The following is a 135,724-nucleotide window of genomic DNA, read 5'->3' as shown; positions in this document are numbered from 1 at the left end:
AGCGGCTCAAGGCAGCGGGCCGGGCGGGCCCCGAGGACCTGCGCAGGGCAGCACACAGTGACGGTGGCCTTCTGGAGACGGCTGCCCCCCTCCGGGGCCGCGCTGAGGGGCCAGCCCGTCGCCCCATGTCTGTGTGTCTGTACCTCTTCAGCATGCAGAACGTGGTGCTCGTCGGCGAGGGGGACCCGGTGGACGTGCCCCAGGACTCGGAGAGCCAGCTGCAGGAGCAGGAGAAGCGGATTGAGATCTCCTGTGCCCTGGCGACCGAGGCCTCCCGCCGCGGCCGCATGCTGTCTGGTGAGAGGGGCTGGGCCTCGCTCCGCCAGGGACACCGCTGCCCACGAGTAGGGGTGGAGGCACCGGGCCGCCAGGGGGCCAGGGACGGAGATCCACAGTGTGCCAGAGAGAGATGGCGCTCCAGCTCAGGGCAAGCGTTCACCAAGCACCGGGCGCAGGCCGGCGGCCAGAGGGGCTGACGGCAGCAGCTCTGGGCCCTGAGGTCCCTCCCGGCGGCTGACCTCTGGCCTCCCTGCGGTCAGCGGGAGCACAGGCCTGGTCGGGGGCTGGCCTGGAGAAGAAGGGAGAACTGAGCCTGGTTGGGCAAGACCAGAAACGCCATCCTCAGGGGCTGGAGAGTGTGGTCCTAGTTGAACTGACCGTGAACTCGGTGGAGGTCGCAGTGGCCCTCGCTGACTACCCACGGTTTGGTAGAAGAGTGGGTGTCAGGGGGAGAACGGAAGGGAAGCTAGACGAACCGAGGCTTCTCGGAGGAGGGCGGGGTCGAGTCTGGGGCCTGGAGCCTGACGGGGCTGTCAGGATGGAGAGAGAGTGAGGTGGGAGGGCTGAAGGCCAGCCAAGGGGGACGCCCAGCCGGGCGTCCAGCAGGGCAGTTGTGGATGACGTTGGTGAAGGAGGCAGCGCCAGCGGGACACAGGTCCAGGGCTCTGCGGCCAGGTGCAGGGCAGGGCCTGGCGAGGAGCAGTGAGGGAGAGTTCTCGGGGGCTGCAGGAGGGCCCAGGTCTCAGCTGTACAATTCAAGTCACGCTTTACCGCCTTGCTGCCAGAATGAGGGTAGCGTCCTGGGTGTGGCCAGTTTCACCACAGTGTCCTTCCTCAGGACGGAAGTTCCCTTCCACGTTGGTCAGCTGTGGAGGAGCACTGACTCAGCGATGCGGTCACAGTTAAGCTCCCAGTAGTCCAGCTTGGGGTCTTACTGGTCCTAGTTGGGCTAGCAATGGACCTTGTTCATCCCACGATGACTCTAGATGAGCAGGCGATGGTCCTCATTGACCCAGCAAGATTCTATTTTTTTTATTTATTTATTTTAATTTTTTTATTGAGTCACCATGTGGAAAGTTACAAAGTTTTCAGGTTTAAGTCTCAAACACCCATCCCTTCACCAGTGCACATATTCCACCACCAAGAATCACAGTATAGCTCCACCCCGTCCCCCCACACCCCTAGCCCCCCCCACCTGTGTAACTGATAAATTTCGCTTTACTTTCACTTTGATTGCATTCAATATTTCAACAGAACTCATTTTTTTTTCTTTTTGGGTCACACCCGGCGATGCACAGGGGTCACTCCTGGCTCATGCACTCAGGAATCACCCCTGGCAGTGCTCAGGGGACCATATGGGATGCTGGGATTCGAACCCGGGTCGGCCGCGTGCAAGGCAAACGCCCTACCCGCTGTGCTATCACTCCAGCCCCAGAACTCACTTTTATTGTTTGGAGAGTCTCCCCCCTAAAGTCGGACCTCCAGCAAGATTCTAGATGAAGTACTAACGGTCCTTGCTGATCGTTGATGATTCTAGGTGAACTAGATATGGTCCTGTTGACCCAGCAATGATTCTAAGTGAACTAGCAGTGGTCCTAGGTAGCAATGACTCGAATAGTATTAGCAGTGGTCTTCGTTGAACTGGCTGTGGACTTGGAGGAGGTTGCCACGATCCTTGTTGAACTACCAGTGATTTTCTCTGAACTCGCAATAATCCTGGTTAAACTGGCCACGGTCCTTGCTGAACCAGCAACGATTCTGGTTGTACCAGCAGTGATCCGAGGTGAACCAGCAGGGAGCAGTGTTGAAGTGAGGATGGTCCTTGTTGAACTAGTAACGGCCCTAGTTGACCTGACAATGGGCTTCGTGGAGGTTGCAGTTGTTGAATTCGCAAATTGTCCTCATGGAATTTGAAGTGGCCTAGCAGAGTTACCAACAATCCTCATTGAACTGGCAGTAGCTGACGTCGAAAGAGGAACCATTTGTGATTTTTTTTCCCCTAGCTATTTAAAATATGGGTATTTTCCGCAAACCAGAGGGTTTCGGCTGTAACAAAGGAGACCCAGTGACTTCACTGACAGTTCGGGCAGAAGGAGCATCAGAAAGGGTGGCCACGCACGCCCTGGAGGTGTTCCAGAGAGAGTCTGCCGTCTGGGCAGAGCCGAGGGCAAGGGGCAGTGAGCCCAGACCCGAGGCAGCAGAACCAGTTCAGCTGCAGGAACCTCCGTAGAACCTCCCTCCTCCCCAGAGCTGATCTGCACATGAACTTGACTCTTCCGTAGATCAGATTCCACATGCCCTGGGCGAGACATAGCTTCCTGTTCGAGGGTTACAACAAACAACACCATTTTAAAGAGTTTGCTTTGCCCCGGCCCCAGCCTCCGGCTCCCTCTTCCATAGTTCTCCTGCCAAAGGCTCCATGAAAACAGAACCCACCCAGATGCTCGGATTTCTCCCCCAATGCACACAGGTTTACATTTCAGGGTCTCTGCGCTGGGAGCCAACGGTCGCCTGGCTTTTGCCAAAACCCCAACTATTTAAAAAATGGTCGTGGCAGAGCTAGACCTCAGACTCAGCCCACAGTCCCCACCAATCCGGGCGAGAGGCCCAGATTCCCAGAGCTGCGCCCTGCCCGAGAGAGCAGACTGTGCCCGGGCATGGCTGGTGTGAGCTCGGGAGCACTGGAGGCAGTTAGCGCCTGAGGTGGATTGTGGTTGGCTGGTGTGGCCGGTGGCGAGTGTGTGTATGTGTGTGTGTGTGTGTGTGTGTTGGGGGGGGGTGTTTGTCAGTACACACTGGCCCGGTGGGGACAGATGCAGGGATGAAAGTGGGAAGGTACAAGCGTCTCGGTCTCTGTGTGATGGGACCCTCCCAGGCTGCGATTGTGGAGCACTTGTGGGTGTTCACGCGTGTGTGGTATGTGGCGGCTAGGGGAAATGTTTGAGGACAGCTCCGGGGTGGCGTGTGTGCAGGACACCCAGGAGTCTGTGGTGTGCTGGGAGCGCCCCTCCTTCGTGAACGTACTGCGGGAGGGTAGCTGTGGGCGCCCGGGGTGCTGGCGTTTACATAGACTCACCCTCGTGTGCCACAGACGGTCCGCAGTGGGGAACATGTGTGAGGCATTTGTGCCTCTGTGGGGTGCCACGGAGGTCACGCAACGCTTGCGATCATCTAGCTGTGGTGCTCGGAGGATGGGAGGGAGCGTGTGTGGCCAGCTACCTCAGCATACAGACGTGGCGGTACTGGGACTCACAGTTTGAACATTGCATTTACATCGGTCCAGTGCAGAGGCACCGTACACGTGGATTCAACTGTTGTGATGCATGTCGTCCTGACACATACATGTTCTGTCTTCTTGCAAAAAGAAAAATTATTTTTGGCTGCGGCGGGGGAAGGCGGTGGTGCTCAGGGCTTTCTCCTGCTCTCCACTCAGGCATCAGCCCTGGCGGGTCTCGGGGACTAGATGGGATGCCGGGGGTTGGTGCCAAGTGGCCGAGGGCAAAGCAGGTGCCCTCCCCGCTGTGTTGCTGCTCTGGCCCTGCGCTCCGCCTTCCTGAAGGGGCTGTATTGAACGTCATCACTCCCGCCCTCCTCCCTAGGATCAATACTGATGTTGTTCTTTTGCTGAGCTCTGTGGAGGGACTTCAGGACTGTGATGGGAACAGATCTGTTCGCTGCCATGCTACATGCTCCCCAGCTGTGACACTGCTGTGATGTCTACTGTAACTGTTCTCTCTGTGGTTGTGCCTTCTTGTGGACACAGCCAGACTCTCACTCTGTCCGGCCTCTCCCTGTTCCCCAGCTCCTCGTCTCCCCTGAGCTGGAACCTGCCGAGTCCCACCTGTTAGGATGGGGCACTGATCGGCCTCCGTCGGGCGCCGAGGAGCGCGTCTCTGAGAGTGCCCTGCTCCCGCTCTGGCCTCAGGTCGAACCCGCCTGGCTTAGCTCTGGGTTTCGTCCAGTTTCTCCTCCCCGAGGCTGATCAGGAGAACCGTGCCGTCAGACTGACGCGTGTTCCGAAAGGCTGGCTCTGCGTGCGAGACGTTTGCCGTGCGCCAGCCGAGTGGCAGGGCACCCGTCTGAACTGTGTGCCGAGAATGTGAAGGAAGTGTTGCCAGCTCTCGGCCCCCGCTGTGCCGAGTGTGGGCAGTCCCCACTTCCTGATCCCCGGGGAGCCCCGTGTCGTGTCTGGGGCGCCTTCTGGGGGTGTTTGCATGGATGCCGTGGTTGCATGGAGACAGGGGAGCGCACGGGGGCTCGGTGCCAGGGCCCCTCTGGCAGGAAGCGCAGTGTGAGCCTGGCTGTCCCGGGTCCCATCCCAGCTCCACTGAGCATGCTCCGTGCTGCCCGAGGGGCTGGGAACCGGAGGCAGTCACCCCGGGGCCGCTTAGCACCCCCCTCCGAAACCCCCTTGGTCCTCAGCTGTCTCTTGCTATGTGGAACAAGGGTAAGAGAGAAAAATCTCAGGCTGGAGCGATAGCACAGCGGGGAGGGCGTTTGCCTTGCACGCGGCCGACCCGGGTTCGATTCCCAACATCCCATATGGTCCCCCGAGCACCGCCAGGGGTAATTCCTGAGTGCAGAGCCAGGAGTCACCCCTGTGCATCACCAGGTGTGACCCAAAAAGCAAGAGAGAGAGAGAGAGAGAGAGAGAGAGAGAGAGAGAGAGAGAGAGAGAGAGAGAGAGAGAGAGAGAGAAATCTCATCCATTCACATGTCTGTACTTTAAGGCCCGTTAGGATTGGTTTGGGGGGAACAGCATGTGCCTTCTTGGATAGATGGAACGTTGGGGGACTCGTGGGGGGGTCTCCGTGGTGTCCCTCCGGTGGGAGCAGGTAGCAGACCCCCGCCGAACCTGCGTGGAGTGGATTCGTGTTCGCCCTCCTTCGGGCCTGTGGTCTGGCCTCTCGGGAGCTACCCCGTGGCTTGTGACTTCGAGGGGAGCTGGGGTCCCGACCTTGCTTACCCAGCACCGCCGGCCTCGGTGGGGGGCCCCCTGCTGTCCTGCTCAGTGCCCCGGGCGGGCACGGGGCCCGGCTTTGCCCCTGCTTCGCTCTCCTCTCGGCTCGCCGCCCTGCCTGGCTCTGGGTGCCCTCCTCGCCTCCCCCCTCCCCGCGCAGTCCCGCTCACTCCCTGTTCGTTTCTGTTTCCAGTGCAATGTGCCACCCCGAGCCCGCCCACCTCCCCCGCCTCCCTGACTCCACCAGCCAACCCCCTGCCATCTGAATGCCCACGGGGTGCGGACAGCAGCCATGCCATGCGGGTCTGAGTGGACGTAAGCACTTTTCGGAAGTTCTTTCACCCCCCACCACCACCCCACCCCGCGGGGGCCCCACGCCCGGCAGCCATGACATGGAACAGCGATGATAGAGGGAAGCCTCTTCCGTCCACACGTCCGCACTTTAAGCCATGTCCTTGGCGTTGCTTCTCCCCACCCGCCAGCCCCGTGCCCTGCTCCTTCCGCCTGCTTGCACCCGGGCCCCCTCCCCCCGCCCTTCCCCCCCCCCCCCCGCCATGCGAGCCGAGCTGGCTGGCAGGGCCCCTCCCCAGGCTGGGCACAGTTCCTGTGGACTTTGCTTCCCCCAGAAGCAAAGCGGAAGCCGTGGGGCCCGCCCGGTCTGCCGGGAGAGAGAGTGGCCCCCTTCTCTCCCGTGCCCCCTGCCCACGCGCCTGCTGCTGAGCCTGTTGCCGCGTGCCGAGCTCCCCCGCTCCCAAGGCCTTGGAAGTTGGTTTTTTTGTTTTTTGTTTTTTTGGTTTTTTTTTTGCTTTTTTGGGTCACACCCAGCGATGCTCAGGGGTTACTCCTGGTTCTACACTCAGGAATTACTCCTGGCGGTGCTCAGGGGACCATATGGGATGCTGGGATTTGAACCCGGGTCGGCCTCGTGCAAGGCAAACTCCCTACCTGCTGTGCTATCGCTCCAGCCCCGGAAGTTGTTTTTTTTCCCCAAGTATTTGGGGCTTGTTTTTGCAAAGCAGCCTCCCCCGGGTGCTGGGGGCCCCGAGAGACACGGGCAGCAACTCTGTCTGGGCCAGTATGTGCTCCAGGCCGGGGGGCGCCCCGCTGCCTGGCCCTATTCCTGGGTTTTACTGGGCCAAGCCGGGCGGGTCAGAGGCTCGGTCCCGCCCTCCCTCACACACGGCCCTCAAGAGCTGACAAAAAGAATCGAACATCTTTCTGTCTGTTCATCCCTCCCTTGGGGCTGTGGGGCGGTGGGGGACAGATAAGACAGCCCTCTCCCCGGGGGAAGGTGGGTGCAATCGCAGCCACTCTGGCAACCCCTTTCTCACCACCTTCTCTCTCCCCTTCAGTGCAAGCCCTGGCCAGTGCCGTGCAGCTCCAGAGAGCGCCCCTCTGAGGTCACCTTTGCTCCGGCCGTCCCCGCGCCTGCCCGCCTGGCCCCTGACCCCTGCGCTCCCTGAGAATTGTCACTGGGAGCCCACGGGGGCTGGGCTGCTGCCGAGAGCCATGGACGGACACACGGACAGACGCCTCTGTCCGCTCGCCACGCCCAGTGCGGACTCCTGACCATGAGCCGTGGACCCGGCCAGGGCCCAGGACAGAAGCATGGGCACCGCCCTCCTGTCCGAGGCTCCAGCCGTTGGAGGCTGCCAGCTGTGTGCGGCCGGGGTGGCGGTGGGACCACCGGAACTTCCAGATGGAGAAGATGCCCCGGGCTCGGGCAGCACGACGGGAGGCAGAGGCGGGGCGAAGACGGCCGCTCCGAAGCCCTCCTGCCCCCGTCCACGCCGCGGCCCGCACCCAGCCCAGCTGTTCCAGGGCATCGCGCGTCTCGGCTCATGGGTGCTCCTTGGGGCCAGTGGGACGCCGCTTGAGCCAAAGAGAGGGTGACCAGAGGGGGTGACCGCGGGGCCCGAGGGGCCCTGGTGTCTGTGGGTCGGAGCAGCAGGTCATTGCGGGTGTGAGGACAGGTCGCGGAGGCTGAGAGGAAGAGAGAGCTCCAGGGAGAGGGAGTGGGGAGGGCTGGCGGGGGAGAGCCAAAGGACACGCCCCCGTGGGAGGGGGAGGAGGAGGAGGAGGAGGAGGAGGAGGGCACTGAAGGGGTGAGGGGTGTCGTTTGGGGGGGAGTTGGAAGGCTCAGTCAGACCCTCAGCCTCCCACCACCTCCCCGAGGACCCCCCTCAGCAGGGCTCAGAGATGCAAGACGAGGGTGGGTGGTCTGGGAAACGCCCCTTCTCCATCGGGACCTGGGCTCGGGCCCAGAGAGGGACCTGCTTTCTGTGGGGTGTCAGCCTGAAGGCCTCAGGGGACCACTGGGTGGCACACCTCTGAGCTCCCTCTGCCCCCCGAGTGTGCCCCGAGCTGGGAGCCTGGACTCCTGAGCCCCGCCCTGGGCACCCCAAGAAGGAACCGGAAGCTGATGAACTGGCTCCTGGCTCGGCCCTGCGGCACGCCCTGACCAGGGCAGCAGGCGGGAGCAGCACCCACCCTCGCCCCGCTGCACCCCCGGGAAACGAGTGTGGCCGGAGGAGGTGGCGGCCCCAGCGCGGGCAAGGCCAGCTGTACCAGCCGCCCGCGCCCTCTGCTTCCTCCCCCAGGGCCTCTCCCCAGCTCCTCGGCTGACGCACATCTTGGACGCACCGGGCACTGTTCTAGGTGCCTCGGATATCCCCAAGGGGCGCCAGGCGGGGCTCCCACTAGCTTCAGTCCCCCGTAGCCACAGTCCCCGTCTCCCACCCAGCCCGACACCCCGGCTCTGTGCTAGCTCCCCCACAGGCGGGCAGGGGGGAAGGACTGCCCGGCCACCCCCTCTGCCCAGCCTTTTTCCATCCGCCAGAAACAGATTTAGGGGGGGTGGGGTCCACCGCCTATCCCTTTCTTTGTCTTTCCTTTTTTTTAAGTCATATTTTTAGAGATACCTGTGGAGCACCAGGGACCCTGTCTGCCCCCCAGCCCCCTCCACCGTGTTTCATAAAGCTGGCTCTTTATGTTGCTTTACATGCCTTAATATATGTTGATGGTGGTTATACATATTATAGATCTATATGTAATATATACATCCGTCTCACGGCCTCGTCCTTTCCCCGGCCCAGACCCGTCCTCTCCTCGACGCCCCACACCCTTCCGAGCGCCAGGCGACCCCACCTACATGCCTTTGGCTCCAAAGAAGAAGGGGAAAGACTTATTTTAAGACAGATCTATTTTGCTTGGCTCTTGTTCTAAAAGCCAACCTATTTTCGAGTGCGCGTTGTCTAAATGGAGCAGGGGGAGAGGGAGCCCGGAAGAGCCATCCCAGAGCTCCAAACTTACACGCTCTGCACCCACCGTTCCCTGCCCCCCGCCTCCTTACCACCCCCGCCCCGGTCTGCCAGGGCTGGTTCCCCTCGGTCCCCCCGGAGAGAGTGTCTCTTGGAGCAGCACGTTTTCTTGAAATCCTGTTCCACAATTCGGTCACCATGTCACCTCTTGGTGGCTCTCCGGGCTCATCAGTGACAGACCTCTGGGAGGAAACACAGTCGTGAGCACACAAGTCCAGCCATGCAGGGGCTGGAGCAATAGCACAGCGGGTAGGGCGTTTGCCTTGCACACGGCTGACCCGGGTTCGATTCCCAGCATCCCATATGGTTCCCTTGAGCACCGCCAGGAGTAATTCCTGAGTGTATGAGCCAGGAGTAACCCCTGGGCATGACCGGGTGTGACCCAAAAAGAAAAAAAAAGTCCAGCCATGCAGCACCCCTCCCCAAGGGGTGCGCTCTTGGACCACCCCCTCCTTCGGACCCCTGCTCAGAAAGGCAGATACTTTGGGGGCGCCTGTGCTCAGCACCAAGTGTTCTTTTCCTGGGCCGGAGCAATAGCACAGCATCCCACTGGGCCCCCCGAGCACCGCCAGGAGTAACTCCTGAGTGCAGAGCCAGGAGGAAGCCCTGAGCACCGCTGGGTGTGGCTCCAAAAGGAAGAATTCTCTTCCCGAAGGGCCCGGGAGGCAGCGCCAGGGCCCAGGAAATGCTGCGGGCGTGCGGTCCTTCCCGTGGACACTCGTGGCGTGTGTCCCTCTGCCCTTCCCTCTCGGGCTTTGTCAAGGGGGTGGGACCTGAGTCTGGCATTGCACTGCAGGGTCCACCTCGGGGCTGACGAGGGGCCTGGGGGGCAGTACGGCCTCTCTGCCTTGTCCGGGAGCCGGGCCCTCCAGCAGGCTTTGCCGGGCGCCAACACCACCCACTCCCAGTTGCTGGGTCTGGCACGGGCGGGCGGCAAGGAGGCCTTGGTCCTCCCAGATCCGGAAGCAAGTTTTTCCGAGCCCGGCACAAAACTCCTGACCAGCATTGTGAGTCCAGCCCTGTTCACCGCATCCTGGTGCCTCTCCCCAGCCTTGCTGTGACTGCTGAAGGGGCGGGGTGGGGAGGGGGCGCGGCCCTGTGACCCTCTGCAGACTCTCTCGTCCTCCCTGGCCACTGCCGCCGCTGTCCTTGAGGAGTCCCTGAGGTCGCCACTGCCGTGCTCCTGCGACAGGGTAAGAAGCAGGAGCCGGAGCTGGGCTTGGCCAGAGCCCGGCGGGGTGCTCCGACCCGGCAGCCCCCAAGCTAAGGGAGCCTGCTCCATTTGTGTCTCACACACACACACACACACACACACACACACACACACACACACACACACACACACACAGAGGCGTCCACACCTGCTGCGGCCAACCTGTCAGTGTCAGACAATAAACCACTCGAGGAGCCTGACGATCTGAGTGTCATTCTTCAGAACACATGGCCTAAGAGGGCAGCAAGCTCGGATCACAGCGAGCACTGGAGTGGGAGCACAGCAGGGGCTGTCGAGGGAGTGCAGGCTCCAGCACTCTCCGGATCTTGCAAGTTTGTACCGACTCAATACAGGAAATAAAAGCGGTTTGTACAAGAGGGGTGTGTGTGTGTGCATGTGGTTTGTGTGTGTGTGTTTACCCTGTCCTGTCTGCCTGGGGCAGGCCTCGGGGTTCCATGAAAAGTGGGGAACTGCAAAAAAGAGGAGTGAGACTTGGGGCTGGAATGATAGCACAGCGGGTAGCGCGTTTGCCTTGCACGTGGCCGACCTGGGTTCGATTCTCAGCATCCCATATGGTCCCCTGAGCACTGCCAGGGGTAATTCCTGAGTGCATGAGCCAGAAGTAACCCCTGTGCATCGCCGGGTGTGACCCAAAAAGCAAAAAAAAAAAAAGGAGTGGGACCTCAGAACAAGGCTGGGTGCAGAGCACACGCCCCCTCCATGAGCCTCAGGCCACATCCTCAACTTCCCTGTGGTCAGGAACCTCAGTTTCCAGAGGACTGCTTCCTCTGTCTGTGTATATGTGCGCATGCATGTGTGTGCATGTGTACATGTATGTGCGTGCAAGTGTGTGCACGCACGTGTGTGCATGTGTGTATGTGTGCACATGTGTATATGCATGTGTGCATGCGTGTGCATGCATGTGTATGTGTGTGCAGGCATGTGTATGTGTGTGTGCATGGGGGTGGGGGTGGAGCTGAGAGAATGGCAGAATGTGACTCCCATGATCCCTGCGGTCCAGGCCAGCCAGACGAGACCTGGCCCGAAGTCCCATGTCACAAAGGCAGTAGGTCCCCTCCAGGCCCTGGAGCTTTCCTTTGATGTATCTCTGAAACAGGGTCGGGGTGTAGGAGAAGACAGTGAAGCCCCCACAAGCTCGCCGGAGTTGGGGGGTGGGGGGACAGGAATAACGCAGGGACACCACGAGGACTAGGGAAAAGGGGCCAGAGCCATGCTATAGCAGGGAGGGCATTTGCCTTGCACACGGCCGACCTGGGTTCGATCCTCAGCACCCCATATGCTCCCCCCTCCCAATACCACCAGGAGTAATTCCTGAGAGCAGAGCCAGGGGTAGCACCCCGGCATTTCCGGTGTGGCCCTAAAACCAGAGCCAATCATGAATAAGTAAAACCTAAATGAACATACTTTCTACTGGTCCTTTTGGGGCGAAAAGGGATCCAGAATCAAAATTAGGTTATTTGAGCCAGAGAGAAGCAAAACGGGGAGAAGACGCTCCTGCCAGCTCCACATCCCTGCTTCCCCGGTCGCCTCCGTGCTCCTGCAGCCTCGGTCTAGTGTTCAGTGCTCACCGGACTTCCCGGGGCTCCCTGACCCTCGCCTTCCCTAACTGCGGCCAAACCAAGCAGCCCTGGAGTGCTTCACGCTGGAAGTACTTTTTTTTTTTTTTTGCTTTTTGGGTCACACCAGGGGTTACTCCTGGCTCTGCACTCAGGAATTACCCCTGGCGGTGCTCAGGGGACCCTATGGGATGCTGGGAATAGAACCCGGGTCGGCCGCATACAAGGCAAATGCCCTACCTGCTGTGCTATCGCTCCAGCCCCTGGAAGTACATGTAAAATAAGAAAGGTTCGGGCTGAAGAGATAGTACAGTGGGCATGGCGCTTGCCTTGCACATGGCAGTGGTTTCAACCCCCAGTACCTAATATGGCCCCCTGAATCCTGCCAGGAGTGAGCCCTGAGCACTGCTGGGTGTGTCCTAAACCAATAGTATGGAATCAATAAGGTGATGCCTCTTGGATTTTGTCACCTCTCTGGAAGCGGGTGAGCTAGACGTGGGGTCCTCGGGGATGCAGGGAGACCTGGGTCAGCAGCAGGTGGGCCCTAAGGAGTCGGCCTGCTTGGGGTTGGGGCTGGGGGCTCCATCTGCAGTCCCCGCCGTTAGAAATGGAGGGGAGCAGTGGGAGGTGAGGGCAGGGGCTACGCTTGTGCAGTCACCTGTCCTCCCTGCACCCAGGAACAGGCTGACCTTGTCCCTCCAAGAGCTACGCCCACAGACCCCTGCATGCCCCACCCACCCTCCCTCTGGCTGGGTCACCTGTGGCGGGGGGGGGGGGGGTTGGGGGGAGGGGAAAGGAAGGAGGGAAGAGTGAAGGGAAAACACCCAGCACTGCAATTGCATCTGCATGATTGGATTGTGTGACTCTTGCATGAATGGTGTGACAATCTCTCCGTCTCTCCCTCTCTCCCTGTCTCTCCCTGTCTCCCCCGTTCTCTCTCTCCCTCTCTCTCTCTTTCTCTCTATGTCTCTCTCCCCTGCTCTCTCTCCCTTTATTTTTGGTCCTCATGCAGGAGTGGTCCTGAGTGGTCCCCCAGTGGGACTGGGGGACCCTATGGGATGCAGGGGATCAAGCCCAGGTTGGGTGTGTGCTAGGCAAGCACCCTACCTGCTGTGCTATCACTCTGGCCCGTATTCTGTCTTTCTTTTTTCTTTTTTGGTTTTGGGGCCATACCTGGAGACACTCAGGAATCAGTCCTGGTGGGCTCAGGGGACCATGCATGGTGCTGGGGAAGGAGCCCCAGGCCGCTGCATGCATGGCAAACACCTACCTGCCACGCTCTCTCTCTGTCTCTGTCTCTCTGTCTCTCTCCCTCTCTGTCTCTCTCCCTCTCTCCCTCCCTCTCTCTCTCTCCCTCCCTCTCTCCCTCTCTCTTCTCTCTCCCTCTCTCTCTCTCTTACTCGCTGTTATTCCTGAAGATCCTGAAGGCAGCTGGATCTGACCGACACAGCCCCCAGCCCCGTCCCGCCCCGCCCTTTCCCAGGAGTGCAGCTGACACGCGGGGACAGAGAAGGCCGTGTACCGCACTCAGCTCTGCCCCGACCTCGCCAGCCAAGGATCCAGCTAGAGAAGTGCCCCCCACCCCGCCCCCAGGGAGCCTGCCCAGGAAAGTGGGGGGCGGCTCCCAGAACTGAGCTCACTGGAGCCGGCGAGCACTGAACGAGGGCACGGGAGCGAGACGCCTAGAAGCCCACAGCCAGGGACCTGGGGCCACCTCCAGGGCATGAGGAGACGTCCTCCTCCAAGGACATGTGGAAAGACGCCATCAGCTGTCACCCTTGTGACCCCAGTGCCCACCCCAGAGAGCGAGACGCTACCCCAGGAGCCTCCCTAGTCCACCCTCGCGCGAATGGAAAGTTCTGAGGGGACCTCCCCACAGCAGTCCCGGCTCTGCACTTCTTAGGGGGCTCAGGGCATGGGCCTGCCTCGCTCTTCTGCACAATTTTTTGTGTGGGGGCTACCCACACCCCACCCCACCCCACCCCACCCCCGGTGCTCAGGGCTTACTGCTGGCTCTGCACTCAGGAACTGCTCCTGGCGGTGCTCAGGGGACTCTATGGGATGCCGGAGATCAAACCCGGGTGGGCCACCTGTAAGGCAAGCACCCTCCCCACTATGCTGCGGCTCTGGTCCCTCTGCTGCACAGTTCTAGGAGCACAATGCTGGGTGAGGGCAGGAGTCTCGGCGGGCGGCAGAGTTTAAGAGCGCTCCGCTAATGGGAACGTTAATGGGAGCGATTATCATTAGCCAGCCGGGACCAGTAGGAACCCCGGGGCCTTCAGTGTCGGCCAAGGGCACCCACGGCGCCTCCCACGCTTACTCACTCATCCTCCTTGCGCCTCCAGGAGAAAGGAAAGATTCTCTCCAGGACCCCGAGGCCGGGCAGGGCAAAGAGGAGGGCTAAGGAGTCTTGGGGCGAGGACAGAGCCACAGCACATGGGCTTCAAAGCCAACGCTTTTTTTTTGTGGGGCGATGGGGGTGGGTGGGACGTTTCCGAGGGGTGCTTGACTGTGTGCCTGTGCTCTTTCTCCCGCCCCTAATATCTGGATTTTAATCTGGTGCTTACTCCCTTACCACCGTTTTATCTTATTGGTTGGGCTGGAGCGATAGCACAGCGGTTGGGCGTTCGCCTTTCACGCGGCCGACCCGTGTTCTATTCCTCTGCCCCTCTCGGAGAGCTCGGCAAGCTACCGAGAGTATCAAGCCCGCACGGCAGAGCCTAGCAAGCTACCCGTGTGTATTGTATATATGCCAAAAACAGTAATAAGTCTCTCAATGAGAGACTGGTGCCCGCTTGAACAAATTGATGAGCAACGGGAGAGTATGTATGTATGTATCTTATTGGAGGTGCGCGGAGGAGGGGGCAGGACTGGGGTGCATACTGGCTCTGGTCTTCTAACTCACTTATTGCAAGCTGCCCCCTGCACATACGCTTTCTGGAAAGGCTTGCCCTGACGCTGTCTCGCGAGAGACACTCTGCTTCGCTGTTCATCGTTCTCTGCTCTGGGTGATTCTGAGTGTCTGCAGACCGGCCTTCTGTGGGTCGCCTCTAAATTCCCTGCAGGATGGAGGGGACATTTCTGAGGGGTGGTGAGAGGAGGTTGACCAGCACGGCTCTGCCGCCGGAGAAAGGGGGTCGGACTAACGCCTCTCTTTACGGGGGCAGGAAGGGAGAACAGGGCACATCCACCTCTGCACGCCCTGAGCCAGCTCGCCCTCCTGCAAGCCCAAACTCAGAGCCCCCCTTCCGGGCTCCGCTGGGTGCTGGCGTGTGCCAGAGTCCCTGGTGTGCCTCAGGCTGGGACTGCACACATGCACAAGCGGGGCTCCCGACCGCAGCCCAGGTCAGGCACAGAATTGACTCAGTTGCTTGTCTCCCTCTAGCGTCCACTGTGGGTACTGGCACAGAGCAAGCAAATTCCCTCTCCAGAAAGCCGAGAAACCTGGATGGATACACCAGACTCCCAGATCTCCCACAGGCTGTCCGTGTTGTGTTGTGCTGGGGGCTGCTAAGGCAGAGTTCCGGGGATCCGGAACCAACCACTTCTCGTCACACCAATCCAACTGGATGGTTCCCTGTTCAGAACCAGCCACGTGGGGCTGCCAGGGCCAGCAAAGCTGGTGGCCATCAGGACCACAGCCCCGATGCTGGGGACCTTCATACCATACTCAGCCATGCTAGAGGCCTCAGGACCACAGTTGGGACCCAGGGCCATGCCCGGCTGTGCTGGGAACATGAGATGCTGAGGATCGAACCCCAGGTTGTGGCCCCCTGGCCTAAGTCCCCGGAAGTAGCTGAATTCAGCCAGGTGGATGTTACCTGCTGCAAGTGGGTGGGGTGCAGGGAAGGGATGTGCCTGGCAAGAACCAGAGGAGGTGCCTTGGCTATATATGTGCATCTGCATATGTGTATGTATGCATGCATGTATGTACATGTGTGTACATGTATGTGTGTGCATGCGTGCATGTGCATGTGTATTAGTGTATTGTGCGTGTGTGCATGTGTGTGCGTGCATGTATGTGTGCATGTGTATGTGTGTGTGCGTGTGTGTATGTGTACGTTCGCATGTGTGTGTGCGCGCATGCGCGTGAGTGCGTGTGTTAATGATTGACAGAGGCTCATTTCACAACTTACCAAGGGTCACATCCTAGAGCATGTTGGAGCCGGGCTCTCGGCTGCGTGCTTCTTGGCAGCTTCTTCCAGGAAGGGCCCCCTCCCCGACATCATGATCTCCATCACAGAGCTGCAGAGTGAGTGCCGGGCGGGTGGGCGGGTGGGGGACTGGGGGGCGCCGGGTCTGGATTGGGTACTCCTGTAGCCAGCAGGGCAGGTGGAGACACACCCCTGCCAGCAGGGAGCTTCCTGGGGAACCTGCGACCTCTGGAGCCTCTGACTGGAGCTGCCGTGTTGGCACGGAGCTGCAGTCAGGTGGGCGGGTGTGGCTCGCTCACTGCCCACAGTGCCGCCAGGGCGCTGGCCAGACCAATGCAGGCTGGTTCCTCCGCCAGCCAGGGTCCTCGAACCCGGGATTCGACAAAGGCGGCCAGTGGGCTCTGCCCATTCTGACATGACCCCACTCACCCTCAGGGACCCCTGCAGCCTGGACTTCTTTGTTTTTTCTTTTTGGGTCACACCTGGCGATGCACAGGGGTTACTCCTGGCTCGGCACTCAGGAATTACTCCTGGTGGTGCTCAGAAGACCCTAGGGGATGCTGGGAATCAAACCCGGGTCGTCCGCGTGCAAGGCAAATGCCCTACCTGCTGTGCTATGGCTCCAGCCCCCTGGACTTCCTCTTAACGAAGCAAACTCCACTCTGCTGTCCGACCCCCAACCTCTCCCCTCCCATGTGGGGGAGCCCCCGCCCACAGCCAGCCACTGGAGGGTGGGGACAGCTTCGAGCTTCACTGAGACCACTTACCTGAGCCCCCCCCACCCCCCGCACCCCTGCAGTCTCCCCTGTGAATAGAAGCAAACAGCCCTGGGACAAACCTGCCTTCGCCAGGGGGTCAGTGTGGTGTGTGTCCCCGCTCACGCACTGCAGAGACGGACACAGATGCAGGCATCCCTGGGGAGGACTTCCGGCAAGCGGGAGCCAGGAGGCCCTGCAGTGTGAGGCTCGAGGGTTACTGTTCGCTAGAGAGTGGCTAGTGGAGCATCCATCAGGAAGGCGCCTTCCTAAGGAGCCCTACAGGAAGTGAGGGAGCAAAACCATGAGTAATCTAACTCATGGGGTGCGGGGGGCTCAGGTAACTGGGCTCAGTGAAGCTTGAAGCTTCACTGGCTTCCCTCCAGTGGCTGGGAAAGTAAACACTTTCCCTAGAAAGTGTTCTAGGGAAAGAGGGCAGATGTGCAAAGGCCCTGGGGTACAAGCATTTGTGTTGTGTTGGAAGATCAAGGAACTGGTATGATCGGTGCAGGGTGGGTGAAGGGTGCAGTCGCTGGGGTCTGGGTCAAGACCCGGGGACTCCAGAATGGACCCAAACTTTGGTTTCAGCTCTGTGAGCTAGGAATAATGAACTTTCTACAGAGGGGTGATAGGGTCTGGTTATCTCTCATAAGATCACCCTGGACGCTGGGTTGAGAGTGGACTGTGGAGGGTGACATCAGCCACTTGGAGGCCCTGGTTTGAGGCAAGAGATGACAGGGACACCACCCGTTGTGAGGGGAGGGTGTGGAGGGCTGAGGCCCAGGACCAAGGGCCAGCCAGCGTTTCATTAAACCAAAGTAGCATAGCAGGTAGGGCATTTGCCTTGCACACGGCCGACCCGGGTTCGATTCCTCTGTCCCTCTCGGAGATCTTGGCAAGCTACCGAGAGTATCTCGCCCGCACGGCAGAGCCTGGCAAGCTACCTGTGGAGTATTGGATATGCCAAAAACAGTAACAACAAGTCTCACCGTGGAGACGTTACTGGTGCCCACTCAAGCAAATCGATGAACAGCAAACAGGATGACAGTGATACAGTGTGACAGTGCTACAGTGCTACAGTATTAAGCTCAATGAAAATGAAATGAGAGAGAGCAGATCTAAAGGCCAGGAGACATCGGAGGACTGGGAACTGGGGTGGCCTTGAGACCCCCAGGATGACTGCCTGAGGCTGAGTGGAGGGGTGAAGAAAGACTGAGCTTGTTCAAAGACCCTGAGGCAGGAGTGGAGGGCTCTGATGGGGGGCCGGAGGGGCAGGCAAGGGCGGAAGGCAGGGCCCACTGGTGGCGGGGGTGGGGCTCTCTGCTTCACCCGGAGCCCAGAGGAAGCAGAGAGGAGGCAGGCCGTGCGCTGCTAGGACTGGGCTCTGTTTGCCAGCACCCCGGCGGCTCCTGGGAGCAGGGGGAGCCCGAGGGAGGCAGGATGAGCTCACTAGGTGGGGAATGTTGTAGGACAGGAAAGAGCGTTCAAGCGTCCAGGGTGCAGAGAAACGGGGTTCCCGGAGACCCGAGTCTGTCCGGGCGCTGTGCTCCCCCCCCACCCCCTCTCCCACCCTCCCTGCATGGGCGGGCGCAGAGCTGGTGATCCCGGCACAGCTGTGCGGGGCCGTGTATGAAGTGAAACAGAGCGAAGGAGCACGGAGAAATGAGCAGCGTCCGGGGCCCAGTAGCCACGAAGCACGGAAAGGCTGGACCGGGCGAGGGGTGGAGCAGGGGAGGGAAGCTCCGTGGTTCCCCAGCAGCGTGGCCCGAGCTGGAGAGAGGGAGCCCAGCGGGAGGCCGAGGGATGAGGCTCAGGGGGAGGAGTGAACTGGAAGGATGAACAGCAGTGACGTGGGGGCCAGAGAGATAGTACAGTGGGTAGGGCGCTGGCCTGGCATACAGCCACTTGGGTTGGATCCCCGGCACCCCAAATGGTTCCCCAAGCACCACCAGGAACCCCTGAGCTCTGCCAGGTGTGACCCCTCCCCAAGCTCCTCCCCCAAGCTCCTCCCCCCAAAAAAAAGAAAGCCCAACAATGTCCCTGAGACCGGGGGGCTCATGACGGAGCCTTCTCAGCCTCACTCCGAGGTTTCCACTGGTGTAAAGGCATGTTGGCCTGTGAAGCTAGAATGCAGAGGAGCAGGTGTGGGTCCAACCCCGAGAGATCAAATGCCTGAGGAAGGTCGGGCAGGAGGGTCTGGGCTGTCCCAGCCACCAAGAGAGGTGGGTTCGAGACCAGGAGCTCGGCCTGACACCTGCTGTCTGGGTTTCAGAGACAGACCCTCGAAACAAAGCTGATTCTGAGGGACCAGGAGGCAGGACTGGACGGGGCTGGTTCGGGGCAAGACCACCGGTTCATACTGGGTCCGGCCGGGGGGCTGTGGGGGACCCCACAGTTGCCTCCTTCCTGTCTGGGAAACAGGCTAACAACAGACCTGCCTCCACGAGGCGCCAAACAGTCCAGGGGGTCAAGAGTTAGCCCGGCCTGGCAGCGTCATCCATGTCAGCAGATGGACTTTTAATTTTGTTTAGAAAGATGCACCATTTTATTGTTCTATGAATCAACCCTGGGCTGGAGCGACAGCACAGCGGTAGGGCATTTGGCTTGCATGCGGTCGACCCGTGTTCGATTCCTCGGCCCCTCTCGGAGATCCCGGCAAGCTACCGAGGGTATCTCGCCCGCACGGCAGAGCCTGGCAAGCTCCCCGTGGTGTATTGGGTATGCCAAAAACAGTAACAACAAGTCTCACAATGAAGACGTTACTGGTACCTGCTCGAGCAAATCGATGAGCAATGGGATGACAGCGACTGTGTGACTGTGTGTGATGAATCAACCCTGAGAGGTGAGGAAGAAGGTCTTCTTCCTCTTCCCTTTTCCACAACTCCTACCTACCCCTGGTTATGCAACTCGGCCCTGGCATCATTCGTGGGGAAGGGGGAAGACGAGCTCACAGCCGCTGCCAAGATGGGGGCAGCGGTGCCCAGGCAACTGTCCCCGCGCATCTTGGCTGGAGCTGAGCAGAGACGGCAGTGGGTGGTACCCAGGCTTCCGGTGGAAGGTCTCTGGTGCCAAGGCGGGGGAGAGACGGCGTCTGGGCAGCATCCGGTCAGGGGAGGGAACGGAGAGTACCCCGAACAAGGGGTGCAGCAGGGAACGCTGCCATCAAGGGAGAGGAGAAATGTCGGGGGGATCCGAGGGGGAAAAACCATGCAGCTGCCTGGTGCCCTTTCCAGAACACGTCCACCTTGCGATCGTTTCTGCGTCACCTAGATCTTGTCGCAGGAGGAAACTTGTGGCAAACCCAAGTAGTCACAGGACGACGGGCCAGAGTCTCCGTGAGTGTCACGGGCAACTAAGAAAGAGCGAGGAGTGACGCAGACAGGAGACGAAGGGGTTGGGCACCCAGGGCCGTGGAGGTTCTGGGCTGGGTCTGTTTGTTGTCAGTGATGCCAAGGGGGTGTGGGGTGACACGGGATGCCGGGGACCGAACCTGGGTCAGCCGCGTGGAAGAAAGGCAAGCACCCTCCACACTGTGCTATCACTTGGGCCCCCAGAGAGGGTGTGTTCTGCAGTGCCCGTGCAGCCTGCGGCCGGAGGCCCTACCCCCCCCCCAGGAATCCCGACTTTCCTGAAGCTAGAGCAGCTCCCAGAGCCCGAGGGGCGTTTAACAGGCCTCAGTGACCAGAGCTAGAGAGTGGGTGCGGGGAGCAGGGCTGGCGTGCGGCTGGCCTGGGTTCGATTCCCAGCTCTCCGTATGATCCCTGAGTCCACCAGGAGTGACCCCTGAGTGTAGAGCCAGTGGTCAGCACTGATCACAGCGGGGTGTGGCCCACAGACCAAAAGCAATTAAAAGGGGTACAATAAAATGGTGCCTCTTTCTAAAACAAAATCACAATAGCCTTTTAAGAAAAAAAATCGGTTTTATTTTATTTTGCTTTTTGGGTCACACCCGGCGATGCACAGGAGTTATTCCTGGCTTTGCATTCAGGAATTACTCCTGGTAGTGCTCAGGGGACCATATGGGATGCTGGGAATTGAACCCAGGTCGGTCGCGTGCAAGGCAGACGCCCTACCTGCTGTGCTATTGCTCCGGCCCCATAGCTGTGTAGTTTTTCACTGTGTCGATGTACCATGGTTTCTTTAACCAGTTGTCTATTCTGGACACTCTCCCGCCTCACTTTTAACACCTACAAACATTGTGGTAATAATTCCATAATGCATGAGAATCAATTCTAAGTTAGTTCACTAGTCCAGCAGAATCTCCTTTATTTAAATTGCCCATAGGGACCCAGGGGTGCAGCTAGGCAGTGAGAGGGCTTGTCTGCCATTTCCCTGGGCTTAATCCCCTGCACCACCAAATACACCTACATCGCCACCTACACACCTGTATGCCTGTAGGACCCCAGAACGGTTCGGTGGCTAAGGCGTCTGCCAGGCAAGGGGGAGGCCAAGAGGACCCCGCACATGCCACGCCAGGTCCTGGCTGCTCTGCTGGCATCACAAGCAATTTCAAAAATTTATTTTAATATAAACAAAGCCAGGCTTCCCGTGGCGTATTCGATATGCCAAAAACAGTAACGATAGGTCTCATGCCCCTGACCCTGAAAGAGCCTCCAATCGTTGGGAAAGACAAGTAAGGAGAGGCTGCTGAAATCTCAGGGCTGGGAGGAATAGAGATGTTACTGGTACCCGTTCGAGTAAATTGACGAACAACGGGATGACAGTGACACAGTGATACAGTGATAAACATAGCCACAATGTCGATACAATTCTAGAGTTGAAATTGATTAGATAACACAAAGCTCCAGTGGGCCCGGAGTGATAACACAGTGGGTAGAGTATTTGCCTTGCATGCAGCCAACCTGGGTTCGATTCCCAGCATCCCATACAGTCCCCCAAGCACCGCCAGGAGTAATTCCTGAGTGCAGAGCCAGGAGTAACCCCTGAGCATCACTGGGTGTGATGCAAAAATCAAACAAAGCAACAACAACCAGCAAAGCTCCAATATTAAAATCAATAAGTAAAAACAAAGTGTTTTATGTGAAAATTGTTGTAACTCACCACGGGGCTAAGTCCTTGGGTAAGAATTTACCAAGCCGTTACAAGCTGAGCCTTCTCTGTGGTTTTTATTTCTTGACTTTAGTCGGCTTCTATGGCACTTGCCCATGGAATGCGGCGCTCCTGCTGAAATGTCCGTATCGAGGAATCAGGAGGGGGCAAGTGGCCTCAGATGTGGGGGCTTTGGGATCTACGGGGCCAAGGAGTTGGCAGAGCAATAGCTGCGGGAGGTGGGCGTGGCTGTTGGAGCTGCCAGGAGTTGGCTGGCGGGGGAAGCTGCCCACCCCAACTCCAGAAAGACCCCAGAGTTCTAGCCTGGGCATCGGGTACCTGAAATTGTTTGCGGTTTGGCATCTCTGCGGAGAATATTGGTGGCGCAGGGGGGCTGGTGTGGCTGCGGCTGGGGTCCCAGGCTGCAGCAGGCCGTGCCACTCGCCCACCCGCCGCCCGAGGGCAGCCCAGAGTTTTCAGCCGAGGGGATGGCGCGTCCCTGCATTTTAGCTGCCACAGGACGTTCTGGCGGCCCTTCCCCCAGAGGTGTGTGAGCACTGAAACTAGAGGGCCCCTCCCCAGAGAGCACCACCAAACATGTCAGGATCACAGTCGGAAACTCCCAACAAGAATAGCGAGTGTTTTGTTGAAATATTGAATGTAATCAAAGTAAAGTGAAAGTAAAGTGAAATTCACCAGTTACACAGGCGGGGTGGGAGGCTGGGGAGGTGGGGGAGTCGGGGGAGGGATACTGTGATTCTTGGTGGTGGAATACGTGCACTGGTGAAGGGATGGGTGTTCGAGCATTGTATAACTGAGACTTAAACCTGAAAGCTTTGTAACTTTCCACATGGTGATTCAATAAAAGAATAAATTTTAAGAAAATAAAGCAACGGTCACAAAAAAAAAAAAGAACAGCTGCTCACAGGGCGAGGGTCACGACCTGCTGTCTGACCCCGAGAGCACCACAGCCAAGCTTGTGTCTGAGCCCTGCCACGGCCACAGCGACAGTGGGAATGGAAAGAAGGGAACCAGCAACACGGTGGGTGGGGGGGGGGGCGTGGACAGGCTTGAGGCTGGGGCACCAGAGCCTTGGGTTGGGTCCTCAGTATCACATGGTCCCCTGAGCACAGAGCCAGGAGCAGCTCGGACCCCAAACAAACTGATATAAAAAAAATTGGTATTGGTAAGGCACTTGCCTCTCACGTGGCTACCCTGATTTGATCCCCAGCACCACATAAGGTCCCCCAAGCACCTCCAGCATGGCCCTCCCCCAAAAAAGGAGATTAAAAATAAATTCAGAATATGACAGGTATCTCTATATTTGGGCTGTAGCGATAGCACAGCAGGTAGGGCGGTTGCCTTGCACGCAGCTGACCTGGGTTCAACTCCTCCGCCCCTCTCGGAGAACCCAGCAAGCTACCGAGAGTATCCCGCATGCATGGCAGAGCCTGGCAAGCTACCCGTGACGTATTCGATATGCCAAAAACAGTAACAAATAAATCTCAGGATGGAGACGTTACTGGTGCCCGCTCCAGCAAATCAATGAACAATGGGATGACAGTGATACTGGTGCCCCGCTACTTTCCTGAAGAAAATTAAACCAAGGGCTTGAGAGATCATTCAGCACGTAAAGCACTTGCCTTGTACACAGACAACCTGGGTTCGGGTTCTGGCACCCCATACGGTCCACCGAGCACCACCAGGAGTGAGCCCTGAGTGCAAAGTCAGGAGTCAGCCCTGGGCACCGCCAGGTGTGGCCCCAAACAGAAAGAGAAAAAGAAAGAAAATGAAATTAAGCAGTGGGGCTTAAAAGAGAATAAGGACAAGCTAGACCAGGAGGACAGGGGGTCAGTGGGGGGCGGGGGGGAGGGATTTGGGCACTTTGGGGCTATGACGGCCAGTAGCTTTGTAGGTCAGAGCCAGAAATGTTGGGCAGGTGAGATAATCCAGGAGGAAGGATGCTTTGATTTGCCTGCTACTGAAGCAGGTTGATTCCAGCATTACATACGGTCATCTGAGCACCCCCAGGAGTGAGTGACCCCCTGAGCACTGAGCCAGGAGTAAAGCTCTGAGCACAGCTAAGTGTGGCACAACTTCCCCCACCAAAAGAAGACTTTTAAAAAAGTAATTACTTAAAAATATTAATTTTATTGATCATTGGGTTCTATACCTTGTTGAATCATTTCTTTATCCTAGATTATTTTTATATTATTTAGTCTTTGAGTATAAAGTTATTTATGAATGGTGGCAATTTGAATTCTACCTTGATTCCCTTTTTTCTTAAATGACTGCATGGTATATATTTTTTATGATACAAGCTGATGCTTTTTCATAATAGCTTCATATTATGAAATTGAAGATTGAAGATGATTAGTCCATCTAAAATGGCTAAGTTTGCATCCTAAGAGGATATTGATTTTGCTAAGGCTCTTTTTTTAATATAATCATTTGGACATATAATTGTTCTATCAGAAATAAACTATGTGGACAGGTATTACATATTTCTATGACAAAACTTATTTATCTTGACATATAGAGATAACTTTGACATGAAAGTTCAAAGGGAATAAGAAAGGCCTCTTTCTTTCCAACTGTTATCTTTGTGATGTAGCACTGTTGCCCCTGTCATTGATTTGCTCGAGTGGGCACCAGTAACGTCTCCATTGTAAGACTTTTTTTTTTTGCTTTTTGGGTCACACCCAGTGATGCTCAGGGGTTACTCCTGGCTTTGCACTCAGGAATTACTCCTGGCGGTGCTTGGGGGACCATATGGGATGCTGGGGATCGAACCCGGGTCGGCCTCGTGCAAGGCAAACGCCCTACCCACTGTGCTATCGCTCCGGCCCCTGTAAGACTTGTTACTGTTTTTGGCATTTCAAATATGCCACGGGTAGCTTGCCAGGCTCTGCCATGTGGGCGGGATACTCTTGGTAGCTTGCCGGGCTCTCCAAGAGGGATGGAGGAATTGAACCCGGGTTGGCCTCATGCAAGGCGAACGCCCTACACTCTGTGCTATCGCTCCAGCCCATCTGTGTGATATTTAAACGTATTACTTTTTCGGAACAGAGGCCTCACCTGCCTGTGCTCAGGTCTTAGTCCTGGCTCTGCACTCAGGGATCACTCCTGGCAAGGCCCAGGGGGACCATATGTGATGCTGGGGATGGAACCTGGGTCACTGACGTGTATTGTTCCCCACTGTCCTCTTGCCCCAGCCCCCCTAAACTCTTACTTGTATATTTTTTATATTGGCATAAAAGTGAGTTAAAAATGTCAAAAATATAAGAAAATAGAATTAAGCCAACCTCATGTATACCCGTGATTATATGATACTTTCGTATTATCACCACACAATTACAAATTATAATAAGAATAAGTCATTTTACCCATAACAAGTAAATAAAGCATATTTCAAAAGTGTATCTACAATATAAACTTGTAGATACAATATAAACTTGAAATTGGAAAAATTTTGGTTTTGCTCCTTTTCGCCTTGGAGCCTTATCCGGTGCCAGAGATCAAAAGTGAGCCAGATACACACAAGGAAGCCCTGCACCACCTTAGCCCTGCACCACCTCTCCTGCCCCAAAGTGGAAATTTTAATCTACTATTATTTCTTTCTTCCCCTTCCACACATATGCGGAGGGAGGGGGGCGCTCTTTCACTGTGGAGTGCCTGGTCGAAGCACCAAGGCAGACAGGGCGGGGTCACACATCTGCTATGGCCCCAGGGACCCCAAACAAGGAGCTGCTGGTCTTACACGCGGGCCTGGGCTGCAGTGCCGGCATTGCCCCCTCAGCCTCACTTGCAAGGCAGGCGAGGTGCTGCTGGACCATTCCTGGGTCCCAAAGTTGTCCTTTTCTTGAAAGAAAGAAAGAGAGAAAGAAAGAAAGAGAAAGAAAGAAAGAAAGAAAGGAAAGAAAGAAAGAAAGAAAGAAAGAAAGAAAGAAAGAAAGAAAGAAAGAAAGAAAGAAAGAAAGAAAGAAAGGAAGGAAGGAAGGAAGGAAGGAAGGAAGGAAGGAAGGAAGGAAGGAAGGGAGGGAAGAAAGAAAAGAAAGAAAGAAAGAAAGAAAGAAAGAAAGAAAGAAAGAAAGAAAGAAAGAAAGAAAGAAAGAAAGAAAGAAAGGAAGGAAGGAAGGAAGGAAGGAAGGAAGGAAGCAAGGGAGGGAAGAAAGAAAAGAAAGAAAGAAAGAAAGAAAGAAAGAAAGAAAGAAAGAAAGAAAGAAAGAAAGAAAGAAAGAAAGAAAGAAAGAAAGAAAGAAAGAAGAAAGGAAGGAATACAAGTGCACTTGCAAAAGCATCTAAATAACTAAATAACCCCCCTAGGAATAAAATTAACCCAGAAGGCAAAAACTTGCACACTAAAAACAAGTGTTGTTCACAGAAAATTTAAAAGCCACAAATAGAAAAGCACCCTGTGTTCACACATGAAAAATTCAAAGAGTGACAGTGCCAATACTCCCCCAAGAGCCTGCAGATTCAGCGCCGTGTCTATCAAAATCCCCATTAAAAAAAAAAAAAAGGAATGGAAAAATCCACAATGTCAACGGAATCTTAAGGGACCTCAAAGAGGCAAAGCAAACTTGGAAAAGGAAAGAAAAACTGGAACTTTCATAATTCGCCTGAGGTTAACATTCAAAACCTGCAAAGAACTCCTACAACTCGGCGGGAAAGCCTGTTTTTAAAACGCAACCTGTTTTAAAAATGGGCGAAGAAAGGACTTGTCGAGACCCTTCTTCAAGACAGGCAAAGGCTGATAAGCACAGTCGTAACGAGATGCTGGGCACGACTCGTGCTTAGAAAATGCCAATCTAAGCCAGAGTGGGACCACGTCACCCCAGTCGTTGGCACCGCTGGGGGGGCAGATGAGGATGCAGCTGCCACGGGATTAGCACGGGCCATTCCCCAAGACTGAAAACAGAGTCTCAAAGAGATCTCTGTTCCTGGATTGCAGTGTTCCCCAGAGCAAGGCGGGGGAGCAACAGCAGGGTGAACCGCAGGTAGATGAATAAACAGGGTGAATGTGCACTCTCTCCCTCTCCCTCTTCCCCTCTCTCTCTCCCTCTCTCTCCCTCTCTCTCCCCTTCTCTCTCTCCCCCTCTCTCTCTCCCCCTCTCTCCCCTTCTCTCTTCCTCTCTCTCTCCTCTCCCCTTCTCTCTTCCCTCTCTCTCTCCCCTTCTTCTCTCTTCCTCTCTCTCTCCTCTCTCTCTCCTTTCTCCCTCACTCTCTCTCCTCCTCTCCCTCTCTGTCTCTCTGACTCTGTCTCTGTCCCTCTGACTCTGTCTCTGTCTCTTTCTTGCTCAGTATCCAGCCTTAAAAAGGGAAGTCACGCCATGTAGTGAACCCCAACACTCTGTCAGTCCTTGAGGGCAAGTGGTGGATGGATCACTCGTAGGGGCTACCTAGAAGAGTCAAATGAGGGACAGGTGAGGAGCGTGTGAGTGTGTGTGTGTGTGTGTGTGTGTGTGTGTGTGTGTGTAAAAGAGACAGAGAGAGTGTTGGGAGAGGTAGTTTGCTTAATGGGAGAGTTTGGTGGTATAAGATGAAGAGTTTTGTAGACGATGGATGGGGAAGGTTGGGAGGGTTGTACCACAATGTGGACTTACTTAATACCTCTAAACTGTAAACACATATAAATACAGCTAAGAAACTAAATTTGGGGGCCAGAGTGATAGTACAATGGACAGGGTGCTTGCCTTGCATTCAATTCCCAGCATCCCATATGGTCTCCTGAGCACCACCAGGAGTAATTCCTGAGTGCAGAGCCAGGAGTAACCCCTGTGCATCTCCGGGTGTGACCCAAAATTCGAAAAAACAATTACTCTGAGCCCTGCACCCCCAAATCTACCTTTGTTTATTTTTGTTGTGGGGTCACACCCAGTGATGCTCAGGGGTCACTGCTGGCTCTGGCTTCAGGAATCACTCCTGGCAGTGCCTGGAGGACCATACGGGATGCTGGGGACTGAACCCAGGTTGCCGCGTGCAAGGCAAACGCTCTATCTACCGTACTATTGCTCAACCCCCACCCCCAACCTACTTTCTTATACAAGAAAACAAACAGAAAACGACCCCTCCCCACCCCCCTCAGCCTGCATCCCCAAAGCAGCCTGGGCCCCGACTGCACTCACATAGGTGTGAACGATCTGTGGACGGCTCAGTGGAAACATATTTTTTTTTTTGGCTTTTTGGGTCACACCCTGCGATGCTCAAGGGTTACTCCTGGCTCTGCACTCAGGAATCACTCCTGGCGGTGCTTGGGGGACCCTATGGGATGCCGGGGATCACACTGGGGCTGGCTGTGTGCAAGGCAAACGCCCTACCCGCTGTACTACTGCTCTGGTCCTTGGTGGGAACTTCTGAGCCAGCTAATGTGGCCCCTGAGGGCCCGAGGACACCGTAGCAGGGTGTGGGGAGGGCGAGCTCCTGCCCAGTGCTCAGGACTGACCTCAGTCTCCGGGCGCTCCCGCCCTCCCTCTCCCTCACCCCCGTTCTTCTGAGAGCACGGTGGGTGCAGGGTCACCCATTTCCCACCCCCGTCCCACCCCAGTGGCACCTGTTCATGTCCTTCTTGAGCCCCCCAAGCCCAGCCCAGCCTGCTTGTCCCTTGCAGAGATCGGCGTGGGCACGGCTGGCTTCGGCCTCTTCTTCATCCTCCTCGGAATCCTGCTGTACTTTGACTCCGTGCTCCTGGCCTTCGGAAACGTGAGTCCCCAGCCCGCCTGCGCCCCCGGTGCCCCGCTGAGATCTCGGAATGGGCGGCGTCCACTTCATTTATACTGTGCTAGCCCGGGGGCAGGCACTGGCCAGGCCAGGCAGGCGAGGGGCCCTGGAGAACCTGGGCTCTGGTGCCACGTTCAGGGCTGCCCTAGGCCTGCCTGCCCCGGGCCTCTCGCTGGCTGATGGGGACTGACTGGGTGTACTTGGGGACAGAGGAAAGGAATCTAGAAAGGAGACGAGGGAGGGACGGAGAAGGCATCTGCCCGAGAGCAGAACGGCTGGGGAAACCCAGGTACGGAGAGGTGGGCACAGCAGGGAGGGCACTGGCCTTGCACGCAGCCAGCCTGGGTTCGACCCCCAGCACTCCATGTGATCCTCTGAGCCCCACCAGGAGTGACCCCTGAGCACAGAGCCAGGAGTCAGCTCTGTACACCACAGGGTGTGGCCCCCAAACCAACAAACAAATAAGCAAAAGGTTATAGGGAAGAGGAGGGAGAGGGTGGAATGTGCTGGAAGAAGTCCTGAGCCTGGGCTTTCAGAAGGGACCGAGCAGCCACGGGGGTGGGCCCGGCGCCACCCCACAGGCAGGCCCAGGCGCCCAGGCCTTGGGCCTCGCCTCTGTGTCAGCGAGCGCCGGGCAGGCGGGTGGGGAATGACGTCAGTGTGACTCTGACACCTCCGAGCCTTCTCAGTTCTCTGTGCCCTCGGCTGTGTGGCTAGGTCGCCCTCTCTGAGAGCGGCCCTCGCCCCGGCCGGCCCTCACGCCTTGCCAGCGACCCACCCCGGGTGGACAGGCCTGAAGCAGGACCGCCGCGGGGACTAGGTGAAGAGCCAGGAATAAGAGAGAGAGAAAGCATGGGGCCGGGGGCTCACGGCCTCGCAGGCTGAGAGCCCGGCTCTCCTCCACCTACGGTGTTTATTGCTGAGGCCAGGAGCCAGCAGAAGGAGGGGCACAATGTTCCTGGGGCAAGTGGCTAACTATCCGAGTCTACCCAGGCTAGACTTTTACATACCGAGGGTCTTAGTTTATCAGGACAACATCTGTGTAATGGGCTTTCCCAAGGAGAGATGCTTCCGGGAGAGGGAGCAGAGATAGAGCAGTTACAGGACCCCCATGGGGGCAACACTTCGCCTCATCTGGGTCCAAAGTTCCCGTCAACTCCCCATCCCGTCCTTCTCCTTGATCTATCCAGTCCCCCAACAACGGCCTTTCCCCCCCCCCACCCCTCTCTCCGCAGCTCCTGTTCCTGGCCGGCCTCTCCCTCATCATCGGCCTGAGGAAAACCTGCTCCTTCTTCTTCCAGAGGCACAAGCTCAAGGCCACGGGCTTCTTCCTGGGGGGCGTGGCCATCGTGCTGCTGCGCTGGCCGCTCCTGGGCATGGCCCTGGAAGCCTACGGGTTCTTCAACCTCTTCAAGTGAGTGTGGGCCCTGGGCAGCCCTTCCGGCAGGCGCTGCAGAGCTGGGACACCGCGCCTTAGGGGACGCTGAGGAAAGGGCCACCTCTGCCATACCCAGAGGGACCCTGAGCACCCGCTGTGCACGCCTGCCCTGAGTCCTGGGGCCCTGTGGGAGGCCGGGCAGGTGATGCAGCCAGAGTCACCAGGCCCCGGGCACCCTGTGTGCTCACTGCCCTCTGCTCTAGCCCATTTTGTTTGATTTGTTTTGGCGCCACCCCGGCCGTGCTCAGGACTTCTGACTCTGCACTCGGGAATCACTCCTGGTGGGGACCCCCGGGGATGCCAGGGTGGAACCTGGGTTGGCCACGTGCAAGGCAAGCTCTCTCCCCCTGTACTGTGGCTCCAGTCCCCCGTGGGTTATTGGCATGAGTCAGGTGGCAGTGAAGGGAACCTCCCCCAGGGAAGGAGGCGGCTCTGCCAGGTCAGACTCCGCCCCCCACCACCACACCGCTGAGGGGGGTCCCACGTTGGTCCAGGCTGTGTTTGATACCGCAGCGCTGCTGAGGGACTGGGTGGTTCTGTGGCCGGGTTCGGAGGCAGGAGGGAGAATAAAGGGGAGCACAACCTGGAGCAGACACCCCGGCCCCGAGTCCAGGTCAGAGCTGGGTGCCCTGTCCACCGGCTGTCACCATGGCAGCTCTGGACCACGGCGAGCATCTTTGCACCGTTCCGCTGCACAGCTGGGAAGAGATTCCCCGAAGTTGAACTCAAAAGCACCAAAAAGTGGTAGTACCAAGATGTGAACACAAGGGGGCGCTGACCTTAGCTCCCCGTTCAGGCCTCTCACATATGCTGTGTGTACCCTAACCCCGGGGCCCCTCTTTTTTTTTTTCTTTAGTGCACATTTTCCACCACCAACCTGTATCCCCCCACACACAGACACACATTCCAGTCCTCACCCTGCCTCTGTGGCCGACAATTTCCCTAATACTCTCCCTCTAAATTGGGGCATTATGGGTTTTTTATCTTTCTCTTTACCTGGCGATGCACAGGGGTTACTCCTGGCTCTGCACTCAGGAATTACCCCTGGCGGTGCTCAGGGGACCCTATGGGATGCTGGGGATTGAACCCAGGTCGGCTGCGTGCAAGGCAAACGCCCTACCCGCTGTGCTATCGCTCCAGCCCCTTGGGCATTATGTTTTGCTCGAACTTTCCCACCACTGTTCCAGCCTGCCTGCCGGGGCAGACCTAGATAATTCACTTCCCATTGCTCATTTTGAATATCCTAAGAGCTCGCACGGCCGCGACTGCACATGTAAATTTCTAGAAATTTCTAGATTGTAAATGGTTGGGTCCCAGAGACGTCTCTGCAGGGCGCTGATCCATTTTGGGGTTCAGTTGGGAGTCTCTGGGCCAGGGCTATTGGTGCGTAAGGATTGGGGCCCCTCACTCTGAACCACCCCACTCGGCCGCCTCTCGGGAAACAGGGGTGCAGAAGCAAGCCTGCCCCCAGGAACCGCTCTGCACCTCCACTGAGCCCCTCCTGCCTGTGCTCCTAGGGGCTTTTTCCCTGTGGCCTTCGGCTTCCTGGGCAATGCCGTCAACATCCCCTTCCTGAGTGCGGTGAGTAACCCTCGCGCTCGTGTGCCTGGGTGGGGGGAGGAGAGCTGCCCCCGGGTTGGAGGGGACCCCTGCTGCCTCCCCCATCGGACAGGAGCAGAGGGGCGGGCACCTGGATGTGTGGGCTGTGCTATGCAGGGGGCAGCTAGCGTCACTCCTCATTGTGCCCTGAGACTCGGGTCCCCAGCTGGAGTGAGCCGGAGACTTCCAGGCACAGTTTGTGTGGGCGTTGGACACCGGGAGGCCGAGGCGGGAAAGCAGGAACAGAGTCTCCTGTCAGGGCCTCGTTTCTCTGAGGCACCCGAGCTGGCAGCTCTGCGGGTCCTGCACCTGCACCCGCCAGCTCGGATCCTCACAGCCGGGCCCCCTCACAGTGGGTCCCCTGCACCGGGTCCCCTCACACTCCCACAGCCCGCCCCCTCACAGCCCCCACACCAGGCCCCTCACAGCCCCCATGCAGAATTTCCTCACAGACCCCGTATAGACCTTCCACACAGCCCCCTCACAGCCCCCCACAGCCCCCTCAAAGCCCCCACAGCCCCCTCACAGCCCCCACACAGGGTCCCCTCACAGCTCCCACACTCAAGCCCCCTCACAGTCCCTTCACAGTCCCTTCACAGTCCCCTCACAGTCCCTTCACAGTCCCCTCACAGATCCCTCACAGCCCTGTCATAGCCCCATCACAGTCCCCCAAAGTCCCCTCACAGCCCCCCTACAACTCCCTCATAGCCCTCACACCAGGCCCCCTCACAGCCCCCACACAGGGACCCCTCACAGCCCCCTCTCAGCCTCCACTCACGGCTCCCTCACAGTCCCTCACAGCCCCCTCACAGTCCTCACAGCCCCCTCACAGCCCCCTCACAGTCCCCTCACAGTCCTCACAGCCCTCACAGCCCCCCACACCCCCCTCATAGCCCCCACACCGGGCCCTCCCCCAACGCTCAGGGCCGCCTGAGGCCCGGCCTCTGCCCCTTTGTCTGCCCTAATGACTCTCCTCTCACAGCTGTTCCGGAGGCTCCAGGGCGGCAGCAGCTCCATGGTCTGAAGAGCAGAGATGAACCCGCTTCTTAAACTGGGGTCCCGGCTGAGGGGGCCAGGGGGGACAGACGGGCGACCCTGCGCTGACTCATCCCCGCCCTGCGAGCCGGCTGCCGCCTCTCAAAGGAAGGACAGAGCCAAGGGAGCGGCCGTGCCCCGACCCCCACCCCAGTCAGCCCCTGAGGCTGCCAGGACAGCGGGGAGCAGAAGCAGGGCTCCGGGGGTCAGGCCGGCCTGATGTCACACCCGTTGGGGACGGGCTTTGATCACCATTGATCATCCGTCCAGGAGACCAAGATTAAACCCTGAAGCTCCGGTCACCGTCTCCCGATGTCGCGTGTGCCCCCCCACCTGTCGCTGTCACACAGAATTCACACAGGCTGTCCCGCGGCTCTTTAGCCCGAGCTAATGTGTGAGGAAATGTGGGCACTGTCTGTCCTCCCCATGGCTATGACCAGACATGTCTGGGCCCCACCTCCTTGTGGTCATGACTGGACACATCTGGACCCTCACTCCCTGTGGCCATGATGGACATGTCCGGGCCCTCTCGCTCCCCGTGGCCGTGATGGACACGTCCAGGCCCGCTCGCTCCCCGTGGCTGTGATGGACACATCCAGGCCCGCTCACTCCCCGTGGCCGTGATGGACACATCTAGGCCCGCTCGCTCCCCGTGGCCGTGATGGACACGTCCAGGCCCACTCGCTCCCCGTGGCCGTGATGGACATGTCCAGGCCGTGATGGACATGTCCGGGCCCTCTCGCTCCCCGTGGCCGTGATGGACACGTCCAGGCCCGCTCACTCCCCATGGCCATGATGGACACATCCAGGCCCTCTCGCTCCCCGTGGCCGTGATGGACACGTCCAGGCCCGCTCACTCCCCGTGGCTGAGGCCCCGGGCACACCTGCCTCCGGGTACCTGTTTTCTCAGCCTCCACATTCACCTGAGTTCACAGCCTGTGAAGGGACAGACAGACGGCCTGGCCTCCGGAGCGGCCAGCCGGTGTCCCAGGGTCCTAGGGGGGAGCCCGTTCATGCAGACTAAGGCCGGGGACACATCTGAATACAGAGCAGGCTGAGCACCGTGCCCCAGTGCCCGCCTCCCTGCCCCGACAGCCCAGGGGCAGGAGCGCGCCCACCCACTAGGCACAGCTAGCACCCACCGAGCCCGAACCCGGCTTTCTCACACGCGCCTGGCCCTCTGCCGGCCCGCTCTGCGGTCTCAGAGCCTTGTTGCTAAGTCAGGGGCGGGACCGACCCAGCCCGGAGCCCCTGTCTGAGACCAGAGACCCTTCCTTCCTCCTGCGGGGTCGGGAACTTTCACACTGGCTACCCCCCACCCCCAGCTCTGCCGCAAACAGTCCCCTGATACCTGACCGGCCCCCCTCCTCCTCCCTGGCCTCCCTGCTCTCCCTTCCCCTCTCCTGCACTCCGCATTTCCCTCCTCCTCCCTCCCCCTCTCCGTCAGGGGGAGGCCTGGAGGCAGGAGGAGGAGGGAGGCGGGAGAGTTGGTGGTCGGGAGCTCTGTGGGGGCGGGCTGGTCTCCGCCTGGAGACGTCACCCTGGGCTTCAGGAGCGGGGAGCCAGCCCCGCAGACAGGCCTCCCGCCCCCCAGCGCCCGGCAGAGCTCTCCCCACCAGGACCGGGACAGAGCCCAGGTAGGTGGGCTGGGGGACACAGGGTGAAGGGTGCTGGGGCTTCCTGGTGCCCAGGTGCCCCCAATCCTTTGGGGCTGCAGGTGACAAATCTTCACTTGCATTTTATTTTAAAATAGTTTTCATTGTGGGTGCACACCTGGCCGGGCTGAGGGCCGGGGCTGTCCCTGGCTCAGTGCTGGGCGTCAGTCCTGGTCGTGTGGGAGTGGAACCCCGGCGCCCCACGGCCAAGCCAGAGCTGAATCCTTGGTTTTAGTGGGAAGGGAGTGGGGCGCAAGTCACACCCAGCGAATCCGAGGGTTGCCCCTGGCAGTGCTCAAGGGACCAAGGGAAACGCTGGGGATCAAACCCCGGTCAGGTGCGTGCAGGGAAAGTGCACGGTACCCTCTGGACGTTCCCCCTGGGCTCAGACCTCCGGGCTCTCTCCGGGTCCTTGACCGGAGTTTCAGCTCTGAAGTCAGGAGCCTCCCAGGATCCTTCACTCGGGGACCGGCACCAATGCGATGAATGAACCCTGTGACCGAGCCCCGGGGCTGCGGGAGTGTGGGGGCGCCGACGGGGGCTCCCCCAGGAGGCTGCTGGGGCCTCTCGCAATTCCCACAACTCAGGGGAGAACCTGGGATGGAGAACTAACGGGGTGTCTCCGGGAAGGAGTCTCGTACTCACGGCGTGAGGAGCCACCCAGCATGCCTCAGGGGGCGCCCCGGCAGCCCGGCCCCTCGGAAGGGGCCTGCTCTTTCCCCACATTTTAACTCCCCCACCTGCGCTGCAGTGAACCCACAGTGAACTTAGAGGTGGGGGGTTAGTGTATGTGTGCAAGAGTGTGTGTGTGTGGGGTGAGTGTGTATGTATGTATGGGTGTGAGTGTGTATGCATGTGAGCATGTGTACTGATGTGTGAGTATGTGTGCATGTGAGTGTATGTATAGATGCGTAGATGTGTGAGTGCATGTGCATGTGAGTGTGTGTATAAATGTGTGTGTGTGCATGTGTGTATAGATGTGTGTGAGTGTGTGTGCACGTGAGTGTGTGTATAAATGTGTGAGTGTGTATGTGCATGAGTGTGTGTGTGCATAGATGTGTGTGAGTGTGTTTGTGTGTGTGCATATGAGTGTGTGGATAGATGGGTGTGAGTGTGTGTGTGCATGTGTGTGTATAGATGTGTGTGAGTGTGTGTGCACGTGAGTGTGTGTATAAATGTGTGAGTGTGTATGTGCATGAGTGTGTGTGTGTGCATAGATGTGTGTGAGTGTGTTTGTGTGTGTGCATATGAGTGTGTGGATAGATGGGTGTGAGTGTGTGTGTGCATGTGTGTGTATAGATGTGTGTGAGTGTGTGTATGTGTGTATAGATGTATAGATGGGTGTGAGTGTGTGCATGTGTGTATAGATGTGTGTGAGTGTGTGTATGTGTGTGTATAGATGTATAGATGGGTGTGAGTGTGTGCATGTGTGTATAGATGTGTGTGAGTGTGTGTGGGCCTGTGAGTGTGTATATAGATGTGTGTGAGTGTATGTGCATGTGAGTGTGTGTATAGATGTGTGTGAGTGTGTGTACATGTGAGTGTGTGTAAAGATGTGTGTGAGTGTGTGTACATGTGAGTGTGTGTATAGATGTGTGTGAGTGTGTGTGGGCCTGTGAGTGTGTATATAGATGTGTGTGAGTGTATGTGCATGTGAGTGTGTGTATAGATGTGTGTGAGTGTGTGTACATGTGAGTGTGTGTAAAGATGTGTGTGAGTGTGTGTACATGTGAGTGTGTGTATAGATGTGTGTGAGTGTGTGTATAGATGTGGTGTGTGTGTGGTGTGTGTATCAGTCTGAGAATATTTGTATGTGGGGTGTGTATGTGTGAAGTCTGAGTGTGTGTGTTGTGAGAACATATGTGGTAGGTGCTTGAGTCTGTGTGTGTGTGACAGTGTATGATTGTGGTGTGTGTGTGATGGGGGGACAACACTTGGAGCTGCCAGTGGGAGATTCGACCCCCACCAGGGAAAGTACCATGGTGGCTCTAAAGTGAGGAGGGAGGGGCAGCCTGGAGAAAGGACTCTCCCCTTCCCCACCCCTCCCCGATCTACTCACCCCTCCACCCTCCTCCACCTCTTCCCCTCTCCAATCGCCTCCTCCCCTCTCTACCCACCCCTCACTCTTCACCCATCCCTTTCCCTCCCTACTTCCCCCGCCTCCCCTCTCCCCCCATCTCAGGACCTGGCCAGACTGATGATGAGAGTCTGGGATGAGCCCCTATGGCGTCCAGACCCCCTGAGGTGGTGGCCAAACCCCGGGGTGGGACACGCTCCCTGCCGCTGGTTTCTCCGGGGGTCGTGAACTCAGGCTGGAGCAAGAAACTGCTCTTTGCAGGAAACCCTCAGTGTGAGTCAGTCCTAACTGTGACCAGGCTCTCGGGTCACTCTCGCCCCCTCACAGAGAGCAGAGTTTCAGGAGGGGACTGCAGTGAAGCAAAACAGGCCTACTGGGAGAATACCGGGCGGAAGGAGAGAGGCGGGCTGGTTACGTGCTCCAGAGAACAGGGCTTCTCCGGGGCGGGAGGAGCAAACTCACATCCGGAGCAGAGCTGTGGGGCCATTCCCCCAGGACGCCGCGGCTAGGCAGTGCGGGTCGGAGAGGGCCGACTGCGAAGGAGATGCGGTAAGGGCGCCTCTTTCCTGCCAACTTAGTCCAGTACAGTCTCCACAACTGCACAGCCCCTGCGTTGCTAGGGTGGTTGCCAAGGAGAGCGGGGAGCAGTTGATGGTCTTTTGATCCTCTTGGCCGGCCTTTGTTCAGGGCTGAACCTCTCCTCCGGGGGCCCAGCCCCCTCTCCGGGCCTGGAGTGCCTCGTCCATCGCAGGGGCCTGCCCGGCTGGCTCAGACAAGATCCCTTTGTGTCTAAGACCTTTAAACTTTGGGTCTGGTTTTGGGGCCTCACAAGATAATTTCTGTCCTCAACACCTGTTACCAAGCCCCGCCATCTTCCAGCCCAGAACATGAGTAAGTGCTGTCCATGGTGGGGAGGCAGCGATACCGTGAGGGGGGCACTGGAGAAGGACCTTGGCCAGGTACTACATAAGCCTGGCCATCCCCCTTCCTCATTTACCTTCCTGCTAGAGCAGAGCAGCCGAAAGGCCCATCTGAAGTGACAACTACGTGCACATGCGCACACGCACACAAACAAACATGCACACGTAGAGGCACACACACGCACATGCACACACGGGTGCACACGTGCACCTGCACATACGTGCACACACATGCACACATGTGCTTACACACAGGTGCACACATGCGCATACATGCATATGTGCATGTGCACACGAGCACATGTGTACACGAAGGTGCACATGTGTATACACACAGGTACGCACGTGTGTACATGCACACACATGCATGAACACATGCACACATGCATGCACGCACACACACACAAAGGCAGGTATATATGCGCGGGCACAAGTGCACACACTGAGCCAGGCAGGATGAAGGACCCACTGTCCAGTCACATCCCTCTTCTCTCTACGGAGCTTCGCCCTCCTGGCAGGCTGGAGGGCCAGCAGGTACCTCCACGCCCAGCCTGGCTTCTGGCTCCTGCCCGCCTGCTGGGAAGCCCTTCTGTGAACCCTTGTCCCAGCCCAGAAACTCAGCTCTGACACAGCCTCTGCAGAGAACTGGCTGGGACCTTTTACACCAGTGCCCAGGGACTCCTACTCCAGCCAGCATGTACAGCCCTGCCCTGAAATAACCGAAGACTCAAGCTTTTGGGGCTGGAGGGATGTACAAGAGGTAGGGCGCTCACCTGGCATAACTCAAACCCTGATCTGATTCTCAGCATCACATATGGTCCCCTGAGTACCACCAGGCGGGAGCCCTGAGCACAGAGCCAGGACTAAGCCCTGAGCAATGCTGGGTGTGGTCCCCAAGACAAAAACAATAGAATTTCAATAAGCTTTTGATTGTTGGGTCAGAGAGATGGTTCAGAAGGCACGTGCTTGGCATGCGGGAGCCCTGGGTTTGATTCCCACCACCATGTAGTCCCCCGAGTACAGGGCCGGAAGCAGTCCCTGAGTACTGAGCCAGGTGTGGGCCAAAAGCCAACTAAAATTTTTCAACTGACCTCGGGCATCTCGCTTTCCCCGTCCATATTCCGTAGGTGCAGGAGGGCAGCAGTCACTGACCACGTGCTCTTTCTGTCCCAAATCTCAGCCACAGGTTCACTCCAGCCACCCAGCAAGAATTCCAAGCTTGGCTTTAAATTGCCTGGCTTAAATTCAACGGCATTATGAATCACATTAGCTCCCCCAAACTGTTTCAAATTGTTCATCTGTGCCAAGAAAAAAATTTGATGCTTTGAATAATTAAAAATAGACTTTCAGAAACAAAAAAAAAAAAAACAAGAAATGATTTCTGGGCTAGCCTGGATTTGTCTGTGCACCCGGGTCTGAAGCCACAAAAGGGGCTGGAGAGATAATACAGCGGGTAAGGAGCTTGCCCTGCACACAGCCCACCCGGGTTTGAACTCCCTGTATCCCAGGAGAGACCCCTGAGGCAGAGCCAGGAGAAACCCCTGACCATCAAGGGTGTGGCCCAAACATCAATCAATCAATCAATCAATGTCACACTGTTCTCTCTAACGGATGTGCCCCCAGCCTGCCTCTACTCTCCCCCCTGCTCCAGGCCTGAGGCAGGAGCAGGGAGCCCCGGTCTGCCTCAGGGATCACTGAGGCCAAATCTGCAAGGGTGAGTGGCCACTGGAAGGATGGCCAGGTCCATGCTGCCTTTGCAGGTGGACAAGTCAGATCCAGAGATGGGGCGGGGGGCCCAGCTGGCCTGGCAGAGTCCAGTCCTCCTGACCCCATTTCAAGGTCCTTCCGTGCCGGAGTCTTGGGGATGAGAATGGCGCTAGGGTGGGCGGGCGGGGGCAGCCACTGCAGACTGACTAACAGATGTTCGTCCCGTCTCGCCTCGCCTGGGAGTGGGCTGCCGGCGGCCAGGCACCCTCTCAGCGCAGCCCCCAGCACCGCCCCCCTCTCCTTCACTTTGTCTCTCCGTTCTTTCCGTGGGACAATGTCAGAGTGCCCGGTGGCTTCTTCAAAGGAAAATGAAATGGAGTTGGAAGAGGTGTGGGGGACACAGTTCCAGTCTCCCGGTCAGAACTGTGGGGGCGGCTCCATTCTGACAGCTCAGAGCCCGAGAGAATGAGATGGGACAATTGCGGAGACGAGGGGGAAGCTTCTCTCCCCTGAATTAGAGGCAATCAGGCAAATTAATGACAGTCATCGAGGCTGTGAAGGGTCTGTGTGGGGGTGGGGAGGGAGGGGGAATGGCCTCATTCTTCCTCTTTTTTTGTGCGTGAATAAAAGGGTGGAAATAACTAAGTTTCTATGACAGCAAGAGGGAAGTGGACCGGGTTCGAAGCACAAGGAGTGTTCGAATGGGGAGCTCGGGCAGGGCCGGGTGTGGTGGAATCACGCAGAGCTTGGCATGGGGGCGGGGGAGTCTGACTTCCAGCCCCAGGGGGCACTCTGAGAGGCCCACGGCGTCCCCCACCTCAGAACGCCCCCTGCTCACTCCCACCCACACGCTGCATCTCCCATCGTTTTTCCAGCATTCCTCGAAAGCACACCTGAGGCGCAGACCATTCTCAAACCTAAACATTTCTGCCCCTTTGGCCAGAACGAAACCTTTCTTCCTTTCTTCCTGCCTCACCTCCACCTGGAAGTCCTCCGGGATGACCTTCATCTAGCATGTGTTTAGCTTTGACTGAACTGAGCAAGCGGCCTCAGTCCCATTACCCAGATGTGCTCAGTCTTGTTCCCCCCGCAAAAAAAAAAAAAAAAAGCTTGGGCTTGGTGAGACAGGACAGTGGGTAGGAAAGACACTTGCCTGGCACACAGCTACCCTGGGTTTGACCCCTGGCACCTTATATGGTCCCTTGAGCCTGCCAGGGAAGATTCCTGAGTGCAGAGCCAGGAGTAAATCCTCAGCACCTAAGCCTAAGTAAATCCTAAGCCTCAAACAGCCCCCAAATAGCACCCCCCAGTAGCCCTCAGCCCCAAATAGCTCCCCGCAACACACACACAAAAGCAAGCCCACCATGGCCCCAAACTCCCTGGGGAGTCTCCACAGGTAGAGGTCATTTCCTCCTGTCCAGGGCGGCCCATGTCCCCGCTGACCCTGCCCAGCTCCCAGCCTGCACGCTGCACCAGCACCGCCCATCTCTCCTCTTCTGACCTCGAAGCCCCTTCAGGCCCTGCAGGTGCCCCGCAGGATGAAGGCCCTGGGCTCCTGGCAGCTGGTCCTCTTCCTCTGCGCCACGGTAGAAAAGATGGCGGAGACATGGGAGGCTCCGAGGTCCCCAGGTAAGTCTCCTTGGGGGAGCGTGGAGGTGGAGGGGCCGGGCGAGCGAGCAGGGGCCCGGGACTCCCGCCTCCTCTGTGCCTCCACTCCTGCCTCTGTGTGGAAGCCAGTTTCTCTGACCAGTGATCTCAAACTCGGGGGGCTACACCCGGCAATGCTCAGGGGTTATTCCTGGCTCTGCACTCAGGGGTCACTCCTGGCGATGCTCAGAGGCTGACCATATGAGGTGCTGGGAGGCCGAGGGTCAGTATAGGGGATAAGGCATTTGCCTTGCATGTGGCTGAACCCAGTTCAATGGACCTCCAAGAACCAGGGAGTGACTCTTGAGCACTGAGCCAGGAGCAGCTCTGAACATGCTGGGAGGGGGCCCCAACCTCCACCCTCAAAAAAAAAAAAAAGCTTAGGGGCTGGAGCAATAGCACAGCGGGCAGGGCATTTGCCTTGCACGCGGCCGACCCAGGTTTGATTCCCAGCATCCCATATGGTCCCCTGAGCACCGCCAGGAGTAATTCCTGAGTGCAGAGCTAGGAGTAACCCCTGTGCATCACCGGGTGTGACCCAAAAAGATAAAAAAAAAAAAAAAAAGCTTAGACACCAGGGCAAAGCCTTCACGGTTACCACCTGTGTGTCCACCGGAAGTGCAGAGCTCGGGGCGCTTGGATTAGACTGCTACCCCCTCAAATGCCATAGGGGCCCAGCGGGTGCAAGGGGGGCAGCACCTGGAGTGTGCCCCCATCAGCACCGGCAAGAACTATGCTAGCGCTCTCTCTCTCCCTCTCCCCTCTCTTTCTCTGTCTCTCTCTCCCTCTCTGTCTCTCTGTCTCTCTCTGTCTCTCTTTGTCTCTCTGTCTCTCCCCCCTCTGTCTGTCTCTCTCCCTCTGTCTGTCTCTCTCCCTGTCTCTCTCTCTCCCTCTCTTTCCCCCTCTCTCTCCTCTCTCTGTCTCTGTCTCTCTCTGTTTCTCTCTCTCACACCCTCTCCCTCTCTCATGCATACATGCACTCTCCTCTCTCCTTACATCTCTCTAAAATTCTTTCAATAAAAACTACTTTGCTGGGGCCCTAGTACAGTGAGTAGGACACCTGTCTTGCACGTGGCCAACCAAAGTTTGACTTCCCTGCACCCCACATGGTCCCCCGAGCATCGCCAGGAGTAACTCCTGAGTGCAGAGTCAAGAGTAACCCCCGAGCATCACCGGGTGTGCCCCCTACCCCTTGGGGAAGCTGGGTGCAATGGCCTCAAGGGCAAAAAACAACTCCCGTATTATTTGTTTCACCGAAATAAATAAAATGAAATAAAGAACCGTGCTAGTAGTGAAGCAGGCCCGGGGAGGGGGACGAGGGGGGGCATAGACCACTGGTAGGTGGATCCACTCTCTGGGCAGAGGGGTACCGGGGCTCAGCCTCTCTGAACCTCAGTTTCCCGGGCTACTCTCATCTCGGCTGACCACCGAGAGTGCAGTCCAGTGCCCTTTGGGAAGTGTCCTCTCTCCAGGGCGGGGCTCTGTCTGGGGAGAGAGCCTCCCACATGCCCTGCGGAGTGACGGCTCCACTGCTCCTGCGGCTGCTGCGGCCTGATGGGATACCTGCACACAGGCGCCTGGCCAGTGACCCGCTGGGACAGAAGTGTTGGGTCCTAGGAAGTCTCATTCGCCCGTCTTCTCCGAGCTCTCCCAGGCATCGAGGACTGGGGCTCACCGCCACCAGCCCACACTCCTGCACTCACCCCAGCGTCACTTCCTTCAGCTCTGCACACAGTCGGCTGGTCACTGCCTCCCGACGCGCTCACGGAGCCTCTCTCGCCTGGCAGTCCTAGAAATGAGCCTTGTAAGGTCCCCGGGGAGGGGCGAGGACCCTGAGCACGGGAGGCCAGAGAGTTGGGTAGACCCAGACTATGCCCCCTCCTAACTGAGCCATGGGTGGTCCTCGGGGGATCACAAGGAGCAGGTAAGGGGGAGGCAGGTACCGCAGTTTCCTTTGGTGTCGATTCTGTGACCGCAGGCTCCACACGCATGCACTGGGGCCCTGCTCTGTGCCTGGCACTACTTCAAGCACACAGTTCAGGGCCTCCCTCAAGTTCAGGGCCTCCCTCAAGTTCAGGGCCTCCCTCAAGCCCAGCAGGCTGGACAGAGAGCTTGGAACAGAGCAAAGCCGGGTGTCTAGCAAATACTTCCTTTTTCTGCATTTCCAAGTCCTTCCCGGTTGCTTCCTCAAGAGAACAAATTATTTGAAAAAAACAAAAACATTAATTAATTTTGGTTAGTTTTGTTTTGGGGGGGAGTCACACCCAGTGATGCTCAGGGCTCTCTCCTGGCTCTGCACTCAGGGAGCACTCCCAGTGGGGCTCGGGGTGGGAGGGGGCTGGAGCGATAGCACAGCTGGTCGGGCGTTTGCCTTGCATGCGGCAGACCCGGGTTCGATTCCCAGCATTCCATATGGTCCCCCGAGCACTGCCAGGGGTAGTTCCTGAGTGCAAAGCCAGGAGTAACTCCTGTGCATCGCCGGGTATGACCCCCCCCCCAAAAAAACGGTCCTATCCGCTGTACAATTGTCTACCCCTCCCCTTGGGGAAATGAATTTCTCAGGAATTCTATGTGAGATCATTCTGGAAGCATTTGATATCAAAGCTAGGTCGAAGCTGGTAGGAGCCAGTGGCCCAGGCCTCCTAGGCTGGTGGCGCAGGTGGTGACCAGCATTGAACTGAGCTTCGTGGTGCACGAAGCCAAGGGCAGGCAGAGGATAGAGGGGGGTTGGGGGTGCGAGGAAGGGCTCCAGAACCTTCTTTCCTGCGTCCTCACTGCAGCCTCACTTCCCCCTGACCCAGGTCTTCTGCTGGGACCGCAGGCCCTGTGGGCCGCCCGGGAGCGGAGCCTGCGCGGCGCCGAGCGGAAGCCGGGTCCGGCGCGCCGCCCGGGACCCTGGCAGTGCCCGCCGCTGGTCAGCGCTGCGGGGGCCCGGCCAGCCGGCCCGTGCGTGCCCCGCAGCCGGCTGATCCCCGCCCCGCGCGGCGCGCCGCTCGTGCAGCGCGAGAAGGAGCTCGTGCCCTACAACTGGAACTCCTTCGGCCTGCGCTACGGCCGGCGCGCCGCGCGCTGAGCCCTCGGGGCTGCCCCCAGCAATAAAGGACCCGCTGCAACTCCCCGCGTGAGTGGTGTGTGACTAGCGTGGGCGCTGCCTGGAGGTCGGTGGGGCTTGGAACAGGCTGGTGGAGCTCGCGCCGGGTCCAGGTGCGTCCTTGGGTAAACGATGCAAGGCGTGTCCTTTGGTAAGCTGGGTGCAAGGCGCGTCCTTGGGTAAACTGGGTGCAAGGCGCATCCTTGGGTAAGCTGGGTGCAAGGCGCATCCTTGGGTAAGCTGGGTGCAACGTCCTCCAGCGCAAAGAAAGACGGGAGTGCGCAGGCAGGAGCTCTAGAATCCCTGCAGACAGGCATACCGTGTTTGAGAACCCACAGTGTGCCCGGCACAGGTCATCCCCGCTGCATCCTTGAGACACCGCAGGCGGTGGGCATGGCATCCCTGCGCTGTGTAAGAACAGACACACAGCTGGCAGCCGACACAGCCAGGAGCCAGATCCCCACCTTCTCCCTGCAAACACCCTCTTAGTCCTGCACACTACAGCCTTCCCTTCTCAGCCCGCTGGGGTTGAGAGCCCATCCTTTCCTGGGAAAGACCCAGCGAGGGTGCAGGGGGTGGGGTGGGGTGGGGGGGGTAGTACAGGAGGGAGGGCACTTGCCTTGCACAGGCAGATCTGAGTTTTATCCCTCCCCCTGTATGGCTGCCCACCAGGGGCTAGAGTAGACCGCCAAGAGCACAGCTTGGTGTGGCCCCCAAACAACAAAATAAAAACAACTGTATTGTGGGGCTGGAGCAATAGTACAGCAGATAGGACATTTGCCTTGCACGTGGCCAACCCAGGTTAGATCCCTGGCACCACATATGGTCCCCCCCAACCCCTGCCAAGCACTACCAGGACTAATTCCTCAGTGCAGAGCCAGGAGTAACCCCTGAGCATTGTTGGGTGTGGTCCCGAAACCTAAATAAATAAATAATAAATTTTGGAAATCGGGCCAGAGTGATAATGCACAGTGGACAGGGCTCTTGCCTTGCGTGAGCTGACCTGGGTTTGATCCTTGGCATCCCCTAGGGTCCCTGATCCCACCAGCAGTGAACCCTGAGCACATAGAGAGGAGTAACCCCTGAGCATCGTCGGGTGTGACCCAAAAAGCAAAAAAAAAGAAAAATCAAGATATAAAATATAAGAAGCAGACAACATGAAGCAGAACATGAATTCCAGAAGAGAAAACAGAAGGGACGAAATACCAGGAATGAACGCAGGGCTTCTCAGAACAGAGGATATGAGTTTCCAGACGTCAGCTGTCCAGTGAGGGCCCACATGGCTAATGTAAAGGAGGGGGGTGGAGGGAAATGCCCCGCGGGTACAAGAATACCGGAAGGGCTGAGTGACAGGATAGCAGATAAGGTGGTTGTCTTGCATGAGGCAGAGCGGGTCCAATTCCTGGCACCCCAAGTGCAGAGCCAGCGTAAGCCCTGAGCTCCACCACCACTGGGGGTGCCCTCCCGCCCCCAAAGAAGCACGCCAGAGAATTGTTAAGATCTTATAAAAACACCTTCCAGTTTCAGGGGGAAAGATTTCCACTCTGCTATTAGGAAGGGTCAAAGGGGAAAGGTCAGATGTGCCAAGGCTGGAAATGTTCCCTTCCCATGCTCCCTTGCACAGCAGACTGTGGGAATATGGGCTTGAACCACAAAGTGTAGGCCGAGAGAAGACTGCAAGGGGGAGGGCAGCTAAGAGACGTGAGCTGACTCGGTGCACGGTGCTCCTGGCAGGAAGCCCCTCAGAACAGGCGCCCCCGTGCAAGGGTTGGCAACAGCTGGGTAAAACTCATAGAGGAGAACTAGAGGGAAATGATGAAAGTCATGAAAAGTGAAAAGTACCTAAGCAATGTAATCATGATACAGAATGAACAATAGTTTGAGCAGGATGTTATCCATATTAACTTGATTTTACCAAAATTGGAGGGAAGTATAAGCAATGAAAATCCTCAATCAAGAATTTCTCAAATATCGGGGCTGGAGTGATAGCACAGCAGGGAGGGCATTTGCCTTGCATGTGGCTGACCCGGCTTCGATTCCCAGCATCCCATAGGGTCCCCTGAGCACCGCCAGGAGTAATTCCTGAGTGCATGAGCCAGGAGTAACCCCTGAGCATCGCCAGGTGTGACCAAAAAAGAAAAAAAATTCTCAAATATTAATCAGGAATAATAAAGTGAAAAACGAGGGCCAGAAAGATAGTACAGTGAGTAGGGCACTTGCCTCGCATGCGGCCGACCCAGGTTTGATCCCTGTCATCCCACTTGGTTCCCCCAGCACTGCCAGGAGTAGTTTCCGAGAACAGAGTCAGGAGTAACCCCTGAGCAACATGGTCCCAAAACAAAATAAAACGACGAATAATTAAGAAGTGAAAAATGAACAAGTGACAGTGATGCACAGGCTTGGGGGCGTGGGTGACTGACAGCAGCAGGGTCGCTGAGAGCTGTGGGCGGCTGGTGCTGCCCCTGGAGGAGGGCTGGGTGGCGGGCGCTAGGCTGGGGGTCCCCATCACGAGCCTTTTCATTCCATTCGTTTCTAATATTAGAGTGTTTCTTCTCCTAATTAAAATATAATGGGGGCTGGGGAGACGGTTCGCCGAGCTCGAGCACAGGCTTTGCGTGTGGAGGTTCCCAAATTTGACCCCTGGCACTCTACGGTCCCCTGGAGTATCCCCTGGCACCCCTGGACGCCAATGGCACCTCATCACTGGTGTGAGCACTGGCTGGGCCAAGTGTGCCGGGAGTGGCCCCAGCGCCCCTGAGCACTGTTTCAGGGACCGTCTCCAAAAAAATTAAGTAATGGGGAGGGAATGAAGAAGGAAGAAAGGAAGAATGAAAGGAAGGAGAGAGGGAGGGTGGATAAGAGGGGGGAAGGAAGGATGAATGGAACAGAATGAAGGGAAAGAACGAAGGGAAGGAGGAGGGAAGGGAGGAGGGAGGAAGGAAGCAAAGCAAGCAAGCATTTTCTGGAAAATACGTTCACGGCTTCAACCTGCCCGGGGCATTGCCGGGAGCACGTGTTTTGCAGCAGGAACCTGGGTTTGACGCCCTGCTGGGTCCTTTGCATTGCCAGGAGGAACCACCGCTGGGTGTCGTCCAAGAGCCAACTAAAGGGGAAAAGAATACCAGGACAGTGGTAGAACACGCACCTCGCATGTGTGAGTCCCTAGGTTCAATTCCCAGCACCACTCCCCAAAAGAAAACCAAAAAGAACGTGCCCGTCCCTATGCGCCCACCCCAGCTGTGTTGTGGTTACACTGCACAAAGACTGAATATGTCCCACCGGAGACACACGCACACACGCACACACACCCTCTCCAGGCTTCCCACCAGGTCATCCTCTTGACAAAAGAACTTTCCAGCTCAGGGATTTTTTCTTTTCCACTCCGAGTGTTGCTCAGGGCGTACCCCCGGCTCTGTGCTCTGGGATCCCAGTGGGGCCGCAAGGGATGCTGGAGGTGGAACCCGGGTCAGCTGCGTGCAAGGCAAGTGCCCTCCCTGCTGTACGGTCCCTCAGGTTGAACTTGAACTCTAGTTCACGCTGTTTTGCCTCTGAAACAACCCTTGGGTGCCATCGGGACAAAGGTGGTTGACTCGTTCTTGTGTCTCAGGGTAGGCTGGGGGTCCCACAACCTTGGAATCCCCCTCAGGAGCCCCCGCCCCAGCTTTCCCACACACCCTCCGCCCTCCGGAGCCCTCTCCTTCACCCAGGCCCCGCAGCTCCGGGGGCTTCTGGGACCATCACCGGACTAGGCCTCAGGGAAGGCCAGCCCGCCCCTGTTCCAGCACAAATAGCTCCAGCCGCTCCCCCGCCCGCCCCCAGGGTTCCGAACAAACAGCTGAGGATGTTCTCTCCCGAGCCCCCGCCCGCTCCCCGGCTCTCCTCAGAGCCGCTCCTCCCACACAGGAGCCCTGGCCGCGATGAACACCCCCCCCCCCCCCCCCGGGCTCCTTCTCTCCTTCTCTCTCCCGCCCCAGCTGCTCACGATGCTGAACTCGGTGCCCACTCAGGTCAAAATAGGCCCTGGCCCAGCCACCTGGGGCCCCTCGGGAAGGAGAGCTAAGTGGGCTCTGGGGGAAGGCAGGAATCAAGATGCTTTCTGGCTTGTGTGTGTGTGTGTGTGTCTTTCTGTCAGTCTATGTGTGTGTCTCTGTGTGTATCTCTGTGTGTGTGTCTGTGTGTCTGTGTGTGTGTCTGTGTGTGTCTGTGTGTATCTGTGTGTCTGTGTGTCTCTGTGTGTGTGTCTGTCTGTGTGTCTCTGTGTGTCTGTGTGTGTGTCTGTGTGTGTCTCTTTGTGTGTGTCTGTGTGTGAGTCTCTGTGTGTGTGTCTGTGTGTGTCTGTGTGTGTGTCTGTGTGTGTGTCTGTGTGTGTCTCTTTGTGTGTGTCTGTGTGTGAGTCTCTGTGTGTGTCTGTCTGTGTGTGTGTCTCTGTCTGTGTGTGTCTGTGTGTGTCTCTGTGTGTGTCTGTGTGTGTCTCTGTGTGTTTGTGTGTCTGTGTGTGTGTCCCTGTGTGTGTCCCTGTGTGTGTGTCTGTCTGTGTGTCTCTGTGTGTCTGTCTGTGTGTCTGTGTGTGTGTGTCTGTGTATGTCTCTGTGTGTGTGTCTGTCTGTGTGTCTCTGTGTGTCTGTGTGTGTGTCTGTGTGTGTCTGTGTGTGTGTCTGTGTGTGAGTCTCTGTGTGTGTGTCTGTGTGTGTCTGTGTCTGTGTCTGTGTGTGTGTCTGTGTGTGTCTCTTTGTGTGTGTCTGTGTGTGAGTCTCTGTGTGTGTCTGTCTGTGTGTGTGTCTCTGTCTGTGTGTGTCTGTGTGTGTCTCTGTGTGTGTCTGTGTGTGTCTCTGTGTGTTTGTGTGTCTGTGTGTGTGTCCCTGTGTGTGTCCCTGTGTGTGTGTCTGTCTGTGTGTCTCTGTGTGTCTGTCTGTGTGTCTGTGTGTGTGTGTCTGTGTATGTCTCTGTGTGTGTGTCTGTCTGTGTGTCTCTGTGTGTCTGTGTGTGTGTCTGTGTGTGTCTGTGTGTGTGTCTGTGTGTGAGTCTCTGTGTGTGTGTCTGTGTGTGTCTGTGTCTGTGTCTGTCTGTGTCTGTCTGCGTGTGTGTCTCTGTGTCTGTGTGTGTCTGTGTGTGTCTGTCTGTGTGTCTGTGTGTCTCTGTGTGTGTGTCTGTGTGTGTCTCTGTGTTGTGTGTCTCTGTGTGTGTGTCTATGTGTCTGTGTGTGTCTGTGTGTGTGTCTGTCTGTGTCTGTCTGTGTCTGTCTGCGTGTGTGTCTCTGTCTGTGTGTGTCTCTGTGTTGTGTGTCTCTGTGTGTGTGTCTATGTGTCTGTGTGTATCTGTGTGTGTGTCTGTCTGTGTCTGTGTCTGTCTGCATGTGTGTCTCTGTCTGTGTGTGTCTCTGTGTTGTGTGTCTCTGTGTGTGTGTCTATGTGTCTCTGTGTGTGTCTGTGTGTGTGTGTCTCTGTGTGTGTGTCTATGTGTCTGTGTGTGTCTCTGTGTGTATGTGAGCTGCATGGTGAGCTATACCCTTAGTTCCTTTGCCTACTGCAGCTCACCGACTCACTGAGTACAGCCTACCTCTGCCACCCTCCCCGTCTGCGCTTGCCACAGAATCCGACAGCCTAGTCAGGCCCTCCCAGGCCCAGTCCTCCCTAGAACCGCCCCCCCCCCACCTGCACCCAGCAACTGGTCCCCATGACCAGCTCTCCCGTGGGCTCGGGAGCCATTTCCAGAGCAGCCGTGAGGCCCTGGAGCGGAGGTGCCTGGGGTCCTGCCCCTCTCCCACACTGCGCTGGGAGGTGAGGAGAGATGGGAGGAGCCGGGCCTGCCACTCCGTCTGGATTTATGCTCCCCCTGCCCGGTTCTCACGTCTCTGGGGCTGTCCCCTGGGGAAGGACAGATGCTCTTGGACCTTCTCCCGCCCTCAGCCCTCCACTGCCCTGACCTCCAGGGGGCACAGCCTGGGCCCACACGGGGGGTCCTGGGAGCCGCTGTGAGAAAAGCAGGACCTTTGGGCCAGGGAGATGACCTGATAAGCGCCCCTACTCACTCGCAGCCCGTCCCACGCCAGGCCCTGGAAGGCCCTGGAAGGAACTGGAAGGTTCAGAGACTCTCCTTCGCCTCCTGGAAATGGATAGTCAGACCATGAGGCAGAAAGACAGAGGCCCATCTCATGACGGAAATTTATGCTATGTATTCTTCATTTTATAACTGATTTATAGCGTGCGTTCCAAAGAGATGATTTTGCTTGTGGGTGGAAAGTTTTCAAAGGATGCCCACCCTCTCTGTGCTTGGATGAACTTCTCTGTTCCAGGCTAAGAAAATGCTGATTTGAGGAGACTCCCTATAGCCGTACGGACAAGGTGCCATCACCTGCGGGCACCCCCACGTTGCCTGAGCCTACAACGAAGTAATGGTGAGGAAGCAGTGATGCCCTATAAAAACTGGCACGGGGACCCCCCTATGCTCTGCCTAAGGTGTCAGGTGCTGGCCTGATCACCGCTGGATCAAAGACCTCCTCGTTCTCCCGCATGGACCACCTTCATGTGCTAGATCAAGTGACCCCCGTGACAACACCCAGAACCCAAAAGTACCAGGAGGGGAAACAACTGCCCGAACTGGGCATTCACCCCACTGACTCGCGTGGCTCCTGCAGGTCTCCCTGGAGGCAGCGCTACAGCCGGGCTCTCCTCCTGCCTCTCTCCCCCAGCACCCCACCCCACCCCACCCCACCCCACCCCGTGGAAAAGGCTGCAGGGATTCGTGATCCCAGGGGCTCAGCTTTTCCAGAGTCTGCACCCCTTTTGCAGGAAGCAGGTTTCGGGGCCAGCCGTTCCCTACTCCAGACTCCAGCCTCCAAACACTCCTGTTTGGTTGTGGCCCCAACTCCAGCCTCAGCCTCTCAGGCCACAGGCAGAGCCAGCAGGCGGCTAAGAGGGGCTGGGAAAGGAGCAAGGAAAGCGAACCCCCCACCCCCAGTGCTGACCTCAGTTCCTTTTTCCCCCTTCATGGAATTCCTGTGCCTCCAGCTCTCTGCTCCCCTGCAACTCTGGCTCGGCTCTGTCTCTCTGTCTCTCTGTCTCTGTCTCTGTCTCTCTCTCTCCAGTAGAAATTGATTTAAGAATTTTGGCAGGTAGGAATCCTGACTCTACACTCAGAAATTACTCCTGGCCGTGCTTGGGGGACCACATGGGATGCTGAGGAGGGTCAGACCCAGGTCTGGGGGACGCCAGGCCAGCACCCTCCCCGCTGTGCTGTTGCTCTGGCCCTGCAGGGCTCACTCTTGACAGTGCTTGGGGACCCAGTGGGGTGCTGGGGACTGAACCCTGGTCTACCATGTGTGACACAAGCATCCCACTTACCGGACTGTCTCTCCAGCCCACCCCTGACCTCTGATTATTTCACTTCACATGCGTCACTCAGATTGCTCCTATTTCACTGAGAATGGGAACCTGGGGTGGGGGCACCTCCTACGTGGTTCTGGTGACCCAGGATCCTCTCCCAGTGGTTCTGTCAGCTGGCTGGAGGGCCAATGTGAGGGCCCGATTATACGGTGTGGAGTGGCAGTGCTGGGCCACCCCACTGGTTGCGCCCAGTGATGCTCAGGGGGCCCGGTGATGCAGGGGTTGAACTAGAGCCAGCCATGCATGCACACCGCATGTGCCAACCCTGCACCATCTCTCCTGCCCTGCGATGGGAATTGTGGCCATTTCATAGTGGTCCCACATATTCTCTGCCCACTCGCCTACCCGAGGCCCCTGGGTTGCTTCCACATTCCAGCTCTTGCCAGTAACTCCCCCACTTCCCCTCTGAGCTCTGTCTGCAGCCCCCATGGCCCCTCATCTCTCCGCGCCATTATTCACACTATCACCCTTGACCCCAGTGCTGAGCTCAGGGTACAGGAAGAGAGTATTTGTGGGTGGTGTCCACAGGAAATGTGTATGGGGGTTATGGAGGTGTGCGTGCACGAGGGTGCATATGGGGGTGTGGATGGGGGTGTGTGGATACATACGGGAGTAGATATGGGGTGTGAATGAGGGTATATATGGGATGTGCTGGGGGTGTACATGGGGTAGGTATGAGGGTTCTCATAGGGGTGTATATGGGGTGTGCATGAGGGTGCATATGGGGGTATATATATGGTGTACATAGGGGTGTATATGGGGGTGTGAATAAGGGTGTATATGGGGGTGTGTATGGGGTGCATATGGGGGTATATATGGGGTGTACATAGGGGTGTATATGGGGGTGTGCACGAGGGTGTATATGAGGGTGTGCATGGGGGTATGTATAGGGCTGTGCATGAGGGTGTATATGAGGGTTTGCATGGGGTGTAAATGGGGGTGGGTGTGCATGAGGGGTGTATAGGGGGGTGTGCATGGGGATGTATATGGGAGTGACATGGGGGTGTATATGGAGGTGTGCGTGGGGGTGTATATGGGAGTGTGTGAGGGTATATGTGGGGGTGTGCATGGGAGTGTATATGGGGGTGTACATGGGGGTGTGCATGAGGGTATGTATGGGAGTATATAAGGGGGTGTGCATGGGGTTGTATATGGGGTGTATATGAGGGTTTACATGGAGTATAGATGAGAGTTGGCATGGGGTGAATATGGATGAAGGTTTGGGGGTGTGTATGGGGGTGTGTATGGGGGAAGGTATTTGGGCAGGGCTGGGGATATTCATGGGGTGTACATGGGAGTGTGCATGGGGTGTCCCTGGGGAACTTGTATGGTGCTGTGGGCTGGGAAGGTCACAATGCCGGGTCCGCAGGAGGATTCCTGAAGAGTCCAGAAGAATCCTGAGCGCTGACCTACGCTGTCCGTGCCCGGACTCTGACCGCATCCTGCAGACTTTGCAAAGCGCCCTCTCCCCCAAAGCCAGGAGGCCAGCGGAGCTGCCCACAACCCAGCCCTCCCTCTCCCCGCCCACAGCCTCTGCGGCACTCAGCTGCTGCCCCAGGGAGGGGGCTCAGCTCCTCCTCCCTCAGCTCTGAGAAGCCTCGGTTCCCCCCACCCCATAAAGAGTGGGGGTACGAGCACCATTCATGGAGCTGCACTGAGGGCGCTCACACTGACCAGCCCCTGACCCCCGGTCCCGGGGTGGGAGGCAGCGCCCCCTTCCTCGCCGGCCTGCTACATGCCTCCACCCCACCCATTCCCCCCTCCCCCCCACCTCTCCCGGAAAGTCAGACAGAGGACAGGGTGGGGGGCGAGGGAGAGCCGGGCAGGACACCCACCGCACCACGGCAGCCCCACTGACCACTGGGCGTGTCAAGGAAGAGGATGTCCAGGGCCCGGCTGTGCTCCCCGCTACCCGGAGACCCTGTCCTCGCCCTGGCCTCAGCCTTAAGCACCCCCGCCCCCTCTGCTGTCGCTGTGAGACTCACTCACGGGGTCCCGCCCCGTCCTTTACCGAACACCCGAAGACCGACTGTGCATCAGGTTTAGGGCCTCCCGCACCCCACCCGTGCGTCAGCCAGGGCAGCCCCCTGATGGCGTCACCATCCACGCAGACAGTGACCTGGCCAGCCCCCACACTCACAGTTCCCCGGTGCCCCCTTTCACTCACCCCTCCCCGCACCCTACATCCTGTTTCCTTTGTCCAGCTGCACAGTTCACACACACACACACACACACACACACACACACACACACACACACACACACACACACATGTCCTTCAGCTCGAGCCTCCTCAGCCATGGCCACAGCCAGGCCGCCCCCTCGCCCTCCTCTCGGGCATCAGTACTTCCCCAGGAGGAGGCAGGGGTGACACCAGCCTCTGGAGGGCCTCATCCCCCCTCGTCCCCCCCTCCCGGGCCTCATCTCCCCCCTGCTCCCCCCAGGGCCTCATCCCCCCCACACCCCCAGGGCCTCATCCCCCCAGAGTCCCGCCAGCCGCAGCCTCACTTTCCATGTTTCATGAACCGTCTGCGTGTTCCCCACCCCCCCCATATCCCCCCCTCCCTGCCAGCACCGTGGAGGAGGTCGTGACTGACTTCCTGTGACAGCGGAGAGGACCCAGGGAAGGATTCCCCAGCAGGGATGCGCCCTCCACGCCCCATTCTCCTTCCGGTCAGGCCCTGCCCTCAAGACCTCCCTGTGCAGCTGGGCCTTCCCCCTCCCAGCCTCTCTCCAGGCTCCTAGAGCATCTGAGAGGGCAGGACTGAGACTGAGGGGAGTGCAGGGGAGGGGAGATGAGGGGCGTGGGGACAGCCCCAGGGTCCCTTCTGAGCAAAGTGCTCAGCCCCTGCCGTGCTCCCAGTCCTCTTCCTCTCCCTCCTCCCCGAAGCCCCTGCTCTGACCTCACCACAGCACCCCTGTCCCCCCCACACCCCCACCTCCCAACACGGGCACAGCCAGTGGCCAGCGGCCTGCCGGGGCTCTGCTGTCCCCTTCCTCCTCCTCTTCCTCCCCCGCCCTCCCTGCCCCTCCCCGCTCCCCGGTTCCCAGGCTGTATCGCCAAGGGAAGGCGAGGCCTCCTCTGGGACACCTGTGAGGTGACCCTGACTGTCCCTGGGTCACAGCCAAGCCTTTCCCGCTTCTGAGCTCCGGCTCCCTCCCTCTGCGCCCTGCGTCTCACGGGCCTCCAGAAACATCCCCCTCCCTCGGTACTGGGCCCCATCCTCACCCCATCCTGCAGGCTTTACTTCCTTCCGGGGCTTCTCTGAAGTCCGCCCAACTGTTTCCCTCTCCGTCCTCACCCCCCACCGCCCTCAAAGTCCCCCCCCCCGCCCCCGCCACCGGCTGTGCCCCTGTGGCCTCCTGGCTGGTGGCAGCCCCTGGACTCGGCGCCACGCCCAGTGCCTGCCAGGCTCCAGGGCAACAGACCCCTGGCTGCAAAACCCCCCCGGGGGCATCAGTGCCCGCTCCTCAACCCACCACAGCGTCCACCGCTGTTGGGGAACGGCCTGGCGTTCTGGAGTGCCCTCCCCCTCGTCTTCTCATGTTGATGCTGCCAAACTGGGGGTCACGCATGTTTGTTTTGGCGGCTGCCCGTGGGTCGCTCGTGGACTCACACGCTCAGCCACTGTGCCTCCAAGGCTTGCTCACATGTTCACGGGGCCACACTCGGGCTACAGTGCTCCCCAGGGGTAGGTACACATAGGTGCACACCACATAGGTGCCCCTGGTGGAGTTGGCACGCCCCGGGCTTAGAGGCCACACACTCTAGTGGCACCAGGGGTCCCAGAGAGTGGGGCTACAGGGACCCCACTTGGCAGCCGCAGGAAGAACCAGGGATTGAAATCACGGTTTCTCTCTTTCTTTTTTTTTTTTTTTAGAATTTTTGGAATTTTTATTATTTATTTATTTATTTATTTATTTATTTTGGCTTTTTGGGTCACACCTGGCGATGTTCAGGGGTTCCTCCTGGCTCTGCACTCAGAAATTACTCCTGGCGGTGCTCGGGGAACCATACGGGATGCTGGCCCCCGTATGGCCAAACCCGGGTTGGCCACGTGCAAGACAAATGCGCTACCTGCTGGACTATTGCCCCAGCCCCTGGCGGTCTCTTGTTTGTACGGCGGCATCTTTTATCACTGAGCCATCCCCGGGAGCCCCCGACCTTCTTCCTCTTTTCAATTAAAGTGTTACTGACTTATTGATTTAAAGTGGTTCTCTGTCTCTGCATTCTGTCTCCGAGGCAGACTGGTGGGAGGGAGGCAAACAGGGGCATTGGTGGAGGGAAGTGGACCCTGCTAAAGGGAGCGGGGGTTGAAACATCCTATGCCTGAACCTGACCATGAGTAACTTTGTAATTTCATGGTGACTAAATAAATAATAATAAAGTATTCTGTTTCCGGAGCACTGGCGAAGGGAGCGGTGTTGAAACATTGATACTGAATGCCTGAAAACTAATCATGAACAACTTTGTAATTTCATGGTGGCTACATTTAAAAATATCCTAATAAGGAAAGTATTCTGTGTTTCAGGAGTAGGATCGCAGACCTAAGCCACGCCACACCCAGTCCCCCGAGGAACCTTTCTGGTTGGACACTCGAGTCAGTTCTGAAATGGGTTCGGGGTCCTGCTGCCAAACTCTGCAGCTTGACCCGATCACTTCATGCTGGAGAGACCTTGGGAAAGTGACGAAGTTTCCTCCTTTGTGGAGTGGTTGAGAATGGTCCTGCCTCATCCCGTTGTGAGAAGTACAAGAAACTGTTGAAACAGTGCCTGGTATTAAGGAGCTTTCATAAAACACGAGCTCTTGGGGCCCACGAGGGATGGCCCATGGGCAAACGCTCCTGTCCGCAAGGTCGAGAGTTTGATCCCCGGGCGGCCCACATACGCCGAAGGCAGTGCGGGCAGCTCTGCTGTCTGTGCCACTATAGAGGGTGCGCTCTCTGGCACACCACGGCAGGTGCTTGCGAGCACCACCCTAGCAGCACGGGGAGATTGTGCATCAAGCCAGAATGCTGTGAGACCACCCCTAAAACAGGCGACCCCTGGCCAGTGCCGGCCCACGCTCTGCCCCCAAGCGTGCGTCCCCACGAGCACAGTGGCCTGGCGAGCGAGCAACACAGCCACGTGTGGGGCCACGGCCTGGTCACTGTCCAGCCAAGGAGGGAAGGGGGACAGCAGACAGGAAACTCTGTCCCTCTCTGCCCACCCCAGGGCCTCTCGGGGACCCTTTCTCCTTCTTTTTTATAATTTTTTTTTAAATTTTATAAAGTAGTTCACAATGAGCTTTAGCAATAGCACAGCGGCAGGGCGTTTGCCTTACACGCGGCAGACCCAGGTTCGATTCCTCCGCCCCTCTCAGAGAGCCCGGCAAGCTACCGAGAGTATCTCGCCCGCACAGCAGAGCCTGGCAAGCTACCCATGGCGTATTCAACATGCCAAAAACAGTAACAACAAGTCTCACAGTGGAGACATTAATGGTGCCCGCTCGAGCAAATCGATGAGCAACGGGACGACAGTGACAGTTCACAATATTTGATTACATTTAATATTCAAACACCAGCCCCACCACCATGACACCTTCCCACCACCATATCTCGGCTGTTTCCATCCCAAACCTCAATCGCTGCCCCAAAACAGAACCGAAATCATATAGCATTTCCCTCTAAGGTGGCTGCCTCCTGCTTTGCATCCCAACAAACGTGGTGCAGTACTCTTGGAGTAAGCGTAGGGTGTGTTTCATGAAGTGTCACGCGGCCACATTTGCGGTCCAAGAAAAACTTCACTCGTGGGTGAGGCTCGGCCTGAGTGTGTGGAGGGCGGCCGTGAGTGTGGCGATGGTTTAAGTTCTGTAGGTTTTTGGCTGCCGGGCTGGGTCCCTTGGGGCGGGCAGGGGTCTCACCCACCCCACTCTGGGGCGCCCCGAGTGAAACAGCCTGGTGCCGGCTGGCAGCATGGTTATGGCGAGCGTCATGTTATGCTCCCTACTGGGAGAGAAGGACGTGCAATCTGGATGGTGGCCGAAGACGAGGTTACCTGGCGCCAGCCCAGGGTGGCTTATGGGCATGACTGATGAGCTACGGAGACACAGGGATACGGGCAGAGGAGCAGGGACCCTTTCTCACCTTGGTTCCTGTGTCCCCGCACCCGGCCACACACAGGATTCCCTCCCCCACTCTCCTTCGCCTCCCCAAGCTGCCCTGCTCCCAGCACGCCGGCTCCTTACAGTGGGAACCTTCCTGCACCCCCACCCCCACGTGATGCCTCGTCCCGGTTCCCCTCTGCCCGCATCTCCCTCGGCCCTGAGAGTGAGCAACCCCCAAGAGCAGAAACGATCGTGTTTGTCCCCTTCGTGACTCCGGCGTCCTGAAGTGAAACACTCAGTGACTATTTGCTTCCAAACAGCACTGAGGCCCGTGGGGCACTTGACTGATGTTCATCCAATCTAACCAAGATCAACCCCCCACTTTGATAGGTCCAGAGTGTGTCCCCCCAAACACTTCCCGCACGCACTGCCAACCCCGGTGTCTGGCAGCTGCCCTGGAGGCTGTGACAGTCCCCTGACGCTGATCCCCGTGTTCCTACTCACTTCAGCAGCAGAGACGGGCTCCCTATGAAGGGGGTTTCTTTCCTTTTTGTTTTGTTTTGGAGCCACACCTGGCAATGCTCAGGTCTTACTCCTGACTCTGTGCTCAGGTCTTACTCCTGGCAATGCTCAGGTCTTACTCCTGGCTCTGTGCTCAGGTCTTACTCCTGGCTCTGTGCTCAGAATCACTTCAGAGACCTTATGGGCTGTTAGGGATCAAATCTGGGTCTGTTGTGTGCAAGGCAAGTGCTTTACCTGATGAACCATCACTTTTTTTTTTTTTTTTTTTTTTTTACTGTACACAGTTGGGGCAGCCCAGAATATAAAATCCCTAGAGCATCAGAGCAGGAAGACATCTTAGAGGCTGTGTGCTTCATGGTCCAGATTTGGGGAAGGAGATCAGAGAGGGACAGAGAGGGCTCCAAAATCACACAGCAAGTTTTTTTTTCTTTTTTCTTTTTGGGTCATACCTGACTAGGCACCAGGGTTACTCCTGGCTCTCCACTCAGGAATTACTCCTGGCAGTGCTCAGGGGACCCTATAGGATTCTGGGAATCAAATCTGGGTTGGCCGTGTGGAAGTGGGCTTAGGAATAAAAACCATGGGGTTCGAGCAATAGCACAGCAGGTAGGGCGTTTGCCTTGCACGCGGCCGACCCAGGTTCTATTCCCAGCATCCCATAGGGTCCCCTGAGCACCGCCAGGAGTAATTCCTGAGTGCAGAGCCAGGAGTAACCCCTGTGCATCGCTGGGTGTGACCCAAAAAGCCAAAAAATAAAAAAGAAAGAGAGAGGAAATAAGGAAGGAAGGAAGGAAGGAAGGAAGGAAGGAAGGAAGGAAGGAAGGAAGGAAGGAAGGGAGAGAGGAAGGGAGGGAGGAATGGAGGGAGGGAGTGGGGAGGGAGGGAGGGTGGAGGAAGGGAGGAAAGAAGGAAGGGAGGGAGGAAGGAAGGGAGGAAGGAAGGAAGGAAGGAAGGAAGGAAGGAAGGAAGGAAGGAAGGAAGGAAGGAAGGAAGGGAGGAAGGAAGGAAGGGAGGAAGGAAGTAAGGAAGGGAGGAAGGAAGGGAGGGAGGGAGGAAGGAAGGAAAAAAGGAAGGGAGAAAGGGAGGGAGGGAGGGAGGAAGGAAGGAAGGGAGGGAGGAAGGAAGGAAAAAAGGAAGGGAGAGAGGGAGGGAGGGTGGAAGGAAGGAAGGAAGGAAGGAAGGAAGGAAGGAAGGAAGGAAGGAAGGAAGGAAGGAAGGAAGGAAGGAAGGAAGGAAGGGAGGGAGGGAGGGAGGGAGAGAGGGGGAGAGAGACAGTGTACACGAGAGAAGGAGGCAGAGTGGTCCAGGCTTAGGGCTGAGCAGAAGAGGAAGCTCTGGGGGACCAGCTGCCACACCTCACTCTTGGTGGGCAGCACCCACACCGCAGGGGCTGCCTCCCCCCGCACCCCCCACCCCACCCGAGACGTGGTCTCTGAGCAAGGCTGCAGCCGCCTGCCCCGCTGCAGGGGAGGAAGCTGCTCAGGGCTGGGCAGCAGAGGCACGGCCATGGTGGAAACGGGACTTGGCACATCCCGGGGCCCGGGAGCAGCTGGCACCTGGGCATGGGGCTAGCTTGGACTCCAAATGGCACCACTGACCCGCAGCCTGAGGGGGACATGAGGACAGAGGCACTGCCCACACAGAGATGGGAGCAGCCTGGGGCGGAGCGGGAAGCTGCGCTGGGGTGGGGGGCTGGGAGGCAGGTTCCCCGCCTGGCCCGGCCCTGACCTGCGCCCGCCCCGCCCCGCCCGGAGCTCCAGATGCGGCTTATCAGCATCTGCCCCCAGGAGGCCCCGGGCCAGGGAGCCTGGCTCGGGCTGGGGCTGGGGCTGGGGGTGGCGTCACCAGGATCACTTTCCCACAGCCCCTTCCTCTGTTTGCCCGTCCACCTAGCAGGGTCCCCGGGGAGGATTTATTGCCGCGGGCCCTGCCATCTGGCCCTGGCGATAAATCAGCACCGGGCAGGGCTGCAGTCCTGCTGGCCGGAGGGGATAAAAGGGGACCCCGGGGCTCGGAGGGGCCCAGAGACGGGGAACGCCTGCAGCATGGCCCGGAGCAGCGCGGCAGCGAGATGGGGCGTCCTGGTCCTGCTCTGGGGCTGCACCGCTGGCCTGCCCACAGACAGCAGCGCCTTCAGACGGTACCGGGGGCGAGGGGCGGCGGCTGCAGGGCTCTCTCCTTCCTAACACCCCCCCCCCGCTTTCTTTTTCCTTTGTTTCTTTGTTTGGGGGCCACACCAGGCTGTTCTCAGGGGGGTTAGCCCTAGTTCTGCGCTCAGTAATTACTTCTGCTGGGGCTCGGGGGACCCTGTGGGATGATAGGGATTGAACCCAAGGTCGGCCGTGTTGCAAGGCAAGCGCCCTGCCCGCTGTCCTATCCCTCCGGCCTCTTCCCCCAGTTTTCTGGTCTGTGATGTTCCCCAGAGCAGCTGGCCAGGGAGATCCTGTCCTGGCTGGAGAGGCCAGGGGGCTGGCTCAGTGGCGCAAACCAGACTGGGGGGGGGTCTCGTCTTTTGACGTCTGCCCAGATCACCACTGGGGAAGGGAGCTCAGAGAGGATCAAGATATATTCCCCCCTTTTTCATTTTGGTTTTGGGGCCAGACCCCAGGGTGTTCAGGGGTTACTCTTAGCTCTGCACTCAGGGATCCCTCCTGGACGTGCTTAGGGGACCCTATAGGATGCCGGGGATTCGAACCCGGGTCAGCTGCATGCAGGGCAAGCACCCAAATGGCCATACTCTGGCTCTGGCCCCTCAAGATGTACGCTTTGACATCAGAGGTTTGCACCCTAGTTCAGAAGGGCACGGGTGGTACAATCATGTCTTCTCTTCTGGTTGAGGGAATCGTCCTGGTTTAACATGTTGACTCTGGTGCTGTCATTTGTGTTAACTGAGGCACAGCCACGTGGTGGCATGGGCACCATTGTGTCTCCCTCTGACACCCCCGCAGAGCTCTTTGACCTCCAGGTTTCTGTTTAATAGACTGACAGCCCCTGCTTCACAGAGCTGCTCTGAAAGTTTAATGAGATTTAACACCTGCATGGCCTTGGCATGAGGCCAGTGCATTAACAGAAGCCAGATGTGGCTGATACAATCCGGGGTGGATCGTCATGAGTGTCCAAAGAAGGGCTTAAGGCCACCCAAAGCAGGAGCGAGAGAGAAGGAGCCTAGACAAGGCACGAGGGCCACTGGAGGGAGAGGCAGGATGGACGCGGGTCCCTCAAAAAAGGGGCTACCCGGGGGCTGGAGCGATAGCACAGAGGGTAGGGCGTTTGCCTTACACGCGGCCAACCTAGGTTTGATTCCCAGCATCCCAAATGGTCCCTTGAGCACTGCCAGGGGTAATTCCTGAGTGCAGAGCCAGGAGTAACCCCTGTGCATCGCTGGGTGTGACCCAAAAAGGGAAAAAAAAGAAAAGGGCTTTTGCTTGGGGAGTAGAGATGGACCCAAGACAAGAGGGCAGGAGATGTAGACAGTGCCAAGCCAATCAAATGTCGGGATATGTTGATGGTGGTGCAGGTAAACCAATCAAATGTTGGGATATGCTGATGTGGTGCAGCTAAGCCAATCAAATGTCGGGATATGTTGATGGTGGTGCAGCTAAGCCAATCAAATGTCGGGATATGTTGATGGTGGTGCAGCTAAGCCAATCAAATGTCAGGATATGTTGATGGTGGTGCTGGGCTCCAGAGATGCGGGGAGGTCCCGGAAAGCCCAAAGGACTGAGCACCCGCTTTGCAAACCAGAGGCCAAGATTTGATCCCTGACACTGTGTCAGCCCCAGCACCATCGGGAGTGACCTCGGCCGAGTCAGGAGTAGCCTCTGAGCACCACTGGGTGTGGTCCCAAAAAGCAAAGCAAAGCAAAAACCAAGTGCAGAGGGGCTCGGTGGGCGGGGGGGGGGGGGGCAGGCATTGGGACAGCTGTGGGCACAGCTGCCTGCACCTGCACCCCATTAATAGAGCATCTTTATCATCTACACGGCCCTTCTCTGGGGCAGATACTACCCTTGAGTCCTTTAGTTCGTTTGTCTGTCTGGGGGCCACCCCCAGCAATGCTCAGGGGTTCCTGCTGGCTCTGCACTCAGGGACCTCTGGTCGTCCTGGCATGGGATGCTGGGGATCATACCCGGTCAGCCGTGGGCAAGGCAAGCAACCATCTCCGCTGTACTCTCTAACTAGCCCTGAAGTCCATTGTTACTGGCATGAATGGGGCTCTGGAAAGGCCCAGAGAGGTTAGGTGAGCTGCTCAGGACCACACCGGGAGTACAGGAGCAAGCACCTGCCCATGTTCACTATGCCCTCTCCACCAAACAGCACTGCCTACATGAGCCAGCTTTGCACACTCTCAAAACATGGGGCGGAGACCCCAGACGGTCCCCCCCAACCGCTAGGCATGACCCCCTCCAGCAACAATAGGACGAGAAAAGTTCCGTGACGGAGGTGAGCTTAGAGATGAGGCCCGTGGCGCTGGAGTGATAGCACAGCGGGAAGGGCGTCTGCCTTGCACGCGGCCAACCTGGGTTCAAGTCCCAGCATTCCATAGGGTCTCCCGAGCACTGCCAGGGGTAATTCCTGAGCGTATGAACCAGGAGTGACCCCTGTGCATCACCGGGTTTGAGTCCCCCCCAAAAAAAGAAAAGAGATGAGGCCCGTGCTGTTCTCGAGGAGGTAAGGGGTGCGGTGTGGGGAGGGGGCGCAGAGCAGCTCAGCATCTACAGCAGTGGACGCATCCTCCTGGAATCAGACCGTCTGTCCCTCTGTTTGTCCGCCTATAAAATGGGAATAGCGCGATTCCTCTGGGGCTGCTGAGACTCCAATAAGCCCCTCCTTGCGGCTCTGCTTGGTGGACCATTTTCTGACGCTTCCCCCCCCGCCCCCATTAGATGCCCAGAACCCACCACCCACGCTGGATGCAGGCAGCAAAGGGCAGGGCCCTGGAGCACAGGGTTCCCACAGCGGGCTGCATGCGCTGGAGCAGTCTGGAGTCAGGGCTGGGGCACCCCCTGTAGAATACCCACGTAGCCAGCCTCCCCCCCCCCCACTGACCTACCTAGGCTCCTCTCCTCCCGAGGACACCCCCTTCACCTCCACCCACATCCTATGCCCTGGGCACAGCGCAGCGCCTGCGGGTAGCTGCGGCGGGAGGCTGCTGCCACCTACAGGCCACACCTGGAGCAGCTGTCTCCTATCCCGCCTCGTGGGGGCGCTCGACCCTCTCATTAGAGGGGCGTCATTGCCTGCCGTCGCTCTGCGGGGGGTTTCCCTGAAGGCGGTGCCAATTTGGGGCCAATTCCAGCGGTGGAAGTAGAACCCAGACACCCCCCCCCACACACACACACATGCCCTGCAGCCTTCTGTGGCACCTCCATGTAACATCAAGAGACTTTTTAATTTTTAATTTTTTAAATTTTTTTGCTTTTTGGGTCACACCCAGCGATGCTCAGGGGTTCCTCCTGGCTCTGCTCTCAGGAATTATTCCTGAAGGTGCTTAGGGGACCACATGGGATGCTGGGAATCAAACCCGGCTCGGCCGTGTGCAAGACAAGTGCCCTACCTGCTGTGCTATTGCTCAGGACCCCCAAAGAGATATTTTTAATCCTGATTATTGTGGAGCCGCCCCAGCTGGGCGGGAGGGGGGGCATGTGGTTCCAGGGGCCGAACCTGGGCCCATCCATACATGAAAGGAACATGCTCAACCACTTGAGCCACATCCCTGGCCCCAATGGTGTTGACAGTATTTCTATCTCTGATACTGAGCTGGACATGGGTGCAGCATGCGATTATGAAGGGAGTGAAGGAATGAATCCCAAACAAAAAACCACGTGGGGGCAGGGAGCAAAGTGACACCTAATCGAGAAGAGAGCGGAGGTGACTGGATGCCAGCCTGGGGATTCAGAGAGCGCTTGGGGGGGCCTGAGCAGTAGTACGGTGGGCCAGAGGCCTGCCTTGCATGAGGCAGACCCGGGTTTGGTATCCAGCATCCTGTATGGTCCTTTGCCTGGAGTGATTCTCACTGCAGAGCCAGGAGTAACCCCTGGGCATTGCCAGGTGTGGCCCCCAAATAAAAACTAAAGAGAAGGGCTGGAGCGATAGCACAGGGGGTAGGACGTTTGCCTTGCATGGGGTCGATCTGGGTTTGAGTCCCAGCATCCCATAGGGTCCCCTGAGCACCACCAGGAGTAATTCCTGAGTGCAGAGCCAGGAGGAACCCTTGAGCATCGCTGGGCATGACCCAAAAAGCAAGAGAGAGAGAGAAAGAGAGGCAGAGAGAGAGAGAGACAGAGACAGAGACAGAGAGACAGAGACAGAGAGACAGAGACAGAGAGAGACAGAGACAGAGAGGCAGAGAGACAGAGACAGAGAGACAGAGACAGAGAGACAGAGACAGAGACAGAGAGGCAGAGAGAGAGACAGACAGAGAGACAGAGAGAGAGGCAGACAGACAGAGACAGACAGAGACAGACAGAGACAGAGACAGAGAGACAGAGACAGAGAGAGACAGAGAGACAGGGAGAGACAGAGAGACAGAGACAGAGAGAGAGAGAGAGAAAGAGAGAGAGAGAGAGAGAGAGAGAGAGAGAGAGAGAGAGAGAGAAGCCTCTGGCGAGGAGCTAAGTTTGCGGCCATCCCCGAGGCTTCTAGCGTGTTCTGGTGGAGGCAGCAGCCTCTCCCACCTTCTCTCCCTGGGTGCCGGGCCAGGATCTTCCTGAAGAGAATGCCGTCGGTGCGGGAGAGCCTGCAGGAGCGCGGCGTGGACGTGGCCAGACTCGGAGCTGAGTGGAGCCAGTTTGCTGTGGGACTGGCGCTGGGCAACAGCACCTCCCCCGTGGTCCTCACCAACTACCTGGACGTGAGTGCTGGGGCCCAGCCCTCCTCCCGCGCAGCTTTCTCCCTTCCCCCGTGCCCGCTGAGGAGTTGAGGAGCGCGGGGCCCCTCGCCCACTCCCAGTTCTAACCGAGACGCCCGAGACGGTGCAGGAAGGAGCCTGGAGCGTGGGGTGCAGGCTGGCGCTGGAGCCCAGGTGCCCCTGCGCGGGCAGAGCCTGGCCAGGCGGGCTCCCTGCTCTGGGCCTGTCTGTGGCGGGGCGGGGTGCCCGCCTGTCCCAGGCGCCTTTCCTGGGAAGTCAGACGGCACAGCCAGCCCTCGCCCTCGCCCCTGCTGGAAGAGGGGGAACCCAGAAGGGCTGCTGACTGCCCAGTCCTACCCCGAGGGCCAAGGTGGGTGGGTGGGGGTCATCAGGCGAGACCCCCACGGCTCCCCCCCAGCTCCTCCAGACACTTTCCCCGTCCCGACAGACCCAGTACTATGGCGAGATCGGCATCGGCACCCCACCCCAGCCCTTCAAAGTCATCTTCGACACGGGCTCCGCCAACCTCTGGGTGCCCTCCAGCAAATGCAGCCCTCTCTACACCGCCTGTGGTGAGCCTCCGGCCCCCCCCATCCCCCCATCCCCCTCCCCCCCCCAGCAACCCAGCCCAGGGGCCTCTCGCCCACCCGCTGCTTCTGCTTTTAGCCCCCGCCCCGGGAGGGGAGGGGAGGGGAGGGGAGGGGAGGACGCCCCCAGGTCTCAGTTACCAAATTGCCCCCCCAGAAGTCCTGCTCCCTAGAGCCAAAGGCTCTCACCACCACCCCCAGCCGCCACCCCAGGCTCGTCCTGCCCTCAGCCAGCAAGTCTTAACGCCTCCCAGAATCTTTTCCCTGTCTTAGCTCGGAAATGATTTTAAAATGTTTCATGGGGGGCTGGAGCAATAGCACAGCAGGTAGGGCGTTTGCCTTGCACGCGGCCGACCTGGGTTCGATTCCCAGCATCCCATATGGTCCCCTGAGCACTGCCAGGAGTAATTCCTGAGTGCATGAGCCAGGAGTAACCCCTGTGCATCGCCGGGTGTGACCCAAAAACCAAAAAAAAAAAAAAAAAAGTTTCATGGTTGGGCAGGGGGGCTGGAGCGATAGCACAGCGGGTAGGGTGTTTGCCTTGCACGCGGCCAACCTGGGTTTGATTCCCAGCATCCCATATGGTCCCCTGAGCACTGCCTGGAGTAATTCCTGAGTGCAGAGCCAGGAGTAACTCCTGTGCGTTGCCAGGTGAGACCCAAAAAAGCAACAAAACAAAACAAAAAATGTTTCATGGGAGGGGGTGCAGCAGGTAGGGCGCTTGCTGTGCGTGTGACAGACCGGGGTTGGATCCCGGCATCTCATATGGACCCCGAGCACTGCCAGGAGTAATTTCTTAATTTCTTTCTTTCTTTCTTTCTTTCTTTCTTTCTTTCTTTCTTTCTTTCTTTCTTTCTTTCTTTCTTTCTTTCTTTCTTTCTTTCTTTCTCTCTCTCTCTCTTTCTTTCTTTCCTTCTTTCTTTCTTTCTTCCTTTCTTTTTTTTATAATTTATGGATTTTTTTTTTTTTTTTTTTGCTTTTTGGGTCACACCCAGCGATGCTCAGGGGTTATTCCTGGCTTTGCACTCAGGAATTACTCCTGGCGGTGCTGGGGGACCATATGGGATGCCGGGGATCGAACCCGGGTCGGCCGCGTGCAAGGCAAACGCCCTACCCGCTGTGCTATCACTCCGGCCCCTAATTTATGGATTTTTTAAATTAGTGAGTCACAGTGAGGGTACAGTTACAGATTCACACATTTTCGTGTTTGTTTTACCCTCATGCAATGTTCGAGAGCCCATCCCTCCACCAGTGTCCATTCTCCACCACCAATGAACCCAGTATCCCTCCCACCCCTGATCCCATTCCCCCCACCCCACCCTGCCTCTGTGGCAGGGCATTCCAATTTGTTCTCTCTCTCTCTCTCCTTTTGGGTGTCGTGGTTTGCAATAGGGGTATTGAGTGGCCATCATGTTCAGTCTCTAGTCTACTTTCAGCATGCATCTCCCTCCCCACTCGGGGTTTCCAATCACATTTTACTTGGTGTTCCCTTCTCTATCTGGGATGACTTTCCCCCAGCGTGTCAGGGTAGCTTCCAAACCATGGCAACAACCCCCTGCCAGGAGTAATTTCTGAGTGTAGAGCCAGGACTAAGTCCTGAATCCACACACACTTCAGGTGTGGTCCAAAAACAACATTAATAATAATAATAATAATAACTCAAAATTCAAAATGAAGCGCTCCATTGGAGACCAGACCCTCAGAGCTATGAATACCCAGCACAGTTCCTGCTTGAGGAGACCCACTTTCCAAGCCCTCCGCCTCCAGGCTCCCTGCTCCCCGCCCCTAAGCCAGACCTCCATGGCCCCGCGAGGGTCTGGCTGCCCTCTGGCTGAGCCCGACTCCCTCTGCCAGAGATCCACAGTCTCTACGACTCTGCGGAATCCTCCAGCTACATGGAGAACGGGACCGAGTTCACCATCCGATACGGGTCCGGCAAAGTCAAAGGCTTCCAGAGCCAGGACGTGGTGACGGTGAGTGGGACCGCCTCAGGGCAGCCTAGCCCGGGCCCTCCTCTTCCCTAGCCCTCTGAGGGTCCACAGCTTCTCCCCCCACCCCCCAGCTGCCAGGCTGAGCCCCTGGGATGGGGCACAGCTGAGTGCCTGGCACCCTGGTGACGTCACAGGTTTCTGCCCCACTCCTGAGGGCGCGTCAAGAGCCCCACCCAGCCTTGCCAATGCCTCACAGGCTCCGGGTCAGAGGTTACACAAACCCAGAGACAGGCCAGGGATCCTGTTATGGTCAGGCCTGTTTAAACATCTGCCAGAGGCCTGATTGGCTTCTGTGGTCACACCCCATGTGCTCGTGGGCCATCCTGGCTTGGCGTTCTGAGCACCGTGTGGTGCCAGGACTGACCTGGGGCTTTTGCAAGCAAAACGTTCTTTCTCCCGCACCCAAAACGCACTTTACTTCTGTCGTGGTTTGGTTTGGGGCCACACCCTGGCTCTGTGTTCAGAGGGCCATGCGGGGTGCTCGGGCTTGAACCCAGTCAGTCCCCAACCAAGAGCACACTGGGTCGTGGCACGTGTCCGACCCGCTGTGCTACTGCTCTGGCCCCTAAATTGCACTCTTATTTCTTGATTGTTTATTATTATGATGCCGTCACTGTTGTTGTTGGGGGGGCCACACCCGGCAGTGCTCAGGGGTTATCCTGGCTCCATCTCGGGGTCAGTCCTGGCTGTGCTTGGGAGACCAGGTGGATACCACGGTCAAACTTGGGCCTCCTGCATGCAAAGCGTCCACTCTCGGAGGCGTCTCTCTGGTGCTTTTCCTCATTCTCCTCATTCGTGGCGCGGGCTCTAACCCAGGCAAGGCTCTGCCTCGGAGCTCGGAGCCCTGGCCAGGCAGAGGGCGGATTGGGGGGGTAAAGCCAGGGCCTTGTCTTTTGTTTCCTTTGCTCTGTGCGGGACCCCTTCCCTGATCTGGGGTTCCGCCAGCCTCTGCTCTGCCTGGGTGAGGTGAGAGGCCCAAGGACCCTAGGAGGAAACCAGTGTTGGTTCCCATCTGTGAAACCCGGAGAAAGAAGCTGAAGGGGCGGCTTAGAGAACCCTTAACCCACAAGAGGGGCACGGGGAGAAGCCCCAGCCCTGCCCAGTGGGAAAGTGGGCCACGGGGAAGGAGGGGCAGCGCCTGGCAGTGCCCCCTTCTCAGCCACTGCCCCGCCAGCCACCAGGTAACCTCCCTCCTCTCGGGACCCCCCGGCCTAGAGGCAGCTTGTTAGAAAGGCTGTGTGTGTGTTTGTGTGTGTGTGTGTGTGTGTGTGTGTGTGTGTGTGTATTTTGTCCCCCAGAGAGGCGAGTCTCTGGGGCCCCCCCAGTCAGGGGGAAGCTCTTCTCTGTCCCTGTCTGGGGGCTCGGCCGTGACCCGGGGCTCTGGCCCCTCCTCCTACAGGTCGGTGGAATCACGGTGACGCAGACGTTCGGCGAGGTCACGGAGCTGCCCCTGATCCCTTTCATGCTGGCCAAGTTCGACGGGGTCCTGGGCATGGGCTTCCCGGCACAGGCCGTCGGAGGGGTCACTCCCGTCTTCGACCACATCCTCTCCCAGAGGGTCTTAAAGGAAGACGTCTTCTCGGTCTACTACAGCAGGTGGGGGCACGGCGGGGGCGGGGCGCCGTCAGGGAGCGTGGAGCAGGGTCTGGGGGCGCCCCTGGTTGAGGGTTCAACCCCAAATCAGAGCTGCTCTGCCCGAGAGGGGAGCCTCCACGCAGACAGGAAGGAAATGAAAATCAAACAAACGTCAGCAGTCCGTGGGGCTGGGGCCATAGGACAGCAGACAGCCAGGATGTCTGCCTTGCACACGACCCCCTAGGCTTGATCCCCAGCACCCCGATATGGTTCCCCAAGCCCTGTCAGGAGTGATTCCTGGGTGCAGAGCCGGGATCAGCCCTGAGCACCGTCAGCTCTGGCCCCCCAACAAACAACTGCAATGACAGGTCAGCAGTCAAGGGCTGGAGAGAACTCGGTGGGACGAGGTGAGGGCTTTGCATGCAGGACCCCCAATTTCCACGCCTGATACCACATGGTCGTCCCCGCCCCTGCCCCCGAGCACTGCAAGAAGCGACGTGAGACTGTCCCCTGATTCTCCAGCAAGAAGCCAGGGGTAGCCCCTGAGCACCCCCCGGGTCTGGCCCCCAAACACAAAATTAAAAAGAAGCATCCATTTCATTGGTCCGCCAGGCCACATTCCACGGCCCAGCGGCCTTTGCGGCTAGAAGCTTCTGTGTCGGTTGTGCCGCGTCAGCCGCCTGCAGTGGTGCAGAAAGTCCTGTCGGGCGGCCCCGCTCTGGGCTGAGAGCAGCTGGACGGGGTGCAGGAGGGACAGGCTGGCGGTGATCTGGTCAGTGCTCACCACAGTCCTGCCCCCTTCTTTGGCCTGCTCACTGATCCCCAACCAGCAGGGTGCCGAGGCCCCAGCACCCAGCACCCAGAGTCCCACGCTTGCAGTCACCCCGGCACACGGGGCGGCCACCAGGGCAGGGAGGGCGAGGAGCGGAGCCTGGTGGGCACGGCTCCTGCCTGCGGCTCGAGAGCCCAGGAAGCCGCTGCGGCCAGCAGCCGGCCTGGGACCTGCTCTGGACGGGGGGCGGGGGAGCAAGGCTGGGTGCCCTAGGAAATGAGAGTCTGCATGGAGCGTGGAGCCGGGACTGGGGAGAGAAAGCCCCCTCTCCCCACCCCCACCCCCATTTGGCTCCCAGAGAGGATGTGGCAAGGCTTCAACCAGCAGCTCGGAGTGGGCGCCGGGGGCAGGCCACGGCCCGTGGGGGCCACGCCACGGGGAGGGGGACTGCGTTGGACAGCGCAGCGGGAGATGCACCCTGGAAAGCAGGAGCTTGAAAATGCAGAAGGAGGGGTTGGAGTGATAACACAGCGGGTAGGGCGTTTGCCTTGCACGCGGCCGACCCAGGTTCGATTCCCAGCATCCCATATAGTCCTCTGAGCACCGCCAGGGGTAATTCCTGAGTGCAGAACCAGGAGTAACCCCTGTGCATCGCCGGGTGTGACCCAACAAGCAAAAAAAAAAAGAAAAAAGAAAAAAAGAAAATGCAGAAGGAGACGAGTGAGGGCAAAGCGGGAAGGATTCTGCAAGCAGGAAGAGGAGGGGCGGCCCTCCCCTTCCCTGGACCCCAGGGAGAGACTGTCCGGGGCTGCAAGGGGCAGGGGCGAGGCCCATGCACGAACGTGTAGACTAGTGGAAGTCTGTGCTGGCCGGTCCGGAAGTGTCCAGCCTCCCCTCCCGCTGAGCAGAGGCCTCCTGTGTGTCCCTGTGTGTCCCACTGTGCCTGGTCACATACCGTGGGTGCTGAGCACGCAGTGACCCTTTGCAGGTGCGCCCTCTGGAAGGTGGCCCGGGCTGCGGGAGTGTCACGCCACACCATGGATGGGCTCTGGACGGGACACCGGGAGCTCTGGCTCCTGTCCAGGTCTGGTGACACTGGGCCAGTCACGTCACCTCTGGCCTGAAGGTCAAAGGGGACAGCGCAGGGAGGCTGGCTCTCTGCCTTCTCTTTTTCTGCGGAAATTCCAAGTAGGGGGGCAGGACCCCCTCCCCCAGCCATGGGTGCCAGAGCACCCGGCCGAGTCACACTCCTCCTGCCTCTCCCACCCCAAACACCCCCATAGGCCAGACTCCGCCCCCAGCCCAGCACCCCTGTCCTGCCTGCACCCGCTGGACCCAAACCCAAGTGAGGGTGGGGTCACTTGTCCTTCTTTTGTTGTTGTTTGGGGTTCTTGTTTCTGGGGCACACCCAGCAGTGCTCAGGGGTTCCTCCTGGCGGTGCTCAGGGGGACCCTAGGGGGTGCCGGGATTGAACCCGGGTCAGCTGCATGCAAGGCGAGCGCCCTACCTGATGTCCTATCGCTCCAGTCCCTGATGGGCTGTCTTTGGTGTCATCCTCACTGTCCTTGTCCCATCTGTGGCCTGACTGGGTGCCCTCTTGGGCGCACTGGACCGTCCAGGTGACGCTTGGAGAGGGGCAAGGAAGGAATGTTCCGGATACTGCCTGCCCGCAGCCTCCAGCCGTGCCCTCTGTTCACCCGTGCTTCCTGCTCTGGGCCCGGCCCGCCCAGGGCCTGCAGGTGAAGGTCTTCTCTTCCCTCAGGAATTCCCACCTGCTGGGCGGAGAGATTGTGCTGGGGGGCAGCGACCCCCAGTACTACCAAGGCAATTTCCACTACGTGAGCGTCAGCAAGCCCGGCTCTTGGCAGATCAACATGAAAGGGTCAGAAATCTCGGCCTCCCCCCACACACCCCCAAACGCCACTGCCCGGGGACCCCCCACTACCAGCTTGGCTGAGGGAGGGGCGGGGTCACTCCACAGCCCCTGTTGTCCACGTTTGCCCTCTGCCTGCTCTGTCAGGGACCGGGACCCCCAGTAGGAACCACCCAAGCCCTCGCACCTTTCCTTGCGGCTCCCGCACCCTGTCTGTGTGTCTGTGTGCCTGTCTGTGTGTCTGACCGCGGCCTCCCGCAGGGTGTCTGTGAAATCGGCCACGCTCCTGTGCGCCGAGGGCTGCACCGCGGTGGTGGACACGGGAGCCTCCTACATCTCGGCCCCCACCGGCTCCCTGCGGCTGCTCATGGACACTCTGGGGGCCAAGGAGCTGAGCGCCAACGAAGTAAGATGCTAGAGGGGCCGTGAGCCTGGGGCAGAGCCAGGCTCCGGGTGGCCATCGAGGCTTGCCCTGTGGCCCCTGCATGGGCGGGGGGTGGAGGAGGGGTGCAGGGGCCTACACCCAGAGTGACTCCCTTTCCCCTGCCCCAGTACGTGGTGAGCTGCAACCAGGTCCCCACGCTGCCGGATATCTCCTTCCGCCTCGGGGGCAGGGCCTACACCTTGACCAGCGCCGACTACGTCTTACAGGTGCGTCGGCCCCAGGTGGAGCCAGGGGGAGGAAGGAGGAGGGGGCGGCCACCGACGGGGTGGGATGGAGGGTCCGAGGCTGCGGGCTCTGAGAGTTCCGCGCTTCCTGCCAGGAGCCCTACAGCCACGAGGACCTGTGCACACTGGCCCTCCACGGTCTGGACGTCCCCCCGCCCACTGGGCCCGTGTGGGTCCTGGGCGCCAGCTTCATCCGCAAGTTCTACACGGAGTTTGACCGGCGCAACAATCGGATTGGGTTTGCCTTAGCCCGCTGAGCGCATCAGCCGTCAGCGCGCCCTGGGAGGCCGCGCGCTCTGGAACCCCGCCCCCGCCCCACCCACGCACCTCTGCCCCACCCCCACCCCCCACGCAGGGGCGGCCACAGGGTGTGGAGCTCTTTTCTGGAGCTGCCCTGCCCACCCCTCTCCCCACGCACCAGCTCTTCTCTGCTTTGAGGACAAATAATAAAGACTCAATAGTCACAGCCCCCTGGTGCCTGCCTGACCTCCCCGGGGCTGGGTGGGGCTGGACACACAGGGACCCTCTGGCCTCGCGTGATCATGCACGAATAGGGCTGAGACACAGAACGACAAAGCATGCGTGAATTCGCCTGTATGCAGGGCGGTGTAGGTGGGCCCGGAAGAGGCGCTGGCAAGTGCTGGGTGCAGAGTCTGTGCACCCTTCCCGCCCTAGCAGCACCTGGCCAGCTGGGCAAGACCCCTGACCTGTGGGCAGGAAGTCTGGGGTCCTGGAAGCCACCACAGGCTGAGCTCGTGGGCCAGCACAGATACTGCCTGTGGCTCCAGCCCCAGCCCTGTAGTCCAAGCCAGTGGGTCCGCCCGAGATCTAGCTGATACCCCCCTTTTTTTTTCTATTTCGGTCACACCCGGCGATGCACAGGGGTTACTCCTGGCTCATGCACTCAGGAATTATTATATATTTTTAAAAATTTTAAAATTTTATTGAATCACCATGAGATAGTTACAAGCTTTCATGTTTGGGTTATAATCTCACAATGATCAAACACCCATCCCTCCACCGGTGCACATTCCCCACCACCAATATTCCCAATATATCCCCCCCTTTCCCACCCTACCCCTGCCTCCATGGAAGACAATATTCCCCATACTTTCTCTCTACTTTGGGGCATTATGGCTTGCAACACAGACACTGAGAGGTCATCATGTTTGGTCCATTATCAACTTTCGGCATGCATCTCCCATCCCAACTGGTTCCTCCAGCCATCATTTTCTTAGTGACCCCTTCTCTATTCCATCTGCCTTCTCCCCTCCACTCATGAAGCAGTCTTCCAGCTATGGGGCAATCCTCCTGGCTCTTGTATCTACTGTCCTTGGGTGTCAGCTTCATGTGATGTTATTCTATACTCCACAAATGAGTGCAGTCCCTCTATGTCTGTCCCTCTCTTTTTGACTCATTTCACTTATATGCACTCAGTAATTACTCCTGAAATTACTCCTGGTGGTGCTTGGGAAACCATATGGGATGCTGAGGGTCGAGCCCGGGTCGGCCACATGCAAGGCAAACGCCCCACCTGCTGTGCTATCGCTGCAGCCTCCTAGCTGATACCCCTTTACTTTCCACACCTGGCGGTGCTCAGGACTTCCTCCTGGCTCTGTGCTCAGGGTGGTGCTCAGGAGCCCATATGAGGGTCCAGGGATAGAACCCAGGTCAGTCATGTGCGAGATAAGCGCCTTACCCGCGGGACTATCTCTCTGGACCCTGATACGCCTTTGGGACCCTGAGGTTTGGAGAGGAAAAGCATCTGTCCGACATGGCTGTGAAGCAAGGCCAGGTCGAAGCCCACCAAAAGCAAGTCCTAGGGGCCTGCCTAGCCAGCCAGGTGTGTCTTCCCAGGTTGCGGATCCCACCCTCGATGGGCTGACAGGCGCACCCACCCCCTCACTGCCAGCCTCCACAGCGTGGGACTCAGCGGGATGGACCGTTCCCTGCTCCTGTCCACCCCGGGGTGTGGAACTTGGGGAGTGGGCAGCTGCGGCCCCCAGCCAGCCGATGCTTCCCATCACGTGAGCAGCTCACCCCGCTTTGGACACAAAGGGCGACCCCTGTCCAAGTGGCTTCCAGACTAGGGCCTCGCCCGCTTTTCCCCTTGAGCCTCCCCTTACGCCTGGGAAATACAACACAGGTGAACAGTCCAGAAATACCTCAGGCTCCCGGCAGGTCTGATTCTGAATTCACTCTTGGTCCTTGCACCTTTGCCTGCTGCCAAGTTTTGTCCCCTCACATGGGGTCACCGACCAGCAGTGGCTGAAGTTACTAGGCTGGAGGCCAGCAAGCCCACAGACCATGGAGTGTGCGGGCAACGCCGGATTCTGTGTCCTCCGGGACCTCAGCCAGCGGCTGCTCTGAGCTGACGTGCCCACTTAGATGGGTTTCCTCACTGCCAAAAGGAGCTGCAGGGGTCTCTCCCGGCTCCCACATTCTGGGGCTCACGGTATGAAGTTGGCACTCATTCTCTTTGCTGTCCAGTCACAGCCGGTGATGTACATTCAAACGAACCTTTCAGTTCGCAGGGAAACTGGGGACATTGGTGGAGGGAAGTGGACACTGGTGAAGGGATGGGTGCTCAAACACTGGACCCCTGAAACCTAATTTTTTTTTTAGTTTATTTTTAATTAGTGAGTCAACGTGAGGGTACAGTTACAGATTTATACATTTTTGTGCTCATGTTTCTCCCTTACTAAGTTCGATAACCCATCCCTTCACCAGTGCCCATTCTCCACCACCAGTAAACCCAACATCCCTCCCCCCCTCCCCAGTCCCGTCTCCCCCCACCCCACACTGCCACTATGGCAGGGTATTCCCTTTTGTTCTCTCTCTCTGATTAGGTGTTGTGGCTGAAACCCAATCTTGAATAATAATTTTGTCACTGTCACTGTCATCCCATTGCTCATCAATTTGCTCAAGCGGGCACCAGTAACGTCTCCATGGTGAGACTTGTTGTTACTGTTTTTGGCATATCGAATACGCCACGGGGAGCTTGCCAGGCTCTGCCGTGCGGGCGAGATACTCTCGTTAGCTTGCCAGGCTCTCCGAGAGGGGCGGAAAAATCGAAACTGAGCCGGCTGCATGCAAGGCAAACGCTCTACCGGATGTGCTATTGCTCCAGCCCAATAATTTTGTAATTCACAATGATTAAAAAAAAAAACTTAACTTTTTATTTATTTATTTATTTATTTATTTATTTTTTTGCCAATTTGTATGTTTTATTCCAAGAAGGCAGCGGGCGTGGGGGGCACCGAGCCTTAAGCTGGGCCTTGGGGCCTTCCTCCGGCAAGGGGGTGCACGCCGGGTTCTCGGGTCTGCCCCACCAGCGGGCTGGTTTGCAGGCAGACCGTCATGGGCGCCGGGTGGAAGGCTCCGAGGGGCACAGTTGGGGGGCTCGATGTGGGGGCAAAGATCGGTGCAGTTATAAGTAGCAAGGCAAGTCCTTCTCGATCACCAGGGGCTCTTCCATGGGGCCGTAGCGCTTCACCACACAGCCATTCTTGTCGATGAGGAACTTGGTGAAGTTCCATTTGATGGCATTTCCCAGAATGCCCCTGCCCTTGGGCTGGGCTTTCATCCACTTCCACAGCGGGTGGGCATCGTCCCCATTCACACAGATCTTGCTGAACAAATCGAATTTGACGTTATAGCCTGCAGCGAACTCCTTGATCTCTGCATTACTCCCTGGCTCCTGCTTGCCAAACTGGTTGCAGGGAAAGGCCAGGATCCGTAAACCGCACTCAGCATACCGGGCGTGCAGGTCGACAAGCTGAGTGTAGTTTACCTCGGTCTTGCCTCATTGCGAGGCCACGTTGGTGACGATGCACACGTGGCCCCGGTACTTGTCCAGATTCACCATGCGCCCATCTATGTCCTTGGCTGAGAATTCGTGCATGGAGGTAGCACAGCGCCAGTCATCTCGGGACGCGCACTCCCATTCTGCCCTTCTGCTTCCTTTGGCTCAGTGACCGCATCCAGGGGAGCCTCCTGGGAGGCCAGGCCCCTCCCCATCTGCCACCTGATGGACTCCGGCGACCCTCTGGTTCTCCCTCCCGGTCTGTGACTCTCACCCTTACATCTGGCCATCTACCAAAAACTTAACTTTTTAAAGGTCACACCTCTCAAGGGGCTGGGTCACAGGCCACACAGACCGTTCCCCTGGGGAGAAGCTCCTCTGGGCAGTGCTGATGGTGGGCCTGTCCCAGAGGTTCCTGAGAAGGCCCAAGGGGTAGATGGGGGTCACGGGAAGGGCCCCTTCAGAGCAGGTGCTTTCCTGGGGCTGGGGTGGGGGGAGCAGCAGGAGCTACCAGCCAGTTGGGGAGACTATGAAACCCCACGGCCAAGTTCACTTGCCAACACTCCCCCACCCCCGCCCGCCTGAGGTCCTGAGCCCCACTGGGCACCCAGTCCTCACGGTCAGTCCCCCAGACCCAGCCCTCGGACGGGGAGGGGGTTGGGACAGGCCCAGAGGAGGGGCTAGGAACCTCCCGTGACTCGGGGGCAGCGTCCTGGGTCCCCCACCCCACCCCAGCGCAGTGACATTAGGCGTGCCTGGCCAGGGACCCCGAACGCGCCCACCCCCCTACCCCCGCGCCTCTCCTATAGGTGTGCCCTGCAGCTGAGGCCCTAGAGAGGACCAGGGGCGCTTCCAGCGTCTTGACACCCCACGTCATGGCCCAGGGCCCCTCCCCGCCCCCCCCCCCCCCCAGCTGGGCACAGGTGGGTGAGTTTCAACTGACTCCTTGCGGCCGGCCGGGGATCTCCAGACTCCGAGCTGGAAGGGGGCGCAGGCCCCGCCTTCCCGGGCCTGGGCTGTCCAGCGAGCGAGGACGCGGGAGGGACGCACGCGGCCACCTGGCGGTCCCCCTGGGCCGGGCCAGGGCCTCTGGAGGGAGCTGGAAGGTGCAGGCCCCGCCCCGGGGTCCCGGCCTCGCGGGGGGCGGCCCCCCGCGCGCGCGCCAGGTAGCGGGCCGGGCCGGGGGCGGGGCGCGGGGGGCGTTCCCGGGGCCCCCGCCCGCCGCGCGTGATGTCACGGAGCGGCCGGCTCAGGCGTTCCGGGGGCGGCCCGGGGCGCGGGGCGGCGGGCGCCTGAGTCATGGACGGCCCCTGGCCCCTCCTCTCGGCCTGCGCCGCGCCCCCCCGCCGGGGCTAGCGCTGGCGCGGCGGCTCCGAGGGGTGGGGCTGCGGGGAATGGCTGTGCCCCCTTCGGCGCCGCGGCCGCGCTCGCCTTTTTACCTGCGGAGGCAGACGCGCTGCCCGCAGTGCTCATGGAGCATGGAGGAGAAGGCGGCGGCCAGCGCGGGCGACCGCGAGCCGCCGGGCCCCCCGAGGGTCCCTTGCTTCGGCATCTCCGTGCACCAGGACGACATCCTTCCCGGCGCGCTGCGCCTCATCCGGGAGCTGCGGCCGCACTGGCAGCCCGACCAAGTCCGCACCAAGGTAGCCGAGGGGGCGCGGGGCCCCGCGGGGTGCGCGGACGGCTGTCGGGGCCGGGGCTGGGGGGCGCGCCCGAGGGGGCGGTGGGTGGCAGCTGTGCGTTGCTTTCCCCCTCTATTTTGGGTCCCACCTCCCTTGGCCCTGCAAGAGCGCGCGCGCACACACACGCACGCACGCACGCACATACACCCGGCTCTTGGGGTTCGCAGGCAGGCACCCCAGATCACCACCTGCCCTCCGAGTCTTGGCGCTCCTCCTTACCCAGAGGCGTTCACCCAGCTGGTCCTGTAAAGGCAGAAGGCAGGAACTTTCCAGGACACCCCCTACCCCTGTGCTTTGCTGCCTCCAGTGGCGGGGGCTGGTCTAGGGTCCGTCCCAGGGGGCCGCCTGTGAGACTCCGCTCAGTAGGTGCCCACACCACCCCAAGCCGGCAGAGCCGGTTTGCAGGGACACAGCTGTGGGCAGAGCTGCCCCTTCCCCTTCCAGAGCAGCCTGGGGGTACCCACAGATGTTGCCGAGCTGGTGGGCCTTCCTGAGGGGAGAGGGGAGCAGGAGTGGGGGTAGCGATTCCCATAGGAAACCCACCTTGGAATAAATGTCCAGCCACACCAGGGCTTGAAGGCGCCCCAGTCCCTTCCCTTCCCGGCTCCATGTCCCCAACTCCAGGGGGCTCAGACGGCCTCCAGGTCCTGCCTGGCGCCTTGTTCCTCCTCATCACCGCACCCAGAGAGCCCATTGATCGCTCCCTCTTGGGCTGGGGGTTGGGAGTTCGTTGCTCCCTCTTGCACCTCTGCAGGACAGAGTCCAGGGCCCACAGGCAGGAAGCAGTGGGATGTCGGGGGTGGGGGGTGGTAGGTAACCAAGGAGCCCCTGGGCCCTTCTCTGCGCCTCCCATTCTGGCCCATGGCATGTCCTTATCTGGCAGGAGGAGCTGGAGACCGTATCGGGATTTTTGGGGGGTTTTTTGGTTTTAGGGACACACCCAGAAGTACTCAGGACTGACTCCTGGCTCTGTGCTCAGGGCTCACTCCTAGCAGACTCGGGGGACCATATGGGGTGCCAGAGATAAAACAGCCCCTGGAGAGGGCTCTCTGTGTCCAAGCAGCTTGCAGATTTCTCCCTACCTAATCCCATCCTCCGGCTGACTCGGGCAAGGCGAGGGCGCCAGGCCAAGATAGTTTTGTCTGCCTGGAGCTCCTGGTCTGCCCGAAAGCCCCTAGGCCCGGGGAGGACAACAGCACCCCAGCACCGGGGCTATAGTCTTTTCTGCATGGCGGGGCGGAAGGTTCGGGAGTTCTAACGGGTGTGCTGCGAGAGGGGTGGGGTGCGCTGCAGTGTGGCGCGCGCGCGTGCGCACCAGGCCTAGCAGAGACCCTGTGGCCCCGTCTCTCCGCGCTAGCGCTTCACCGACGGCATCACCAACAAGCTGGTGGCCTGCTACGTGGAGGAAGACATGCGGGACTGCGTGCTCGTGCGGGTGTACGGGGAGCGGACGGAGCTGCTGGTGGACCGCGAGAATGAGGTCAGGAACTTCCAGCTGCTGCGCGCGCACGGCTGCGCCCCCAAACTCTACTGCACCTTCCAGAACGGAGTGTGCTACGAGTACATGCGGGGCGTGGCCCTGGGCCCGGAGCTCATCCAGGAGCCCCGGCTCTTCAGGTGAGAGGGGTGCTGGGGGCTGCCCTCTCCACTCCCCCGACCCCACCCGCTACTCGGCACTTGGCCAGCTGGCTTCCTCTGGGGAGCGTTGTCCTCCAGGAAAGAGAGCCTAGGAACGCGAATTGGTCCAACCTGGACTCACATGGTACCAGAGGCCCCTGGCTTTCTCCAGCTATCCAGCTGGCCAGCTGGGAAGGTTTCTCTGGGGCCCCTCCCTGTGGGCGCACAGGGCAAAGGGCTCTGCTTCCTGGCCAGCCTCCCTCCGTGCAGGGTCTGGGCTCAGACCTGGAGAGGCCTCACAACCCAGTTCTGCACACCAGTGGTCAGGGGGCAAGGTTTGGCCAGGAGCCTGGCCCTCCCACTCAGAACTGCTCCCTGACAGGGGGCCAGCCCAGGTTTGGGGAGGGGCCTAGACCCCTTCCAGAGGCCCCCTGGAGCCCCTTGCCTGGCCAGCCTACCCGTGTGGGACTCAGGGACTGGACTTCCCCTTCTAGCCGTGGGTGCCTGTGGGAGACCCCTTCCCCCGCCCCTCTCCTCCCAGTGACCACTCCGGGCCCGGGCAGAGGACCTCCCTGGACCCCCGCCCAGGCCACAGGTGGAGCACCCCGACTAGAGGGAGGCCTGGGGCAGGGTGAGCTTTGGTCCGAGGCACCTTGCAGATCCCAGGCTGCTGCCTTGGAGCGGGCAGGAGCTGTCTCGCCTGTGCTCCCTGTGTGTGCTCCCTCACCCGAGGCCCAGTTAGCCCCACGGTCCTGCTCCTGGCCATGCCCACTGGCCTGGCTCCCCAGGGATCTAGAAGGAATTCTGAGCTCCCGGGCTCCGTCTCCGGGACCAGGGGTCTGCAGCCTTCACCGTGGGTCATGTGCGGTAGCTGTGTGGGTGCGTCTGGGGCCGGGCCTGTGACCCTGTCCAGGGGCTTCCCCAGTCCTGTCCACCTCAAGGGCCCCTGACAAGCCCCCTCCTCCCTCTTCCCCCAGGGGCACTGGGTTCCTCCTCCCTGGGAGGGCACTTGGCAGTGACAGGAAGGACGGAGGTGGGCTCAGTGATGAGGCCGATCTTTGCATAGGGGCAGAGATGGCCCTGTCCCCATTTCCCCATGGCCCGATGGGCCGTGTGCCGCCCAGGCGAGGCGCTCAGGGAGAGGCCGGGAGGAGCAGCCCCGGGCGCTGCCCCCTGCGCTGCCCAGAGCCACAGGCCCTGCCTGCTGGGCTGCCGTGTGAATGCCCAGGGTGAGGTCACTCTCATTACCGCACACACAGCGGCCCCATTGATATTCAAGGAAGGGCGCCTCCTGCTCGGTGGGGAATCTCGCTCAGGGGAGGGAAGGCCTGGGTCTCAGTCCGCTTTCCGGGCCCGCAGAGCCCCGGCCAGTTCCCTGCTGCCCCCCCCTCCCCCCCCCCCCCGTCCTGGCTTCTGAAAGGGCCATTTCAGCTCTCTCCCACCGGGGGCCCTGCCCCCTGCCCCCTGGGGGAGATGGGAACCTAGGGGTTCCGGGGAGAGCCCCTGGGCTGCTGCGGTCCCCCCCGCCCTGGGGTCCGTCTGCCCCTTCCCAGGACCTGGCCAGGGCCAGGGGTGTCCCCGGAGCGGCTCGGTAACAAGGTTTCCAACAGCCCGGGCCTTTGTTGTCTCTCTAGTGATTATTATTCGAGCAACAGGCCGGGAGCCTGAATGTCGAAGGCGGCTTGGCAGCGGGGCGGGGGTGGGGCTCCGACTGGGAGCCCAGCTGGGCCCAGGCCTGCCGGATCCTCGCGCGCGGGTCCTTATCACAGCTCTCCGCTCCCTCTGCCCAGCAGGCCTCCCCGCACCCCTCCTCCTCGCAGCCCCACCCCCAGACCTGCTCCCCACCGCCCCCTCTTCTCTCCCAGGACCTTGGAGAAGGTCCACAGGAGAACTTGAAAATAGAACTCGGGCTTGTTTGGCGTCCTTGGCGCCCGCCGCCTTCCTGCCTTGCAGCCCCGGCCCGCAGAGGAAGGGGCCGCGCGCCCGCCGCTCCCCTCCCCACCTCTGTCGATAAGACCAGGCCCTGGCCACATGGTGCCCCGTGCTCACCTCCCGAGGGGGACATGGACCAGAGTCCAGGGGGAGGAGGGCCACCGCCCCTATCTCCAGGTGACCCCTCTGTCCTCGGAGGGGCACAGGGTCACTGGCCCAAGTCCACCCGCCCCAGCTTACTTTGGCCCTGGCCCAGCGGCCGCCCTGGAGAGGGACTGTTTGGCTCGGGGCCTCGGCCCTGTCCCCTACCTTCTGCGGGGGCCCCCTCTCGGTAGAAGCAGGGGGTGGGCCCAGACGTGGCCCTGCAGGCTGCTCCCCACCCCTGCTGGCGGCACGCTGACCGCCCCCTTCCCGGTGTCCGCTGCAGGCTCATCGCCTTGGAGATGGCCAAGATTCACACCATCCATGCCAACGGCAACCTCCCCAAGCCGGTGCTCTGGCCCAAGCTCTGCAAGTACCTCACGCTCGTGAAGGAGGAGCTCAGCCCCAGGTACTCAGCGGGGGGCCGAGCGGAAGACACCGCTGCCCCCGCTCCTGCCCCCTCGCACACCGAGGGTCCTGAAACAGACCCCAGGGCCTCACCGGGCAGGGCAGGGGGGCCTGGGCCGGGAGGGCAGGAATGAGGAGCCGAGTCCAGATCCGGTGACAGACCCGGGACCTCACTGCCCTCTGCCTGGGAGCCTCGCTCGGGGGCCCTCACCCCACCTTGCCCACTCCCCCTTCTCTCTGGAGAGGGTGCCCCGCTGCACCTCCACCCTGCAGGGCCTTTCCGGGCCAGAGGGTTCCTAGGCCTGACCTGCAGCCTAAGCTCCCCCCTCTGAGGCCGCTGACCCCCCGCACAGCTTTGGCAGAAGTGGGCATGAGCAGAGCGGTGGCACCCCTGACCCTGCCCCCACCCAGGAGGCCATGGGACTCTGACCACCCTCTCCTGGGACTGACCTTTGCCTTTGTCCTCAATTTCATGGCAAGAGTGGACGAAGAGCTTAGGCAGGGATGGGGTGGGGTCTCGTCCCTTCCATTGACATGATGGGGAACAACCCAGCCATGTGTGTGCGTGTGTGCATGTGTGACCATATAATCCAGCCATGTGTGTATGTGTGTGACCAAATAACCCAGCCATGTGTGCATATGTGTGTGTGACCAAACACCCAGCTGTGTTTGTGTTTGTGTGTGTATTTTTGTGACCAAATAACCCAGCCGTATGTGCATATGTGTATGTGTGTGACCAAGTAACCCAACCGTGTTTGTGTATGTGTGTATGTGTGTGACCAAATAACCCAACTGTGTGTGTTTGTGTGTGTATGTGCGACAAAATAACCCAGCCATGTCTATGTGTATGGTGTGACAAAATATTGCATGTTTGTATGTGTATGTGTGTGACAAAATATCGCAGCCGTGTGTGTGTGTGTATGTGTGTGACAAAATAACCCAGTCGTGTGTGTTTGTGTCTACATGTGTATATGTGTAAGTAAATAACCACGCCTTGTGTGTGTGACTAAATAACCCAGCGTGTGTGTGGCTGGCACACACACATACCCATGACTGAACCTACAGCCCCCTACTTTGTACTGACCAAAACCTGCCTGGGGACTGTTTGCCCAGGGTGTGGTTAGGTCCAGGCCCTCTGTGCCGAGCGGCCTCTGTGGGGCGAGGGTCCTTCCCCGGGGGCTGAGACAGAGCAGGAGCAGGGTGGAAGGTTTTGATGAGCCCGCGCCGCCCCCATGGCCAGCTGGCCAGCCGAGACCCAGAGAGGCAGCAGGACCTGCGCAGGGGCCTTCCTGATTGCTGGCCACTCATGCAGCTGCCACTGTGGCTCAGACATAACCGGGGCACCGCCGCTGTGACTGGAGTGTCCCCGTGTCACCTTGTGGGTGAGCTCGTGTGGAGCAGCAGTCCCCGGAGGAACCGGCCCTTTGCCCCCCCCTGCCTGGGCTCTGAGATTTCCGCCCTCAGGTGCAGTTGCCAGACTCTTGCCCGCTGGGTAAGAATCAGAGGCGGGCGGGTGAGTAGTCACTTGGGCCAGGGGAAGCGCTCTGGAGCTCAGAGTTGCCAACTAAGCCGGATTTTGTGGGTCCTCCCTTTCATACACTTTGATGGATTGGGATTTGAGACAATGAGAACATGTGTGTGCTCTCGGCCCCGCCCTCCACGAGCTGGGCAGCCTCTGGGTAAACAGGACATGTCTTTACGCGACTCCACAAGAAAGTGCAGCCAAGCAGGGGGGCGTGGAAGGGCCTGGGAAAGCCTTGCCTGGCAGGACCCAGTGCGGGCGGGGCACTGGGGTCAGAGACGCCAGGAGTTCGCTCGGAGGTGAGCGGGGCTGAGGCGGCTTATCCGGAGGGAGCGTGTCATGGAATAGCACGTGGACGGTTCCTGGGCCAAGGCTTCAGGGCTGCATGTGAGGGACATGCTAGGGACCAGCTGGAGGTCAGTCTTGTCATTGAGTGGGCCGGCCTAGGAAGGGGGTCTCGCCGAGCACGGGCTCCTGGCGGGCCTGGCAGGGGTGAAGGCTGGTGAGCTCAGCGAGCCGCCTCTTGCCCGGCTCTCCGGATACTTCAGGGTTGCCGAGGAGCAGGCTTGGGGACCTCCGTCCCATCCATAGCACAGTCCCCGCCTTTCCCCTTCCTTCTGTGGACCCTGCCCTGCCACTTGGCCCCCTAATCTGGTTTATTTGGGGGGGTGCGGGTGCGGCTTGGGACCCACTCTTGGCAGTTCAGGGCTTATTCCTGGTTCTACATTCAGAAATTATTTCTGGTGATACTCTGGGGACCGTAGGGGATCCTTGGGCTCGAACCCGAGTCAGGCACATGGAAGACAAGCGCCCTACCTGCTGTGTGTCCTGGCCCACCACATATGCGATGTTACCTAGGGCTCCTGGCAAAGGCCCCGTGGCATCCAGTTGAGGCACACAGCTTTCCCTGTGGGGGGTGGCGAGTGGGGGTGATGTGACTCCCTCCAAACAGACTTGGTTGGGGCCGGAGAGATAGTACAGTAGGTTGGGTGCTTTCCCTGCACACAGCTGACGGATTCAGTACCCGGCAACACACATGACCCCCCGCCAAGCCCCGCCGGGAAGGATCCCTGAGCACCATCCGGTGTGACCCCCTCCCACCCCCCAGAACCAAAAGAAAAGAAAAGAAATAGATTTAGTAGCCTGGAGCGGTGCTGGGTGGCTGGGAGAATGTGGGATTCCTGAAGGTTCCAGAACATGAGGAGGAGCCCTAGACGGGCTGGTTGATCTTGGAGAGGACAAAGGAGCCAGTGAGCTGAAATCCTTAGAAAGCAGCCAGGGAGGAAGTCCTCTCCCCGCCCCCACAGCAGAGACTTGGGATTCTAGACGTTCCCCTCCCGAGGCCTCTGAGGGATGGGCAGGGAGGGAGTCGAGAGGGTCAGCCTGTTCCGCCCAGGGCGTGAGAGTTTCCCGAATGTGGTAGTGCGACGGTCAGTGTCCCCTCAGGCCCCATAGCCTTGAAAGCCCGGCAGTGCCAGGAATGAAGGTAGCAGAGCTGGCGTGGCTCCAAGTGTTCGGGAGGGGAGAGATGGGCCGAGCGGGAGGGAGTCTGGGATCCTTCCCGCAGTGGCCATCTGCGTGGCCTTGGGTGGGGGGCGGGCGGAGGTCAGGGCCTGCCGCGGGCATCTCGAATGTCACCGGCCCGTTTTTTTCCAAGCTGGGACCTGGGCAAAGCAGAGGAAAGCTCCTAATTCTTATCTTAGGAGATTTGGAAAGGAATCTAATTAGGGCTGGGCAGCTGCCTCGGGGTTCTGAGCCTGCGGCCGCAGAGAGCGTTTGCATCCTGGGTTTGAGTCCAACCCTGAGGACTCCAGCAGGGACCCCGCTCACCAAGCTGGGTGTGGCCCCCAGACCAATGAACTAAAATAAAGTGAAAAGGACTCCTAAATGATTGTGTCTTGGGCTGGAGCAATAGCGTAGCGGGTAGGGCGCTCACCTTGCACCACAAGTGGTTCTCCTGAACCAGTCCCGGAGTGATCCTGAGCACAGAACAAGGAGTAAGCTCTGAGCACCTCGGGTGTGACCCCAAACCCCAAACAAACAAATGGAAGTTGCTTCCTAAGGAGTGCCAACATGGAGACATCTCTGAAGCCGAGGCAAGCATGGAGGTAAAAGGGCCAGGAAAAGGCGCCTTGGCGGGCAGCGGGACCCAGGATAACCCGGGATAACCCTGGAGGACTTCGGGGTGCCCTCCGGGATGCCCTTCCTAGGTGAGGAAGTGAAGGGCCCCTCTGTGTCAGAAATCCTAGAGGCTGTGAGCTGGGAGAAAGCCTCGTCTTCCCTTGAGCCTCAGTTTCCCTGGGGGTCTGGACTGGCCACAGACCCAGGCACCTCTTTAGCATTGCCTGGCCTGGAGCCCTCCACACCCTTCTTTGCAGGGGGCTGTGTGAGCGCCTTGCCGAGTTTCCCTCCCCCCCCCGAGAGCGAGGACACACTGCCCGTGCATGTCCTCTCAGATGTCCTCCTGCCGCAGGAGACATGTGGGGACGGAGCGGCCTCCCCCACGCCACCCCTGGGTGCTGGGCTTTCCAGGACTGGGCAGACTCCGCGGCTTTTCAGCAAATAGACCTTTGTGTCTCGGTGTCCAGAGAACTCGGAGCATCACGGCAGTGTCACCCACTGTCCCCGGGGCTTCTGATAAGGCCCATTCATCCTTCCCGAGCCCGGCGTCCCTCTGGATGGTTTCTAGGAATCTGCTTCTGTCCTCCGCTGCCCACGCAGGTCTAGGCAGGACCCCGGGAGAGGAAGCACTCCCAGAGCAAGGGGTAGGGAGGCTTCTCGGGGAGGGGCAAAGAAAGTTCTCAGATAGAAAGCGCTACATGGGGCTCGCTTTGTTTTAGTTTGGGAGGGGGCCACACCCAGCAGGACTCGGGGCTTGCTCCTGGCTCTGTGCTCAGGAATCCCTCCTGGTGGGCTCGGGGACCATCGGGGATGCCGGGGATTGAACCTGGGTCGGCTCCGTGTAAGGCAAACTCTGTCCCTGCTGTATTCACTCTCTGACCCTGGGACTTACCTTTAGAGAAATCATTGGTTTGCTTGTGTTCTGTTTTTGTTTTTTTTTTTTTGGGGGGGCGCACATCCAGCAGTGCTCAGGGGCTACTCCCTGGGCAGTGTGTGGGAGTTCATCCTGGCAGGGCTTGGGGACCAGGCGGTGCCAGGTGTGGAACCCAGGCCTTCCCACAGGCCCAGCAGGAGCCCCGGCTCTTTCCTCTCTGTCCCTGGCCCCCGTTTGAATCGGCCTCTTTGAGGAGCCCGAGTGCCACGTGACGGCGGGTGCAAATGAGGGTCTGCGAGCCAGGCCCCGTGCCAGCGAGAGAGGGCAAGGCGAGGCTGGCATGCAGGGCGGAGGCCAGCAGCCGCCTCTCCGCTCTCAGCCCTGCCCCCGCTGTCCAGGCTTTCTGCAGATGTGCCCACAGTGGAGGAGCTGGAGCGGGAGCTGGCCTGGCTGAAGGAGCACCTGTCCCAGCTGGACTCCCCCGTGGTGTTCTGCCACAACGACCTGCTGTGCAAGAACATCATCTACGACAGCTCCAAAGGTGCGGCCCCTCCGCCCGGCCCCCCGGGCCCTCTCACACCTCACACCCGCCTGCAGGCCTGTTAGTATGAAGCAGAGATGGGGGAGAAGGGAAACCAGCAGCCTCCACTCAGAAAACAGACCCGTACGGGGGCCCGAGAAACAGGACAGCGGGGAGGGAGGGCGTTGGCCTTGTGTACGGCTGACCCAGGCTCAATCCCCGGCATCCGGGATAGTCTCCTGAGCACCACCTCCTGGTGATTCCTGAGCACAGAGCCAGGAGTAACCCTGGAGCGTCCCTTGAGGATGGCCAAAACCACCACCACAAAAAAACCATGCCAAGAAAGAACCAGATGTTATGGTTGGCCGAGAGCCTGAGCCCTGGGGCCCACGTTTGGCCATGTCTCTCTCAGCCACCCCGGCCTCTGCATCCGGAGACCCTCAGGGGGTCCGTCTGGAGTCCCACGCCAGGTGACAGCGGCTGCTCTCAGCTGCTCTGCCATCACAGAGACGGGGGTCTCAACCTCCCTGCCCCCTTCCCCTCACCCCCCCCCCCCCCGCAGTGCGGCAGGGTCAGCTGGAGCTGGGCAAGGGGCCAGAGGACCGTTGGTCCCAGGGCAGGAAAGAGGCCATAGAGCCAGATCCCCCCGGGACAGCCGTCCCACCTTCCTCCGCCTCCTCCTCCTCGCAGGTCATGTCCGGTTCATCGACTATGAGTACGCCGGCTACAACTACCAAGCTTTCGACATCGGCAACCATTTCAATGAGTTTGCAGGTGAGGGGCGCGTCTCGCGGGCCGGGTGCCTTACGACAGGGGCCTGGATCTGGGTGCAAGTTGGGATTCTGTCCAGATAAATCACGGTGACGTGGGGAGGGCACTGCTTTTATTTTATTTTATTTTTTTGGTGTGTGTTGGGGGGCACACCCAGCAGTGTTCAGGGGTTACTCCTGGCTCTGTGCTCAGTCATTACCCCCTGCAGTGCATGGGGTCCTGATGGCGCGCCAGGGCTCGAACCCAGGTTGGCTGTGTACAAGGCCAGCGCCCTCCCTTGGGCCCAGACTCTGCTCATCCTTGAGCGAGTGCTGCCAGCTCAGTCCCAGCGAGAAAGACAGGCCCTCTCGAAGGCCACAGACACAGGGGTCCTCGAAGATAGCCAGGATGGTGCCGAGCCCCCCCACCCCGTCCCCCACCCACCCCTAGCCAAGGCTTCTTAGGACGGTGTCAGCCGTGCTATTGAGGGCCAGGCCCTGGGTGCAGGCGGGGCCCAGCGCGGGCTGGGGGTCGCTCTTTCCTGAGAGAGGACAGGTGTCCCATCATCGGTAGAGGCTCCACCCCACTTAGAGGTGGGAACTCTCGTCCCAACCACCAAGTTCAAATCTGGTCATTGCTCCTTCCTCACTGTGTGACCCCGGCCAGGTTGGCTGCCTTCTCTGTGCCTGGAGAGCAGTGAATCCTCACCCTCCCCACCCCACCCCACCCCAACCCAGCCCCGGCCCTGCCTGTGCTCCTGTTCGTGCTGGATGGCAGGCGGGAGAGGAGGAGGAGGTGGAGAGGGGACAGTGTGGGGGCGCTCAGAGGTCATTGCGTGTACAATGGACTCACTTGTGCTGGGAGGCAGGGCAGGTTTTTCCACCTCGAGGACTTAAATGTTAAAGGCTTGGAGGGAGGGAGGGGGCCCCATGGATGGAGGAGGTGCTGGCGGGGACACCGGGCACTGGGCTCAGCCTCCGCCCCCACGCCTCAGCCCAGCCCCCCTTCTGGAACCCCAGGTGGCCCCGCCTGTCCCTGAGGGTAGGATGCCCCCCCCCACCAGGTGGCCACCAGCTGCTACTAGACCCTGAGGGTTGACTGGCCGCACTCAGCAGGGCCATGGGTGTGGCCCAAATACCAGCTGCAGTGCTGGGTGCTGGGTCCAGAGGCCAGCCACAGGCCGGCTGACCCCTCTGAGAAGGCCGTCCCCTGCACAGTGGGTCCTGCCTCGCAGAGCTGGCCACACGTCCCCCACGAGAAGGCCCCTGCGGGCTCTGGGTGTGACAGAAGGCAGAGAGTGAGGGCGGGAGCAGAGCCCACCCCCAGCCCCGCTGACCCCAGGGAATCTTGGTTTCCCCGCCGTCACGCCCCATATTCCGGAGACAGCATGTGCCAGGAGCTGAAGGGGCCCCTGGGCGGGAAGGAGAGGGCCCGGTGTGGAACCACTGCTGCCCACTGCCCCGAGGCCGGGCCTCTGCCACTGGACCCAGGCGAGGGGCACAGAGAGGCCGCTAGGGCAGGGGTCCAGGCCCAGCTGCTTCCCCAAGCGCCCCGAGACTCAGACAGGGGCCGGGGGGGCCGGAACCTGTTTTTGCCATGGTCCGCAGAAAATAGTTTGACGAGCCAGCTCAGCCGAGCCCCACGCCAGGCCCGCCCCTCACTTCATTCTACCTCTCCTTTAGGGGGTGCATCCTGTGGGGCTTGGGGCAGGTCCTGGTCGTGCCCTGGGACCCTGCTGCCCCTCCCCCTCCATTTCATGAGCGAGGAAGCTGAGGCAGGGAGAGGAAAGGACACGCTGCTGTGAGCTGGGGTAGTTCTGGACGGGGCTTGATGCCCGCGTGGCCTTGACAGGGTCACGTGGTTTCTCACGGGTCGTGTTCTGCCCCTGAGCCTCTCCGGTCCTCCACCCCACTGGCCCTCTCTCCACCCTAAACTTTTTTGAGGGGCGAAGGGCACACCTGGCAGTGCTCAGGAATTACTCCTGGCGATGCAGGGGGACCCTGGGGTGTCTGCAATGAGCCCTGCCCACTGTACTGTCACTCCGGCCCCATCCACTCTTCTAGGGTGTGACGAAGTCCTGTCCCAGGGCTGTCCTGGGCACTACAGGACAGAGGGACCACCCTGCCCTGCGGGACAGAGGGACCAGACCCTGCCCTGTGGGACAGAGGGACCAGACCCTGCCCTGCGGGACAGAGGGACCAGATACTGCCCTTCGGGGACAGAAGGACCAGACCCTGCCCTGCGGGACAGAGGGACCTGACCCTGCCCTGCGGGGACAGAGGGACCTGACCCTGCCCTGCGGGACAGAGGGACCAGACCTTGCCCTGCGGGACAGAGGGACCAGACCCTGCCCTGCGGGACAGAGGGACCAGACCCTGCCCTGCGGGGACAGAGGGACCAGACCCTGCCCTGCGGGACAGAGGGACCAGACCCTGCCCTGCGGGACAGAGGGACCTGACCCTGCCCTGCGGGACAGAGGGACCAGACCTTGCCCTGCGGGACAGAGGGACCAGACCCTGCCCTGCGGGGACAGAGGGACCTGACCCTGGCCTGCGGGACAGAGGGACCAGACCCTGGCCTGCGGGACAGAGGGACCAGACCCTGCCCTGCGGGACAGAGGGACCTGACCCTACCCTGCGGGACAGAGGGACCAAACCCTGCCCTGCGGGACAGAGGGACCTGACCCTGCCCTGCGGGGACAGAGGGACCAGACCCTGCCCTGCGGGACAGAGGGACCAGACCCTGCCCTGCGGGACAGAGGGACCTGACCCTGCCCTGAGGGGACAGAGGGACCTGACCCTGCCCTGCGGGACAGAGGGACCAGACCCTGCCCTGCGGGACAGAGGGACCTGACCCTGCCCTGAGGGGACAGAGGGACCTGACCCTGCCCTGCGGGACAGAGGGACCAGACCCTGCCCTGCGGGACAGAGGGACCTGACCCTGCCCTGAGGGGACAGAGGGACCAGACCCTGCCCTGCGGGACAGAGGGACCAGACCCTGCCCTGCGGGACAGAGGGACCTGACCCTGGCCTGCGGGACAGAGGGACCAGACCCTGCCCTGCGGGGACAGAGGGACCAGACCCTGCCCTGCGGGACAGAGGGACCAGACCCTGCCCTGCGGGACAGAGGGACCAGACCCTGGCCTGCGGGACAGAGGGACCAGACCCTGCCCTGCGGGACAGAGGGACCAGACCCTGCCCTGCGGGGACAGAGGGACCAGACCCTGCCCTGCGGGACAGAGGGACCAGACCCTGCCCTGCGGGGACAGAGGGACCAGACCCTGCCCTGCGGGACAGAGGGACCAGACCCTGCCCTGCGGGGACAGAGGGACCAGACCCTGCCCTGCGGGACAGAGGGACCTGACCCTGCCCTGCGGGGACAGAGGGACCAGACCCTGCCCTGCGGGGACAGAGGGACCAGACCCTGCCCTGCGGGACAGAGGGACCTGACCCTGCCCTGCGGGACAGAGGGACCTGACCCTGCCCTGCGGGGACAGAGGGACCTGACCCTGCCCTGCGGGGACAGAGGGACCAGACCCTGCCCTGCGGGACAGAGGGACCTGACCCTGCCCTGCGGGACAGAGGGACCTGACCCTGGCCTGCGGGACAGAGGGACCTGACCCTGGCCTGCGGGACAGAGGGACCAGACCCTGCCCTGCGGGACAGAGGGACCTGACCCTGCCCTGCGGGGACAGAGGGACCTGACCCTGGCCTGCAGGACAGAGGGACCAGACCCTGCCCTGCGGGGACAGAGGGACCTGACCCTGCCCTGCGGGACAGAGGGACCTGACCCTGGCCTGCGGGACAGAGGGACCAGACCCTGGCCTGCGGGGACAGAGGGACCAGACCCTGGCCTGCGGGGACAGAGGGACCAGACCCTGGCCTGCGGGACAGAGGGACCAGACCCTGCCCTGCGGGGACAGAGGGACCAGACCCTGGCCTGCGGGACAGAGGGACCAGACACTGCCCTGCGGGGACAGAGGGACCAGACCCTGGCCTGCGGGACAGAGGGACCAGACCCTGCCCTGCGGGACAGAGGGACCAGACCCTGCCCTGCGGGGACAGAGGGACCAGACCCTGGCCTGCGGGACAGAGGGACCAGACACTGCCCTGCGGGGACAGAGGGACCTGACCCTGCCCTGCGGGACAGAGGGACCTGACCCTGCCCTGCGGGACAGAGGGACCTGACCCTGGCCTGCGGGACAGAGGGACCAGACCCTGGCCTGCGGGGACAGAGGGACCAGACCCTGGCCTGTGGGGACAGAGGGACCAGACCCTGCCCTGCGGGACAGAGGGACCTGACCCTGGCCTTCGGGACAGAGGGACCTGACCCTGGCCTGCGGGACAGAGGGACCAGACCCTGGCCTGCGGGACAGAGGGACCAGACTCTGCCCTGCGGGACACAGGAATCGGACCCTGCCCGCCTTGTGGGACAGAGGGACCAGATACTGCCCTGTGGGTCAGGGGGCGGGACCCTGCCCTGCGGGATAGAGGGACGGCAGCTGGAGGGAGCAGCCACCGCCCCCCCCCCAGGAGCCCCAGCACCTTGTGCTTCCCCGCAGGCGTGAGCGAGGTCGATTACTGCCGCTACCCCACGCGGGAGACCCAGCTGCAGTGGCTGCGCTACTACCTGCAGGCCCAGAAGGGCTCGGCCGTGACCCCCCGGGAGGTGGAGAGGCTCTTCGTGCAAGTCAACAAATTCGCCCTGGTGAGTGTGTGCCTGGGCGCAGCCACGGCAGGGCTGGTCCCACCCCAGGCCCCCTCGGCAGCTCGGAGGTGAGGTCTGGGAGGAGCCGCCTTGGCGCTCCCTTGACTCCAGGGTGCTCTGCTCTCGGCTGTCTATCCCTCTCTCCCTCGGGACAAGCTTCCTGCTCTCTGTTCTCTCCTGCCCCCAGCCTGGGGCCCTGACAGCCTCCTGCTCACCTGCCCAATTAACTCTGCGCTCCCACTCAGGGTCCTTCCTGGCCCCTCCGCGGGGGCTCTGACCACTGGCCCTCGGTGGGGCCTCAGCAAAGAGTTGGGCGGCAGGTGGGCGTGGCCTGCAGACAGCTGTGGGTGGGCGTGGCCTGCAGATAGCTTTAGGTGGATGTGATGCGCAGACAGCAGCGGGTGGGCATGGCCTACACTGCAGCAGATGGGCGTGGCCTGCAGACTGCTGCAGGTGGGCGTGGCCGCGCAGACAGCAGCAGGTGGGCGTGGCCGTGCAGGCAGCAGCAGGTGGGCGTGGCCATGCACCAGCAGCACCAGCCCTCACCAGAGACCCCAGGGGCTTCGTCCCTCCTGGCCAAGCTGCCATCACCTCCTCCTCTCCTGCTCCAGGTGTTGGGATTCCTCCTGGCCCCTGAAGCCCTAGAGAGGGAGCCCAGAGGAGGAGCCGAGGGGGTGTGGGGGAGCAGCCCTGTGCGCAGGGGTCAGGGCCGGGCTCCCTGCGCTTGGCTGGGCAGCAGAAGCCGCGTGGGCTGGATGGGCCGTGCAGGGACCCCTGTGAGATCCTTGGTCAGTCCCTGGAGGTGCCTGTGCCCACATCTGGACTCTTTCCCCACTGCCCCCTCAGGGAAGGAACGAAAGGGAGGGGGAAGGTGAGCTCAGGGGTCTGGTGGACGTTGTCCCAGACACACTCTAGTGGGCCCAGTACACTAGGGGGCAAGCTCTGGCCTTCGCCATGTCCTGAATTCTGTCATCTGGAGGATTCCTCTGGGTAGGGGAGGAGGCTGAGGCTGGAGCTGGGGTCCTGCATAGGGAGGGGACAGGCTGAAAGTTCCAGAAGCCTCACCCTGCATACCCCCAAGGGTCAGGTAGACTCATCTCTGCTGCCCTTTCTGGAGCGGGGGATGGTGTCCCCCCAGCACTGCCGAGGGACTTGCCTCTGGGTCGCCCCGACTTGTATGGGGCGGGGGGGTGGGCAGTGTCTCCATTCCCGAGTGTCCGTGTCCAGGGCTCTGTGTGGCGTGTGGCAGGGGGACCCAGCACGGTGCGTGTCTGGGGGCCTCAGCGTGGCCCTCTCTGCTTGCCAGGCCTCTCACTTCTTCTGGGCGCTCTGGGCTCTCATCCAGAACCAGTTCTCCACCATCGACTTCGACTTCCTCAGGTGAGCGCAGGGGAGTGTGAGGGGCGGCAGGGGGGCTCCAGTGAGGGGCGAAGGGAGGGTCAGAGTCCGTTCCCTTGTCCTCTGGCCCGTAGGAGGTGGCTGCTCCTGCCCAGCTGGACGCCGCCTCCTGTCCCACTCGGGCTCTCTGGCATGCTGACCCCCGTGCCTCCTTCAGCCCCACAGTGACAGGGGCCCCCGAGCACCGTCACGAGGGTCCTGGTGCCCCCCCGGCACTGCTGGGTTAGGCCTGAGCATTGAGCGATGCCTCTCAGTTGAGTAGCCCTGGGAATGGGCCCCACTCACACACACACACACACACACACACACACACACACACACACACACACACACACACACACACAGCATCGCTGGGGCCCCTCTAATGAGATCACGAGGTCAACCCTCATTTTCCAGCCGAGGGAACAGAGCTCTGGAGAGCAGAAGGGACCCGGCAGAGGCCCTGGGGCAGCTGAGTGCTTCCAGGGCGGGCAGCACACCTCACCTCCCCCCCCCGGGGGGGCATTGGATGCGGGGTGCCCTGGTGCCAGGTCTGCGCATCCCCGAGGGACAGGGCTGATCTTGTCCACTCGGCTCTGGCCTCCCCCACGCACCCGGGCCTCAAAGCTCACGGTCTCGGGGCAGTGCCCACCGGCCGCAGGCCACACGATCCCTCACATTGCCACCAGCGTCTGCCTAGCCTCTACCCCGACGGCAGGACGGGGTGAGGTCATGGGGAACCGAGCCCCTGTGCCCTGGGAACGTGCCCCCTTGGACGCCAGCCCACACCTTGACCAGCGAGGCCAGACAGAGCCCCCGTGGCCTGCTCCCGGGAGTTCAGCAGAAGCTGCCCTGGCAGGCGGGCGGGGGGTGGGGGGGAGGAAGGGCTGCTCCGACCTGGGCTGGACAGCGTGAGAAACGAGTCCACCTTAAGTGGACCCAGCCCCAGCCACGGGCCACCCCTCACTGCACATACCGGGTAGTACCTGGAGTGGCCCCTGAGCACTGTCAGGTGAGCGCCACCAGAGCACTGCCTGCCCCACCCAACACACACACACACACACACACACACACACACACACACACACACACACACACACACCAGGTAGCACCTGGAGTGGCCCCTGAGCACTGTCAGGTGTGGCCCAAACAAAAATAAACCGTAGCCTGGGCTCCAGGTGACCTGCTCAGACCTGAGGGAGGAGTTTTGAGCAAAGCCCGGCTGCACTGCCCCTCCCCCACCCCCTGGCTTCTGGCAGGCCTGCTTTGATCCCTGCTGCACCCCACCCCCACCCTCACCCCTGCCCCCTGGCTTCTGGCAGGTACGCTGTGATCCGATTCAACCAGTACTTCAAGGTGAAGCCTCAGGTGTCGGCCTTGGAGATGCCAAAGTGACCAGCCTCCCCGCCCACCACCCCTGCCCAGCCCTGTTGTGTTCCGCTCTGGGGGGCACCCTCAGGCTCTACGGGTGGGGGCACGGGGGGCGTCGGGGGTGAAGGCTGTGCCTTCCCCGAGGGTGGTGCTGCTGCGGGCACTCATGGTGGGGGGGGCAAGGCCAACTTGGTCCCAGCTCGGGGGGAGTCCCCTTCACCTCCCCAGACTGGGGGGATGTCTGTAGCCAGCCCCAGGAGGCCAGCAGGGGAAGGGGTGGGGGTCTCCTCTCTACCTCCAGTTTCCTGAGCCTCCCAGGGCAGCACCCAGCCCAAACCAGCATCACCAGCTGCCGGACGGATGGACAGATCGGATGGACAGATGGTGGGGGGCCGGCGCCGGGTCCCCTGGCTCCCCCCGCAGCCGCCACATCTGAGAGGCCTCCCTCCCTTGCTCCCGGCTGGCTGGAACTAGAGAACCCTTTCCACTGTGCTACGCCCACCCTCGGGGGAGCGGCGGATGGACAGTGCTGCCCAGTGTGCCCCAGGGCCCCGCGGGTGCCCTGCCCACAGCCTGCGGCTTCTCTGCCCACCGTCCATCAGCTCACCTCGGTCTCCAGTGCTGACCTGCACCCCGGCACCTTCTGGCCTGTGAGGGCCTGGGCAGGAATCGCGGCCTCTCAGGGCCTAGCACCAGCTGCTGCCCCCTCGACCCAGGGGGACCCCTGGTGCTGACCCCTCTGTGAATGACCGTGGTTTTCTGCATTAAAAAGATTCTAGGCACTGTGTCCGCGTGCCAGTGACGTGAACTCCAGGGGGACTCCCGCCCCATGTTTGGGCTGAGCTGGGCTCATCGTAGCGGCTGCCCTCACCATCTTGCTGGGGTGACTGGGGTGGGCTGCACAGAGGGGACCCCAGGCAGTCACTGTGAACAGGCCAGCACCCCCTGTCCCCCCAAGTCACCTCTAGCTTCTCGCTGAGGGGTGGTGGACTGACTGCCCTGCCCCGGCAGGCCAGGGTGACTCCTGGGAGCTGCCACTTCTCCGGAGGAAGGGGAGGGGAGAGCGAGGTCGCAGGAGGGCAGGGGTGCCCAGCTCAGTTGTTCCGACCAGTCCCAGGGCTGGCCCAGCACTCACCAATACCCCCCCCAGAGGTGCTGGTGCCCGCAGGGGCGCCCACACCGGCAGCAGACACCTGCCAGGTGGACCTTCATGGTTTGGCTTCTGTCTGCAGAAGTGCCAAGGTGCCATGGCAACCGCGAGCCGAGCTGGCACCAGCAGCCAAGTTTTCTCCAAGGTCACGGTGACGAAGTGTGACCTGAGTTGGCTCTGGGTGGGTGCTGGTGGGGACAGGAGGGCGGCGTGCAGGCTGGGCAAGGGGAAACTGAGGCATGTCCACACCTGGGGGCAGAGGCAACCACTGTAGGGCCTCTGGCCACGAGTCCGCCCCGTTCCTCCTGGGACCTGTGCTGCCTCAGCCCCCGAAATGAGGGGGGCAAGCCAGTGCAGGGGGAGGGGAGCAGCAGGCCTCAGCTCCCCAGAGGCCGCTGGGGACAGAGGAAGCGACGCTGGCAGCACCCAGACCTGTTCTAGTGGGGACCAGGACCGGCTTCCTGCAGTGCTCCACATGGCCACTGGAGGGAGCTGCGGTCTCCCCGGGACGTGCTCCCTGGGGGCAGGTGGGGCCCCCGGCAGTGGGCAGTCAGGGACCGAGCCTCAGGTGCACAGGCCGGGCCTCGTGTGAGGCCGTGGGTTTGAAGTCCTGCTCCACACGCTCCTTAGCCTCATCAAGGCCAGCGGGAGCACCACAGCAGGGAGAAGGCAAGAGGTGGAGACCCTCCATGCCTCCCCGGGCTCACCCGGCCTGCCTTCTCTCGCCGGCACCCTCCCCCTCGGGAATCTTTCCCACGCCACAGCTGCTGCATGTTTCTCAAAGGCTGTTTCTGTACCGACGACGCAGCCCTTCCCGCAGGGGACCAAGTTCCACTTCGTATTCGTATAGTCGTATATTGACACCTATATATATATATTCATATATGTATATATATATATATATATGTCGATTCGTATGTTGACACCTCGTCCTGCCGGCCCCACTGAGTGCCCGCACGCCGGCCCTTTGAGCTCTCCCCGTGGCATGCACCTACCAGCTGCCTGCAGCCTTCTTGGGGCACGGTGACAATAGCTGCTTCAGGGGGGTGAGGCCTGTGTGGCCTTCTCTGGCCCAACATCTCATGTGATGGGCCTCAGGCCTGGTTTCCCTCAGATTTGATTTCCCTCACAGACTTGGTTTCCCTCACCCGAGTCTCTTTGCTGCCTATTATTAACAGGATGATGATGATGATGATGATGTCACAAGAGTTTTTCCTGCTTGTTGGTGGAACCCCGGGCCTTGTATGCATGAAGCAGGCCCCCTACCGCCAGGCCACACCGCTGGCCCAGAGTTGGTCCGTCTTATCTATCCTTGCGTGTCCAGGGTTACCGCTGGTCATCCCAGGCCTTCAGATCTAAAGGACCGCTGTTGTCCAGTGGCACCAAGGGTCTCAGGGAGCCACTGGTGGTGACGAGCCCTCACTAACCCCAGTGGGGGGCGAGGGGGGCTCAGAAACGAGCGTTTCCCGGGGCCACGCGAGCCTCTTCGGACGAGGGCCCACAGCTTGCACCCGCAGCTCTCAAGGCTTCTCCTGTCAGAGGCTGCAGAGCCCGGCAGAAGTGGGACAGGCCCGTGGTGTGCAGGTGGCAGCTGGTGAGGTGCCAGGCGATGGGTGACCGCCCCCCACGCCCACCCCTGAGCCACGTTCCCCGAGGAGCCCGGGTGCCGAGTGCACGCCTGGCCTCTCGCAGAGGGCCCGGTCTCCGGTCACCCCACCCTCCAGCTCCTCCCAGGCCGCGCCTCTGCAGCCGCTGGTGCCGCCACCAGGGGGCGGCGCGGAAGGCCGGGCGGGCGGCCCCGGGGCCAGCCAGCCTCCCTGCCCTGGCAAGGGCCGGATTCAGAGACCGTCCGTCTTTATTACGCCAACAGAAAACAAAACTCCCCCAGTGTAAACAGGAGAAATGTCTGGTTAAGTTACTCATCATCCTCTTATTAACAAAATAAAGCACTATCTATGTTTACAGTCATAAAAAAAGAAACAGCCTGGAGAGAAGTCGGGCTTCGGGGAGGGGCGGTGGGGGGCAGGCAGAGGCTCCACATGGGGGGGGTGTTCCCCTCCCAGCTGGGCCACCAGAGCCCGGTACCCACGGGACGTGACCTTCCTCCCCCCGGCCCTCCCCTAGAACGAGGGCCGCTCCAGGGTGACTCACGGGCCCGGGGCCCGCCTCCCGCTGGGCACTCGCTCGGGCTGGGCGCTGGGGCGGGCACCCCGGGCACAGCCGCTGGGAGGCCAAGCGCTTTCCCAGGCTGCTGCCGGGAGCTATAAATGGCTCTGTGCGAAGCAGGGGCTGCCGGAGGCCCGGAGGGGCAGGAGCGGGGGCGCAGCCAGGAGGGGACGGTGGGCCTGCAGGGCCGCGGGCAGGAACGCACAGGACACCAACCTGAGACACTCGGACCGACAGAGGTAGTAGCCACGTGGAGCGGAGAGGAGCATGGAGAGAGGCCCCCAGCCAGCGGTGCGGGAGCGGGGTGCCCCGACTGCCCGCCGGGACCCGGCCACAGCACCGGCGGGGAGCAGGGGCTCAATAAATACCGCGTGGGAGGGACCGAGAAACCAGACGCGCACGCGGGACGGGCGGCGAGGGCCAGCCGGGCCCTCTGCAAGCCAGGATGCAGAGGGCGGGAGGGATGCCAAGCACGGGGGGTGGGGAAGGGGGCCCCAGCCCGGCCCCGCGGCGCCCCTCCGGGGTCTGTGCAAGGGTCCCGGGGCAGGCCCCCGTCGCAGCGGGCCCCGGCCGGCTCAGTCCGTGAGCACCACCAGCTCCCCGTCGCTCTTCTCCTCGCCCTCCGAGTCCTCGTCCTCGCTGTACCGGTACATCTCGCCGTCGGCCCCCGAGTGCCTGTCCTCCGTGCCCTCGGCCTCCTCGCGCAGGCTGCAGGTGTTGACGATGACGGGCATGTTGGGGTCCAGGCTCCGCGGCACGAAGTGCTCCACCAGGGGCTGGGCCAGCGGCACGCCCGCCACCCGCGGGTACAGCACCTCCGAGGCGCTCATGGCCACCTGGCCGGCTGGCGGGCTGCAGGGGGGCGGGCAGGAGAGAGGCGTGGTTCCAGGGGGGCCCTCCCCTCCGGCCTGCACGCCCCGCCCCGCCCACACCCCGCCCCGCCCCCCACCGCCCCCCGGGGGGCCGGCTCACGGGGCCACGTAGCTCTGGCGCGCGTCCTGGCGCCGGGTCCTCATCAGCGCCTTGTACTCGCCCACCCGCAGCCTCTTGCCCTCCACGATGCAGGTGCGCTTGGGCCTCGGCTTGTACTTGTAGTCCGGGTACTTCTCCAGGTGCTGCCGGCTCAGCCGCGCCTGCTCCTCGTAGTAGGGCTGCTTCTCCTGGTTGCTCATGGACTTCCAGCGGGAGCCTGGCCCAGCAGCCCCCCGGGGCAGGCGGTCAGCGCCAGGCTCTGCCCCACAGCCCTCTCTCCTCTCCCCCGGCACCCGGGCTCCCCCCGGGGACGGACCAGCACGCGGCCGGATAACACCGGCACGGAGATGGGTGGCCAAGACCAGTGCAGGGCCTGGACGCACGTGCTGGGCAGGGCGGAAGTAGGGGCTGCCCCCGGGGGACCCGGCAGGGCCTGGCACACCTGTCACACCTGCTCCCGACAGGGCCAGCTGCCCGGTCTGGGCAGGCAGTGGGACCTAGGGACAACAGGGAGGCAGTGGGGCCAGCCGGGGGGTGCGGCGGGGGGGGGGTCACTGGGGTCATCAGGGGGGTCAGGGGGACGGCGGGGCCCTCAGCGGGGCCGGGGCGGTGCCAGCCGTCTCCCGGGCGCGTGCCCTGCGGACGCCCGCGTGGCGGCTCACCGAGGATCTTGCTGATGCTGGAGTTGTGCATGTCGGGGAAGGCCTGCAGGATCTTCCTGCGCTCGTCCTTGGCCCACACCATGAAGGCGTTCATGGGCCTCTTGATGTGGCTGCTGTTCCGAGACTCGGGGAAGTGGCGGGAGCCTGGCGGGGGGCAGGGGCGAGTCAGCGGGGGCCGGGGTGCGGGCAGTGAGCTCCCGCTGACCGGTAGAGGGCCAGGCAGGCTCCCACGGGGGAGAGGGGAGACAGAGGCCCTGGGGGCCTTGCGAGCCGGGTGGTGGTGGTGGTGGGGGCCTCACCGTCCACGTCACAGCCCAGCATGGCCTCCTCCAGCGGGTGCCCACAGCCCTCCTCCAGCCGCTCCTTGGCCGGGGACGAGTCCAGGCTGATGAGGTCCTGCGGGGACAGGGCCAGTCCGACTTCAGCCGCTTCCCTCCCGCCCTCCTGGGTGCCTCGGGGGCGGGGCCCTACCTTGCGGAAGGGGGTGCTGGGCGAGCTGTCCAGGGCGCCGCCGTGGCTGTGCAGCAGCTGCCGGGCATCCTGGATGGCTTTGCTTACCGCGTCCCCCTCGCCCAGGAAGCCTGTTGGGGGCGGGGGCGGGGAGGGGGGGGAGAGGAGTCAGCGCCGGCACCACCGCGGCCCTCCCCTAGGGGGCAGCACTGAGCAGGGATACCCGCCGGAAACACCCGGAGCAGCAGCAGTGGCTCACCCAAAGGCAGGCTGGGGGGGCTGGACTGCAGGTCCCGCGTGGGGGCCCCGTGGCTGGGCGGCCGGGGCCCGCAGCTGCTCATCTTCAGGCTGGGGGAGCTGGCCGTGTTGGGCAGCTCCGGGGCCTTGGGCTTGGCTGTGAGGTTCAGGGGCTGCGGGGGCTCCTGGGGGGACCAGGAAGGTCAGAGGGTGAGAGACCCCCCCCCAGGGAGATTCTCCTGAGACAGAGGGACACAGTGACATTGGAATGCAGTGACAGGGATGACATGGTGACAGAGGGGACAAGGCGTCAGAGGGACACGGTGACATCGGAATGCAGTGACAGAGGGACACATTAACAGGGATGCAGTGACAGCGGACATGGTGACGGGGACACGGTGATAGAGGGACATGGTGACAGAGGAATGCAGTGACAGGAACACGGTGGCAGGGATGTGGTGACAGGTGGCATGGAGACAGTGGGACACGGTGACAGAGGACATGGTGACAGGGACGTGCCGACAGAGGGGATGACAGAGGGATACGGTGACAAGAGACACGGTGACAGACAAGGACAGGGGTGGGTAAGCAACAAGCACCGCGCGGACCGGGTGCCAGGAGCCTGGGTGGGGTGGTACCTGCAGGGCGTGGTGGGTGCCCACGGCCCCGGGCCGCTTCACCATGGGCGCGGGGGGGCTGTGCAGCAGCTGCAGCGGGTACTCCACTGTGGAGAGGCGCGGGTCAGGGCGGGGCGGCCAGCGGGGGCACCCCAGGCGCCCTCCCGTGCCCACAGCCCCGCCAGGCGACACCCTTCCAGTGGCCTGTTTGGTCCTCGCATGGGAGACGGCCGGGAGAGCCAGGGGGCACTTGACCCACACCCCGGCTGAAAGACAGACCTGGGGACACTCAGTGGGCAGACCCCGAGTTCAGGAAGGTGGTGTTGGTTCCGGGCCCCCGCCCCCCCCAGTCCCTCCACGCCTGTCTGCATGGCTGGCCTCAACCCCGACCCCGAGGAACAGGAGCGGAGGTCACTGGGCACCGGTGGGTGAGATGTGGGCACTGTGACTGGCACGGGCCTGGGGTGCCCACACTGAAGATTCGTATTTAGGGGTCAGGGCTACAGCAACAGCCACAAGCCACCCCAACCCGGGCTTGTGAGGGGGACCAGGAGTTGCTCTCCCGGCCGTGGGAAGGGCCAGGGCTGCCTGAGGCCCTCCCAGCCTGGCCCGCCCCCCTCACCACCCCCTCGTCCCGCCTCAGCCTGCTCTGTCCCGTGTCCCTGCTCCCCCCTCCAGTGCCCACAGAGGGGCGAGCGGGACATAGGGTAGTTAGGGCAGCCCCGACTGCGTCTCCTCCAGGCAGAGGGAGCCGGCCGGAGCCCCTTTCCCGGGGACTAGGCGGTCACCCGTGCTGTTTGCACACAGCGGGACCCTCACAGACATCCGAGCTCCTGTGACCCAGCTCCTGCTCTCCTGTCCCCCCGGGGTCCCACCCACAGCACCCGGTTCCCAACAGCCCTGACACCCTCGCTCTACTCAGGCCTGGCACGCCCCCCGCCCCCCCGCCGTCCCTGCACTCGCCCCTGATTCGGCGAAGGAGGGTGCGGGGGTCACATCTCTCCCAATGTCCTAGGCAGCCCCTCCCGGCGGGAGCAGCAGGGGAGACCAGTAGGTCACACCTGCTCATGTGAAGGTGAGGTGGTTCCCAAGGGGTCCAGACTTCAGAGGGACGCTCCTTCCTCCCCCTCCCCCTCTCTCCTCCCCCTCGCCCCCTCCCTCTCCCCCCAGCTCCACAGGGCCGCAGTGAAGGCGCCCAGCAGCTCAGGTGCCCGGGCAGCGCGTGGGCTCACCTGGCTTGCAGGGGATGGGCTGGATGGGCAAGGGCAGCTGGGAGTCGGTGGGCACGGACAGGGGCTGGTGGCTGGGGGGGAAGGCCGGGATCATGACGAAAGGCATGTTGACCTGCTAAGAGCAGAGACACGTGGCGTGAGGGTCTGGGCTGGTGGGGCGGGGGTGGGGGCCAGGCCGCAGCCTCCCCCGCATCCCACGGCACAAAGCCCCTGGCTGCGGACCAGACACGCTGGGGCCTCCTCCAAGGGGACAGGGCCCGTCCGTGAGCCCCTCACCGTGCCGCCCACGTCCCCCCACTCCCCGCCCGTGCCCCCAGCTCCGGGTACCTGGATCTGCTGCTGCAGGAGGTTGATCTTGTGCTGCTGCTGGATGAGCTGCTGCTGCTGCTTGGCGATCTGGCGGGGCGGCGGAGGGACACTGAGGCCGGGCGGGGCGTCCCCTCGAGCCCCGAGCGCTGCTCATGGCCCCCTCCGCGCCCCCCGGGTGCCCGCCCGCCCCCCGCCCCCACCTGCTCCTGCTGCTGCCGCGCCAGCTCCATCTGCTGCTGCTGCTTCTCGAAGAGCATGGCGGCCATGTTCTTCTGCTCCGAGTGGGCGGCCAGGAGCTGGTCCCGCAGGGTGGACAGCTGCTGGATCATCACCAGGAGCTGCAGCTCCTTCTCCGCCAGGCTCTCCTGAGTCCCTGTTCCGGCGACAGGTCACGCCCTCTGCCCGTCTGGCCACCCAGCAGACCGCCACGCCACCACCCTGCTAGCTGGCCATCGGGGCACCACTAGGCCTCGGTCCGGGCGGACAGCCACCCACAGGTGGCCTTCGAAGCCGGACAGAACTAACTGCCTTGGCTACCCCGTCTCACGCGCCCCTGCCCGGGAAGGGTGGGCAACCCCAGGCGGCCCTGTCCCTGCCTTTTCCTCTTCATTATTTATTTTGGGGCCACACCGGGTGGGGCTAGTGGGGCTGACTCCTGACTGTGAGCTCAGGGATCGCTCCTGGCAGTGCTCTGGCGACCACACGGAGTGCCAAGAATCAAAGCCGGGTTGGCCACGTGCAGGGCAAACGCCCTCCTCACTGTCCTGTCACTCAGGACCCTGCACGTGCTTTATCTATGTTTTTGTTTTTTTTTTTGGTTTTGGGTTTGGGGCCACACCCAGTATCGCTCAGGGGTTACTCCCGGATCTGCACTTAGGATTCACTCCTTGCAGTGCTCAAAGGACCACATGAGATGCTGGGGATCGAACCCGGGTCAGCTGCATGTAAGGCAAGTAAGTGTCCTCCTGGCTGTACTCTCACTCTGGCCCCTACACTTACTTTTTCTTTTTTTTGCTTTTGGGGGTCATACCTGGCGATGCTCAGGGGTTACTCCTGGCTCTGCACTCAGGAATTACTCCTGGCGTTGCTCAGGGGACCATATGGGATGCGGGGGATCGAACCCGGGTCAGCCTCGTGCAAGGCACACGCCCTCCCCGCTGGGCTATCGCTCCAGCCCCACACTCAACTTTTACGAATGTGCCTGTAGATGGCACAGCCTGGCAGCCGTCACCACAGGACGCTCTTAGCCAGACTCTGGGGCGTGATCACTGACCCCCCCCCAAAAAAAAATGCTTCGTCCTGTCCTTGTGTGAGGGCTGGCTGCGAGGTAGGCGGCTGCAGAGGGCGGGCAGCCTGCAGGCCGGGGAGTGGAACCTGGGCTCGGCACTACCGTGGAAACCCCCGACCAAGCACCCCACGATGACCCCTGGGCGGAAACCTGCCAGCCCTGCTCCCATCAGTTCAGTGGGGAACAGGGAGGGTCCCTCCCCAGAAGGGCCTGGCACTGGACTCCTGCCGGCCTCTGCAGCCTGGCAGTGACCAGAGAGCTGAGGCTGGGCCCCGAGGGGCGGGAGGGGCCGGCGGCACAGGCAAAGTCCCGCACACACGCCCGGCCTCACCTTTGACGTCTTTGGTTTCCACAGAGCTCCGTCCCAGAAGCCTCTCCTTCCAGTCACTGGACAGCAGCTTCTCGATGGCCGGCACCACTAGAGTGGAGAGGGTGTGAGGGCGGCCCTCTCGGCTCCCCCCACCCCGCCCCCGCCGGCTCCCAACCCAGCCCCCGGCTGACCTTCCTTTAAATTCCGGTTGAAGTCCAGCTTCTCCTGGCTTCCGGAAGCCCCGTCGGAGCCTGAGGGTCTCTTGGGCTCTGGAGACCCGCGGCTCTCGGGCGAGCTGCGGTCCTGCCCGACACAGCGAGCGTCACGGTCATCCAGGAGGAGGGGGCAGGGAGGCCTGAGTGCCCCCCAACACACACACACCGGGGGGACCCAGGGGCCACCCTCTCCTCCCTCCCAACCTCACTCTGGCTTCTCTTGGCAACGTGAAAATAACAGGGGCCGGGAAGACGGCCCAGTGGGCAGGCACCAGCATTGCGCGGGGTGGCCCCCAAACAAAGCAGACGAACAAAAATCCTGAAAAAGGGCCAGCGGGGAGGGTGTTTGCCTTGCACGCGGCCGACCCAGGTTTGATTCCCGGCATCCCATAGGGTCCCTCGAGCACCACCAGGAGGGATTCCTGAGTGCAGAGCCCGGAGGAAGCCCTGGGCACTGCTGGCTATGACCCAAAAAAACAACAAACGAAAAAATAAAAGTGAAAAAGAAAAAGAAAAAAAGAAAGAACAAAAGGTCTGACTGAAGACAAGAGTCAGATTCCAGCCTGGCTGCGAAGCGTGCAGGAGACTTCCCTGCCCAATCTCCCCCTTCCAGAGGGAAATCCGGAATCCAGACACGCCCTCCAGGACTGTCCCTGCTGCCACGGGACTGAGAATAATCATTAATGTCAGGAGTCTGCTCCCTGCAGCACCCACTGCTCCTCCTCCAGGAAGACTTCCCTGAACTACCCCCTCCCTCCTGGCTTCCCCAGCAGACTGAATTGTCTTCCCACCCAACTTGGTCTTGCCCCGGGGGGGGGGGGGGAACCATTTCCACGGGCCCCTCTGCCCCCAGGGGGAGGAGGCTGTAGCACAGGACATACATCCAGGAGCCCCGGGGAAAGGCGGAGCACCTGGGCTGGAGCCTGGGGGTCAGCACCATCCTGGGGTGCCCGCGCGGAGTCTCCAGGCTGGGATTCGGAGGCAGCGGTGGCAGCTGAGCCAGGCGGGGCCTCGAGGCAGACATCCTTGCGCCCCTCGGGCTTGACTGTGCAGTTCACCATGGTGCCAGCACCGTCCAGGGCCAGCTGGGCAGAGCCAGGGCTCCTCATGGACATCCTGGGGGAGAAGCAGCAGTGAGCGAGCTCCAGGCCTGGGCACAGGGCACAGAGCCCGCCCCACCCCGCCCCGTGCCAAGCGCAGCCAGATGTCCTTCATTCTCTTTAAATGGGAAAGTCTCGGGGCCGGAGAGGTAGGCGGGTACTCGCCCTGCACGCCACTGACGCAGGTCCCATCTCCAGCACCCCACGGGGCCCCCCTGAGCAATGCCAGGAGTGACCCCGGAGAACAAAGCTGGGAGTAAGTGTGCCCGGCGCAACAACAAATTTTTAAAGTCTAGAGGCAGAGGGACAGGATGGGGGAGGGGAAGAGGCACCTCCTTGTATGGGACGGACCCAGGTTCAATCCCCGGCATCGCATATGGTCTGAGCACCAGCAGGAGTGAGCCCTGACTGCAGAGCCAGGAGTAAGCCCTGAGCACAGAGCCAGGAGCCCGGGTGTGGCCTCAAAGCCAAAAATTAAAAAGAAAAAAATTTAAAATTTCACGAAGCTCTAGGGGCCAGGGAATGGCTTGGGGGCTAAAACCACCAGCCTTCAAGTGTGAGTTTGGCCCCCAGAAGTGCTCGTCCTGGGGCTCTGCTGCCCCGGACCCCTGGTGGGGGCATTGCCAGAGGTTGTCTCTAGGGCACAGTCGGGTGTGTGTGTGTGTGTGTGTGTGTGTGTGTGTGTGTGTGTGTGTGTGTGTTAGGGCACAGTCGAGTGTGTGTGTGTGTGTGTGTGTGTGTGTGTGCAGCTGAACCAGACACACGCGCCCTGGCAAGCACGTGTGCAAAGATCGCAGGCCCTGAAGTGTGACCCTGAGGCCCCGTGGGCAAGCACCACCGGCCAGACGTGGACGGCACCCTCGCCGGTCCTCGCCACGACAGCAGCGGAGGGAAGGTGCAGCGGCTCCTTGAGGAGCTGACGGGTCCAGCGCAGGAGGGCAGGAGACCGACTGGCCACTCCTCAGCCCAGACAGACCCACACTCACGCGGTGCCGAGGCGCACACACGTGCAGTTAGCAATGCTGACACCCGAGGCCGCCACCGCACGGGCCCGAGGCCCCCTGGGGCTCAGCTAGAACCAACAGCCGCGTTCCCGGCGGAAGGCCCGTTTGCCTCTGTCACTTCCCACAAGTCCCCACCACGTCCCTGAAGGAAAACCGAGGCCCGACTAACCCCACCACGCCATCATTCCGTCTGCCCTGCACGGGGGACAGGTGAGTGCTGTTCGCTCTGCGTATTGTGTAGGGACCGGAAGTCGGAACGTAACCGACAGAGGGACATTTTGGATGGCTGGAGTCTCCTGCCTGAGTCTGAGCACCCACCACGGCCTCCCGCGGGCCAGCCTCGGCCAGAGAGAGCCAGGAGAGGCACAGCAGGCACCTGGGGGGCAGCTCCCTCACCCTCCAAAGTCATGGATCAGGGGGTAAAAATGGCAACTGCATCACCCGTGAGTCCCCCCTCATACTCCACTTCAACTCCTGGGCCCTGGCAGACAGGCGACCCGGGGCGGCCACTCACCCACCCGGGGGCAGAGCCCAGCACACAAAGGTGGGCCCTGAGCCTGCCCACAAGGCCTTCTGGTGACATGTTTCGGCCATTCCGTAGAATTGGAAACAATAAACTCCGGGGCTGGAGAGATAGGACAGTGGGGAGGGCGCTTCCCGCACACGGCCCACCCAGGCTTGATCCCCAACACCCCCATACGGTCCCCTGAACCCCACCAGGAGCGATCCCTGAGCGCAGAGCCAGAAATCAACCCTGGACATCGCCAGGGTGGCCCCCCAAACAGGCCCCAAACTAAAAATTAAATTGAAGAATAAAAACTCTACCTGGCATGGCTTGGGGGCTGCGCCAGAGGCAAAAATAAACAAAAACCAAAACAAAACCCACAACAGCACAACCTCCCCAGAGTCAAAGCGCAGGTGCGGCCATTTGCCGGCTGTGGCCGGGGTGTGACTGAAGCAAAGGGGCTGTCAGGACCGTACGGGGAGGTGGCTGTGGGCTGAGAGGCCCTCGAGGCCAGTCCGGCCCAGGTGCTGGGTCTCTGGCCCCCACTGCAGGGTGACCCCGGAAAGGCTGTCGGGAGGAAAGACCACCTTGGCCGAGGGGGCCGTGCTGGGGTGCTGGGGTGCGGGGTCGCCGCCAGGGCCCGGGAACCTGGAGGGCATCCAGGAAGCGGAGCCCGTCCGGGCCGGGGGAGGAGGGGCGCGGGGCGCGGGTATTATCCTGGAGCTGAGGGCAGCAATTACATAACAAACAAACCCCGGGCTCAAGCTGTGAATTAATCAAACCGCTGAAAATAAAACCTTCCTCTCAGGAACTTCAGACAAAAGAAATGAAAACAACCAGGCTGGCTGGAAAATAAAAGGCACAGCGCTGAGCGCGGGACAAAAGGAAGCAGACAATAGGGTGTCGGACAAAGGCAATAAAGCCAAAGGAAGTGTGACGGGAACAATGCGGGCCCGTGTGCCGGCCCCCACCCCCAGCCCCGCGCTGGCCCCCAGCCACTGCTCCTGGCCAGGCCGGGCGTGGGAGGCCACCGGTCACCTCCGCTGATTGGGCCCTGTTCCCCCGGCCTTTCCGCCTCCATTCCGGGCCCCCCCCCACCCCCGCCTCCCCGCACACGGCGGGCGCGCAGCCCCCAAGGCCTCAGGCCCGGGCGGTCCCAGGGGGAACTGTGCCGACCCTGCCTGAGCAGAAGGGGGGAGGGGAGTGCGTGAGTGTGCGTGCGTGCATGCGAGTGCGTGTATGTGTGCATACGTGTGTGTGTGCATGCATATGTGTGCGTGCATGTGTGTGCGTGCATGTGTGTGAATGCGTGTATGCATGTGTGTGTGTGTGTCTGAGGCCCACCAGCAGGTGGGCTCAAGATGTCATTGCTGGGGGCTGGAGCAATAGCACAGTGGGGAGGGCGTGTGCCTTGCAGGCGGCTGACCTGGGTTCAATTCCCAGCATCCCATATGGTCCCCTGAGCACCACCAAGAGTGATTCCTGAGTGCAGAGCCAGGAGTAAGCCCTGTGCATCGCCAGGTGTGACCCAAAAAGAAAAAAAATAATAATAATAAATGTTGCTGCTTCCTAACAGGATGCCAACAGCTCTGCTCCGTCGACTCTCGATGCCTGTCTTAGGGGTGCCAAGTCAAGCACAGAGCATCGCTAAGGATCATTCCACCAGTTTCTTTTACCGCTCTTTTGGTTTGCCTTGTTTTTAGGGTGGGGGGAACACCCAGCAGGGCTCAGGGATCAGTCCTGGAGGTGCACGGAGGAACATCTGGGCTGCTGGAGATCAAACCCCAGTCTGCCGAACGGGCCCCGGAGAAGGAAGTGCACAGGCGACTCCCGAGGGCCACGCGTGGCTGTGGGTTGGCCTTGGGCTTCACCCCCACCTCCCATTTCACCTTCGAGAGCCCTTCCAGCGGGGTGCTGTGGGGCACTGTGGGGAGCCTGCCTCCTGGGGCTCCCCAGGGCCCAAGCAGGATGGACACGTGGGTCTCAGCACCAGGGGCAGGACCCACCAGGTGCCCCTGGCTGGCTCCCCGCAGCCTGGCACAGTTCACCTGCTGATGGATGAGCAGCTGACAGGCTCCCTGGGCGCTGCCGAGCACAGGGGGAGCACAGGGAGAGCACAGGGGGAGCACAGGAGGAGCACAGGGAGAGCACACTCCTCTCTGCCCACACAGTGGGGCACCCCGAGACTCCAACCTCCCGCCAGGCTCCAACCTGCTCCCTCCAGCTCGATCCCCTCTGAGCAGGGCAAGAGCGGCTGGTGATAGCACAGTGCGGGGGGTGGAGAGCATATGGAGTGTCCGTGTCCCTAAGTCACAGCCGGGTGGGCCCCCGGACCTGTGCGGACTGTCTGTGGAGGGAGAGTGGCGGGGAGAGGGGCAGGGAGGTGACGGGCAGGGCAGTTTGCGGATCTCCCAGGGTTTGGATTCCTGACTGACCACCAGCTGACCTAGGTGACACCAGATGAAAGTAAATGATCAAAAACCTCTGCCCCTCAGGGCTGGAGCGATAGCACAGCATAGCACAGCGGGGAGGGCGTTTGCCTTGCCTGAGGCCGACCCGGGTTAGAGCCCCAGCATCCCATAGGGTCCCCTGAGCACCGGCAGGAGTGCAGAGCCAGGAGTAATCCCTGAGCATCGCTGGGTGTGACCCAAAGAGAAAACCCCTGCCCCTCATCCGGAGAGCGGGCAGGATGCCCACAGCCCCCAGGTCTCCATGGGGAGTCGGGGACAGAGGAGGGACGTCCATTCAGTTGTCCGCAGCCCAGGACGCCCCTGCAGGTGGTGGGTGGCTCGAGAAAAGCTCTGGGTTCACACAGACCCGGGGAGGTCGCAAGGTCGGATCTGCCCCATGGACTGTGCGATCCCGAGAAAGCCACTGGCTGTCTGGGACTCAGTAAAATGAGAACAAGGACGCCCAGGGAGTAGCAGGGGCATTCCGTGGGCTCCGACCCCGGGAGTCGGCCTGCTCCTGCACTCTCCCTCCCGGGCCCGGGCCTTCAGAGGACTTGGCGGGGCTGGGAGTGAGGCCTCTGTGCGCTCGGCTTCCTTCTGGCTGGGGCAGGGGCTTCCAGAACCCTCCAGCCGTTCCCTCGGGCAGCGGCGCGTGGGCACGGGGTCCTGGCGGGTCCTCTGGCCGCAGCAGGGAGGCTGGGCCGGCCGAGGGGACCCGGGACAGTCCTGTGGCCGCTCCCCAGCCCTCACCGCTTTGGCCCGGGACCCCCGCCCCTCCACCGCAGCCCTGCTGTCTTCTCCTCACCCCCAGGCCCCCGTTCTAGGTAAGTGACGGGGTCGCCGGGGCGGGAGAAGCCCGTCCGGGCCTTTCAGGCCTGCGCTCTGAGCCTGGGACCCCCACACAGGCTCTGAGGCTTGGCGGACCCTGCCCCCCTCGCCCTGGGCACAGAGGAGCTGAGACGGTGAGTGACTGGCCGCCCCAGAGCCCACCTGGGTCCTGTTCACTGGCCACAAGCCCCCAGGACACTGGCCCCAGCCTCCCTGGGGTCAAAGGGCTCCTGGGCTCTGCCTCCACTCACTCCACTCAGAAGCGCGTCCTCCCGCACCGTGTCCCCGTCCACCGGAAGCCCCTCTGCTCCCTGACGCCCTCGTGACTCTGCTGGGGTGCAGGGGCGAGGCCCCCGGACGGCGACTGACCCCTATGTCCGGCTTTGAGTCTGTAAGACAGGAGCCTAATCCCGTGAACACCAACGCCCAGGGTGGCCATCCTCCTTCTCCCAAAGCCCACCCTCTGCCCACACCCCTGGCCCCCACCCGCTCTCTGTGCAGTCCCCAGCCCCCCGACCCACCAGGCCCAGCTGGGCCAGGATCAAAGCAGCTTCCAGCCTCAGCCCTGCATGCCCCCCACCCCCCCAGACAGCAGAACCCACCCCAGTATCTAGATGCAGATAGAGAGATAGTCCAGTCAGCAGGCGCACGGTGACTCAGACCCAGGGGCACAGGAAGACAGCTGGGCAGACGGGCAGACCCTGGGGGGGCGGGGGGGGCCAGGGCCCCACCCCCCTCGCCTCGCCCACGACTCTCACGCCCAGTGCGAGCAGTGCCAGGGGAGATCCGAGTGGCAGGGGCAGGGCGGGCACGAGGCCCCCGGGGAATGTCACTTCCTCCCAGAGCCCCGGAGACTGGGAGCCTCGGGCAGCCTCGAACAATAGCCCGAGGCGTGGGTGCCCAGAATGGTGCCCCTGTGCCACATCCTGCCATTCTTCTCCCGGGCCGCACCCTGCCACCCTTCCTGGCTACGCCCGATCCTATCTGTGTGTTTACTCAGAGCTGGGAGCTGGGCAGGGGACAAAGCTCTCCCCACAGGGCCCTCGTCCTCCCCAGCTGCCATGACCAGGAGGTCGGGGGTGGGGGGCATGGAGGGGATCAGGCCCGAGGGCGGGGCCCAGTCTGGTACTGACCAGACCGGGAGGAGGCCGGAGTCGACACAGTCCAGACGCCAGGCTGGCCCGAGTGCCCCTCCGGGCCGCTTCCTCCCCGCACAGCATGGGGAGGAGTGAACCTGGGGCCCAGCAGGCCTTGGAGGCCCGGGGTCTGCTCCGGCACAGAGTGGGGGCTGTGTCCCTGCCCCCTGGCCCCGGCCCACTGCCCAGTGGCAAGGCCTGTCTGAGGCAGGGATGCATGTCTGGCTTCCCGCAGTGCCAGCCCAACACCGGCAGGGCCAGGCCTGACTGCCCCGAAAGCCCCCTCCCCCGCCCAGCCAGATCCTGGTGTGGCCCGGCACTTAGCACAAGGAGGGGCAGAGGCGCTCGGGGCCCCAGCGGCCATGGGGCCCGGGGAGCCAGGCCTCAGGACACCCAAATCCACCATTTCCCATCTGCCTCGAGGTGGAGCAAAGGGGGTTCTGCCCCCCCCCCCGTCTTGTCCCCGCCCCAGACGGAGGTTCCAGTTCTTTCTGACTTGGGTCATAGAAAGAACCAGTCAAGAGAAATCACGGCGGGCGTGAGCAGCGGAGGCCAGACCCCCCCCCCCCCCCGCCGTCTGTGTCCTCTGCTGAGCAGTGGGGGTACGGCGTGCATTCGGGGAGCGGGCGAGGAGCCCAGGAGAGGGATGGCTGGGTGCAGCGGAGGGGGAGGAAACAATAGTGTCTCCCCAAGACAGGGCACCGCCCCCCCACCCCCAAGCAGGTGTGTCCAGAGCTGAAGCTAAAAGAATTGCGGCTCGGAGGGCCAGGGTGATAGGCATCAGGTAGGGCCCCTGTCATGCATGCAGCCAACCGGCATCCCGGTGTGCTCCCCTGAGCTGCTGGGAATCACCTCCCCGCCCCCCCCCCCCCCCCCCGAGCACAGAGCCACCAGGAAGTCCCGAGCACCGTTGGTTGGGCAACCTCCATGCCACAAAAAAAAGAAAAGAAAAGAAAAGAAAAGAAGAGAAGAGAAGAGAAGAGAAAAGAAAAGAAAAGAAAAGCAGGGGCTGGAGCAATAGCACAGCGGGTAGGGTGTCTGCCTTGCAGGCGGCCGACCTGGGTTCAATTCCCAGCATCCCATAGGGTCCCTCAAGCACCGCCAGGGGTAATTCCTGAGTGCACGAGCCAGGAGGAACCCCTGTGCATCGCCGGGTGTGACCCAAAAAGAAAACAAATAAATGGGTTTGGGACTCGGTGGGTCACTTGCCTTGCAGGCGGCCAACCTGAGTTCGATCCCCAGCATCCCATTGGGTTCCCTGAGCCCCGCCAGGAGTAGTGCCTGAGTGCAGAGCCGGGAGTGGCCCTGAGGGTCGCTGAGGCCGTCCCAGTAGCCTTCCCCATGCCTGCCTGCCGGGGATGCAGGCCCCTTCCCAGCTGCTCCCTGCAGGGCTCTGCGGGACGGCCCGCTCTGCTGCGTGAGCCCGGGGTCCCGCAGGCCCTCCAGCACGCTGCTGCTTATCTGGCCCCGCCTGCGATGACCCAGAGCTCTGACGACTCACGAGCTCCTGTTTCCTCTGGAGCTGGAGAGGGCGAGGAAGCGCTGTGACCCCCTGCAGACACCCCCCCCCCCCCCCCCCGCCTCGCCCCCAGCAGGGCACAGGAAGGCGGGGGCCTAGGGGGCAGGCAGGCAGGCGCGAAGGATGCCTTGCTGACCGGGCGGGCGGGCTGGACTCCTCCTCCTGGACCCGGGCTGCTGGGAGCTGGCTCCTGCCGCGGCCACCCACGCCCCACGGTGTCCAGTGGAGGCCGCGAGGGCTGGAGACCAGCGCCGCGGCCTTGCTGGCCGCACAGATGGAGCCACTTCCGCCCCTCTGCGGGCTGACTTTCTCCTTCACGGCCAAAGGCAATGAGGCGTGCCAAGGCTGGCCGAGGCGGGAGAGACAAAGGAGGCCGGGGCCCGGCTGGCACCTGTGGCTGAACTGCCGGACCCCAGAGCTGGAGGGTGACAGGGCGGGGGCTGGGGAAACCGAGTCTTCCCTAGACTCCCCAGATGCGCTCTGCCAGGGCCGAACAACTCCCTCGCCTCCCGGGGGGGTGGGGCGGCGAGAATTCATGTGACTGTGAGATTCCCAGCACAGTGCTTGGCAGAAAGCAGACGGAGACGGGGCATTGTCGGAGCGGCTGAATGAATAAGCGAGCCATCAATGGCCTCCCAGAGAACGGCCGGCCAAGCACGCGGGCCCCAGGACCCGAGTTTCCAAGGCTCCTCTTAAGGCACTTCGGGCATCAGCCCCACGCGCCCACGCGCCCCTCTCAGAATGGGGAACCCCCACAGCATCCTGGACGTCCCCCACCCCCACCCCACCCCCGGGCTCAGGAAGGCAACTGCTTCCTCCCCTCCTCCTGCCTCCCCCCACACTGCAGGGCCCGGGAAATGGGTCAGCAGCAGCAGCGAGGTGAGCTGGCGCTAAGCACGCCACAAACCCCAGGCCGCACGACGGGGAGCACGGCCTGAATGCAGAGGGCCAGTGGCAAGTGGTCAGCAAACACCGCGACCCCCTCTCCCCCTGGGGCGCACGCCCCTAAATGTCCACACCTCGCATGAAGAAGGTCCGGGCGCTCCTAAAGGGTGCCCTGGCCTCCAGGTGGAGCCCCTGCTCAGGTCTGGCTCCCCCATAACCTCTTCTCCTCCCAACCCAGGGCCGGACCTGTGTGGCTCTCTCTGGTCACCACCAAGTGCCCCCACCGAGCCACCGTCCTTCCCTCCCCGTCCCTCCCCGGCCAGCAGCTCCCTGTAGGCTGCACTCGGTTATCTGAGCCATCAGCAGCCTGGGCGCAGACAGGCCTTTGTCCCTTTTCTTAATGGCTCCTGGTGGGGGAGTTGCTTTGGCGCCTTCCCCAGCGGGCCTGGAAGGTGCCGGGGGAGAAGAGCAGTCTCTGCTGCTGGCTCTGATTCTGCCCGACGTGCTCGCCCGAGCGGCCGGCCCGCGCCCCGGTCTGCCTGGGACCCCCGACATCCACATCCAGCGCCCTTCGGAAACAGAAGCCGGCTAGCTTCCGACCAGAAAAGACAGCCCTGACACGGGGGGTGGGATGAAGTATGGCAGCGCGAGAGGCCCGGACATCTGGAGTCCCCATGCTAGCAATAATAAAATAATCATGGGCACATTGCGGATAAATACTGAGTGATGAGCACGACCAATTAGACGGGCCCCTCGGGACCATCAGAGGAGTTGGCAGATGTCAGACACAAATGCTTGTCACGCTGGCGGGGACCAGCTTTTCAAGGCCCTCCCTCCGGTGAGAGGTGACTCGGGAGCGCAGTGCTCCATCCAAGTCTCGGCCGGCCCACTTCTACGAGCACTGACTTACTTCATCCTTATACAGCAGTTGTCTGAGCCGCTGGGGTTCTGGCCCCATTTGCCAGATGGTGAGGTTGAGGCTCAGAGGTGACCTCAGAGTGGGCAGTCCAGGGCCACCATCACCCCCCTGGGGGAGACAATAGGAGCGGGCCCTTCAACCCACTGTCCATGGTGCAAGGGATCCCTTCTCCCCACTCCCTCCACTCGCCTCTGAAACAGGGACCGTCTGTCTCGTGGCTCGGGACACGGCAGCTTAAAAAGGCTCAGAACATGGGGCTGGGCAGTAGGACAGCAGGGAGGGCACTTGCCAACCAGGGCCCAGTCCCGGCATCCCATACGCCCCGCCCCCCCAGCACCATCGGGAGCGAGTCCTGAGTGCACGGGAACCCCTGAGCAGCAAAGCCCAAACACGAAAGCCTCAGCAACCACCCAGGGTCTCAGCCGGCGCCCGGCGGCTGACTGCCGGCCCTGCGGCCCTCTCCTTCCACGGGTCACGCAGGGCGTCAGCTCGAGGGTGGAAACTGAGGGACTCAGGCTGCCCCGTCACTGATCTGAGCTCAGGCTCTTGCCTCGAGAGGGAAGCCAAGGGCAGACGGGCGGGAACAGACCCCGGTCTCACGCCCTCCCCCGCGCAGCAGGCCAGGAGGCCGGGTGAGGTGAGCACAGCGCCCCTCCTTGCGGGCACACACAGACCGAATGCCAGGCACGGGGCACACCCCCGAGGCCGCCTCCCTTGGCGCCTGCCCCCCCCCCCCCCCGCTATCGCACCCGCTCCAGAGACCTTCTCCTCCCCCCCAGGTCACTGGTGGGCCAGAGGTGGGCCAGGGCTGCTCTGCTCCTGAGACAGAAGGGCCCCGGGGGTCAGCCGGCTGCAGAGCGGAGACCAAAGTGGCCCGGGCGGGTGGGCGTCTAGGAGCAACCAACCTGCCCGCAAGGCTGCAATATGCCCCAGACCCGACCCCTCCTGCTTGTCTCAGCAGTTCTCAGGGCCCTGAGAAGGTGGTGGCAAGAGAGGCAGCTCAATGGTGAGTGCTTCCCACCAGAGGCCCGGGCTCGATCCCTGGCACCACGGGACCCCAGACCCCAAGCTCGGAGTAGCGTCCCCACTACCAGCACTGCTGGGTGTGGCTCCAAAATCCAAACACATAGGCGATGGAGCACCACAGAGAAATGCCTGCGCTCGCTTGCGCTCTCTACTCTCTCTATCTCTTTCGTTTTTGTGCTTCATCAGGCGACACTCAGGACTGACTCCTGACCCTGCACTCGGGAATCACTCTTGGCGACTCTCAGGGACCATAGGCGATGCCAGGGATTGAACCCAGCTTGGCTAAATGCAAGGCAAGTGCCCACCCTACCCGCTGTATTATCTCTCCAGCCCCTCTTTTTTTTTTTGCTTTTCCCGAGGGTTGTGTGGTGAGGCACATTTGGTGGTGCTCAGGACTTACTCCTGGCTTTGCACTCAGGGGTCACTCTTGCCAGGCTCCGGGGGACTATGTGGGGTGCTGGAGACTGAATCTGGGTTGCATGCAAGGCCAGAGCACTACCCACTGGTGCTATGTCATGGTCCCGAGAAATGCCTTTTTTGTTTGTTTGTTTGTTTGTTTGCTCTTTTTGGGTCACACCCGGCGATGCACAGGGGTTCCTCCTGGCTCTACACTCAGGAATTACTCCTGGTGGTGCTCAGGGGACCATATGGGATGCTGGGAATCGAACCCAGGTCGGCCGCGTGCAAGGCAAACGCCCTCCCCGCTGTGCTATGGCTCCAGTCCCCCGAGAAATGCCTTTTATGGGGGCATTTATGATGGCGACATGAAACAGCAACGTGTTGGCAAGGATGTGGGCTGGTGAAACGGTGCAGCTGACACAGACAATGTTGGCTCCCCCAAAGCAAACACAACCCTCCCCTCCCTCCAAGGCAGCCCACCGACTTCCCAACCCCCGGAAAGCAGAGACTGGGAGAAGGTCGGGTAAAGCCCCCAGAGCCACCAGGTGGGAAGGCCCTGAGAGGGGGCACATCTGGTCTGCCCGCCCACCCCACCTTGGACACCCGTCTCTGAGCAGGGGTGATTGCCCCCCCACCCCCCACCCCCGGCTCCCCACTCCCCCCCGGGGAATCCAGCGGGAGAGAATCAGCCATGGGAAAGGAAGTGTGACACACTCCAGCAGCCAGGGGAACCGGGCCAGTACAAAGCCCTGAACTCCATGATCCACCATCGGAGGCGCGAGGTGACGGGGGGCCGGGGAGGGCTGTTCCCCTCGGAGACGCCGGCCACCGCCACACGCGGGGATGGACTTCCGCCCCTGAGCTGGCCGCCGGCGGGCGCGCGCACGACGGAGACCGTGTACCTGCCGGGAACTTCTCCTGCAGCGGAGAGGCGCATAAACAGCCTCCCAGACGGGGCCGTCTGCAGGCGCTGGGAGGCCCGCTTGCTCGCAAAGCCATAATTAACGGCACTAATTGAAGTGTCTAGGGGAGCCCAGAGCCAGACAGGGCCACCTGCCCCACCAGTGAGCCGGCCGGGCCCGGCCCCTCCCTCGCGCGGGCACCTGCCCGCTGAGACAGGGTGGATTTAGGGATCCCCCGCAGGAGGCAGGGGGATCTGGGAGCAGGAAGATGGGGCAGGGGGAGAGATTTAGTCTTCCCTTAATGCCGGCTCTCGGGCTGCCCCGGAAATCCTTCCTTCAAGTGTCCGAGAGGCAGCTGGGAGCAGAGGCCCAGTACCCCCCAGGCCCCCACGCCAGGCCAGTGCTCCCCCCCCCCCGACAGGCTGGGATGGGGTGCAGGCCATCCCCGTGAGTGGGGACACCTCGAACATGGTACAGACGTGGCCGCCCTGCCCCCCACCACACACCCCCCCAGCATCCTTTCTCTCCCCTGGCGGCCCGCTGGGCCTTTGCTTGTCTCTTTCCTCTGACTGGCCCATCCCTGGTCAAGGTGACCCCAGACTCCACATGGGCAGTGTGGCCCACCCAGGGCAGCGCACCCCAAGGGCCCTCGGGGAACCGCTGTGGAAATGGGAGAAAGCCCCCCACCCCGCCCCCTCTTTGTCCATCTCTGACCCAAGAGGAAGAGAGATCAGTGTCCCCTCCCCACTTCCCCCGGTCCCCCTGGGCCCCCATTAGAGACGCCGGCTCCCCTCCCCCACAGCCAGTCTCCTGACCCAGGGGATGGGGGTCAGTGGTGGGGTCACAGGGGGCCCGACTCCATGAAATATTTAACCCTCTCCCTCCTGGCTGCCTGCCCTAGCAGACCTGCTGCTGTGTCAGGAGAGCAGTGCAGAGGCCACCACGGGAGAAGTCCCCGGTGTCTGGGATACCGAGTCCCAGCCCTGCTCGGCCACACCAGGCGAACTGCGCCCACGTCTGACCCAGCTTCCTGGCGCGTCAGGTCTTTCTACACTGGAGGGTTTGCAAAGCCCCACACCCCTGCTCAGGCGCCTTCTGGCCCTGGGAAAGCCTGGGCCACGCCACGCGTGCACAGAGGGGATGGCGGCACCTTCCCGGGCAGAGGGTCTGGGGAGGGCGGCGCCACGTCCCCACACTGGGCACAGAAGCTGCGGAGGCCCGAGAGGCAGTGAAGCAGGTCAGGCGCTTGCCTTGCATGCGGCCGACCCAGTTTCGATCCCCGACACTCCCTCTGGTTCGCCCGAGCACTGCCGGGAGTGATCCTTGAGCACAGAGCCAGGAGAAACCCTGAAGCATCGCCAGGTGCATCGAAACAAACAATAAACAGGACTCCAGGTCTGTGGCCTCCACTTGGAGCCCAGCCTCACCCAGACCCCCGCGTCTCTGCCCAGACAGGCCCCCCTCCGGGATGGCGGGCTCGTCCTGGGCCCTCACTGGGCAAAGCTGACCGGGTCCAAGTGCTCCCTCCCTGCCTCCAAACTATGGTGGCCCTGGGAAGGGCGCCCAAGACCAGGGCTTCCCCGCAGGAGCAGAGGGCTGTGCTGGGCTTCCCGGGCACGGGGCTCCTCGCTCACCTGGGCCCCGGAGCGCCCAAAGGGCCAGCAGCACGGGTCAGCGCAGCCGGCACGGGCCTGCCCCCCTGCGGCACTGGGGAAGCCAGGGCTGTCTCGGTTACCAGACTCAGCGCCAGCTGAAGGAGAGAAAGAAATCTTGGGAAAGGTCCTTTGGAAAGAAAGGATTTTTTTTTTTTTCTTTTTGGGTCACACCCGGCGATGCTCAGGGGTTACTCCTGGCTCATGCACTCAGGAATTATTACCCCTGGCGGTGCTCAGGGGAACATATGGGATGCTGGGGATCGAACCCGGGTCAGCCGCGTGCAAGGCAAACGCCCTACCCCCTGTGCTATAGCTCCAGCCCCGGGACTGCTTTATTGTTGTTTGTTTCTTTGCTTTTTGACCACACCTGGCAGTGCTCAGGGGCTGCTCCTGGCTCTACACTCAGGACTTACTCCTGGCGGGGCCACACAGGGTGCCGGGGCCCAAACGGGGTGGCCCGCATGCAAGGCTATAGCATCCCTGCTGTGCTTTCTCTCCGGCCCCATCCTGGACGTCTGGAGATGCTGGTCAGCTCCTCCCTGTCCACGCTGAGCTGGTGGACGGGCATGACCCCGGCCCCGTGGTCTCGGCCGTCCTCTCACCCCAGCACTGTTCTGGTGGCTCAGCACCCTCGTGCCTTAAAGCTCCTGGCACTTCCTGGGGTGGGACTCGGGTGCTGACGGCAGAGTCTGGTGCTGTGCCGGGAAGCCCAGGGGAAACCATCAAATGCCAGAGCCCGACTGTCTGCGAGTCCCGGGCAGTGAAGAGTGGAGAGTGGAGGACAGGGCACCTCCGAGCGGCCATCAGTGGTGCGGGGGCAATAGGATCTCCCACAGCTGGAGACTGAGCGAGTCTCACCCAGCCACGGCTTTCTCCCTCTAACGGGCCCTGACCACCACACCGCACCACCACCCGGACGCCTCCAGCCCCACGTGGAGGGTCCGGTGGAAGACTGACCCATGGGGCGGCCCGGGGTCAAAGCCAAACAGCACCGGGGAAGAGGAGGAGGAGACACGAGGGGACTCTGAGGCCGACTTACGTGAGGGGCAGGCGGAGGGAAGAAGAGCTTTGCTCCCAGGATCGGAGACCAGTGATGAACGCCGGGGGGAAGCAAGGAGGCCAGCCTGGTGGAGGGGGCGCCATGGCGGCTGCCGTCTGTCTGCCGGAACCCACACGGCCAGCGCCCAGGCACCCGCAGAGCCCTATCTACCACCCCGATCTGGTGAGCAGGGAGGAACATTCCACCAGCTCAGCAGTTCTGCAGAAAGGGGGTGGCTGGGCTCGTGCGCCTCTCGCCCCGCGGGGGCTCCATCTCGCCCGCTGCCCTCTGCGGCCGCCTCACGCACAGCCACTGTCCTGTTGGCGCGGGGGTCTTCCTGCACCCTGACCCCACCCCCAGAGAGGGCCGTCTGGGTTCACACGGGCAGTCGTGGTCCCCAAAGTGGCCCCGCATGGCCCCCATCACCCCACACCGTCCCACACCTCCCCGCAGCACCCCGCAGCACCCCACACCTGGCTCAGGGCTCCGGCCTGTCCCGCCGACACTGTCCCAGCACCCCACGGTCATGCAGGGGCAGCTGTGACCGACCCCCCTTCCTGCCCCGCCTCCTGCCTTGGACCCCGAGCGTCTTCCCCGTGGCCGGAGAACAGAATGTGCTTGGCGGCGGATGCAGGGGCCATAAATTGCGAATCACAGATTCTCGGTCTGAAAAACAAAATAATAGGAGGCCCGGCCCTCCCTCGGTGCTCCTCGGCCTCTGCCGGCTTCCGGGGAGGCCTCCTCGGGGAAGCTGGGCTCTGAGCAGGGCGGCTCCTCTCCCCCCGCCCCCCACCTAGCCCCCCACTTTGGGGTGAGAGCCGGATGGGCCCCAGGAAGCTGCCGCATCCACACTGCCGGGTCTCGCTGACCCTTGGATCCATCCCGCACCTGGTGGCACCGCCCGGCCCCTGCGCTCAGCCCCGAGCGGGCAGCTGCATAGCAGGGATGACCCCGGTGCAGGCGCGGGCAGTGCAGACGCATGCTCAAGGCCCGAGCACCGTCTTCGGAGGGACCGATGGCGAGAGAGGCACGTCCGGCCATGCCTGGGGGAGGCCAGGCACACGAGCAGCCAAATCTCCAGGAAAAAGACCTGCGACCCCCCACCACCAACGCCCACCGCCGTAACCCCCTCCTGCTGGCTCTGCTCCTGGGGCCACCTCGGACGGGGAGCCCCCCCCCCCCATTGCGCTGTCCTGCCCCACTGTCACCCCCTTTGCGGCACGACCCTCCCCGGTCTCAGTCTCGGGGAGAAATGAGTGCCGAGGGGGGAGTCAGAATGGGGGGGCTCAAGGCTCCGGCCAGATCGGTCTCAGGTCGGTCCCGCTCATGACTCTCAGTGCTCACTGCCGCTCCCACCGCCAGAGGCAGAGCAGGAGCTCCCGCGAGGACCCCACGGAGCGTGTCTGGGACCCCCGCGGGGCCTCCCCAGTTCTGCACAGACAGGCCCGGCCCCGAGCCCTCCCCCTGCGAGTCTCCATTTCCTCACCCACGGCCGCGGGTCGGACACGCTGCCCGTCCAGGGTGCAGGGCTGGACACGCCCCCGAGGGAGGCTGGACGTGCACACAGGGGCGCCCGGTGGGCAGTGGCCGGTCCGGACGTGGGGTGTGAGAGTGAGCCGTGCCTGAACTCCGAAACTGCGACCCACTGCCAGGGTGGTCCCCTGACTCAACCGTTCCAGAAACGCTCAGCGGGGTTGAAAGGGCCCGTCCCGGGACGCAGACCGGAAAGTGGGGTCGAGGCAGCCCGGAGCCCTCGCACCAGCAGCAGAGGCAAGGCGGGACAGGGCGCCACAGAAGCAGCGCCCGCCCAGCAGTGCCCGCGGTGCCCAGGAAAGGCCAGGGTTGGCCCTCTTGGCCCTGGGCCTCGGGCATGGCTGAATGAGCTGGGAAACAGCAGCCTGCTGGCCCCTGACCTGCAGGACAGACAGACAGACAGAGCGAGAGGCCCACATGGTTCCTGACAAAATGAGCCCAGCCATGGGGCTGGAGCGATAGCACAGCGGGTAGGGCGTTTGCCTTGCACGGCGGCCGGCCCGGGTTCGATTCCCAGCATCCCAAATGGTCCCTCGAGCACCGCCAGGAGTAATTCCTGAGTACGTGAACCAGGAATAACCCCTGTGCATCGCCAGGTGTGACCCAAAAAGCAAAAAAAAAAAAAAAAGAGCCCAGCCAGAAAGCAGGCCTGACAGTTCCCACCAACCCCAACCGCACGCATCTCAGGGGGCCACAGCCCCCCGACACAGGACATGCCGTGACCCCATTTCACCAGACGGAAAATGCGGCTCAACAAAACAAGGTGAATCGGGGCTGGAGTGTACCATGGCGGGGAGCTTGTCTTGCACGTGGCCAACCAGGGTTCAAACCTGGCATCCCGTATGGTCCCCAGAGCACTGCCAGGTGTGGTCAAAAAAAAAAAAGAAGCGAATGGTCCAGTGTCAAGATTCCAATTCCTAGTGCTACAAATCCAGAACTCTGACTGGGAAGGCCCCCTGCTCTTCACCTGCCTCTGCCGAACTAAGTCTGGTGTTTGTTTGGAGACAGTGGGGCTCGCAGGTGGGCTGGGGTGCAGGACGAGGAAAGACAGGAGCGGCCGGAACAGCCCCCACACCTCACCTGGCCTCCCCCCCCACACCTCCCCGCCCCGCGGATGCCCCTCATGGGGCCGTTTCATCACAGAGAAGGAGACGGAGAGACCGAGACGACCCAGCAGAGACAGCGGGCACCGTCCCTCCTGGCTCCCCTGTCCCTCGTGCCAGGCTTGGCACATGGCAACTACTCAGTGAAGGTTTGATCAGAGGCAGTATAGCAGAGGGCATTTGCACGCAGCTGACCAGGGGTCAAGCTCTCGCATCCCATATGGTCCTGAGCCCAGCGGAAGTGACCCCTGAGCACAGAGCCAGGAGTATGCTCTGAGTACCCTGAATGTGCACCACCAACCCCCCACCCCCCGCCGCGCAAATAAAATAAGGAGAGTAGGGGCTGGAGCGATAGCACAGCGGGTAGGGCGTTTGCCTTTCACACGGCCGACCGGGGTTCGATTCCCAGCATCCCATATGGTCTCCCAGCACTGCCAGGAGTAATTCCTGAGTGCAGAGCCAGGAATAACCCCTGCGCACTGCCGGGTGTGACCCAAAAAGAATAAAATAAGGAGAGCGGAGGGGGCCACTCTTGGGCCCCCAGTCCCACCTGGAATCTCGCCTCCTTCCCGCAGTCCCGACATCCAGCTCTTCTCTCTGCCAGGAAGCTCCAGGAGCTTTTCCCGTGTGTTCCTGGCAACCAGAGTCAGAGCACAGGGTCCCGCCATCCTCCTGGTGGGGCGCCAGCGTGCCCGACCCCCCGGGGGCCTGGTTCACCTAGTCCCGAGCCAGACAGGCGGGTCTGGCAGGCGGCACCTGGCCGAACTCTTTCCCGCACCCTCTGGCCGACCTGGGCTGGACTCTGGGCTCCCCGGCCAGGGAGGAGGGACAAGAGGGCCTTTGTGTCGGCCTCCTGGGACACCTGTCCCCCTGCCGCCTGCCCGTGGCCTCCCTCCCTCGTGGCCAGCCCGCACGGCCTTGTTTATCCGGCAGCACCAGCAGCCGGGGCCGGTGCCCAGCGAGGGGCTCGGGCAGCCCTGCCAGCACCTGCCCTGCCCTGGCAGCCCGGACATGATCACCCGCTGTTGACACGGTTGTTGACTTTCGGGAGGGCAGGGAGGCCTGCAGGGAGGGGAACAGTGCAGGCACCGACACCCGCCAGCCGGCCCGGCCACCTGGCACCCTCTCCCCCAGGTTGTTGGGGAGACCCCAGTCCCGGGCAGCTGGGGGCACCATCACGAGAGCCCACGTCCTCCTGAACCCACAGCCCTGCGCCCCCAGGCCTCCTCCCCTGCACGCGGGCAGATCCCGCTCACTGCTGAAGGAGGCCTTGGGGTGGCGGGAATCCGCCTCTGCCCCGGGTCGGAACCATGGCGTTTGCCCTGCACGTGGCTGACCGGGGTTCGATTCCCAGCATCTCCTATGGGTCCCCAAGCACAGCCTGAGTGACCCCTGAGCACAGAGCCAGGAATAACCCCTGAGCCCAGCCAGGTGTGCCCATTCCCTACCAACCCCCCGCAAAACAAAAACAAAAGCAACTTGTGTTCGTCCTCAAAGCCACGGTGCCGAGGGTCCCTCGGGCAGACCCAGGGGAAACCCCCCAGACAGGTGGGATCTGCCTTGACCACCTGCTCTTTTCCAGTTCTTGCCAAACCACCCCTTCCTACAGGGAGTCTTCCTGGAGTGCCCCCCCGGGTGCCCCTCCTTCCTCAGGGGGCACCCTAGTTGCCCAGACCCCTTTTCCTCTGGCTCAGGACTCTGGGGCGACAGCTGCTCTGAGCCAAGAGCAAACGCCAAGTTAGTTCCACAACTCAAGCCAGAGGGAGGAGGGAGCGAGACAGAAGGTCTGATGGCAGAGGGCAAGGCTGGGGTGAAGAGAGACCCCGTGGGGCCTGGGGGAGGGCGCGCTATGGGGGGAGGCAGGAGCCCCCTATCCTCCATCAGAGCGCTCCCCGCATTAGGTTGTGGGGGGCTGGCCAACGGCCCAAGGGGCTGAAGTGTGAAGGCCACAGCCTGCCCCCCACGGTCCCCTACCCAATCAGTGCCGGGACAGGGTGACAAGAGCCCCAGTCCCCCCCACACCTCATGTTGAGGGGTATGGGCGGAGGTCGGGTGGGCTCGAGAGAAAAGGGGACCGGCATTGGGCAAAGCAGGCCCTGACTCCCCCCGATAGCCAGGACGCAGCTCCTGCCTCCCTGCTCAGCCCACTTCCTCCTCCCGGACCTCTCTTCCGGCCCGAGACACTGAGCCCCTCACCCGACTACACGGAGACACGGCCTCCTCCCGTCTCACCAGGCCAGCCAGGGGTCCCACTCAGGGGCAGTGCAGGAGGAAGTGGGACCAGAGAGGGGACAGCCCGCTGGCTGGCCTCACCCCTCCAGCCCCCTCCCCCTTGGCCTTTTAAGTATTAGTATGATGGAGCCCCACTGAGCAAACACTTACGCCCCCCCCCACATGCACACACACACACACACACACACATGCACATCACACATGCACACACACCTCTCATACACCAGCTCCCACACTGCCCCCACACTACACACCCCCATCACACACATATTCCACACACCCCACACACCAACACATGGACCATACATACCTCCCCACAACATGCATGCATATACCACACTCAGGCACGCCACAGACATACACCACAAACACATGTCACACACACACACACATATACACACAACACACACACAGAGTCACCCCCCTTTCCATCAGCTCCCTCCCTGGTCAGCACCCCTTGAGGTCCAGGCCCAGAGGGGAGCTCTCAGAAAGGGTGACTGAGGCCCCCTCAATTGGGGGGGGCAGGTTTGAGACTGTCCCACCCCCCGTCCAGCCCCAGACGGGAAGCTCTTCCCTACAATTGAGCACAAAGCTGAGATGGGCAAGAAACAGCGCCTTGGTGTCCTCTGAGGGCAGCCGAAGCCAAGGCCCCACTCCCGCTCCTGCTGCCCCCCCACTCCCGCTCCTGCTGCCCCCACCCCCCGCCGACACCAGCGCTCGGCTGCCCACCTCGGTCAGAGCCCGTGGGGTCCCCGCCGCTGGTGTCCTCCCTCCCCAGGGCCCCTCTTGGCGCCTCCTGACTCCCGGGGGCGGAACCCGGGCTGCCTCTCCTGTGCCGTGCCTGATGATCCCGAGCGTGCTCGGTCCATTCCGATTCGTGACACACCCGCCGTCCTCCTTTCAAGGGACAGGGACAGAGAGGGGAGAATCAGCTACTCTTGGGGAGAAAAAGAGAAGAAAACCCAGGTGCTGTCCGGGCGGGCCCTCATCACACCAGCACCTCCGGGCACGCCCAGGGCAGGCCTCACCCCAGTCTCCCCACCACTGGGGGTGCCAGCCACCCCTCCTGCTCCCGGGGCTCACATTCCACTGGGACGCAACATGGGGCCAGGGCGGGCCCGGGGGAGGAGAGCTCGGCCTCCCGGGCTGCTCCCCCGGGGAGCCGGGCCCAGTCGGGGGAAGGGAGCCCTGGTCCCGGTCCCGGTCCCGGTCCCGGTCCAGCCAGGGCCACCCTCCTTTCCCCAGGCCTGAACCCCACCTTAGACGCCGGGGGCCAGCTTCACACAAAATCCCTGCCCCTTCCCCCAACCAAGGCAAAACTCTTGCCAAGGCCTTTTAAATGCTAAGGCCACGCGGGGGGTGGGGGGGCCTCAGTACCCAGACTCCCCACGGCAGGCTGGCGGCCCAGGGTGGAGGGGCAGCCGGTTCAGAAACAGGTGGCAGTGGGGAGTCTGAAATTTCCTCCTTCCCTCCATTTCTTCCTTCTTTCCTCCCCTCCGCCACTCCCTGCATGCACACCCCTCCCCGAGAAACTGCGCTGGGCGCTGGGCTCTGGGCCTCGCTCTGCCACAGGGAGGGGGCTGGCATGTGGTGGGCCCAGGCTCCGTCCTGGGCACCCCAGCCAGGACAGACTGCGGCGTGCAGAGCCAGGAGTAACCCCAGAGGCTCTGGGCGGGCACAACAGCCAACCAGCCAACCAACCAACCCAAAGACTGTCCTTGGTTAGAATCCTCAACATTTATAATCACGCGTCGCTCTCCCACGGGAAGCCGCTGGGCCACACAGCTGGGCGTGGGGGGGGGCCTCCCAGATGAACTGGGAGAGGGGCCTGGCCACTTGGCCACTTCCTCCCAGCCTGACCACTTGCTGGATCCCTCGGCCTGCAGCTCCCGCCCCCGACCCAGGCATCCCCCCAGAAACAGGAGAGCAAGAGCAGGCCAGGAGGGGCAGGAAGCTGCCGGGGGCCCGTCTGTGACCCACCTGTCCTCCGCAGGTACGGGGCAGACTGGGGGGCTCAAGAGGGAAAGGATCAGGGAAGCCGTCACTCTGATCCGAGCTGCCGGCCACAGCCCCCTCCTGAGTCCTCCCATCAGGTGAGGCCAAGGACGCCCCCAGGAAGGCCCCTGAGTCCTGCGTGGGAGCAGGAAGACGGGGGAGGAGGGGGACAGCAGGAGCCATGAGGCCACCATCACCGGGCCCCGGTGACGGCCCTCCTGGCTCACACATCCGGGTTCCAGCAAAGGGTGAGGATCGGAGCGAGTCTGGGCAGGAGCGAACCCTGTTAAGTCAACAGTGCGCACAGAACTCATTCCCATTCAGGGCACGATTCACGGGGGGCCGCGCCCGCCCTCCTGCACAGAACCCTTTTCAAACACTCCGTCTCACCCCCACCACAGCCGCATTTAAATTTCACTTTTTTTCCAGAGACACCAACGTCCTGGGACCTGCTCGGGGGAGCTGCGTGATCACGGCCCGACTCCCAGCAACCCCTCGAGTGTCCAGTCCTCCAGGGCAGCGACGCCAAGACCCTCCGAGAAACAGGCCTCGCCCAGGCCAATGTGTCCAGCCACACCAGCCCAAACCGGAACCAAGTCAAGGAGCCAAGCTTGAGACGTGCACAGACACAAGCCTCTTAAGAGTTCTGAGGCGCTGCTATGGCCCCATTTCACAGGCAGGAAAAGAGAGGCTCAGCGATGTTCCTTCTCGGGGCAGGAGGAGGTAGGGCATTTGCCCTGGATTACCATCCCCGGCATCCCCTATGGTCCCTGGAACCCTCCCAGGAGTGTAACCCCTGAGTGCAGGCAGAGCCAGGAGTAAGCCCTGAGCACTGCCGGCTGTGACCAAAACTACAAGCCAAAGCAAGGAGATGTCACCTCTCTCCTGGGTCTGAATCCCTCTCCCTGACCACACTAGTTATCAGTGGAGAAAATGGTCCCTTTCCCCAGCAGGAGGAAATCAGCAAAGGGGACAGTCCCCAAGCTGGGCTGCATGGGGACTCCTCACCACGACTGACGCAGGCAGTCTGGGCCCTGCTCTGAGCTGGAGGGCGGGGTCCCCTCCAGGCAAGGGGCAAAGGGAGGGCCAGGCTGCACTGGTCTCCCCAGAGACTGTCTACCCGCCCCCCCAACAAATCTCCGATTGGCCCACCCTAATCTCAGGCCTCATCAGAGTCCCATCCACCCCCCACTGGTGTCTCCGCTTCCCCTCTTGCTGGGCTCCTAACTGCTCTCACCACCCACAGAACCACCCTCTCATCCACAATTTTCCACTTCCCCAAGTAATTCATGACCATTGTAGAAGACTTTACCAAAAAAAAATAAATAAATAAATCAAAAAAATAAACAAAAATCACCCACACGTCCAGCGCGAAGGATTAGCTCTGTAAACATTTCGAGGCAGCCGTCTGATCTCTCTGGAAGGGGGTGAGGGGCACGCGGACACATAATTATCTGCATGAGTCTGGGACTACGCTATCGCTTTATACCATTTCCCCTTTTGATTTGCTATGTTTCTCGGCTGTAAGTGATTCTTTTTTAAACTGGGCTTTCGGGGGAGGGGGGCTGGAGAGATAGTACAGGTTAAGCTTGCCTTGCCCACCGCCTACCCCGGTATCTCCAATCCTGCCTGTGGACTCCCCGAGCACTGCCAGGAATGATGTCAGCGCAGAGCCAGGGCTAAGCCCTGAACACAGCTGGGTGTGGGCCCCAGAGCTCAAAATAAATAATAATAAGCCATGCTTTCTGGGTTTTGTTTATACAGATATAGTTCACACAAGCACACTGTACTACGTTCAAAAGGAACAAAAGGACACAGCAGTTAGGATTGAATTTGCCTTGCACGTGGCCAACTGGGGTCTGATTCCTGGCCCCCCATGTGGACCCCTGGACACCACCAGGAGTGATCCCTGAGCGCAGAGCCAGGAGTAAGCCCTGAGCACTGCCAGGGTGCCCCAAAGCCAAATAAGAAAGAAGTCTTGGAGCTGGAGTGATAGCACAGCGGGTAGGGCGTTTGCCTTGCACGCGGCTAACCCAGGTTCGAATCCCAGCATCCCATAGGGTCCCCTGAACACCGCTAGGAGTAATTCCTGAGTGTAGAACCAGGAGTAACCCCTGTGCATCGCCGGGTGTGACCCACAAAGCAAAAAAAAAAAAAAAAAAGTCTTGTTTCCACCGTACTCTCAGCCACCATTTTCCTTCCCCCGGGGAATTCTGGTTTCCTGTGTACCCATCTTTGAAAATCAGTTATCAGCAGAGGCTGCAGCCACAGTACCGCGCGGGTGAATAGCCTTGCACGCAGCGACCCAGGCTCAATCCCTGCTCCCCATAGTCTCCTGAAGGTGCCAGGAGTGAGCCCTGAGCACAGGGTCAGGAGTAAGACCTTGGGGCACAGCCAAAAACCAAAGGAAACAAAAGAAAGAAAGAAAGGGGGCCGGAGCAATAGCACAGCTGGTAGGGCGTTTGCCTTGCATGCAGCTGACCCGGGTTCAATCCCTGGCATTCCATATGGTAATTCCTGAGTGCAGAGCCAGAAGCAACCCCTGGGCATCGCCGGGTATGGGCCCCAAACCAAAGAACAAAACCAAACCCAGACTCCTAGACATTCCACCTGCCCCCCCAGGTTCCATATAACCTCGCTCGCACCTCTGATCTCTGCAGACTGATCTACCAGGGGCTGGGGAGACAGCACAGCAGCTAAGGCACTTGCCTGGTGCGTGACCGACTCGGGGTCGCCCCCTGGCACCCCATATGGCTCCCTGAGCCCACCAGGTGTGCTCCTTCAACGCTGCCGGGTGTGACCCCCAAAACAAACCCCACGCAGTCTGGTCTGCTCCTGGGGCTCTCGTTTCTGCTGCTCCTCCTCCCCAGGACGCCTTTTTCACAGCCCGGCCCCTGGTGTCAGGCAGGCCCCGCGCACGCACATGCCTCACCTCACACGCGGCATTTCTCCACATCACAGGCAAGCAGACTCTGTCCCGGCTCTTTGTTTCCAGGCACTATCTGCCCAGCTCCTGGGGGGCAGACAGGTTCTGCCCCGACCCCCAGGGCCTGGTGTCTCAGGCACTCAACAAAATTCTGCTGAGGATGACCACCAGGCTGTGCTCACTGAAAACCGCACGCCTGCAGGACCACTGAGCATAGAATAGGGTGCTTTAGCCTCGCCAACCGCCGACCCAGGTTCCATCTCTGGCCCCCCAGACGGCCTCCCCACCCCCGGCACTGCCAGAAGCCCTGAGCACTGCCAGGTGTGCCAACCCCAAACCCAACCCCATCTGCCACCCCCCCAAAGAAACAATCTTTCGGCCACATCTTTGCCCTTCCTGGTCCTCAACGCCTGCCATGGGGTTAGAGGTCAGGAGAGAAGAGGAAGCATCCTCAGGCAGTGGGGCTAGGCAGAAGTCACTCTTCCGGTTCGCCAGCTCACCGCTTATTAGGGTAGCCTATTGGCAGGGTCCAGAATCAGCCCAGGAGCACGTTGACACTCAAATTCTCTGCAACTGCAAGTGGAAAGTTAAGAGGTGAGACTTTCCCCCTCACCTGCCCCAAATTCCACATCCAGGAACCGGGGCGTTGGGTATTCTAGCTTCCCAAGTGAGCCCTGGAGGCAGGTGACGACGCAGCAGCCACCCACCGCCACTGCCCAAGAGTCCTGCTCCCATCGGAGCAGCCCCCGCCCAGCCCACCTGCTTCTGCGCCCCCGGGGGGACCCAGACACCTGGGCTCCTCTCTCCGGAAATCCAGCAGCCCCAGAGACACAAATGCGCACATCCAATCCGGAGCCAGCAGCCCGGGCCAGGACACTGCAAGGATGCCCCCGAGGGGACGACGCTTCCTTCCTGGGACCACCACACGTTCCCCCCCCCACCCCCCGCATTCCCACCGAGAAAGCAGTTGCAACGGGGCTAAGAATGATTTGCAAGGGTGAGGAGAGACTGAGGAGCAAAGGGGGGGGGGGGAGATGAAAGAGTTAACAAGCCGGTGGTATTTATCCGACAAGGTGCAAGATGGGAGAGTAGAGAACAGAGAAGCTGGGGAAGCAGTGTGAGCCTGCCTCCTGCCCAGACACGGACAATTATGATAATTGATTAAATGAGCCCAGCCGCAGAGGGCAGTGGAATCACAGGGGAAGACCGTACAAGCAACTAACATTTCTCCAGCGCCTGCTCTAGCAGTGCAGAGGCCTCCGGCCATCGGGCCAGTTCTGAGTAGGCATTGTTGGTACTCAACCCCACAGCGGCGCAGTCGGCTGCAGGCTAGGAAACTCAAACTGCTCGGGACCTTGTTGCCAGTGGAGTATCTGAGACCTGATTCCAGAGCCTTGGCCCCGGCGCTACTGCTGGGCTCTCTGGCCCAGCCCGGAGGGGCGTGGGATCGGCAGCTTTCAAGTGCCCATCCGTGGCCGGTTTCAAGCCTGTCTTTGCACAGGGGGGAGTGGGGGGGGGGAAACCCAGGAAAGTTAAGGGTCCCGCCCGAGCTCAGGACAGCAGAATTAGGGTAGAATTCGGACCCAGCCTCAACTTCCTGTGAGAGCACGGTGGGAACCGGGGTCTCTGGAAACCACAGCCGGTAGCAGCATCCTTTTTTGGCTGTCTTTCACGAGACCCCTTCACCAGCACCGGAGCCCAGGCGCCCTGCCCGGAAATTCCCACAGAGTCCAAGCAAACTTCCCAGGAAAACTCCTCGGCTTCCTCCGAGCCCCTGTCACCGAGGCGGCTGCCAAAAGCGCGGCTGGAGTCTTCGCAGCTGCCGGCGGCCCACCAGGGCGGGAGCCGCTGCCCTGCACTCGGGGTCCTCCCGGGAAGGGCCAGGACTGAAGTTCAAAACGCACTTCCCGCCCAAGGCACGGCTCGCGGCCCCGCCCGGGGCTCTCGGCCACCCCCACGTCCCCGTCCTCCCCGGCGCGGGTTAATGGGGCACCTCCAGCCTGGAGGAGGCGGCGCGGGCGGGCAGCCGGGAGAATCCCGCGGGCGACCCCTGCGTGCCTGGGGACTGGAAACTGCCGGCGTGCGTGCGTGCACACACACACACACGCGCGCGCGCACACACACACACACACACACACGCACACGCACACGCGGCCGGGGGTGAAGCCGCCGCTGCGCACACACGGGCACACACGCGTGTGCGTGTGCGCGCGTGTGTGTGCGGGGTGTGTGTGTTTACGTATGGAACGCGCGGGGTGGGAAAACAATGGCGAGCCGCCGGGAACCCGGCAACTCGCCCTCCTCCCCACCTCCTCACCTCCCTCCCCGCCGGGCGCGATTTGCATTTGCAGGGAAATCGGGGAAGAAAAGATTCACCTCCGACGGGCAAAGGCGGAAAAAAATGGGGGTTGGGAGGGGGGGGCTGGCTCCGGGCTGGACCGGGAGCAGCAAACCAACCCGAGGCAGCAGCAGCAGCAGCAGCAGCAGCAGCGGCAGCGCGGGGCCGGCCGGCCGGGGAGGGGGGCGGAAGGGTGCCCGGGGCGGCGCGCGCGGCCGGGACGCGGGGCGCGCGGGGGTCTGCGCGCGCGGGCGCCCGCACCCGGGGTCGCCGGGGCTTCTGCTGGGCAGCCGGGCCCCCGCGGCTCCTCCGCAGGCTGCTCGGCGGGGCCCGGGGCTCGGCCCGTGGCGGTGCGCGCCGTCACCCCGGCCTCGCCAGGCTGCCCTCCCTCTGCACCGCGCCCCAGGGGTGCCCGCGAGGAGCCGCTGCCGGCCTCGCCGCGGCGCGCTGGGGTGGGGGGGCGGGTAAGGGAGGGGGCACCCGTTCCTTCTCGATCAAACTTTGTCGAGAACGCCGGGCGGCCGCGCCGCGAGCCGGCGTGTGCCCAGCAGCGTGGGGGCGCGAGTGTCAAACTTCCGAGGGTGGGGACGGGGCGCGCGGCGCGCGGAGGGGGCGCACTTACTATCCGCCGGGCGCTCCTGCTGCTCCGGGCTCCGGGTCCTGGCGGCGGGCAGCGCCGGCTTCCCGCTCACATGCCCCGGCGGGGCCGCACGGGGGCACGCCCCCCGCCGTCGGCCGGGGAGTCGCCGGCCACTCGCGGCCACCCCGGCTCCGCGCCCCGCGACGGGCCGGCGTCCGGGCCGGCGAGCTGGGTTCCGGCCGGGCGGCGCCGCGGCCGCGGCCAGGCCGCTCTCTGCACTCTGCCCTCTGCCCCGGCCGGCCGCCGGCTCCGGCCCGCCGCGCGCCCGCCCGCCCGCGCCCGGCGCTCGGGCTCCGCGCCCCGCCGCGATCGCGCCCGGCTCGGCGGCGCCCCCCGAGCGCGGAGCCCGGCTCGCCGCCCCCCGGGCCGGCCGGCGGCACCCGCGCGCGCACTCCCCGGTCCCGAGCCGGCCGCTCGCTGCTCGCGCCGGCGAGGCGACTCCACAGCCAGCCTCGGAGGAGAAAGAGGGAGGGAGACAGCGCGAGCGGGGGGAGGAGGAGGGAGGAAGGGTGGGGAGAGGGAGAAGGAGGGAGGGACACAGAGGTCCCTCCTCCTCCCTGCAGCCAGGTCCATCCAGGCATCAACAGCTGGAAACCTCTGGGCGCCGGCGAGAGCCGCGCCTCCCCGCGGGCGGGGTGCCGAGGGGTGGGGAGAGCGCCCGCGGGAGGTGGGCTCGACCCGCTGCACGGGCCAGGTACGCGGCTGCTCCAGAACCTTCCTTCCTCCTTCGCGCAAAACCCCAGAAGTTGCAGCTCCGGCGCTTATCCGCTGCCAAGAGCCCAGGTTTAAGGTCTAAACAACAACAAAACCAACAACAAGACGCCGTTTCAGAGCTTCCCCGAGGGTCAGACCCCACGGCCACTGCTGGACAGGTTTGCGGAGCCTTAGACCATGCCCAGTCCTGGCGCGCGCTCCTGCGCGCGCACACACACACACACAGAGATACAGACACACACACAGATATAGACACACACACAGATACACACACACACACACACACACACACACACCTGCCAACGAGTTCTTCCTTTCTTCCTCCCTCTCCTCCACCCTTCTAGGTGAAGGGTGGGTTTTTGATTCAACACATTTATTATATACCTGTAACTTGCCGGCCGGCGAGGCCATCCTGGTGCTGCTCTCTGGGGATTCCCATTCTGTGGGAGTTATGAGCTGGCATATCGTTACAGTGGGCAGCAGTGCTGAGTCCAGCCAAGCCCCAGGGACCACCTGGAGGTGGTGATGCGGGTCAGAGGGTGTCCATGAACGGGGCCTGGTGGCTAACATAGAGCAAGCAGGGCAGGGCAGTTGTGAAAGTGAAAACAGGATCGTGAATGCCTCAGCAGGGGGTGCTCTGGCAGGCTCTGGGGACCTATGGAGCTCACTGCCTGCCTTGGCCAGCGCCCCCTCCCCCCTCAGCAATTCTTGTTGGTTTATCTCCCAGGCTGTTATAAACTCCGTGAGGGTAGGAATGGTCTCTCTGGCTCTGTTAGACCCCGTGCCCGGGCCAAGCATACAACAGAGCCTTAAGGATTCTGGCCCGGCCAACGCTAAGATTCTAAGCAGGGCCTCCCGTGAAATCAGTTTGGCAGAAGTAAGGGAGGACTGGGACAGTGGTAGTTGGGAGGGTCAAAGTGAGGCAGGCCTGGGAGGGGAGATAGTACAGCTGGTAGGGTACTTGCCTTGCACGCAGACGGACCCCCACTCAGTCCCCATCATCCCAAGCCCTGCCGGGAGTACTTCCTGAGTGCAGAGTCAGGATTACAGTGCCCCGAGGGTGCTGCACACCAGCTTCCCCCTCCCCAAATTTAAACGGAATTAAAAATGAGGCAGATCTGAGTGAAGGCATGGAATAGGGAATAGAGACCATGGGGGGGGGGACAGAGAGAGCAAGAGCTGATCCCCAGCACTGCCAGAGGTACCCCCTAAGCACCCCCAACATGTGACTCAAAATACTCTTCCCTCACTAAAAAAAAAATTGAGGGATTCCACGTTAACTCAAACGTCATGGTGTGCGTATGTGTATGCATGCATGCGTGTGTGTATGTGCATGCGTGGGAGTGAATACATGCGTGCATACATGTGCTTGTGCATGTGTGTATGTGTGTATGTTTAAGAAAAAGGCTCCAAAAGATTGAGTACAAGAGTTTACAACTCGCCTTGCATGCAACCAACCCTTGTCTGATCCTTGGCACCATGTATGGTCCCCCAAGCACCACCAGAGTCACACCTGAGCACAGAGCAGGGCCAGAAATAACCCTTGGATACCAGCCTCTCTACCAAAATTAAAAATAAAGCCCCATATGGAGTTTGCACTGGACACCCACCAAGATTTAATATCTAGCCTAATTGCACTTTTTGTAACTGTGTAAATTATAAACCGATCAATCTGAAGTGTTTTTTTTTTTAACTTTTGTGTTTGTTTTTGGGTCATACCAGTCAGTGCTCAGGACTCACTCCTGGCTGTGCTCAGGGAACATACAGGTGCCAGGGACCAAAACTGTGTCAGTCAAGCCCTACCTGCTGTATTATCACTCTAGACCCTCCATATGAAGTTTCTTTCTTTCTTTCTTTCTTTCTTTCTTTCTTTCTTTCTTTCTTTCTTTCTTTCTTTCTTTCTTTCTTTCTTTCTTTCTTTCTTTCTTTCTTTCTTTCTTCCTTTCTTTCTATTCTTTCTTTCTTTCTTTTTTTTTTTTTGCTTTGTGGGCCGCACCTGGAGATGAACAGGGGGTTACTCCTGGCTCTGCACTCAGGAATTACTCCTGGAAGTGCTCAGGGGACCATATGGGATCCTGGGAATCAAACCCGGGTTGGCTGAGTGCAAGGCAAACACCCTACCCGCTGTGCTATCGCTCCAGCCCCCATGTAAAGTTCCTTGATCAGCACCAATAAGGACATCTTCCCCTCAAAGAAGCAGGCTTTTCCTGAAATAATATTTTCCTACAGCTAATCACCTGTCATACCTCTCACGGTAAAAATCTTCCATTTTGCACAAGCTCCTTGCAGAGTTTTTCCATTTGCTGGATGCGAAGCTGTTGATTCACAACGAAAGCCAATTCGATCTTTAAATTCTGAGGGAATTTTGTTTCCTATCAGTTTAATGGCAGGAAGAAATCCAAATCCTAAGTGAGCTTTTAGCATCATTTAGGGACAAGAAGAAATACAGTTCTCACGTGAGAACTTGGTGGCATTCTCTTCCTCGTTTCTTGGACACTTTGGGTTCAGCTCTTTGTCTTAAGCTCCTGAAATAGTCCTTGCTCTATTGAAAATTCCATGGTGGCATCCTCTCCCTGTTACTACCTAGTGACTCTGTCGACTGTCATCTCTTGGTTTAGTCTGTACTGGAGGCTGCATGAAGGGACCAACCCGAGTTGGTCTGGGGCTAACTTTGAAACTAGCTTCAGGCTTAGCTAGCAGAAGTCAAACTGACTCTGAGGCCAGCTGGATGGCAGTGTGCCTCTGAGTTCAAGGGGTCATTTAATATCCTTAGAAATATCATTGTTGGGACTGGAGCATAGTGGGTAGGGTGTTGCAAACGCCCTTGCATTCGGCCAACCCGGGTTTGATTCCCAACACCCCCATATGGTCCCCCGAACACCGAACACCACCAGAAATAATTCCTGAGTGCAGAGCCAGGAGTAACCCTGTGCATCGCCGAG

General features: G+C 60.9%; 7 protein-coding genes across 26 annotated transcripts in view; 5 read left to right on the top strand and 2 right to left on the bottom strand.

The window, feature by feature from the left end:
* Positions 1-8,296, top strand: part of PLEKHA6 (pleckstrin homology domain containing A6) — a 146,575-nt gene extending 138,279 nt beyond the window's left edge. For 13 of the 15 annotated variants that reach the window (XM_055144273.1, XM_055144287.1, XM_055144275.1 and 10 more), the window contains 3 exons: positions 152-297; positions 5,433-5,554; positions 6,592-8,296. In XM_055144273.1, the coding sequence (XP_055000248.1) occupies positions 152-297; positions 5,433-5,548 (262 nt within the window). In that variant the 3' untranslated portion in view covers positions 5,549-5,554; positions 6,592-8,296. The remainder of the gene's footprint in view (positions 1-151; positions 298-5,432; positions 5,555-6,591) is intronic. The other 2 variants (XM_055144284.1, XM_055144278.1) reach the window with 2 other exon arrangements.
* Positions 8,297-15,427: 7,131 nt separating this feature from the next.
* On the top strand, positions 15,428-32,372 carry GOLT1A (golgi transport 1A). Its single transcript, XM_004610168.2, has 5 exons — positions 15,428-15,601; positions 27,918-28,009; positions 29,263-29,441; positions 30,983-31,046; positions 32,047-32,372. The coding sequence occupies exons 1-5, from the start codon at positions 15,577-15,579 to the stop codon at positions 32,086-32,088; spliced, it is 402 nt and encodes a 133-aa protein (XP_004610225.1). The 5' UTR covers positions 15,428-15,576; the 3' UTR covers positions 32,089-32,372.
* A 3,963-nt stretch (positions 32,373-36,335) lies between these two features.
* Positions 36,336-43,186, top strand: KISS1 (KiSS-1 metastasis suppressor). Its single transcript, XM_004610167.2, has 3 exons — positions 36,336-36,380; positions 39,976-40,087; positions 42,907-43,186. Exons 2-3 carry the CDS (start codon positions 39,997-39,999, stop codon positions 43,176-43,178), a joined length of 363 nt encoding a protein of 120 aa, XP_004610224.2. The 5' UTR covers positions 36,336-36,380; positions 39,976-39,996; the 3' UTR covers positions 43,179-43,186.
* A 16,044-nt stretch (positions 43,187-59,230) lies between these two features.
* REN (renin) lies at positions 59,231-71,756 on the top strand. The gene is made up of 10 exons (XM_055144220.1): positions 59,231-59,325; positions 63,885-64,035; positions 64,481-64,604; positions 66,474-66,592; positions 68,010-68,206; positions 69,342-69,350; positions 70,720-70,839; positions 71,092-71,236; positions 71,383-71,481; positions 71,595-71,756. The coding sequence occupies exons 1-10, from the start codon at positions 59,231-59,233 to the stop codon at positions 71,754-71,756; spliced, it is 1,221 nt and encodes a 406-aa protein (XP_055000195.1).
* Positions 71,757-74,785: 3,029 nt separating this feature from the next.
* LOC101549194 (phospholipid hydroperoxide glutathione peroxidase-like) lies at positions 74,786-75,471 on the bottom strand. The gene has a single exon (XM_055144645.1). The coding sequence runs from the start codon at positions 75,401-75,403 to the stop codon at positions 74,930-74,932; it is 474 nt and encodes a 157-aa protein (XP_055000620.1). The 5' UTR covers positions 75,404-75,471; the 3' UTR covers positions 74,786-74,929.
* Positions 75,472-76,278: 807 nt separating this feature from the next.
* ETNK2 (ethanolamine kinase 2) lies at positions 76,279-103,884 on the top strand. 3 transcript variants are annotated; one of them, XM_055144682.1, is made up of 9 exons: positions 76,284-76,947; positions 78,344-78,603; positions 80,963-81,085; positions 86,000-86,142; positions 86,812-86,895; positions 91,433-91,578; positions 92,885-92,958; positions 103,015-103,074; positions 103,765-103,884. In XM_055144682.1, exons 1-8 carry the CDS (start codon positions 76,699-76,701, stop codon positions 103,031-103,033), a joined length of 1,098 nt encoding a protein of 365 aa, XP_055000657.1. In that variant the 5' UTR covers positions 76,284-76,698; the 3' UTR covers positions 103,034-103,074; positions 103,765-103,884. The 3 variants fall into 3 exon arrangements, with proteins under 3 accessions (XP_055000656.1, XP_055000657.1, XP_004610105.2); XM_055144681.1 differs by lacking the exons at positions 103,015-103,074; positions 103,765-103,884 and adding an exon at positions 94,628-95,113 and having other exon boundaries at positions 76,279-76,947; XM_004610048.2 differs by lacking the exons at positions 103,015-103,074; positions 103,765-103,884 and adding an exon at positions 94,278-94,765 and having other exon boundaries at positions 76,286-76,947.
* SOX13 (SRY-box transcription factor 13) lies at positions 97,382-132,317 on the bottom strand. 4 transcript variants are annotated; one of them, XM_055144678.1, is made up of 15 exons: positions 119,302-119,599; positions 118,242-118,357; positions 104,846-105,050; positions 103,911-104,022; positions 103,741-103,827; positions 102,322-102,494; positions 102,140-102,208; positions 101,813-101,924; positions 100,602-100,687; positions 99,986-100,148; positions 99,748-99,857; positions 99,576-99,672; positions 99,277-99,420; positions 98,615-98,831; positions 97,382-98,494 (listed from the first exon to the last, which is right to left on the bottom strand). In XM_055144678.1, exons 1-15 carry the CDS (start codon positions 119,500-119,502, stop codon positions 98,218-98,220), a joined length of 2,169 nt encoding a protein of 722 aa, XP_055000653.1. In that variant the 5' UTR covers positions 119,503-119,599; the 3' UTR covers positions 97,382-98,217. The 4 variants fall into 4 exon arrangements, with proteins under 4 accessions (XP_055000653.1, XP_055000652.1, XP_055000654.1 ...); XM_055144677.1 differs by having other exon boundaries at positions 101,813-101,927; positions 119,302-119,596; XM_055144679.1 differs by lacking the exons at positions 118,242-118,357; positions 119,302-119,599 and adding an exon at positions 132,051-132,317 and having other exon boundaries at positions 101,813-101,927.
* Positions 132,318-135,724: the final 3,407 nt, after the last annotated feature.

Source organism: Sorex araneus, chromosome 7, assembly GCF_027595985.1.
Source record: "Sorex araneus isolate mSorAra2 chromosome 7, mSorAra2.pri, whole genome shotgun sequence".
In the NCBI taxonomy this organism is placed as follows: Eukaryota; Metazoa; Chordata; class Mammalia; order Eulipotyphla; family Soricidae; genus Sorex; species Sorex araneus.
This window is presented reverse-complemented; position numbering and strand designations above follow the sequence as displayed.

Bases quoted from the DNA above. Each gene is read 5' to 3' on its own strand.
- KISS1 (XM_004610167.2), top strand. From the start codon at position 39,997: ATGAAGGCCCTGGGCTCCTGGCAGCTGGTCCTCTTCCTCTGCGCCACG. The intron at 40,088-42,906 runs GTAAGTCTCCTT...CCCCTGACCCAG, and splicing joins GGAGGCTCCGAGGTCCCCAG to GTCTTCTGCTGGGACCGCAG.
- GOLT1A (XM_004610168.2), top strand. From the start codon at position 15,577: ATGATCTCCATCACAGAGCTGCAGA. The intron at 29,442-30,982 runs GTGAGTGTGGGC...CTGTGCTCCTAG, and splicing joins GGGTTCTTCAACCTCTTCAA to GGGCTTTTTCCCTGTGGCCT. The intron at 31,047-32,046 runs GTGAGTAACCCT...CTCCTCTCACAG, and splicing joins ACATCCCCTTCCTGAGTGCG to CTGTTCCGGAGGCTCCAGGG.
- SOX13 (XM_055144677.1), bottom strand. From the start codon at position 119,502: ATGTTCCTCCCTGCTCACCAGATCGGGGTGGTAGATAGGGCTCTGCGG. The intron at 102,495-103,740 runs GTGAGGCCGGGC...TCGCCGGAACAG, and splicing joins GGAAACCAAAGACGTCAAAG to GGACTCAGGAGAGCCTGGCG. The intron at 101,928-102,139 runs GTACCCGGAGCT...CTCTGCTCTTAG, and splicing joins TCCTGCAGCAGCAGATCCAG to CAGGTCAACATGCCTTTCGT.
- REN (XM_055144220.1), top strand. From the start codon at position 59,231: ATGGCCCGGAGCAGCGCGGCAGCGAGATGGGGCGTCCTGGTCCTGCTC. The intron at 66,593-68,009 runs GTGAGTGGGACC...CTCCTCCTACAG, and splicing joins AGAGCCAGGACGTGGTGACG to GTCGGTGGAATCACGGTGAC. The intron at 70,840-71,091 runs GTCAGAAATCTC...GGCCTCCCGCAG, and splicing joins TGGCAGATCAACATGAAAGG to GGTGTCTGTGAAATCGGCCA.
- ETNK2 (XM_055144681.1), top strand. From the start codon at position 76,699: ATGGCTGTGCCCCCTTCGGCGCCGCGGCCGCGCTCGCCTTTTTACCTG. The intron at 86,896-91,432 runs GTGAGGGGCGCG...GCTTCCCCGCAG, and splicing joins CCATTTCAATGAGTTTGCAG to GCGTGAGCGAGGTCGATTAC. The intron at 92,959-94,627 runs GTGAGCGCAGGG...CTCTACCTCCAG, and splicing joins ATCGACTTCGACTTCCTCAG to TTTCCTGAGCCTCCCAGGGC.